We start from the raw sequence: 121,896 nt of genomic DNA, 5'->3' as shown, positions 1-121,896 counted from the left end.
CTGTCTTGTTAAGCATGGTACCTATCAGTTCATCTGTCTTGTTAAGCATGGTACCAATCAGTTCATCTGTCTTGCTAAGCATGGTACCAATCGGTTCATCTGTCTTGTTAAGCATGGTATCAATCGGATCATCTGTCTTGTTAAGCATGGTACCAATCGGTTCATCTGTTTTGTTAAGCATGGTACCAATCGGTTCATCTGTCTTGTTAAGCATGGTACCAATCAGTTCATCTGTCTTGTTAAGCATGGTTCCTATCAGTTCATCTGTCTTGTTAAGCATGGTACCTATCAGTTCATCTGTCTTGTTAAGCATGGTACCTATCGGTTTATCTGTCTTGTTAAGCTTGGTTCCTGTCAGTTCATCTGTCTTGTTATACATGGCACCTACTGATTCATCTGTCTTGTTAAGCATAGTTCCTATTAGTTCATCTGTCTTATTAAGTATGGTTCCTATCAGTTCATCTGTCTTGTTAAACATGGTTCCTATCAGTTCATCTGTCTTGTTAAGCATGGTACCAATCAGTTCATCTGTCTTGCTAAGCATGGTACCTATAAGTTTATATGTCCTGTTAAGCATGGTACCAATCAGTTCATCTGTCTTGTTAAGCATGGTACCAATCAGTTCATCTGTCTTGTTACGTATGGTACCTATCAGTTCATCTGTCTTGTTAATTATGGTACCTATCAGTTCATCTGTCTTGTTAAGCATGGTACCAATCAGTTCATCTGTCTTGTTAAGCATGGTACCTATAAGTTTACATGTCTTGTTAAGCATGGTTCCTATCAGTTCATCTGTCTTGTTAAGCATGGTTCCTATCAGTTCATCTGTCTTGTTAAGCATGGTACCAATCAGTTCATCTGTCTTGCAAAGCATGGTACCTATAAGTTTATATGTCCTGTTAAGCATGGTACCAATCAGTTCATCTGTCTTGTTAAGCATGGTTCCTATCATTTTATATGTCCTGTTAAGCATGGTACCAATCAGTTCATCTGTCTTTTTAAGCATGGTTTCTATCAGTTCATCTGTCTTGCTAAGCATGGTTCCTATCAGTTCATCTGTCTTGTTAAGCATGGTACCAATCAGTTCATCTGTATTGTTAAGCATGGTACCAATCGGTTCATCTGTCTTGTTAAGCATGGTACCAATCGGTTCATCTGTCTTGTTAAGCATGGTACCAATCGGTTCATCTGTCTTGTTAAGCATGGTACCAATCAGTTCATCTGTCTTGTTAAGCATGGTTCCTATCAGTTCATCTGTCTTGTTAAGCATGGTACCAATCAGTTCATCTGTCTTGCTAAGCATGGTACCTATAAGTTTATATGTCCTGTTAAGCATGGTTCCAATCAGTTCATCCGTCTTGTTAAGTATGGTACCTATAGATTCACCTGTCTTGCTAAGCATGGTACATTTATCCATATCTCAATTTAAATTTTAACTATGGTACAGAACCCCAACCCGTCCTGGGTACGCCCATGCGTTCACTATTCATACCACTATAATTCGCCCTCACAAACACATTCCTAGCACCAGTACGGAGTGCCGGCACCTTTTTTAATTTTGGGGTTAAAATTATGACTTTTCTTGTATTTTAATGTTTATTATTAATTTTCTAGTAGTTAAAGTTAGGCACTCGATCATTGCGTACTGGCACCAATTTTATTTTTACAAAAAAGCACTGTATATCGGGTTAGGGTCCGACTTGATCCGAGATTGGGCGTATCAGAAATAGAATGTACAAACTTTTTACAAGGCAGACAGAATGAGTTGATATAAGCTTTGTAAAAATAGAGTCATTTAAATTCAGTTCAGTACATTTAACATTAATAACGAAACAATATCGCATCCATTCTTTTCATTACAGCTATAACCTCTTTACAGCGGATGGTAACAATAATAAACAAGATACCTTAGGTAAGTGCTCTCTTTTCGGGTTAATGTCTTTTGACAGTACTTCAAAGTGATAGGCCTACCTCAGCTCATGATCATACTTCCTTCCAGAATCTTGTTTGACAATTGATTTGTTACAACAGCTTAATATGTTGTTTTTTTAAATTTAATGTTGTTTTTTTTACGAACCAGATACGATGTGAGTGTATGTATTATACGCTTAACACTTTTTTTTTTAAATGTAAACTGTTTCACATGTTTTGGATGTTTCTTCAGAGTTGAAGATAATTTACTTCCTAGTCCAAACCTCCCGCAGGAGGACGGGGGATGGCAGCTGGCAGGGTAGGAACCCTGTACCATCGAGACAACGGAACGACAGTCCGGCGAGCATACCGCACGAGCAGGCAGCCATGTAGTGGGAAACTAGGTCGTAACGCTGAGGTCGTATTTTAAAAGTATTTCCTTTTTCTTACTAAAAGTTCTCAATGTCTTCGTCTCTTTGTTTTGACTGATGACTTCATTAGACCGTGATTCAAGATTAGCAGTGAAATAACAAATCGAACAAGTTAAAATTTAAGTTGTTTTTAAATGAAGTCTTCACTAATGAAGCCGTTTGATGGTCTATGATTTCTCATTTAATCAATTTCCTGTAATCCTTATCATTGGAACGAGTCTTTCTTCTAAGTCTAAGCTTTACACATTCAAGTTCTTCTATTCACAATTCAGCTCAAGATTTCTACTTTGAGCTTGTGTGCAAGATGTTCATGAACGTCTATTGTATGATGTTCATTTACGTGTCCTCTTTAGTGTTCACTTTTTAAAGCTGGTCAGACATCTTGAGTTATCACTTTTCTTGCCTCCAGGGCCTGCCTTAGATAAATCGAGGCCCTAGGGGAACTGCATTTGGTGGCACTAAATGAAATGTTAACTACTGGCCCGAATTGCACTCCACAGCAGCACTTTCAGAACATATAATAATATGCGAACTGATTACTCCATATGTCCCCCAGAGAGCCCTGCGCTCAACGGACTCAACGCTTTTAGTGGTGCCACATTTCTCCCTCAAAAGCTACGGTCTGAGGGTTTTTTCAGTGCACGGACCAAAGGTTTGGAACTCACTCCCTAGTGATCTCAAACAGACAACATGCTACACCACTTTTAAGAAGAACATTAAGACTTATCTGTTTAAAACTTTTTTAGATTAGTTTGTCATTGTAGCTGTCGTGTTTGTGTTTGTAATGTTATTACAGCGCATGGAGCCTACATTTTGTTTGTTAACAGCGCTTTATAAATAAAATTGTTATTATGTAAAGGCAAAGTATTAGCCCTCGACAACAAATCAGACTGATACGCTCCCTTGTCATGGCCGCATTTGTATTGTGAGTCTTGGACGTTGACGAGTAGGATCCTAACAATGGAATAGAGATGCTACAAAAGGATCCTAGGTATCATATTCAAAGACTGCATCACAAACCAAGAGATAAGAGACAGGGTTACCGCAACGATTGGACCCCATGATGACCTGCTAACTAGCGTTAAAAACTTTATATTCATATTAAAAAATCATCAAGGCTCGCAAAGCCCTTCCTTTAGGGAACAGTACCAATAAAAAAAATGAAGAAGAGGCAGACAGAGAAAGCGATGGGAGGACAACATAAAAGAATTGACGGGCCTGTCATTGAAAGAGGTTCTAAAGCAAAAGACATAGAGAAATGGAGAAAGACTGTCGACGAATCTTGCATGGTGCCCCAACGGTCCAACAGACTAAGGAATAGGTAAAGGTAAAAAGTAAATGAAAAAAAGCAATATTTCACTTGGATACGAAACCCAGTTGCAGCCTTCATATTTTGTTACATCTAGTGTCGACAAATCCTTTTTTTTTTGTAGAGTGTTCTTGAGTTATAGATAGATTTAGGAAATTTAATGAGTAGCAATATAGGAACCATACGTGTAGTTTGACAAAGACAGAAACTACAAGATTAGAGATACTCTAAGAATAGTGACAAGAGAGACACTCAAGTTAGTAGAGCGGAAGACATTGGTCCTGGTCAATAAATCTGTTCAACTTATTAACACTTTTGTTTTTAATCCATTGAGAGCGCCTGAGAAGCCGAGCATGAGGATTGAGTGATCTAAGTAGGAGCATAACTGTCTATTTCAGTTTCCTTTTCGTATTCGGCTCCTGTGGGTTAGGCCTTCTTCTGTCAGCTTTATTCTCCCATGCCAGTTAGGGCAAAATGGAATCTGATTTAATTTAATATGTTATAATTATTCAGTAATATTATACTAATATTATTATTTCAAATAGGTAGAAAAAAAAACACTCATGATATCACAATTTACTTATCCATTTAGTTATGACTTGCTTACAAATCTGAAAGAACATATCCAAACCATATCCAGGACAAATCCTTAACCTATGTTCTAATAACGGAATCCTAATTTCTCTCAGGGATTGCTTTTGGTGAAACAATGTGCCGAACAAACGGGAAGAGCTCTTCTGTGATAGAAGATCGCCAAGAAGATCGCTATTCTATCTCTACTTCTCAAACGGTAGCACATGAACTGGCACATGGGTAATCCTTTGCTATTTAGTTTGTTGGAAGGCATTAATGCTGCTATAAGGAAACTCGCAACAATTTGTCCAGATTCAGCGACATGTCTAAAGTGAATCAAGCTGTTGTGTCACAACAGACGGTGGCCTACTTAAACATCGAGACGTATATAAGATTAGGGTATATCTTATTCCCCATTTCACTTTCTTGTAGCCATCGACGATGTCATAAAAATACATTAAACGGGCTGCATTCGGATTTCAATCGAGTTGGATTTTGCCGACGACATAGCATTACTTTGAAATACAATTTAATGTATACTCGAGATGACGGATAAAGACGCCCTCAAAGTTATGCATATTGGGTGCAGGTTACCCAATACACCCATAAGCATTGGTTATACAGATCTTGAACAAATAGAAAAGTTAACCAAGCCTATTTAGAAGGTGTTATCTCAAGCGATGAAGATCATATCATGGTGTTGCATGTCGGATTTAAAAATTAAGGCCTATCTGAATAAACACAATTAATTAGCCTGGAGATTAAAATCCAGCTTCTCAATACAATCATTGTCCCAGCGGCCCCCACGCTTCGAGACGTGGAAGGCTGAAACGAGGCTGAGTAGATGGCTGAGAAAGATACTAGGAAAAACATACTGAGATAATGTACCCAATAGAGAAATATTTTCCCCTACAGGCCGTCTAAGGAAAGTGGCGACTGAATGTCGATTGACATTTGTGAGACATATCACATTAGACAAGACGAAACACGTTTACCAAAGTCAGACTTAAAGATGAAAGCCGAAAAGAGGAACGCAAAAACATGTCTAGCATGGCCTCACACTTTTTTAGAAGTCCTGAATTCCGTGGAGCCAGCTGGGAAAGGGCTGTGGATAGAGCTTGCAGCCCTATACGTCGAATGAGGCGTTTCAGTCTATGTGTTTGTGAACAGTTTAAAATAAACAATGCTAGGTTTGCCACTCAACTGGTTAGATTAGATGATTAGAGTGCCTTAATCTCACTCGTAGTGTTCCGGGACGAAGCCCCGGACGCCGAGCGTTTTTCTACATTTCTGAGCTTCAGAAACTCTTTTCCTGGTGTCTACAAGAAATTATTTTTCTCAAATTCAAGGTATTAATGTTTTAGTTTTAAAAGTTGCATTTTACTCACGTGGGTGTCACCAGGTGCGGACCGCACACCCCTAGTGACGCCACTGCGCTTAACCACTCACCCACCGCGTCTACTTAATTAGACTTATAAACAAATGGGCTAATAGCAAAACTAAAGGAGATGTGTTACATAGATTAGCTGATACGCCTAGCGATAGTGTTAAAAGTTTTGTTTCGTTGGGTACGTCAGCTGTGGGGAGAGGGGTGTTATGCTCTTCCGCATTGTATAGTACTTGAAAATGTAACTAAGTCCAACTGGAGGTAACACTGAACTCAATACTGGAACAGATAACACCAACGAAAGGCCAACAATCGATACATTGAGTCGTCGCTGGTGTTAAAACAGCAAACACTTTTAATACTTAAGGTGGATCTAAGGTTAGAGAATAGTAAGAAATGACCAAAATATCACTTTTTCATTCTCATCATATTTATATTGTACAACCATTTCTCTATCAAATTCAGTTTATTTGAGGCAAGTATTCCTTCTAGAAGTATTTTAAAATATTTTTTTTTATTAGGTGGGGTAGTGTTTGTTTACCTTAGCAACGACCATAAGCAGGTAAATATTTTTGTTTTTGTTTCTTTGTAAATAATACTTTTTAATTATTTTCTAATGAAGTTGAAATGCGATATGCTTATAGATATAAAGGAAGTAGCTAAGGGAATGTACTCTATTACTTCACTGTCCCAGTCAACAAAAGCATGTTTATTTTCTGTTGGATTTTGTGTAATTTCTAGCAACATTTTTTCGTTTTGGATTGCTGCTGGTGAAAGACTCTTTTGTATATTTTGATATTTAGATCTATATTCATATTGCATTTTTATTTGTGTAACAATAATGGCCAATAAGCATAATAAAAGGCAAAGTTGTGGTAGAAAAAGAAAATTTCGTGGGAATAAATTTTAAAATAATTATAAATACACCAAGTCTGCAAAGTCTACAAGTAGATATAGTACAAGTGATGATCATGGACAAGTTGGTAAACAACAAGAGACACATCAAGCTGCTTCACCTAATGTAGATATTTCATCTGAATCAAGTTTATCAGATAATCCACTGGATTGTAATATCTTTTTAAACCTAGCATGTTTTAATAATTTCTTGGCAAGTTACTTGATATGTCCTAAATGAAGTAAATGCTTCAACTATTCTCTAAATTTGTTTTTGAATGAAAGCGCAAGAATTGGATTTTGTCAGGAACTAATTGTGAAATGCACTTCAGCTGACTGCTCATTTGGAGAAAGCTTTAGATCTTCTAAAGAAAATAGAGATGGTCAAAAAAGAGGATTTATGGAAATAAATCTCAGAATGGTATCATTTGTAAGATCCATAGGTCAAGGTCACAGTGCGCTCTTGAATTTTTGTCAACACACAAACAGTCCACCTCCTATTTCTGAAACATCTTATCAATCTGTAATGCATACCATAGGCCTTGCATCTAAGAAAGTTGCAGAAGAAAGTATGGAAAAGGCTGCAAGGGAAGTGAAAGAAAAGGTTGGAATCAGCAACGAAGAAGGCATCACAGACTGCGGTGTGAGCGTTGATGGGACATGGCAGCGCCGAGGGCACTCGAGCCATCATGGCGTTGTTACAGCCATATCAATAGAAACAGGTAAATGTTTAGACGCAGAAATTCTTACAAATAGCTGTAGACTGTAGACTTTGCACAAAATGGTCTAGTAAGAAAGGAACAGCTGATTATGATAAGTGGATTACCAAACACAAATGTAAAGTAAATCATGTTGGTAGTTCAGGGGAACCGTCCGATGTCCTCTATTACTAGCTGTCTATATAATTCTTCTTATTCTTACTGTAAAGAAGAAAGCGTCTTGATTCTAAAGCGTCGCTTAGAGAGTTCTTGTTTTTTAACTATCTTTCACATCACTTGTCACTAAGTACAACTTTCCCCTTATTCCCGAAACAAATAACTAAATCCTAATCATGTCATAACAGGGGGAACTGCTGTGGGGAGAGGGGGAAACTACTGTGTCGGTGACATTGTTTCGACTATAGCAAATGGCCAGGCATTCATTATCATTTTTATGAGATTATTCCTCATTCCATATGCTAGGACAAATTTGTACAAAATCTCCTTCCCTAGCGCTATTAGAGCATGGAATGGGTTGCCTGAGCTAGCCAGGAAAACTAGTGACTTGGCGGAGTTTAGGTCATTGGTTAATATCCATGACTAAATGCATGACGCGTAGGACGTAATCATCTTCTTTTTTTGAAGTAACGTCTGTATCATATAAGATAAGATTCATAGTCGCAATTCACTGTCCTTTACATTGTTTAATTTATCATGAAATTCTTCAATAAAGAATTTTGCTATTACTTTAGTTCGCCTACCCAAGCAGTATTAGATTCAATTGAAAGCCTCCTGTAGGTTATGGCGGGCAGGAGACTTTGATTTTGTAATATATGGAGCGGGGAGTATACCACAAAGCAGCCATGTGAGGCAGGAAAAGACAAAACTTTCTTAAACAACCATACTAGGAAATTTAACTAGTTCATTTATTACAATTTGCAGCCTCTCAGCCCGTCACGACGGAGAAAACAATCCCTGCAACGCTTCAGAGAGATACATTATGGGTTCTCCTGATGCGGAAAAAAAGCCTGGGACAGAGTATAATCCATGGCTGTTCTCTCCCTGCAGTGTCAGTTACTTTACCAGCTTTTTGAAGGAAAAGTTGAGCTCCAGGTTGGTTTCTACATTGTTGTGAAAACATTTATTTGTTGTTGTTTCAACTCAAGATCTGCATGTGGCTGTTGAAATTTGGTGGTGCCTCGAAAAGAACATGTAAATCGACCACCGGCGGAAAATGGTTATGTCTGCGCTGGTTGTGGCAAAGTATGTAGGTCGCAGATGGGGCTGTTTAGCCACGGAAAATACTGCATTCTTATAAATATTCAGAGTCGAAGACATGCCTTATTATTTACAAAGCTTGTATCAACTCCCTGTGTCTGTCTGGTGAAACGTGTGTACATGTTAATTCTCACGTACTCAATCTTGGAAAAAAAAAACTGAAATTTTGCACAATTTCTTTTATCTGCCAGTACAAGGATCAAATAAAAAAAAAACCAATTAGTTAGTTAATTATTGTTAATGAATTGTTGGGTGTCTTTGTTTTGGTATCTCGAGCAAGGGAAAGAAATTTCACTTGACTGATATGCTGAATTATTATTATTTGTAGAAAGAAAATTTTGTAAATAACTGTAAAATCCATTTTCATAGGCATCTCTCAGGCAGAGGGGTTACCGTATTGGCTTGAGGAGGCTGAGGAGACCTCGAGTTCAAACTCAGGCTGCTCATTTTTTTTTACAAATACATTTAAAAAGTGATCACCCAGATACTCCCTTTTTTCCTTCCCCAATCCCTTTTCCAACTGGTGCTGACACGTGATAGGATCATAGCGTATTAAAAACCTAAAAGCTAAACAAAAACAGTTGTTGAAAATATTTCTAATCGCGCATATTTATTATTGTTTGTCTAGAATCAAGATAGGCCCCTTATGTTATAAATTTAATTTTCATGACTAATCCAAACTAATTGATATAACTAGATTTAATACTTTTTTAAATATTATTTTTATTTTGCTTGTTATTAGGTTATATTTGAGTTTGAGTCTGTCTTTTCAATTTTATAAGCTGAAAAACGGACATTTTTAAATAGTATTCGGCATTTGTAAGCATGCTTTCTTTATGGCACTTAGTTTAGTTTCTAGGCGCACTTCAGTAGACGGACTTTAAAACGCCACATTTTAGTGACGCCCTTGTTAGTGAGTTTGACATTATTGATGTGGACTTTTAGTTTAGTGACTGGCTCGACTGTGTCCCCTTCTGTAATAAAAGTTAGTCATTGTGCTATCTCAAGTTTGGATTCTGTATCGACTCTCTGTGACTGTGTTAGCTATGTATTGATCGCGCACTGGTAATTCACTACACAGTACACCCAAGCATCTATGATTCTTACCAAGGTAATAGAGAATATAGAAATATAGAACTCCAATTCACACACACATCAAATCCAATCATGAATAGTAAAGATGACGACTACTATTATTATTATTATTATTATTATGTTAGAAAAGAATGACTATTCATTCTCTGGCGCTGCCAGGGTCGAGTTTAGTTAAAGGGAAAGAAAATTCATCGTAGTCACATTATCAGTTTCCACTGACGAATTTTCTGGTGATGTAGCAGGTCTGCAGCAGTACCGTCCTCTGACAGGCAACGAGGATTTTCCTAGGAATGTTAAGGGCCTTTTTATTATTATTATTACAGTGCACAGTCTAGCTTAAACCATTTCATTCCTCCCTTTCTCTCGACCAACACACGAGTCTTGCCTATGTAACTCTAACTTCAAAGGAGTAAAGATTTGAAGCTAAAATGTAAACTCTATGTATTATATATTGTAAATGTTTATTCCAAGTCGAGGTTACACTTGTCTTGTCTACGCTGTCGAAGCATCAGCAGACATTCCAGATGTATCTGATAAACTATTGGGTCAGGTGATCAAACCTGATCAACAGTGTCAACAGTTTTTTGGAAATGATTCCTTCTTTTGCAGGGTAAGTAACACAACTCCCTAACAGCCCAATTAAATTAACTTCTTTCCTGCTAAGCAGAGTTATCACTCATATCACGCAATATTTGCTTAGTCACTTCATCATGCATTGACTTCTTAGTCACTTTTATTTCCTGCTAAGTCACTTCTTAATCATTGATTATCATCATATTAATTACCGATCCCCTAATTTGATGAGACTCTCCTTGCCCTGCTCTCGGAGGTAAATGAGTATTTCAGAGAATAGAACAAAGAGATACTGTAGATATAATTTCTATTTCTTAAAATTAAATGTAAAAAAATAAATGATAATCGATTTTCGCAGGGAAAAGAAGGAAAACGATATTGTTTCTGTAGCAAAAGAGAACATTGAAATAATGTAAATTTGTGAATACCTTGGTACTATCTTAGTCAACAAATTAATTTTTAGTGTAAATACTGATTATTTCGGCCAAAAGGGCAGCAAAGATTACGATTATTTAGAAAAAAAAAGTTCCCTTTCACACCTTGTGGTCTATAGGGTAGATTATGTAAAGATCTTCTGTTTCTGTGGCCTATGGTTAACGAGAGTGTCATGTGGCCAGCATAACCACCAACCGCCTTTAGTTTTCCCCAACAAATGTCAGGTACCCATTAGAACTCCCAGTCTTCACCAGGAATCGAAACACGGACCCCGGTTTGGAAGCCAAGCGCTTTACCGCTCAGCCACCTCACCGCACTTAGAAAAATGTCCTCATTTAAAAATCCTTGGCGATGTTTTATCACGCTCACATTTTAAGTTGTTATATCACTGCCTGGTATGGCAATCGGAACTTTAAAAAAGAAAAGAAATTCTTTTATTAAAAAGAAAACCTAATCTAAAGGGGAAGAACTCCACCCTTAAAACTATATCAATAATGTACAAGCTATTTATTTTATAAGATATCAAACAAAATGATTAATTACCAATTATTAACTCACTTATTTTTTTATTTTTATTGATTCGTGGTTTGTTAGGTACAGTAAATATTTGTTTAAAGTATCAACTTGATAGGTTCTAGGGTATGTAATACTCCACAGGGTTCCCCACCTCAACGCTGAGTAGTAAATTCCTGTCTGGGTTACACTTTGGCTCGTCTGCCTGGACACGCCTTACTGTCTATCAATTAATTTATGAAGTAATTACCAAGAGAACGAATAATGGTAATCTGATAACGTATACTAGTCAACAACGAGAATGCGTAAAACAAAGCAAAAGGTTTAATGAAACAATGATATGATATGACACAATAAATGATGGTTATACATCGTGATCAATATTAAATCAGTGTGCCTAAGATATGAGTATATATATATATAGGCCTATATACAACAGCGTTAACCGGTAATCACACCTTGGTCACAGAGTGAACAGTCCACTCCGGGCTCTCGACGCCCACAACCCAATGCCATGGATAATGGCCCAGCAGGGTCCAGACAATGCTGTACAGTCGATAATTAAAGTACATTTTTTTTTTACGGAAATGTTTTTTTCTTGAGGATTTGAATAAGAGATCGACCCTTTACAAAACAATTAGATGAATTAGATATTCATTATAAGACATCAGTTAGGCCACGTTCACGTCTGACTACACATTCACTTTCACCTATCCTTTGGTCTGCTGGACCCTTGGTCACCACACAAGATCTGTCAACCTTCTTTCTTCATTCTTCTCTTTCATTTTCAATTTCATTCTGATGTTCTTTCTAAAAATATTGAATCCTGCCCTTTTTACCTGCCTTGGTGGACCACTTCGGGTGCCGATTTTGAGTTTGTGTTTCTACACAAACTGTCTTTGTAACCTTTTTTTTTTAATTTTATTAAATCAGGCTTCCGAATCTAGACGCTCTATCACTGAAATCTGCCAAGCAATGTTATGTGCAGATGTTTTAAGAGGGTTATGTATCCCGCATATAGCACTCACTGGAACATCTTGTGGCGATGGAAAGGTAAGCTTTCATCGATCCTCAATATATATCAGAAACGTTTATCAACCACTGGTTGCATTAGGGTTATTGATCGGTGAAGAAACGCTAAGACAATGCGGTTATTGTACTAGAACTAGCAAGACAAATCTAAGCCAAAGGAGAAAGAAAAAAATTGTTTACTGAATTAAATTTTAAAAAAATTGTGAGAGGGCAGTAAGGCCTCGTGGTCCAAATGTCGTTCGTTTTACTTGGACCTGCAGGGTCACATCTATGCATGTTTCTTGTAGTTTCTATGCAGTCGTTCACCCTTGCAGCAGTATATCTTTGTTTTGGAGCTTCCTTCCGTCACTCTCTCGCTCTCTTCCTTACTTCTTTCTCTTTTTATTCCTTCCTACTTTTCTCTCACTCTTTTCTCTCTTCCTTCTCTCTCCTTTTCATTCATTTTCTCTCTCTCTCTAACTCTGTTTGTCTTTTCCTTCCTTCCTTCTCTCTCTCTTTTCATCCTTCCTTTTCTCTCTCTCTCTCTTCTTTCTCTATTCTTTCTTTTCTCTCTGTTCCTACCTTCCTTCTCTCTCTCTTTTCATCCTTCCTTTTCTCTCTCTTTCTCTCATCTTTCTCTATTCTTACTTTTCTCTCTGTTCCTACCTTCCTTCTCTCTCTCTTTTCATCCTTCCTTTTCTCTCTCTTTCTCTCTCTCTCATCTATCTCTATTCTTTCTTTTCTCTCTGTTCCTACCTTCCTTCTCTCTCTTTTCCTTCCTCCCCTCTTTCTTTATTTTTTTCATCCTTTCTTTCTTCTCTCTTGTTAGATAGCTAGTTTAGTTTGTTGGCTTGCGCACTTTATTAGACCGACAGTGAACGTACATTGTATAGTGATGACATAGACTTTGGGGTTAGAGGTTGATAGAAATCAGTTACTGCTAGACTCTTGAGGGGTAAACATCGTTGTTAGTGACGGACTAGACTGTGGCCCATTCTGTATTAAAGATGATTTATATTGTTCATCTGGATTTAACTTGGTTCTTGAGGCTTTGATCCTGTTGTAGCTGTTCATGTCTTGTAATGTGATGTTCATGTCTGAGTTCGCAGTTAAAATACACTCAACAAGGTACGCACGCACTTAGTATAATCAAGTATCTTTAGAAATACTTCGAGTACATCTGATTTACACATGCATCCGCACTCTATATTTTTCTTCTTTCTCTCTATTTCCTCCTTCTGTCTCTCATTTTTTTCTTTCTTCTCTATTTTCCTCCCTCCTCTCTCTCTTTTTCCCCCTTCTCACTTTATTTTCCTTCCTTCTTTCACTCTCTTTTCCTTTTTTTGTTCCCTCTTTTTTTTTGTCCTTCACTCTCTCTTTTTCTTCCATCTTTCTCTCTAACTATTTCTCATGTTTCTGGGTTTAGTCTAGCCCTAAACTCGCTTATTGTGACTCCACCCACTACAACTACTATTTCATTGGTAGTACTACTTGTGGCAGAAATAGCCAACATCGTCCCTTTCCCCTATCCAGAGAAATAAATGAAGCAAAACTAATATTACAGAATCCTTAGTTAATGAGGCTTTAATGTTCAACCCCTACCCAGAGCGTAGCTAGGAATTTCCCATCATTTGGTAGCCCAGGAGGGGGGCTTGACCTCTTTGGGGGCCCTTGCATTTTGCGTAATATTTAATATTCAATGGAAAAAAAAAACACTCAATAGGGGCCCCCTCTCAAGTGGGGGCTGGGGGATTCTCAAATTCACCCCCTCCTCCCCCACCCTAGCCTCAGCCCCCTGTGGCTGCCTGGTAGTGCGGTTTGCGCACTGGACTGGCGTTCAGATGTATCGATTGTCCAGGGTTTAAACCCTGCCCGGCCCGCTCCCATCCCCCGTCGTCCTGCGGGAGGTTTGGACTAGGAAGTAATTATCTTCAACTCTGAATGAACATCCGAAACATGCAAAACATTTTACAACATTTTACGTTTTACCACCAACAAAATTCAACGGGTTACATTCATAAAGTAAATATATGAAAACTCAAGCAATAAAATAAGCTTGACTAAAACATAAAAAAATGTAATTCCCTCCACTAAATAAATTGATCTGTTTTGTTATCAGTCGCCCCATAAAACAGTGCAGAGATATGCTTTTTCTATCTTTGGTTCAATCTAGGTCAGTTCAAAGTTCATAGTGATGTTATAGAATTTTTTTGTTACCAGGAAGAACTAACAAAATCTTTTTTTTTTTTTCTGCATTTACTTAGAAACTAATTCATACGTAGAGATTAATTCACGTGTAGGCCTTAACTATTCCTAATAATTATTTAAATAGTTCGAGGAACACCAAGTCAGGCCTCGCGGAACACAAAGGTTCCGCGGAACACTATTAAGAAAACACTGGTCTAAATGTTGATGAATTTTTTTTTTAATTACAAATAATAGAAGTACATCATTTTTTTTACAAAGATTTGATCAATTCACTCTGTCTGTCTGTATGGCAAAAAGTTTGTACCTGTTATTTCTCCCACACCCAATCTCGTATTTAGCTGAAATTTTGCTTCATTTTTTTTTTACCTGATAACACAAGAATAAAATTTTCAAAATAGCTAATTGGTTAATTAACTATGATAATGAATTATTTTTTTAAATAAGGGAAAGAAATCGTACTTAAAAGATGTGGTGGCATAAGTTGAATTAGTCCGCTGGAGGAATCTTTAGCTCTTAGGGAACATTTTTTTAAATTCATTTAAAAGGAGATCATGTAAACATTCGCCGAGATACCCCCTCCCCCTTCTCCCCTCCCCCTTTCTCAACTGGTCCAGACAAGTGATAGGATCATAGCGCATTGATTAAGCTAAATGAAAACCATTGGTGTAAATATTTCTATCACACAGATTTATATATCTAGGTCAGTCTGCTGTACAATTACATAAAGATAGACTAATACTATAGATAAAAAACGAGCTATTTTTAGAGACATTACACAATTTAAGTTCAGAAATATCATAAGGTGTGACGGTAAAAAAGATCCCAATTTCGATAGGCGGGAGTTGTAATCCGCATGCAAGATAATCGCCTTTCCGTACGGCCTTTGTACGGGGAGTTGTGTGTAGGAAAGCGCTCCCAATGGGGGTCAATGCAAGCAGCAAACACTATAAAGACACTCTCAAGAGCTCCAGTGTAATATTGACATTTACCGCTGGGAAGCACTAGCTCTCAATCGTTCCTCATGGCGTGAAGCTGTGAGTGTTGGAGTTTTGAGATTTGAAGCAAGAAGAGTGACCAGCGTGAAAAAGCGCCGAACTAACAACTAACAAAAAGCTGAGAGAAAAAAGCAAGCCTATCTGCAACTGGCCCAACCCACCCCAGGCCATGTATGCGGTCGGCTTTTTAAAGTGAGGATTGGACTTTACAGTCATCTACGAGTCCATAGGATATGAGAAATGTGCTCATCTTCGATCACGAAGGAGGATATATATAAATTATTTCTCTAGTGCTATTAGAGCATGGAATGGGCTGCCTGAGCTAGCTAGGAAAACTAGTGACTTGCAGAGTTTAGGTCATTGGTTAATATGCATGGCTAAAGGACGCGAAGGACGTAATCATCTTCTTTTTTTTTTTGAAGTAACGTCTATTTTATATACAATTAGATATATATTTACATATAAGGAAAAAAAGTAAAGTTTACCTTTCAGACCATACGGTCTATATCTCAGATGTTGTTAAGGTAACCTGTTTCTGTGGCCTATGGTTTAGGAAGGTGTCATGTGGCCAGTACAACGACCAACTGCCTTTAATTTTATTCAACTAATGTCAGGTACTCATTAGAGCTGGGTGGACTCAGAGATGCTCTTAAGCTCCCGAAATTAAAAATCCCAGTCTATAATTACATGACTGATTTTAACTAATTGATTCAATTACATTTAATATAACTTTTGTTGTTTTTTTAAAAGTATTTTTATGTTCTTCTTGGTAAGATCTTGAAACAAAATAAGTAATTTATCACACAGTTTATACAATTTTAATCATTGAATTTTTAAATACCTGTCTTTGTTTCAGGTCTGCATAAATGGACAATGTGTCAGCGACCCTTACGCTCCTCAACTTGATGGTGTGTAAATATTCTTTTTCTTATTCACCTAATCAGAACTGAATATTGATTTTTTAAAATAAACTAATTTATATTGGTACTATGGGGGTACCATGCAACACCTCCGTACGATAATAGGCTAAATATTTTTGAAATTATATTCGCTTCAGTTGTGTCCATTGTAAAACACATTTTTTAAAACTGCCATCATTATAAAGCTGTACATTATAAAGCTAACTTAATTTCCCCAGCACTACTTTTCTCTTTAGAAGTAGTAAATCTTAATACTGTGCTATTGCTGCTACTCTACGGTTAATGCAGCTCTGTTAATTAACTATTTATAATGAATTATTTTTTAAAATAAGGGAAAGAAATCATACTTAAAAGATGTGGTGGCATTAAGTTGAATTAGTCCGCTTGAGGAATCTTTTGAGAAGCTCTGTTACATTTTACTCTCTCTAGAAAACTGTACATTTGGAGACAGACCGAGCTATTCTTGCAGTTTGTTTATCAATGACTTTATGGGCAACTGTTACTCTACTCTTGGCTATTGAGCATGTTGTGACACGTGTAACAATGTGTCTAGGCCCGTGAAAGGTAAACCTCAATACACACTTTCAATGATCTATTACGTCATACATAATGCCATACATGTCAATCCATGTCTAGTAACGCTTATAGTATCTTAGAGGAATGTAATCCTTCAGAATTAAGATATATGGTTAAATATGTGCGGTTTGGTCTCCTTAGATAAATGTAGATGTTATTTCTCCAACACCTATTCTTGTATCAAGTGGAAACTTGAATAATTATTCTTGTAGCTAAGAAAACATGAACCAATTAAAAATAAACCCATTAGTCAATTCATTATTGGCAATTAATTATTGTGTTTGATATTGAATAAAGGAAACTACTTCTACATTATTCAGAACTAAAGCTGTAAATGCGAGTTTTTTTCCTTCCTATTGCTAACTGAAGTAGGTGAAGATCCGGACACCTCCCTGTTCGAGTTAGAGCTCGATGTAGTAGAGCTGTTGATTACTTTTATAGAACAAATGTTGGCTGACTTTTAGAATGTGTTCAAGTGTGAGCTTACAGAACAAGACCTGTGCCAGGGTAGAACAGATGTACACCTCAGTGGAAGAGATGGCGAGCCCCGAGCTGAAAACTTTAAACGAGGTGGTAGAAACCCAGAGCCACGAAAAACGCAGCTACAATGGCCATGCTAGTGAAGATGGTGCCTTCTGTAACATCAATAGCAAGCCGTATGAAAGTAACTCCTATGACAAAAAATGTGGTGATTGCTACGATTTCCTCAACGAGTACAGAATCACTTCACGTTACCTCGCAATGTGACCAGTACGAGGCGAAGTCAGAACCAGCAAGGTGTGTGAAGTCTGGAGTAAGACAAGGTTTTTGGACATTCAGTTATTGCCAATTGTGATGTATTTGAAATTAAAATGTTACTGTTATTTTGGAGCCCTGAGTTGTGAGGTTCTTTAAGTTCGTCGTGTCGTGTGGTGCAGAGAGCCTGGATATGGGAGATTCGTTACAATACTTATGATATGGCACTCAAAATGTTGGCCAATAGTAAGTAATGCCTGGCTGATTTTGACACTCAGTCCGCCTCTGTACCAAACGGTGATAATTATCTATACAAATCCATAATTATTAAATGGAGTTGACAATTTTCATAGTGCAATGCCAAAAAAAAAAAACATACATATTTTATAGTTCGTCCATCGTGGTTTTGCACTGGGGTTTTGTGCTTCCTTATGTGGTTGGTCAGATCTATGTGAGCCCGGAATGTTTGGCTGCACGCTGGGCAGGTTATTCCAGCTGGAGCTAGTGTAATTGGCCTTGTTTTTCTTCTCTGGCGTTTTTCTTCTGCCAGCGCTGTCCTATTTTCCTCAGCAATTTGTGTGCCATATATGCTCTATTAAAACACACAGCGAATCGATAGTTCATAACTTTACACACCAGAAAGACTTTTTTAAAAGAATTCTCCATATAGGCCTAATTTAAATTTGAGATTGTACCACTTTAGGCTGTGAATACGGAGATAGAATCATCGATTGTACAAAAGATCACTGCTTGAATTCTCAAGTGGATTGCTGCGGCACGTGTAACTATGGCACCCCCTTTTCCCCAACGTACAGCACCAGAAGAAGCACACCTAAAAGATCCACGACAGTAAATCCCCTTGTGCTATTCACTTCAATTAAAGGTAGGGAAATTTGTTGACATTTAATGGGATGTATGAACTACTAGTTTTTAACAATAAGTACTATCAGGCCTTCATATGCAATTTTTGCGAAAAGTTTACATCAGATTGTTTCTATTTAATAATTTGATTGCCAGGGGAACAAAGGATTTTTTTGTGTCTGTTTGTCTTTGCTATCGGTGTTTTGTATCTCTTTAGTGATGGTAAAATCACAAAATCCTGACCCAAAGGATGACCTTTTATTTCTAGAATCTTTTTAGCTTGTAGCTGCCCGAATGGGTTTTTTTTTTTTTTGCCAATGATTTTACCAGCAGCATTTAGGATTCTATGCAATTCTTGATAGAAATGAGAAAGCTGGGTGAGCTTTGATGTTCTCGATTAGTGACATCGTGATATATATACGTTTTCGTAATAGCTACTCGGATTTGCAGGCGCTCTCAATTACTCATAAGACTTTGAAGCACTTTAAAATATGTATTCACAAGGGGCAAATGTCGAAAAGTAGCCTTACATAGGCGTCCTTATCGTTACAAATTGAATCGTCTCTTCTTCTAGCTACACTTTTTAGTTTCGGGATTTGTAGTTAAAGATTTCTAAATTCTACTTGATATCCTAATAACTTCTTTTTTTTTGTATCTCACTCGATGTGAGGACGTAGCTGGAGCGGTGGTTCTCACACTGTATTGTTGTGGTTACAGTACAAGAACATGAAGACATTTCCGGGCGGGGTACGGGAACAACAGGCGCCACGTATATGGGACGATCCAATCGTAGTTATGATCGCTGCCATTGTGGAACCTTCAGATAAGACTTTGGTCCATGCCTGGTCGTTGAATAAATTCGTTCCCAATGAATTGTCTGGATAATGGCGCTTACGGCGTCGATTATCTACTGGACATTTTACAAGGTGATATTGTAGGTTTGCAGCTGTATTGCCCTCTAACAGGTAGCGAGAATATTCTTAGGGATGTTTAGGGCCTCGAAGGTGGCTGCATGGTCAGTTGTCATTATCCCCTCGTTTAATATAAAAAAAGCTTATCTTCGAGTCCGAAGATCAGTTTCAAATGTGTATCCTGCGGCCTTTGTGAGTGACCTCCAGCTGTCTTGTTCTGAGGCCGCATGCAACCAGGTACTCTGTTCTATGTCAGCTAGGGCAAGTTAGCTCCTAAGCTGGTCTTTGAAGCGTTTTCATGGGGCGCCTCTGTTACGTCGACCACCTTTTAGCTCACCAAAAAAGACTGCTTTTTGCATACGTTCGTCCCCTACAGGGGATACGTGCCCTGCCCAGCGTAACTGTCGGACCATAAAAAGTCCCTCTAATATAACTAGGTATAATGTTTTTTTATATTATTTCTATAGTCGCTTAGTCTCTAAACTTAGGCTCTCATATTTTATTTTCTATCGATTCACTTGTCTGTCTGGTAAAAAGTTTGAACACGTTTTTTTTTCTCACACTCATTATCGGATCTACAACAAGGAATGTGGCAAAGATTTGGCAATGTTGAAAATTTAATTATTTTTTTTTTTGTGTGGGGATCTGATTTCTGCAGTTTACCAGTATTTTGACATGCTTATCTTTAAATACTTTTATGTCTACAGGTTTTTCTTTTGTTACATTTCCCAGGCCTCATTTAGCATAATTCTTCTTCTTTGTTGCCAAGCATTGTATGTTTGCGAATCTAAAACAATAAAACTGTACTTTGCAAAAGCCGCTCTTTTTTTTTTTGAGCATTCAAGTATAGTCTTGTAATGTATTTTTTTTTTTAAATACTGTACAGATTGTAAACCAGGAGATCAAGACTTGAGACCAGAACTGTGCACTAACTTTAGCGTCTGCCTAATACAGCCAACACAGTGCTGTCACTACTGCTCGTCATATTACACGTCTGCAACTACAAGTACCACGACAACGAGACCATTGATACCATCCACTTCACCCAAAACTAGTAGGCAATGTATTGGTAGTAAATGTGACTTTAAAAAAATACTTAAAAAAAACAACAAAGCTTATATTAATTTATATCAATTAGTTTGGATCAGTCATGTAATTAAATTTGTAATAGAGCTAGACTAACATTAATACATCTGCGATTAAATATATTTTATACCAAATGTTTTTGTTTAGCGCTATCTCATCCTTTTAGCATTCTCAATACCCTATGATCCTATCACTTTTATCAACCGGTTGGAAAGAAGGAGAAAGAACGGGGTATCTGGGTGATCGCTTTTAAAGTGTATTTAAAAAAAAAAAAGGTAACGACCGAACTTTGGGGCTAAGGCCTTCTCAGGCTTCTCAAGCCAACGCGGTAACCGTACTAAGCCTCAGACGGCAGCCTAATATAAAGGGGCTTATACCACGACTTCAATCAAGTACTATTTATTTTCATTGTTTCAGATACCAAACAAAGTAATTAATTACCAATAGTTAATTAACAAATTTGGTTAATTAGTTTTTCGTTTTCTTTTGCACGGACGTATGTAAAACAAATTAGGCCATTTACTGCTTCGTACTGCTTCCTGCGAATGCGCGTTGAATGAAAGTGTTAGAGAGAAGAATCCAAGATGGAATAATGTAATATTGTAGAGCTTAGAGCTAGACCAGTAGACATTGAGCTATAGACTTCTGTAAGATTGAGATTTGATCTGGATGATGTAGAGCTTAGAGCTAGACCAGTAGACATTGAGCTATAGACTTCTGTTAGTTTGAGATTTGATCTGGATGATGTAGAGCTTAGAGCTAGACCAGTAGACATTCTGTTAGTTTGAGATTCTATCTGGATGATTCAGAGCTAGACCATCAGACATTGAGCTATAGACTTCTGTTAGTTTGAGATTTGATCTGGATGATTCAGAGCTAGACCAGTAGACATTGAGCTATAGACTTCTGTTAGTATGAGATTTGATCTGGATGATGTAGAGCTTAGAGCTAGACCAGTAGACATTCTGTTAGTTTGAGATTCTATCTGGATGATTCAGAGCTAGACCATCAGACATTGAGCTATAGACTTCTGTTAGTTTGAGATTTGATCTGGATGATCTAGAGCTTAGAGCTAGACCAGTAGACATTGAACTATAGGACTCTGTTAGTTTGAGATTTGATCTGGATGATGTAGAGCTTAGAGTTAGACCAGTAGACATTGAGCTATAGACTTCTGTTAGTTTGAGATTTGATCTGGATGATGTAGAGCTTAGAGCTAGACCAGTAGACATTGAGCTATAGACTTCTCTTAGATTGAGATTTGATCTGGATGATGTAGAGCTTAGAGCTAGACCAGTAGACATTGAGCTATAGACTTCTGTTAGTTTGAGATTTGATCTGGATGATGTAGAGCTTAGAGCTAGACCAGTAGACATTGAGCTATAGACTTCTGTTAGTTTGAGATTTGATCTGGATGATGTAGAGCTTAGAGCTAGACCAGTAGACATTCTGTTAGTTTGAGATTCTATCTGGATGATTCAGAGCTAGACCATCAGACATTGAGCTATAGACTTCTGTTAGTTTGAGATTTGATCTGGATGATCTAGAGCTTAGAGCTAGACCAGTAGACATTGAACTACAGGACTCTGTTAGTTTGAGATTTGATCTGGATGATCTAGAGCTTAGAGCTAGACCAGTAGACATTGAGCTATAGACTTCTGTTAGATTGAGATTTGGTCCAAGTTTTGCTATTTTTTCTCTAAACATTTTTTGAGTCCTGTGCGAGGCTACCTTTAATCTAAGGCCAGACCTGGACGAACTTTCAACTGTGGCGAGGGGCGATTCCTCGGTTCATATGATCATCCAGAAGGAATGGCAATGTTCTTTCGCTTTCGAGAAGGCCTTCTACCACCCTATAAAAAGAGAGAAGGTCATGACGGTTCAGATTCACGAGTTACATTTAGTCCAGTACAGTCAAGTCCAGTGTGAAGTCGCCCAGTTGAATCCAGTACAGTGAAGTCGCCCAGTTGAATCCATTACAGTCAAGTCCAGTGTGAAGTCGCCCAGTTGAATCCATTACAGTCAAGTCCAGTGTGAAGTTGCCCAGTTGAATCCATTACAGTCAAGTCCAGTGTGAAGTCGCCCAGTTGAATCCATTACAGTCAAGTCCAGTGTGAAGTCGCCCAGTTGAATCCATTACAATCAAGTCCAGTGTGAAGTCGCCCAGTTGAATCCAGTACGAGTCAAGGACGAGGCTGAGAGGCCAGTAGAGTTTGATACAACAGTACAGAGTTTGATACAACAGTCCAGAGTTTATACAACAGTCCAGAGTTTGATACAACAGTCCAGAGTTTGATACAACAGTCCAGAGTTTGATACAACAGTCCAGAGTTTGATACAACAGTCCAGAGTTTATACATCAGTACAGAGTTTATACATCAGTACAGAGTTTGATACAACAGTCCAGAGTTTGATACAACAGTCCAGAGTTTATACATCAGTACAGAGTTTATACATCAGTACAGAGTTTGATACAACAGTCAAGAGTTTATACATCAGTACAGAGTTTATACATCAGTACAGAGTTTATACATCAGTACAGAGTTTATACATCAGTACAGAGTTTATACATCAGTACAGAGTTTATACATCAGTACAGAGTTTATACATCAGTACAGAGTTTGATACAACAGTACAGAGTTTATACATCAGTACAGAGTTTATACATCAGTACAGAGTTTATACATCAGTACAGAGTTTATACATCAGTACAGAGTTTATACATCAGTACAGAGTTTGATACAACAGTACAGAGTTTATACATCAGTACAGAGTTTATACATCAGTACAGAGTTTGATACAACAGTACAGAGTTTATACATCAGTACAGAGTTTATACATCAGTACAGAGTTTATACATCAGTACAGAGTTTATACATCAGTACAGAGTTTGATACAACAGTACAGAGTTTATACATCAGTACAGAGTTTATACATCAGTACAGAGTTTGATACAACAGTACAGAGTTTATACATCAGTACAGAGTTTGATACAACAGTACAGAGTTTATACATCAGTACAGAGTTTATACATCAGTACAGAGTTTGATACAACAGTACAGAGTTTATACATCAGTACAGAGTTTGATACAACAGTACAGAGTTTGATACATCAATACAGTACGGTTAAGCATTTCTACAGACACTGTTACGTGTTACCAATTGTACAGTATTGACTAATTGACTCCTTTTTTGAAGTGACACCCACGTTTCATAAAGATATTAGACATTAATTAAGTTTTATGGCGCCCGAATTGTCAAGTTGAGTAGGTTGTGAAGTGTTTGCATAAAGCCTGGATAGAAAGAGTGACGTTACAATATTGTAGTCTTTCGATCGTGACTGTGTTATTGTGTAATTGTGTGTGTATATGTATACATAGCTCCTCCATCATGGTTGAATACGAACACGTTTCTGGTTTTCTATGAACTCGACTATGACTATAAGTCCAATCCTCGCTTTAAAAAGGCAGTATATTTTTCTGCTTCAAAGAATGTAAAATTGTGAATTAATGTGTATTATTGCTTATCAAATAGTATTTCAGTCTATACCAACTCTATACCACTGTGTATATTACAGAGAGAGTATCATCGTGATGCGTGCATTAAATTTTTAAAATTGTGTTAAAAGAATGTGACGTGTATAATTATAATCAAAAAATGCAAATTATTGTTTCAATTGTGTAGACTACAAAAGTTGTTTTCGCTTAAAGATATTTGTGATGTTATAATACACGAAATTGCTGTTTTAATCGTACCTGCCCCCACTAATCCCTTAGCCTAATCTTTTTCATTAGTTGCTAAACATTTAGATAAAAATAATGTATGCTGCAAGTCACAAATCGAAGAGCACTGAAGACATTCTTGATGATATAGTATGTATTTTTTAAATTGTCTACAGAATGTGAACCAGGAGATCTAGACTTGAGGCCAGAACTGTGCACTAACACTAGTGTCTGCCAGACAAAGTCATCACTATGCTGTCACTATTGCTCGTTACATTACAATTCTGCAACTACAAGTACCACACAATTAACGTCCCCCAACGGTTGGAAAATGTGTAACAAAATGTGTGCGAATACATTTAACATTTTTCAAATGCTTATTCAGTTTTGAAGATGAACTACATCCTGGCCCAAACCTCCCGCAGGACGAAGGGGGAAGGCAGCGGGCAGGGTTTGCACTCATGAACATCGAGACCACCGAACGACAGCCCAGAACGCATAACAAACGATTAAGCAGCCATTTATGTTTTATTACATGTGTTTTATCTGACGTTTGAGCTTTTGGTAGTGTAAGTTATTTGCAATTTGTATCTAGGTTCTAAGCTTTAAACTATTCCTTTGTATAATAAACGTGTTTTAGAAAAGATACATAGCCATTAAACGATCTTCTATATACGTAAAAATATTTTGAGTCAAGAGAAGTTAATTAAAAGATTGTACCTGTACTTTCATTCAATATAGACTCATATGTATCACTGGAAATAAAATAGTGTGTATCTTTATGTATCAAAGATTGTGTATCATTGTGCATTTTTATGAAAAAAACGGCTTGCATAATTATTATAACAATAAAAACGGTTAACTTTCAGAAATCATAAAGTAGCCTAAGCAAAAGAGATTTTCCAAGCTGTAAAATCAGATTTTCACAAGATTTTCTATAAGTGTCACAGGTTGAGGAAAGGACAGACTGACAGACCACACAAAGCTATGGCGGCTTTCCTGCCTTTCGGTGGCCAGTAATATTGTCGAGAGAATAATAATAATCTTTATTATCCATTAGGAAATGTGTCTTACATTTTGTGCATTACACCAATTAAAACATTAGAACTATAAAAAAAAACAAAATATACAGTAGGCCTAGATATTTCGATCTGCTTACTTTGCCTTAGCTCTTGTAAGTGGAAACAATTATCATGATGTCAGTTATGGTAGAAACTTTGTTTACAGTAAGAAATTTTAATGAGGTTTCTAATAATAATACTAAAGCTTGTCTTCGAGTCTGAAGATTAATGAGGAGTGCAGTATTTCACGTGGCTATGTAGCCCCGACTGTGACCTACATATTTTGCCACAATCAGCCATTCAGGGCAGACATAACCATTGAGTGAGGTTTCTACAAAACACGAAATGCCTCGTTTCCTGTTTTATTGAAGTAATTCTTTTCTTTATAATAACAAAAAATATTCAACCATGTATTGGAAATGTTTATTTGTCGGTATTCTGTTCAGTCCATAGGTTTGTTGTTTCCTTATTTAAACTAATCCACTTTATCGGTTGCTTAAATTTTGTTTTGTGAGCTAGAGGTATTTGTATTTTTTTGACACATCGCACAATTTAGGCCATGTCCTGCCCATAATCCATCAAAGGAACTAGAGGTCAACATATCTAATTTTGATTAAGTTGTGCAATAAGCAGTACTGTTTACAGTAGTCGAGACATGATGAAAGTAATGTAGGCCTATAATTATCTGTTTACTTTTAAAATGTTTGTTTGTTTGTAAAATGTTTTACATGTTTCGGATGTTCCTTCAGAGTTGAAGATAGTTTACATCCTAGTCCAAACCTCCCGCAGGACGACGGGAGATGGGAGCGGGCAGGGTTTGAACCCTCGACGGTCGATAAATCCGAACGACAGTCCAGCGCACAAACCGCACGACCAGGCAGCCATCCTTTTAACAGAGTGTGTACTAGGAGAACCAGATTTAAGTCCACAGCTGTGTACTAGCCGTAGTATCTGCCAGACACAGCCATTGATGTGCTGTAAATATTGTTCTTCCCGAGACAATTCTGCAAGCCATCTCTCTTTATACACTATTTGGATATATTGTTTTTGTATTGCATTCTTTCTTTATATTAAAACAAATGTCTATTAGGTAGATAAAGTACAAATGTCTACTAAGTAGATAAAGTACAAATGTCTATTAGGTAGCTAAAGTACAAATGACTCTTAGGTAGATAAAGTACTTACCCTTGTTCGGAATTTTTTTTTTAGTTTTTGTCTATTTCTTATCTTTATACCATTTTAAGCATTTACACAAGGAAATCAATTATAATGAAGCAATCTATCAATCATAATGAAGCAATCGTTGGTGTACTGTGCATGAAATAATAGACCTCTAAAACATGTAACCAGGGCCGGCCTTAGATAATGAGCCTCCTTGTCCTTATCATTATGAGGAACATTTTGTACATCCTCTTATAATTCTGGATCTAGAGATAAATTATGTTGCTTGTTTTTATTTCTTTTATTAAACAGTTTCAAGTTCTTTATATAATGTGTTGCCTTTTCCATTTATAGTTATTCTATAGTTTGCTGCACTAGTTTGTTTTGTGTCTTTTAAAGTAAATGAGCTTTCCAATTTTATTTTTAAAATCATTGACCAGAAGTATCTAATACCATATCACCTGATTCTGATTTGCTCTATAAAGAAAACTTAACTAGACCCCACACCAGATGGCTTTGTCTGCACCAGATGTGGAAAAATATACAGGTCATGACTGGGTTCGCATATTTCTTTAATCTTGGAAATTGAAGGCAATGCCATTCATTGTATATCATTTGTTTGTCTTCAGTGAAATTATTACAGGATTGTTTCCACAGTATTTTAAAATTTGCTATGTTGTCTTCTTCATCAGTTATTTTATTTAATGTACCGTACACCTTAATAATGTTGATTCATCTATATTATATTATTTCTGTAAGCAAGTACTCTATAATTACTATTATTACAAAACAGTGTATGATGCTGGCGAAAACTTGTTACTGCAGATTACTAAACAGCTGTATGCTGGTATTTGAGTTTGGTGTAAACAAATACAGACAAAACTCCACAAATAAATGACAGAAGAGGGAACTGTTTCAAAATTTTAATCTCAACAAATAGTTCATAATAAATAGTTCATCCTAATTTTAGGTAAATAACAAGCCTTACATGCAGGTAATAACCTTAGTACTTTATTTCCTCACATCGATAGTTTGATTATGCAACTCGCAAGTAACATTCCAGAAAAGCTGTGACTCAAACAGTATCCCTACAAAATAACTGTCCAGATATCATGGCTACATTAATTTTTAAAAAGTAAATGTTCGAAGTTAACATGCAAAAAAAAAAAAGTTGAATACGAAGAAAACAGGCACCTTCCAAAGCTTATAAAATAATTTTATATAGTGCAATGCAATGTTGGTAAACAAATTAACAATCAGGCCTTCAAGGGCCATAATTCTGAAATTCATCAGCAGAAGTAGAAAGACAATAGTATAAAGCCTGTGAGGCCACTGATCTTGTATCGACACTTGCTGTTCCTTTGGATCTAGATCAGTTGCTTGGAGAGAGGGAAACTGCTGAGGAGATATAGTTTCGACCATTGCCATTGCACAGGGATTCATTTCCATATAGTAGTTTCACAACTGAAGGATCACAATTAAATCAAGCTGGAACTTTTCTCATCTGGTTGTGCGCAGGGTTAACAACAGTCATATAAAAAAAAATATTGTTGGGAAAGCTAAAACAAATATGAATAATATAAAGTTAATTTTTTAAAAATGTTTAGGCTATAATTAAACGCCCTAAACGTTGAAGGAAAAAGCATTGATCACACAATAAGCCTTCTATGATGGACTAGAAGAATTCATGACAAGGCAACACTGCAGGACATCAAAATAGTTCTAGGAGATTTCAATGCCAACATTGGAAAAGAATTCGCCTTCAGACCAATAATCCGCAAAGAAAACTTATATGAAGAGGCAAATAATAATGACCTAACATTACTGGGCTTGGCCTCAGGAAAAGGAATGTCTATCTGTAGCACTAAATGCCAGCATAAGAAAATGTACAAAGCAACATGGATCTCACCTGATGGAAAAACCAAAATCAAATAGATCATATATGGATAATCATAAGTAAAAGATGTAGATTTGATGTCTTTCATGTAAGAAGTTTCAGAGAAACAGATGCAGACCATCTAGTAGCCAAAGCTAAATTTAGACAAAGAGTAAAAGTAAAATATACAATAACCAAAGTAGCACAGCAATATGATACTCAAAAACTCATGATAGACCCACTTGATGCAGAAACTTAAGAATTCCTAACACATCTAACAGCATTGGAAAAGGACAATTACAATCTAGACTATAATTCTAAGGGCACTTACTGATTCTCTCACCATTCACTAGTTACGGTACCCCGATTGTGGTGAACTAAAAAAAAATACAAATTTAACTTGTTATTACTTAACTTGTCTCTAGAACAGCGGTTCTCAACCTTTTAAGCTTGGTGACCCCTTTTTAGAATCCCCCACTCGGCCGCGACCCCCCCCCAACACACACACAGCAAAAGAAGAATAGACAAAAACAGTCCATATTTTCGATGGTCTTAGGCGACACCCAAGGGGGTCGCGACCCACAGGTTGAGAACCCCTGCTCTAGAACAACTAAGCCAGTTCACAAATGGAAACTACAGCCATTAAAACTTCCCAAAATGATGTTTCATTCCCAATTTTATCTTCAAGTTGCTATAACAAAAAGACCATTTTATTCTTTTTTCTGTTTTAATCACCATTAAAAAAAAAAAACTTTTGAAAGTAAATTTCAATGGCAATATGTGGCACCAAACTTGTTTTTGTAGACATTATATGAAAACAATCTTTTTTTTTCTATCAAAGCTAGGACACAAATTTTTTTCATGTGTGTAAAATGTTTTAAAAAGAAAATGCAGATATAGATATTTTATTTTGTGTGTTGGGGTGGTGGTTAAAAAAAAAAATGGCCAGAAGGATGTGTTTGTGTATGGAAAGTCAATATAAGTGAGCCGCTCTAATTTAAAGTAATATCTTAGAAGAGTATTGAAATTGGATGGGGGATATTGGGTCAAAATGTTACGTGAGAACAGTTCACAGGCCAGAAGTGTGTATGGGAAGGAATTTAAAGCTGGCCACTCCAATTAAATGAAGCATATACTAGAATTCACAGACCAAAAGATAAATTGTTGAAGCACAACAACAGACATAGCCTGTGGGTAATCCTAATTATAACAAATGAGCAATAAAAAAACAACAACATGCTATTAAAAGTAAAGCAGATGACATGGTTGGATTTAAGCAAAAGAAAAGGAGAGCCTGACATATAGAATGCAGGCATATTGAACAGACAAATAATGCTAAAGAAAGAAACCAGAAAGCAGTACAAGGAAGCAAGGCGAAGAGTTACAAAATCTGTCAGAAAGAATAAAAATGAGGCAATCAAAAAAAAACAAAGAGCACTCATTGAGAACCTTGATGCGAGAGGAATGGGCATGAAAATAAGGGATGACAAGAATGGATTACAAGCGGATCACACATGTATGAGAACTATAATGGTGTCCTCGTCACAAAAAAAACAGAAGGGTCATTGACAAATGGGCTGAATACTTTGAGGAGTTCCTAAATAAAACAAGATGGAGACAAAGGAAAATATGAACAGCCACCAACACAATAAACCTACCAACACTATAAACTCACCAACTCTAATTTAAACATCAGAAATAAAAAATTAGAAGCACCAGGAGAGGACCAAAATTACAACAGAGCTAAAAAAAATGGAGGAAAACACCTGAATTCACAATTAGACTAACCAATATCAAGAATTTTGGAAGAAGTAATACTAACAGATTGAAAGCAGCACTCATAACATAAATACTTACTAAAAAAAATGTCAAGAAAACAATGTACTAGTACATCAACTTAAATCGCTTATGATGGTATCAAAAGGAAATATCTCTAAGAAATACTGAACAACTTAACAAGACTTATGCATATGAAATTAAACGACTCAATTTTACAGTGATAACATATAGATCTAAAACACACACAAAAATTATTTTAAAATTAAAAAAACACAACAATCATTCAAAAAGACCTGATTCAGACATTTTTTAAAAATTGTCCCAAACTTGTTTTTTTTTTCCATATAATTGCCCAAAACTTGTTTTTTTTTCATTCTGAAGGAAGTTACATTTTTGTAGAATAAAATTTCAGTATGTTTAAGGCTGCTCAAATGTTTTCATTTATTCCTTTCATTGACAGTCTGTGGATAGGTTAAAAACAAAATTTAGTGATATCAAAGACTCTAATAAAAGCAAGTCATTTTAATTAAAAAAACAAACAAAAAAAACATAAAATATACTTTAAAAAAAAACAAAGCTTATATTTAAGTGTGATTGTATCAGTTAGTTTGGATCAGTCATGTAATTATATGAAATGCCAAGACATAGTAAATCTGTGCAATTAGAAATATTTTTAACCAATTGTTTTTGTTTAGCTTTCTCAATGCGCTATGATCCTATCACTTGTTTGGACCAGTTGTGAAAGGGGGAGAGACGAAGGGACTATCTAGGTGAATGATGACATGATTGTTATTGAAATGCATACAAATCATTGTCACTGATGTCTCAGGAGTTCTGAGGGCGACTAATTCAACTTATACCACAACATCTGTCAAGTATGATTTCTTTTTTTTTGCTCAAGATACCCAACAAAATAATTAATTACAGTAGCAATAGTTAATTAACTAATTGGTTAATTTTTTAAATTGATTCTTGCATTGTCATGTAAAAGAAATAATTTAGCAAAATTTCAGCTTGACCAGAGATTAGGTGTACGAGAAAAAATGTGTACAAACTTTTTACCATACAGACAGATGGAGTGAGTGTAAAAAAAAATAACATATAAGTGACATCAAGTTTAATTTTCTATAGAGAGCATTAATTGGATGGGTACTTGGTCATGTGGTACACACTCTGAACAGATGTCATGATGGTCCCATGCACAAACCTGGCCCATCCCCATGTCATCCTGTAAGATTGGACTAGGATGTGGAAATAATGTTTTGATGTAGAATGCAATTTTTCTGTTTGTTTGCACTAAATTTTTTTTGTCAATGTATATTTTTTTCCCACCTCATCTTAAGGAATAAATGTTTTGAGATGACAGGGCATTTTGTAAAGAACTCTTTCTTCACTATAAAATCGTAGAATTGAATAGCTCTTTTTTATATACACACACACACACACAATAATATGTAGTGGAACATGTAGCCGTCTAGTAACCATCATAAAAAGGGCATCAAAAATTACACTCACAACATTGCCCCATTTAAAGGAACTTTTTGAACAAAAGTGTCTAAGGAAAATCGAAAAAATCTTGGAAGACAACAGCCACCGGCTCCATCAGAACTACGTCATGAAGTGGGCGACTGCTGTCAATCAAAACAAGAACAGAGCGGTACAAAAACTTGTGCGTACCTCACTCGGTCAGACTATGTCAACGCCACTCTTAGATCAGGACACATGAATAGGACCAAGATGCCTGTGTGTAGTCGCTGAATGAACTTTCTATGTTGTGTCTGTTGTATTTATGTGTATGTTTCTGTTGTGTTGTCTTTATATGAGAAAAAGAGTCCTTGAAATCACAACAAATTTCCATTAGGATCAATAAAGCAGTCTTAGTATTTCTTAAGATTGTGGCATATAAAAATAGTAGCATGTTTATATAAAACTTGAAAGACTTTACAAATATTGTTAAATCACTCACAGTTTGGCAAGCCATATTAATATAAACTGGATCAGTTTCAGTTGGGCATTTGGAATCATTAAGCTGTGGAATGTTCAAACAAGAAAATCAAAGAATGGAGATTAATTCACTGAACAAACTTTAGAGAACTCAATCCTATAAAATCATAAAAAAATGATAACTTCACTTTGTGCACAAACACAGTATTATGTAGGATTTTTTTTTATATTAGCCTGAGGCAAATACAATTATAAAAAACAGCATGTTGATAAACTTGAAATAAGACTTTACAAATATTGTTAAATCACTTACAGTTTGGTCAGCAACACAGGTAGAGGTTCTACTAATAGTTGCAGTTTGACTCTCTGAAGTCTTGGGCTGGAACTGAGGTCAAATAAAAAATTTGAGATCACAAACACTCTAATAAAAAAAGACAGTCATTTTAACAATAAAATAACATGAAAACTGGACAGCCATTAAGAACACTATCTATCCTATAAGATTATTAAAAAAAAATAAACAACTACTTTACACAAACACACATATTACCCTATAGGAACTTTCTTTTTTTTATAATAGTTTGTAGCATATAGAAATAATAAAAATAGCATGTTGATAAATTTAAAATTAGGATTTTTATTAACATGACTCACAATTCGGACAGCATTGTTTGTAGGTATTTTATAGATGCTTTCAATAAGGCACTCTGAAGATTTGGGCTGGATCTGGTGTTGTCAAACAAAAAAAAAATAGAGAGCTCAAACATTCTAATAAAAAAAACACAGTCATTTTAATAATAAAAAAAAAACTTGAAATATAGAAATAATAAAATAGCATGTTGATGATAAGCTTAAAATAACACTAGAAATATTGTTAAATCACTCACAGTTTGGCAAGCCATATTAATATAAACTGGATCAGTTTCAGTTTGGTCAGCAATACGGGTGGAGGTTCTATTAATAGTTATAGTTAGGCCCTCTGAAGTCTTGGGCTGGAACAGGAATGGTCAAATAAAAAATTTGAAATCACAAACACTCTAATAAAAAAAGACATCATTTTAACAATAAAAATACATGAAAACTGGAGCTCAAACATTCTAATAAAAAAAAACAGTCATTTTAATAATAAAAAAAACAACTTTAAAACTCATTTAAGAACTCTATCCTATAAAATCATAGAAAATTATAAATCTACTTTATGCACATATTTACAGTATCAATTTTATTATACAAGTTTGTAATATATATATATAGAAATAACAAGATTACAAAGAGAGTTTGTGTGATCCCCCATTGAAGTTACCAATGGACCAGGAATATTTAAGCCATAGTCTTGTTTTGATCGTTAAAATTAATAAAATTTTTTTCCACAAACAGGACAACACTTCATCTTTGATAAAACTCTTCTGGAATAAGTAGAGTAGAGATCCAACTGATCACCTAAAAACTGTATGGAAATCTCCCAGACAGTGTCTGTGGCACCTGGTGCGGTAGCTCAGGGTGTCATCCCTTCCCATCAACTTTCTTCAAATATGTTCCAATAAACACTATTGCTGGTTAGTTCTTTTTGTGGAACAAATACAGTGAGATGATTACCTACTATTATTGATTTTTACTCAAATGTAAAATGAGTCTCAATTCTTTTTATAAAATCCCAGTTTATGACATTTATTTAACTCATACTCAAAAGCAGCTATTTCTTATCATTTATGGAATCTAAAATTAAAAAGAAGGGGGGGGGGGCAAAAATTGGCTATTCTAAGCTAACTTTGTACAGATCTAGATCTAGTATTTCACAGCCTATAATTCTGTGGGGTTGATAAAATACCTTTAAATATCCCTATGCACATTAAAAAATAACTATGAAGCTGCTTACAGATCTAGATCTATTCTAGATCTGAATTAGATTTTTTTTACATGCAAGTGAGAAGGGCAAAGGTTTTCATAGAAGAAATATTGGTTGAGCTTAATATTATCTCTCTTTTAACATGATAAAGGAAATCAAACTGATGTTCCCTAACTTGCAGAATGTATCTTCTGTGGTAGCTACTGGAATAGTCACTAGCGACTATCTAGGTTCCATACTTATGAAGGCCTAAGTTCAAATAATGAAATCAGGAGCATTTTAGGCAGACTCAATTACTTTTTTTATATTAGAAACAAGTTCAATGACTAATTAAAATTATCTGAAAAACAAATATTTAAAATGTTTGTTATTAGTGATTGCTAACTCTGCAAAAAAGGTATGGAAGAAGAAAATCTGAATGATATAAAATATTTCCAGTGGCTGGATACCTTGTAAAGAAATTGCCTATAAACAAAACTACTTTTACAAAACTAGATGTCACTGATCCAGATAAGCAAACCATTACATCCAGTTTAAGTCTACATTCACTTGTAACAAAAATTCTCATTCTTTTGAATACATTTTCTGTTGCCGCTATTATAGAATGTGAAGTACGGTACATAAGAGGCATTACGATCAGTAAATCATTGCCAGGTGACAAGAACGTTATCATTCTAACATTTTCTAGAAAAGTCTAAGACAAAGATTAAAAGTGTAAATAGTTTGACAAATGTACAACATTGTCTTATTTAACTTTATGCTGTGTTTAGGATTGCTGCCCTTTGTGTATGTTATGTGCTTGAATGATTTAATTTTGAGTCTTTCCTGAGTATATTTCTTGATATTTAGGAAAATACACATTTGCCCCTCAAAATACACATTTCCAGGTCTGGGAATACACAATTCCCTTTTGGCATGTAAGCATCTCTGCATATAAAAGCATTAAAAACAGAGTGTTGATAAACTTGAAATTAGACGTTATTAACATTGTGAAATAACTCACAGTTTGGTCAGCAATACTGGTGGGGATGCTTTCAGTTAGGCTCTCCGAAGTTTCAGGCTGGATCTGGTGTGGTCAAACAAAAACAAACAAATAGAGCTCAAACACTCTAATAAAAAAAAAGTCCCCTTTATATTAAAAAAACAACTTGAAAAAACTGAACAGTCATTAAAGAACTTTATCCTATAAAATCCTAGAAAATAATAAATCTACTTTATGCACATACACAGTATTAACATTTTTATATCCCGGGTTCAAATTCTGTTGAAGACGTAATTTTAATTTCGGGATCTTTGGGCACCTCTAAGTCCACCCAGCTCTAATGGCTACCTGACATTAGGTGGGGAAAAGTAAAGGCGGTTGGTCGTTGTGCTGGCCACTTGACACCCTCATTGACCGTAGGCCACAGAAAAAGATGACCTTAACATCATCTACCCTATAGACCACAAGGTCTGAAAGGGAAACTTTGTAGTCTAGTGATAAGTGCTCTGGACTGCTGTCATGATGGTCGCTACATCAAACCCACCTAACGGCGGTCATTCCCTTGCCATCCTGTAGAAGGTTTGGACTAGGATTTAATAATCTTCATTTCTGATGTAGTACCCAAACTACAAAAACACTAAAAAAAAATAAAAAATTTAGTTCAATCTTCCTCCATTGTCTGGTGTGAATTTAAACTGCCTATACAAGTTTTGCTTTATGTCTTGGATGTGAAAGTTTGTTAGTTAAAAAAAGTAAAAGGTTTGCAATAGCATTTTTTAAAATATCTTTTTTTTTTTTCAGTTCTTTTTAGGGATCTAATGTCTGGAGATTAATTAAATGGTCGCCCTGTAAAGAACTTTTTCTATCCTATTGAGGATTTTCATACAAGGCAGAACAACTAAATAGCTAAGTGTACAAAAAGAAGGAAGTTTTGATCAGTTTTTGTTTTTTAAAATGTATAAGTACTTTTTAATGCAGCAGAATGAAATTTTCTTAATTTTTCTGCTTGTAGCAAAAAATAATGTCAATATGGAAGGACATGTAGACTTCACTCTATGACTTAAAAGTATTTACGGTCTGATATCCTGTATATATTACTGAGTCATAAACATGGTTTTCTTCTGTACTGTACTGTTCGCCTATGGAATGAAAAAAAAAATGTAATAAAATTTTAACAAGTTAAAAAGCCATGCATCTCAAATAGCCTCTGACAACCAGACCTTGGGCCTGGTCTAACTATTTATCACTAACAGGAGAAGGGGAAAAGGCGAGTACTGACACTTAAGCAAGTAAGATTTGGGTAGGGAGGGGCTCATTAGCCTGGCTGGCTACACGCATGGAGAGGGTGGCATCATTCCATCCAGGATTAAGGCATAAGCTTCATCTCACTTCCATAAGATGATCCATAGTCATTTCTCGATTTAAAGAGGCCACATATATGGTTGACAGAATCAATGTATGCAATGACTAGTTGAAAATTCTTTTAATAAGAACTCTTTTTTCATCTCTAAACTTTTCACATAATGAATCTTCCCCCCCCCCCCCCTCATTGCAATTCTTATATGTTTGTGGAATACAGAAATTAAATAGTAAATAAAGTTGATACAAAATTTTAAATGGTATTTAAATACTTACAAATAAATGGTATTTAAATACTTACAATCTCTATTTCTTCAGCAGCATTGGAGGTGCAGACCACAGCATTGCTTTGAATACTGAAAGAATAAGAACATTTTAAAATTGTAAAAAAAAAAAAACAATAAGAAAAATGTTTAGTGTTAGTGTTGTGCTGGCCACATGACACCCTATTTGTTAAGTGTTGGCCAAAGAAACAGATGACCTTAACATCATCTGCACTTTAGATTGCTAGGACTGAAAGGGGAACTTTACCTTACTCTTTTTTTTTACATTGCCATTCAGGGTTTTCATTATACTTGTTTTCTTTAAGGGGAGATAATATGGGACATTTCAAGAAAGATGTTTGACATCCGATAAGGATGCAAACTGTGAGCAAGTAGAATTCCATTTATTGAGTATGAGTACTTATTGAGTACTTATCTTCTCTATAAAGTAACATCTGTCTCTGGACACAAAAAAAAAGATCCTTATTAAATTATTTCATCTAATAAGAGAAGAGACAATTCTCCACACTTTATGTCTTATATTTTGATGTTATTGTTCTCACATCATTATCTATATGTAACTATACCGGCAACTCTTGCTAAATCTAGTAAATCTAAAATAACCAAGTAAGTTAAAGCTAAAATAGCTACACATCTTAAGACTACAGAAATAAACTTTCTAAGTATTCAAAATAAATCACCAGCTTTAGGAATTTTATTATAAAACAAATGGCAGGAACAGAAACTTTGACAAAATCAGACAATTTGAGTTAGAAAATTCTAATTGGTACTATGAAATTTTTTGTACAAAATTTGACATAATCGTAGATGAGTTCTGTTAAGCCATATAAAATATAAAAAGCACAGTAATAGCAGAAGAAATTACTTCATAATATTGAGTACACAGATCATCACACTCTAGCTTAAGAGTACATGCAAGAACTATGTAACCAATTATCAGAACTGAAATTAAACATAAAACGTTTTTTTTTTTAATTATGGGTGGATGCAGTCACTATGACATCAATGGGAAAATATTGACCATAGACCAACATAAAGCCTTAGGATATGAATGAACTATTTTATAGAGACATTACGCCATTTAAGTTCGTACCAAATTTAAAAAAACAAAAAAAACAGCTAGACTAAACAACATCAGAGAAAATTAAGCACTGGTTAAGTGTTTGTGTGTATTTCATGTTTGATATTGTTAGGTTTTTTTTAAAATCTATTTTGTTATTGTAATAATACTGAGGTAGGCTATTGTGGTCAAATTGAATTTCCTTTCTCTCAGACTAATACAATTATTCTATAGTATCTTACAGACATGAACTAGTGGTAGATTATGACATTATAGAAATTAACATTAATTAGTACATGGATACACATACAATGATGTACTTATCTTCTCTATAAAGTAACATCTGTAATTTATAAGATAATCTCTCTGGACTATCTGACCATGATGTCAATAATACAGGGTGCGTCAAAAAAATGTATACACACTTTGAACTGTCATAGACAATTTATTTCCCCTTCTACAATCCTAAATTTCTTGACATGGAAAGCTTAATGTCCAATTGGAAAAATAAATGTGATTAATGTGAGTAATGTTCAAACTGGTAGCCTTCAGCATTGCTGAGTATGAGTCAACACTGATTTCGTACATCGTACCAAGAGATTTCTGCGCACACCGCCTGAATCTCATTCCTCAGTGTGTCCAGGTGACATGGTTTACGTTTGTACGCCTCATCTTTAACTGTGCCTGATAAGAAGAAATTCAGAGGAGTGAGGCCTGGAGAGCATGCAGGAAACTCGATTGGTCCCCTGCATCCTATCCACTAGCCTGGCACATTGTGATCCAGGTATGCACGTACTTCCCTATGATAGTGCGGAGGGACGCCATCTTGTTGGTAATAAAACTCATCACCGTATAATGCACGAATGGAAGGGAATATGGAGTCAGCAAGCCAACGTCTCCAGTGTCTTTGAACCGCAGCTACATTCTCAAACTTCCAGTGCCACATCATTATCTGCTTCCGCTCTTCAAAACTCAAACGCACGTCCGCCATGTTGCAGTTACTTCCTTGTCACTGCTGCAACTTGTTGAAGAAACATAACATTACTTTCTCACAGAAATTTAACCTTGTAGAATGGGAAATCAATTGTCTATGACAGTTCAAAGTGTGTATATAAAGCAGTTATGACTTTAAGAAATTTAAGTCATGTGAAACTCAACTAATAGGTCTTATTGATGGATTCAGGATTTCCTGCTAGGCAGAGAACTAACTGTACTAATGGCAATGTCTTCGATCCCCAAGATTAAGGATGAGTGCTGTGTAATAATATGAAGGCTCCAAATCTACATCAATTACATTTAACTCAAGATTAGTATGAAAAACAGTCTTAGGCACACAACTGTTTCAAATGTTCTTAAATGATCTCCTTAATTATAGAACAATATAAACAACACAATATGACAACATGTTGAATTTTTACATTATGAAACTAGATACCTGAATCAACCAAGAAAAAACAAAGTCTTATCTAGTTTAGATGAACCAAGAAAACTGAAGCCATAGCTGAGTTTAAATTAACCTTACATACACATAGGATATAACTATCTTCTTTTTTGAAAGAATGTCTGTAATATATATGATATCAAATGAAGCTCAGAAGATTATAATAATATGTGAGATGATTATTTTTTTTACCATGAAAAATTTATTAGATTTTGCAATATTTAATTTTTGTAAACCAATTATTCTTTGAATTTACAGATGACAAAAAAAATGTTAAAAAGAAGATAATCCTGCTAAATACATCTGTCTATCTACCCACCCATTTTTATATTTGCTAATTGCATTTGACAAACAACATGAAAATAGTGCAAATAAATGTGAACACCATAAAGGCCATCTGTTTCTGTGGCCTATGGTTATCGAAGGTGTCATGTGGCCAGCACAATGACCAACCATCTCTACTTTTCCCCAACTAATGTCAGGCACCCATTATAGCTGGGTGGACTCAGAGGCGCTCGAAGATCCAGAAATTAAAAATCCCAGTCTTCACCAGGATTTGAACCCTGGTTCAGAAGCCAAGAGCTTTACCGCTCAGCCACCATACCTCCAAATATGTCATTGTACATTGTTCAAATTATCCATGCATAAGTTAGGTTTGCAAAAAAGAAACATTAAAAAAATTAATAAATTCTTACCTAAATTGAACAGCTGTTGAGCAGCCTGAGAAATTTAAAAAAATGAAACAATATTGAAAGAATCTTTTTTGTTGTTATAAAATTGGTTTTCAACCAAAATAAAAGTGAAAATATATTGTGAATTTGTTTACTTAAAGGGGGTTCCAAAGGACTGTCAATGCCGGGGGAGAAAGTGGAGATAAGCACCCACTTTCCAAGAAATGCTCCCATGGCTTGCGTCTCTAAATTTGTTGAATTTGTGAATTTGTTTACTTAAAGTTTATTTATAACAATTAATTTTTTTAACGAACAGTAACTAATAAAAATCAAACAAATCTTACATTACTAAAACAGAGACAAAAGGGCTGCCACAAAGTTTTAAAAGTTATGTAAAAATATAGGTAATGCATATATATATATATATATATATATAAGTGCATCTCCTGGGGAGATAGTGTCTCCAATCAGGAGTTTTGAATTTGGCCTAAATATATAGCGTTTTATCTTCTTATCTTATATAATACAGACGTTACTTCAAAAAAGAAGATGATTACGTCCTACGCGTCATGCATTTAGTCATGCATATTAACCAATGACTTAAATTCTGCCAAGTCACTGGTTTTCCTGGCTAGCTCAGGCAACCCATTCCATGCTCTAATAGCACTAGGGAAGAAGGAGTATTTGTACAAATTTGTCCTAGCATATGGGACGAGGAATGTGCCTTTATCTTTGTGTCTTTCAGAGTATTTTATTAAATTTTGTTTTTGTATTTGAAGATTATGGTTCAGTGTTTTATGTATGATTGCTACTTTACTTTTGAGCCTTCTGTCCTGAAGGCTTTCTAAATTTAGTGATTTTACTAAAGGTGTTACTCTAGTCAAATGTGAATATTCGTTTGTTATGAATCTCACTGCTCTATTTTGTGTCTGTTCCAGTTTCTTAATGTTTTCTTGAGTTGAGGGGTCCCAAACGGAGGATGCATATTCTATTATTGGCCTAACCAAGGTTAAGTAACATTTTAGTTTTATGTTCTTATTTGATTTATAGAAATTTCTTTTAATAAATCCTAATGCTTTGTTTGATTTTTTTGTAGTTTCATCAATATGTGGATTCCATGATAGTTTTTCATTTATTATAACACCTAGGTATTTTGCGTTTTTAGTCTGTGATACTGGTTTGCCATGAATAAGATAAGTGGAATTAATTTGTTTTAGTTTTTTTGTTACTCTTAACAACTGACATTTTTCTGGGTGGAAAGACATGCTCCAATTTGATTCCCATTTCTGTAATTCATCTAATTCTCTTTGTAAAATATCTGTGTCTTGTGTTGTTTTTATTGTTCTATATATTATGCAATCGTCTGCAAATAATCTGACTTTTGTTCCTGAACTAATGCAATTTGGTAAATCATTTATGTAAATTAAAAATAGTAGTGGACCCAAGACTGTACCTTGAGGTACACCTGAGTTTACTGTTATCGGTGTTGATTTAGAGCCATTTATTATTACAGTTTGTTCTCTCCCTATCAGAAAGTCTTTAATCCACTGATGCAGTGGACCATTAATGCCGAAATATTTTAATTTTTTAAGCAAACTATGGTGGTGAACTTTGTCAAAAGCCTTAGAAAAATCTAGTAAGATAGCATCTATTTGTTCACTATTATCTAAACCTTTTGAAAAATCATCAATTAGTCCTATTAGTTGTGTTTCACATGATCTATATTTCCTAAAGCCATGTTGGTATGGTGTGAGGACATTATGTTTGTCTAAGTGGTTTATGATGTTGCTACATATTATGTGTTCTAGGATTTTACATGTGATGCTGGTAAGTGATACTGGTCTGTAGTTCCCTGGGTCAGATTTTTCTCCTTTTTTAAATAGGGGGGTGACATTAGCTTCTTTCCAGTCCTTTGGTACTCTGCCCTGGTTAAGTGAAGCCTGAAAGAGTATTTTGAACACTGGGGCTAGCTCATTACTTAGTTCTTTGAGTAATCTAGCTGGAATACCATCAGGTCCAGAAGCTTTATTTGGTTTGGTGTTGGCTAATAGTTTTTGAATTCCATTTTCTTGTACTACTATATCTTCTATGTTGTCTACTTGGTTCAAATTCAGTAATATGTCTTTGTCTCCTGGGGCTGAGAATGCTGATGCAAAGTATTTGTTTAGAATGTTTGCTTTAGTTTCATTATCATTATGTATTATGTTATGTTCATCTTTTAATGGCGCTACGCCTGTTGTTTCCATTTTCTTAGACTTAATGTATGACCATAGGTTTTTGTTGTTATCTTTAGATATTACATTGTTTATGTATTCACTCTGCAGCTGTCTGCTTACTTTTTGGGTTAAGTGTTTAATTTTTATATACTTTTTGTAAACTCTTTCTGCATTAGTTTCTTTAAATTTTCTATAGAGGTTTTCCTTCTGTTTACAAAGCTTCTTTAGTCTATTATTAAACCAGCATTTATTTATTTTGTTTGATGTATATTTAGTTGGTATATGATTTTCTATTATGCTTTTAAGATGGTTTTTAATGAAATTCCAGAGGTCATCGACTGGTTGGTTAATGTCTTTTTCTAATAAGAATGTTTGTTGAAAGTTTAGTGCAGCTTGGTGTAGTTGTGTTAGGTTACATTTATTCCAGAGTAAGATTTTTCTTTTGGGTTTTGTATTGGCTACTGCTTTTATCTGACTGTGTATTTTTATGATCTCATGGTCTGATAGACCAGGGATAATTTCATAATCAACTACTAATCCAGGTCTGTTGGTTAAGAAGAGATCTAATGTGTTGTTTAATCTAGTTGGTTTTTTAATGATTTAATCTAAACTTAGGTTGTGTAAAGTTTCTATGAAAAGCTCATTTATGTCCTTAAGGTTTTGGTGTTTATCTATGGTTAGTGTTTTCCAATTTATATCAGGTAGGTTGAAATCACCCATAATCCAAAAAACTGCATTTTTATTTGTCTCTTGTTTTTGCTTTATAGACACTTGAAACAGAACATTATGCTAGTTTAGACAATGTCACATTTCACCTAGATGCATGTATAATATTTAAAGAAAAGGAACAGACTAAAAGCAGCTGTCACATCTTTTTTTTAAGCACATTTAAGGCCATGGTGAAATAAGTTTTTCTATAGTATTTCTAGTTTCTGAGACATAAGCATGACAATAAGCACAAAAGGCAGCTTTTCAATATTGGTGCTGTTAAAAAAGTACATGAATGGCTGACTTAGGAAAAAGATGGTATTGATATACAAAAATTTGTGAATGATTTAGCGAACTTAAACAATGCTAGGAGGATTCTATCAGCTTTGAAGATATAGGATGATGAATATGTTGTATTTAAGCAAAAAAAACTTTCAAATTTCCTTTTGCTTTTATTTTAGTAGAACAAAAAGGAATTATATTTTATTAATATCAAACTTCCACGAGTGATATCTTAAACAGCTAAAACCCTTTCCTTCAAACATCCTGGTGAAGAATCAGTGGATGGACGTTGGGCTTATATTTGACAAGTGACTTCCTTGAATAATAAAAACACACACAAATTTAACCCAAAATCAGACATGATTTTCCATTTCGCACATAAAAAAAAGTTTACGGTGAGTAAAACATTTAGCATCATTGTGAGAAATAGGAACTAAAAATACAGAGGACTGCTCTGCGACGTTCTAGTTTTTCCAGCCAGCTTTTTGCCCTGAGCTCTTTTGCGGTCTGTACCAAGGAAGAATAGCATAATTTGTTGTTTTTTTCAGCTGGTTATGCTGGGTTAATGTGGTAACAGAATTTGTGAATTAATTAGGGGCATTTAAAGACTAAGAGGGCCTGGTTTAGAGTTTTATAAAGATGGAAGTAGTGTCTACAAAGGAGTGGGTTTATTTATGCCCAAATAGTAATCATCTTCTTTTTTGAAGTACCGTCTGTATTCTATTATTCAAGTACCAAACATGGGAAACATAAAAAGGATGAGAAAGTTGATTTAAAAATCAAAACAAATGTAGCTTATAATCCTTTAAATACAAAAAATAATTTCACCTGAACCGACATTGAATACTCTTTTCCAAAATGTAAATTAAAATGCCAGTACAAACCAATGCAACAGCAATCAAGAAAGTTGAGCAAATTGAAATGACCATTAGGATTTTTTTATCCATTGAGCCTAAGAGAAAAAAACAACAAAAAAACAATATTATAATTATGAAAAACATTTAGAAAAAAGTAAAGTAAAAAAATAATAATTCCAAAATCACAATATTTGTCTTTAAAATCTCAACAAATCTATAATACTCTTCTAAAAACCAATTGTCAGAGAAGTACTACACTGTTGCTATTAATGACTGTGGTGTGTCAGTGGTGTGTACTTATATTATTCTGGCACCAAGTCTTTTTGTGTGCTGACTCCTAAAACACAATTTTGCTGCTGTATTGCTTTTAGTTATAGACCCTTGTTCTCACTATGATGAATGTTGGTTTGATGGCTCTATAATGCTACCTTACACACTTTTGCTGCTGTATTGCTTTTTGTTATAGACCCTTATTCTCACTATGATGAATGTTGGTTTAATGGCTCTGTAATGCTATCTTACAGTTCTGTTGGTTTAGTGGCTCTATAATGCTATCTGTGATACATATTGGAAATCACACACTTATGGTGGCGCAGGAATTCACATAATTGGGAACAACAATAGCCAGCAACCTAGATTTAGACACAGAGCTGACAAAAAGAATAGGAAAGGCTTCTGCAGCAATGGCAAAACTCTCCAAGCATGTGTGGGAAAATACCAAATTGACCACGGTAACAAAAATCCTTGTATACAATGCCTGCATTCTGAGCACACTTCTCTATGGCAGTGAGAGCTGGGCAACTTACATGCCTCAAGAACACAGATTAAATAGCTTCCACCAACGCAGCCTGCGACGCATAATGTGCATCTTCTGGAGGGATCATGTCACCAACCAGGAAGTTTTGACACAGGCCAACATGCATAGCATCTATGCTCTCCTTAAACAGAGAAGACTATGCTGGCTCGGTCATGTCACTCGTATGTCAGATGGAAGAATTCCTAAAGACATGTTACACGCTGAGCTTGCAGAGGGAGCCAGACCCAAGGGCCGCCCAATATTAACCTACAGCAGACCTGCCTACCAAAAAAAGTCCAAATGCGTAACGCTGATGGTCAAAATGCGTATTTTGGCACCACAATGCGTAACACTTACGCGAACCACTATTTTGTCATATATATATATATATATATATATATATATATATATATATATATATATATATATATATATATATATATATATATATATATATATATATATATATATATATATATTATATAATATTAGATCTAGATGTCATGATTAGATCTACAATCTAAATCAATACGACAATAGAGATGATATCTAGACTAGATTTGGATCTATGTCTATATAATGAATATAATCTACTCTAGATCTGGGCTCAAGAGTGTTACCGATGCCGTGAATCCGCTACAAACGTAGGTCTACTCCAAACTTTCGTAAGCCTACCTTCATCCTTGATCTATTCTATACTAAGAATTTAATCTAGACTAGATCTAGACTAGATGGTAGTAGATGTTATCGATCTAGATCTAGTCAATCTAAATCATACTGCAACTAAATTGGATCTAGATTGTAGAGTAATGTAGAGACTCATGACATAACGTAATCATCAATCGTAATGTCTAGCTAGATCTATTCCTGTATAACAAGTTATCTAGATTCTAGATCTAGAATCCAGATCTAGATCTAGACTAGATATCTACAATGTCACCCAATGTGTTTTGAATCGATAGCACTTCGATATTTTTTTCTATACAAATGAATACGGGAATCAGGGATTCTACTAATGAACTTACAAAAAAAAAAGTCACGTTGGTGTATCAGCTAACTGACGGTACCAACTCCCTCACTCTCGCGTTCTTCATTTCTAGACTAAATCTAATTGCTTTTAAGAACCAATCAACGTATAGATCTGGACACAATGTGTTCCCCCACCTTTTCTGTACTCCCCCCCCCCCCCCCGGCCAACAAAACAAAACGGCTTAGCGTGACCTCCGTGACCGCTCGTAAGCTAGTCAAGAGAGGGGGGGAAAAAAGGATACGAAAAGCGTAACGCGACGGGTTCAATGCGTATTTGCGTACTGACGGTCATTTGTGGGAGATTTTGCGTAACGAATACGCATTTTGCGTAACGGTAGGCAGGTCTGCTACAGAGATGTCTGCAAGCAAGACATGAGAGCCACGGGCATCGACCAAAGTGTGTAGGAGGAGATAACCCAAGACCGGACAGCATGGAGACAGACTGAACGTGCTGGTACAAACTTTGCCGAATGCAAAAGAAACGAAGCTGCATCAGTCAAGAGAAAGAAAAAGAAAGCTGCCCTGTCAGCTAGCCCTAGGACAGATGTATATAGATGCATGAACTGTGGCAAACTCTGCCGCTCTAGAATTGGCTTGATCAGTCACTCCAGATTCCGCACCATCTCAAGACATAACTAAAGCCAGTGACTCATCTGGGCACATCCATTGTCTTCTGAGACAGAAAGAGCTATATATATAATGCTATCTAGCAGTACTGTTGGATTTGTGGCTCTATAATGCTATCTTGCAGTACTGTTGGTTTTGTGGCTCTATAGTGCTATCTTGCAGTACTGTTGGCTTACCCTTGTTTAATGTGAGTATGCAAACTGTTACTACAATCTTGCAGCAGTTTTGATGCCATAGTTTTGTACAATAGTATTGCAAGGATATTGCCTTTTGCCTCTCTAAAGGGACTGAACTTTAGGCTTGTATTGGAACTAGAGGTGGCTCATGTTTGTTATTTTTATTATTATGTTACTATCTAAAAAAGGAATGTGAGTCCGTATCATCCTTACTACTTCTGTGAAGAATGCTGTGAAAGGTACACCCATTGTTTTAAGAGCATTTTATATAGTGATTCATTGTTAATACACTTTGACATATAGTGTGATACATTTGCATCACACATGAAAGTCGCCACATGAAATATTACAATGAATTTGCTATCACCTTGTCCATGATTCATTATGAAGCATGAATGTGTACTAGAATTTCCGGGGTCTAAGAAAATAAGGTAAGGCTTAAAAATAAAAAGATCACTGTGAAAATTAGAACATTAGATTAAACATTGCACATTTTATTTTATTTGGGTCAGTGGTCTCGTTAAGTCTGGTTGTGTTTGAGGCTATGAACAAAGAAAGTGAATAATTGTGTTTTATTTTAAATCAAATATTATTTAATTAATTTTTTTTATAAGTTTGCATCAATACAAAGTTGAAACATTATGGCTTTTATTTTTCTAGCTTACTACATAGACTTTGTAGATAAAAAGTAAAACATACCATCAGCATTAGTTGAATAGGTTGGGTCAGTGGTCTGGTTAAGTCTGGTTGTGTTTGAGGCTATGAACAAAGAAATTGAAATTGAATAATTGTGTGTTATTTTAAATGAAATATTAATTAATTAATTTTTTTTATAAGTTTGCATCAATACAAAGTTGAAACATTATGGCTTTTATTTTTCTAGCTTACTACATAGACTTTGTAGATAAAAAGTAAAACATACCATCAGCATTAGTTGAATAGGTTGGGTCAGTGGTCTGGTTAAGTCTGGTTGTGTTTGAGGCTATGAACAAAGAAATTGAAATTGAATAATTGTGTGTTATTTTAAATGAAATATTAATTAATTATTTTTTTTATAAGTTTGCATCATTATGGCTTACATTTTTCTAGCTTACTACAAAGACTTTGTAGATAAAAAGTAAAACATACCATCAGCATTAGTTGAATAAATTGGATTTGTAGTCTTGATAAGTCTAGTAGTTTTTAAGGCTATAAATAAAGAAATTGCATGTTTCTTAATCATTTTTTTTAACTATAAAAAAAGTATTCCAAAATAACACTATTGGTGCAAATATCTTTTCAATAGTTTGCTACTGTTTTTATAATTTAGAGAAAAAGAATATAAGGTTCCAGTTTGTTAAAGGTTCTAATGTTTCAAATGCTTTTTTGCTATTGCCAGTTTTCAAGCAACTATCGCTTATACCTCGCTGGTCAAAGATTAATTTTTCTTTTGTTGACTTCATTTTCATGCATATTTCTTTGTTGGTTGAACTGCATTCTTCTGCCAGAAAGGGATTCACTTTTTTGTGTTTTTAGTTCTCTACTTCCATTACATAAATCAAGGATGTTTGTGTAACTCATGGCTTAAGTTTCCTTTGCTTTGTCCCTAGGATCTCAGAGGCTGACTTGTGCAATATTGTTCTGATAGTATCCATGAGTTAATATCCTCATGTACGGTTTAAGGTTGAGAGTTCAAATTTACTAATGCTAGGTCTGGGTGGACTCAGAGGCGCCCCGAAGATCCAGAAATTAAAAACCAAAGTCTTCACCAGCATTTAAGCTACAGGACCTGCGGTTCAGAAGCCAAGCACTCTATCACTCAGCCACCACACTTCCATGGTCAAGCCAAGTCACCAATTCAAAAATCATAAAAAAAGATGTTGGATTTCTTTTCTTTCTTTGTGTGTTGATGCTGAAGACCAAGGTAATCCATGTTTCTGTTTCAAGGGCCAACCTGTGAATGTTTGTATGTGGCTTGGACAGGAGAAGATTCAGAGGTAGAGCAGAGAGGCAAGTTGGGGTTTTAGTGTGAGTTTTGTTTTGGACGTTTTCAATGTTTGAAAATAATGTGATCTATTTTCAATGAGACTTGATACTTTACATGTATATGTGTTGATCTGTACTATTTCAAGAGCATCACACACAAGTATTCAATTTTTTATTTCAGCTAAAAGTGAATTAAAGTATTTCCCTTGTTGTACTAATATATTAACAAATGTTTTTACTTTTCAATAAAAAAACAAGGGTGAAATTGGTATAACTGTATATCTATTTTTAAGTGTAACTGTATTCTGAAGTCTATTTACTTTACCATAAATAAAAACGTATTTGTGTGATTAATATCTCAGCCAACCCATACCCTCATGTGTTGTTGTTTTAAACTTTTTATAAAAAGCCAGTCAAGGAATGTATTTTATAAAAAGCTAACTTATGTCTGTTTTAGAGAATACTTCCAGTTGGCCCCCTTCAGTTGTAGAGTGACTATGGTTCATCTCAAACCCTTTTTCATGTTGCTGTGGAGCCCTATTTTGGAGAGACATTCCCATCCACAAATATTGTAGGTTAAGGTGACTTTCAGTTAGGTGGTAGAGGAGCTGGCCATTTTTCACATGGCATGCTTTTCTTCCAGAGCTGAGGCCCATAGTTTTTTGCTGTCCCTAGTGAAGGCTAAGGCTATTTCAATGGTCAGTATCAATGTTTGCTGATTTTAGGTCCCATTTTGTTACATCCATGTAAAGGAGGTTGGAGCAACCAGTTTTTAAACTCAAGTGGCCCACAGAGAATAATTTTCAGGATGCGATTGTCTTCCATTCGGCGAACATGTCCAAGCCAGCGCAGGTGTTGTTGTCTGAGGACTGTAAAGATACTGGGAATACCTGTTCGCGCAAGAAGGATCTCTTTCTTTCCATGTGATTTTCAAGATTCTTCGGAGAGAGCGCAAATGGAATAAGTTTAGTTTTTTCTCTTGCTTTGCGTAGGTGGTCCATGACTCACTGCTGTACAATAGCTTACTCAGAACGCATGCCTTGTAGACCTCCATTTTAGTCGCTGTAGTGAGCTTCTAGTTTTCCCAAACTCTTGACTTGAGTCTAGCGAATGTTGAGGCAGTCTTCTGTAACCATTTCTCCTCTTCTAGAGACAGGTCATCCTAAATTGTGGATCCAAGATAGCAGAATTCATTTACAGCATCCAGTTTGTTATCGTCTATGAGGATGGAGGGTGATGTTGTAGCAGGTGGTCCCATAAAGTTTTTTTTCTTCATGCTAATTGTTAAGTCATACTCTTGACAGAGAATACTATATATATATGTAATATATATAATCACACAACCAAAATCTCAAGTAAATGTACAAAACTAAACTATATGAGTAATAAGATATTCACATAAAGACTGTTCACAAAAATACCTTGGTCCTCCACATTTAGTTAGTTTTCTTCATTCACCGGAGAATTCACAAAGTAACATCACAAGAAAGGTAAGAGCTTTGAGAATGTGTCCAGGTCCAGACTTGTGTTAACTGTAATCACTTCCTTGGTCTTAACTGAAGGTCTTTCTTGATTCTGCAATGAAAACTTTTTTTTTATAGATGTCTAATTAATACATTAATATGTGCATAAAATCATATTAATGTTTTCCTGGCTGAAGAATGAGCACTTATTGAATTCATCCTAGCAAATAGAATCAGAATTGTGCTTATCTCTTTGTCTTTCTTAGTGTTATATAAGTTTGCTTTTTTTTTTTTTTTTTTTTTTTTTTTTTTTTTTTTTTTTTATTTGAAGATTTTGGTTCAGTTTTATAATGTATAATTGCTACTTTAGCCTTCTATCCTGAAGGGTCTCTAAATTTAATGATTCTACTAATGGTGTTATTCTGACTAAATGTGAATATTGATTTGTTATGAATCTCACTGCACTATTTTGTGTCTCTTCTTGTTTCTAAATGTTTTTTTCTTAAGTTGAGGGGTCCCAAACAGAGGATGCATATTCTTCTTGTTTCTAAATGTTTTTTTCTTAAGTTGAGGGGTCCCAAACAGAGGATGCATATATTCTTTTAACCTTACCCAAGGATAAATAACATTTGAGTTTGTCTTTATTGGATTTGTAAAGAAAATATATATATTTTAATAAAAACCTTTTGCTTTGTTTGATTTTTAAAAATTTCCTCTATATGAGGTTCCATGATAATTTTTTCATTTACTATAACACCTAGGTATTTGGAGTTTTTAGTCCATGTAACTGATTTACCTAGATGAAGATATGTGGTATTTATTTGTTTTAAATTTTTTATTACTCTTAATAACTGACATTTTTCTGGGTGGAAAGACATGCTCCAATTAGATTTCCATCTCTATAATTCATCTGCAAATAATCTGACAAATGCAACTAATGCAAATTGGTAATTCATATATGTAAATTATACTAAGACTGTTCCTTGATGTACACATGAGTTGACTGTTAATGTTGGTTTAGAGCCATTTTAATATTACAGTTTGTTCTCTACCTTTCAGGAAATCCTGAATCCATTGATGTAATGAACCAGTGATGTTTTATTTTAAAAGCTAGTTTCACTGATTTTGAGTTCCAACCCAAAGGGGATAGGATGAATAGAGGTGTTAAGAGTAAATCAGATAAGTGGAGGTGGAAATAAAACCTCTTAACATAATAAAACACAAGAATTAAAGAGGAGCTGAATCTAAAAAGTAGATTGAGTTGATAGCAAGAGGAAAGTAGTGATTCTAATTGGCCACTAGTCTGTGGCAGTAACCAATAAAAAAAAATAGTTCACAGTGAAATAGCAAAGAAAACCTATCTTATATGTCTATGAAGACACTTAAGATTAAATCTGCAAGAAAATTCTCAATGTTACAAAAAATGTCTAGACTTTTTTTTTCTATACTATGTTGCTCTAAAGATGTTCAGGATGGGACTACATTAATTTCTGGTATTACATCTCCCGAGTATGCTATTCTGCCTCAATGTGGTACCTGACTGGAAACGATCATTTGAGGAAGTGATCAGGCTAAATGAATAGCAAAACAAACCTCCTGTGGGAGTGTTCAAGGGAATGCAAGAGCTTTCCCATTGCACTGAGTGGAGTAGAAAGAGAGCTCACACGTCCCTGTCAATAATCCATGCGCCGCTCCTCAAGGGACCGTTACACTAATGGCGAGTCCTGCACGATTAGCTTGTCACAACAAAGGAAAGTGGCGGCGGTTTCTGGTGTACTCGGCCTTCGGCCAGATAAATTAAAAATAGCAATGATTTACATAGGCATTGACTTGGATCTCTTCCAGACAGAATGGTTGTTCAAGCAGGCTTACAAGCCTAGAGTTTGAAGAGCCTTCAGCTAAGCTCTTTTGACAATCAAACAGTATTACATGTACCTATAAAGATGTTATTCATTGACCAAAACCTAGGCTAAAATGTCAACCAAAGTGTACTCACCATAACATTTTTCATACTTTCGCTCACTTTGGCTGCAACTAGATTTGGATTCAGTGATTTCAATACCAGATTCTCTGTCAGGTCCAGTGAACAGTGGAGAGATAGCTTACTTTTGGCATTTTCGCTAAGGGAAATCTGAAAAACTAAAAAATGTTATATACAGTTAGGATACATATTTAGTAGAATATACAGTTAGGATACATATTTAGAAGAATAAAGAAATAATTTTGTGAATAGAAATCTCAAAACCAAAAGTGTAGCTAGAATGAAACTGTTATAACATGTTATAACAAACATAGGTTAGCCAGGAATAGTGTAGTGACACTTGAGACACCTAATCTTGGAGACTTAATGACATATTCCCCTGGTAAATAAATGTTTTAAAGTACTTTGAAGTCTTATCTAGAATGCATAGTTGAGAACTTGCATGTGTGTTAAGCAGTCTTCATTTAAAGCACAATAAAACATGGTAAGAAAAGTGAAATAGTGATTCTATTCATCTGGGATTTCTTTGTATGTAGATAAGTCTGAAAAAAAATGTATTTTTAAAATTTTAAAATATCCAGGGTCTAAAATTCTTGGTGACTAATATAAAAAAAAAAAATTTACCATAGTTTATATACTACAATGTATCTTAGTCATCAATAGCACTAAGAGTACTAAGTTTGCGCAGGAGCTCATTTCCAGCTCTGGCTGGATAACTGGCCATGTTTTACTCCAGCAAAGCATCATTGAAGGATAGTTGCCTAATTTAGGTATAGGATGGATTCCTTTACTGTCTAAAGCTACAGAATGTGGTAATATTATCAACACACACAACCTTGCATCACACCATTCTCTACAGAGAAATAAGCTGACAGGTCCCTATTAAAACTGATTTAACCTTTCGATCCACATGCAGTAGCTTCAGAATAGCAAAGAATCTTGAAGGGCATCCGAGCTGAGATAGAAATCACCACCAGCCATCGTGACTCACTATATCTCACTGCTGAGATCGATAAAGTTGGCATACAAATCAGCTACCTGCATTTTTCCTGCATTTGATGCTAAGACAAATATCATGTCAGATGTGTCTCTCCCAGCTCGAAATCCACACTGACTTGCAAAGAGTCTATACATGCTTTTCTAAAAAGCATATATCATATATTTGAAAAGATATTTATAGTGCCAAATACCTCCAAAAGTATCATTATTTAATTAGTTTAAAAAAAAAGAATCTTTACAAAATTCATTTTTATACATCTAAAGGCAGACAAATGCTAAATTATCTAGATTATGTATTGATTTATTATGATAAAAATTATTATAAGTATTGTACTAAAAGGAAAAAAAAAAGTCCTATCTTAAAGGAAAAAAGTACATTTAATTATTTTTTTTTAGCAAAATAGTTTATGTTAGTTTTAGAAACCAGTTACACAGAGACTCAGTACTTGTTACAAAATACTGATAAATCACACTTCATTGAAATACACGAGACAGCACAATTTTTATTTTAACATACACACATTTAAGGAACACTCCTTGTAACCATGTATTTTGCAAAGTTTCGGCTGTCAGAAAGTGTTGAATAGTGTTAGATACTTATAAATGTTCTCAGATCCAAATAAAAAATTATGTTGGCTTGCAAACTGTATGTATTACAATGGTGCTGAATCTTGTTTGCTCTAGGGGCCAAATGTGTGCAATATGTCTGTCACAGGTCACACAAAATTGTGGTGTTCAATGAATTAAGTCTTTTCTGCTTCATTCTGCATAGCGAGAATTTCAAGTGACCAGTTAAGACCTGTCACTCGCTGGATATGGCCTATGGATCATAGTTTGAATATCACTGATACATTTGATTCCACACTGAATGATTCAAAACATTACCATCAAGTCCCTAAAATATTCAGAAGACAATTATACAGGCCTGGTTGTTATTTAGCATTAAAAAAGTCTGGTTCTGTTTGTTTTTCTTAGATATAAAGTTTAAGACCACAACTGGAGGACAGGGAGGATGATGGCGGTCATTGTTCAAACTTGGCACCATCCTCACAACAGTCTACATTAGTTTCTATTTCTTTTGAAAAAATGTATTATCCTTTTGCAGGAGCATATTGCTGATTTATCTTGGCTAAGGATTGACCTGAAGATATAAATTAAACTTTGAAAAAATAAAATAAATTACAACAAATTATACTTTAGATTTGAAATTACTTCACTTAATAAATAATTATTAAATGTAGAAATTCATTTAATCCAAACTCTTTACTATTTTTCTTACCTAAGTTAAAGCAGAGGTTTTTATCTTATATAATACAGACGTTACTTCAAAAAAGAAGATGATTACGTCCTACGCGTCATGCATTTAGTCATGCATATTAACCAATGACTTAAATTCTGCCAAGTCACTGGTTTTCCTGGCTAGCTCAGGCAACCCATTCCATGCTCTAATAGCACTAGGGAAGAAGGAGTATTTGTACAAATTTGTCCTAGCATATGGGACGAGGAATGTGCCTTTATCTTTGTGTCTTTCAGAGTGTTTTATTAAATTTTGTTTTTGTATTTGAAGATTATGCTTCAGTGTTTTATGTATGATTGCTACTTTACTTTTGAGCCTTCTGTCCAGAAGGCTTTCTAAATTTAGTGATTTTACTAAAGGTGTTATTTTCAAAGTTAGTCTCCTGTACACTATTTGACAGCTTATTGTTATCTAGGTAAGTTTGAATAGCTCAAAGAGTTACATTTTAGTTTTTATTATAGAGCCATAAAACCCTGGCTTCAGATCTGAAAATTATAAATATAAATATTGATTAGATCAACAAATTATTTATTTTTTAATTTTCTAATTTCTAACACACAAAAACAGTCATAAATCAGATCTAGATAATGCTGTAATGAAGGAAATCAACATTTAAAGCTAAAATGTAAAAACAGTGTACCGGTAACAAATCAGATCAATCAGTCTATGTGCAGACTAATATTGTAATGAAAGAAACCAGCAGTTAAAGCTCAATCAAAATATAATCAAAAATATTTATACATTATTATTATTATTATTATAGCTTTTATATAGCGCTACTTTCATGCTTATAGCATGCTCAGAGCGCTTTTGGTCCAATCTCATTTGTGGACCAGTGGGGGGGGGGGGGGGGGTATCTAGGAGTTGGTTTTCTGTGCTGCCTTTAGGCGCTCAGTAAACACAACTCTGCCCGAGTCGGGTGTCGAACCTCGAGCCCCCTTCTAGGTAGCCAAGCCAAGCCAAGTTCAAGCGCACTTGGCCTCTCGACCACGCTTCCCACATTGGCCTCTCTCAGTCGTAGAACGACTATGGTTTATCTCAGAGCACACTTCCTCATGTGGCTGTGGAGCCCTTTTTCGGAGAGACACTCCCGTTCACAGATAGCGCAGGTTAAGGTGGCTTTTGCTTCGATGGTAGAGGAGCTGGCCATTTTTCAGATTGTGCGTTTTTCTTCCTTATACAAGTAAGTAAGTAATAACATGTTTTCTAAATATCCGAAATCTCAGAGTTAGAAAAGTTAAGTTCCCCTTTTAGACCTTGCTATCTATAAGGCAGATGATGATTTGTGGGAAGCGTGGTCGAGAGGCTAAGTGCGCTTGAACTTGGCTTGTCTTGACTACCTAGAAGGGGGCTCGAGGTTCGACACCCGACTCGGGCAGAGTTGTGTTTACTGAGCGCCTAAAGGCAGCACGGTCAACCAACTTCTAGATACCCCCTCCCCCCCACTGGTCCACATATGAGATTGGACCAAAGCGCTCTGAGCATGCTATAAGCATGAAAGTAGCGCTATATAAAAGCAATAATAATAATGTTAAGGTCATCTGTTTCTTTGGCCAATGGTTTACAAGCAGTGTGTCATGTGGCCAGCACAACGACCAACCGCCTTAACTTTCTCAAATAAAAGTAAGGTACCCATTAGAGTTGGGTGGATTCAAGAACGCCCTAAAAATCCTGAAATTCAAAATCCCAGTCTTCAAATCCAGGACCCCAGGTTCAGAAGCCAAGTGCTTAACCACTCCACCACCGTGCCCCCTAATAAAATCTCAGACATGCCTAACTAGAATATGGAATACTCAAGTTCAGAAATAATTTAATTATAAATTAAAACTGTAGATGAAAACCTGCCATTTAAGTATGACCTATCCTCTTATTAAGTTTTTATAGATGCTTGAATATAGAAAAGATCTAGATCAAAGATCCGTGGGCTGTAAACTTTTTGTTTACCTACCTACCTTCTTTTCTTTTATTTTTTCTATAAAATAGTAATTGTAGTGCCACTTTCTTTCCTGGACACATATAGGTCCAGAAAGGTTGTCATTGCCAGAAGTGGTAATGGATATTATATTTAATAAGCACGCCAATACTTATAAAATGTCGAAAACTAGTCCAAGAAGTGTGGCTTAGATGTTGAGCCAAGGGAAACCTCTTTTCAATAAAAGGTCAAGGACGAAGGCAGGTAACTGGGTCTGAACCAGTAAGATTCAGGGAGGAGGGGCTCATTAACAATGGCTAGCTACCACCTAGGAGAAGAAAAACTCTTCTGCAGCCTTGTAGCTATTCCAAAACATGAAAAAGCTGCCTGGCCATGTGGTACGTGTGCTGGATTGCCATTGGTCCAGGATTCATACCTGTTCACTGCCATCCCCGTCATCTTGCAGAGATTTCGCCTAGGAAGTAGATTATCTTCATTTATTTCAACTCTGAAGGAACATCTGAAACATGTAAAACAAAGGCTTTAGGAATCAACCATGAAAAAAAATATCAGTGGATGATGACATCATCCCGACCATTGCTAATGCCCAGGTAGAAGCTTCACACCATGACAAATGAAGGGGGAAGTATAATTTAAATACATATAATTCTAGACCTATGATTAGTGAAGAAACAGTATATGGCAGATCCAAACTAGTCTTGATCTAAGAATCTATAATTAAGTTCATCCATTGAAGTTCGATGATGTCTTTTGTCATCCAGGGGGCTGAGGGCTTTGCACTGGGGTTTTGAGCCTCCACATGTGGCTGGTGAGACCTTGGATGGCTGCCTGGTCGTGTGGTTTGCGCGCTGGACTGTTGTTCCGATTTATCGATGGTCCAGGGTTCAAACCCTGCCCGCTCCCATCCCCAGTCATCCTGTGGGAGGTTTGGAATCTTCAACTCTGAAGGAACACCCAAAACATGTAAAACATTTTACAAAGTTTGGCTGCACAATGGGCAGGTTATTCCAGCTGGAGCTAGTGTCATTGGCCTTTTTTTCTCTGATGCTATTCTTCTCCCAGCAATGTTCTAGTGCCCCCTGCAATATGTGCGCCAGTTTTATGTGCTTCTGTCTCCCTGGTGTCTGAGTCAAAGCTGAATGCTTTCAGAGAAGCTTTGAGGGTGTCACTGAAGTGTTTTCTTTGTCCACCTTGTGAGGGCTTCCCTTAATTGGCCATACAGGAGTCGTTTAGGGATGCTGCAGTCGTCTACTGCGCAGATGTGGCCTTCTCATCACAGCTGTGACTGCATCTGGATTGTGTGCATGCTTTGCAGGCCCGCTCTTTGAAGGACTTCAGTATCTGGTATCTTTTCTTGCCATTTAACATTCAGTATTTTTCTGAGATGGGTCATGTGAAAGTATATATATACACACTGTCCAGGTTTTTTAGGCATAGAGAACTGTCGAGAGGAGGACAGCTCAATAAATCCCTAGCTTTGTGTATGTGGAGATACCCATCTATTCTAAACATTTTAGACATTCTGAAATAGGATGCACTAGCATTGGCGATACATAGTTACTAATGATCTTTTGCAGATAATTTTCAGAGCAGGCATTTAGGGCACAGTTGTCAGCAAATAGCAAGTCCCTGATTACTGCTGATTTTTTTTTTACTTTGCTTTGAGCTGCTTCGGGTTGTATAGGCCACCATCAAATATATAGATCTACATCTTATCTAGACTCTGTATTACATATAAAATCTATAGATAGAGACACATTTCATATAAATTCCATATATATATGCTAGAACTAATTCATACAAGAGGTGCCTTTTCTTACCTAGTGACTATAATAGTGCCATTGATTAGAGAATGGAATGGGTTGCCTGAATCAGCCTGGAAAACCAAAGAGTTAGCAGAGTTTAAATTTAAGTCAATAATAATATAGCATGTATGACTGTCAGACCTGTCACTATGACTAGTATGACTAGATTCTCTAGACTGTACAAATGAAATGTGTAGGTTTTGAAGGTTTTTGAAGATGCCACTGAAGAAATGATCATGTCATTTATGATTTATGATGTCAATGACGATGAGTCATTGAGTGAATCATGATTGCATGAATGACAGTTCCAATGATTTTGAATTATTATATATTATATACTATTCAACTAGACATAGATTCTAGATCTAGATCTATTTCTACAGAGTCATTAGAGACTAGACCTCTACATTAAATTTAAATGTAATAAAAAAGTAATACCTTACATCAGTGGACATCACTAATATTTAATATGTAGATCTAGATAATATTAATAATTAGATCTATATTGACTATATAAAGTATAATAGTATATAGACATATAGTAGATCTATTACTAGACTATTATAAATTATATTTTATATATTTAATATTACCTTTAGTCTTTAGGCTTGGCTTATGCCGGCTTACAAGTCTTAAGTAACAAGTTAGTTATGCCTATGACGCCTATGAGCAGCCTATCTCGGCTATGCTTATTAAATTCATTTATTTTTTATATCTAGATCTATATTCTTATATAATAAATCATATTATATAAATTATATAATATATAGGGTAATTTCCTCCGCTTTTAGCAGCGGAGTCTAGACTAAAATCACTATATATTTGAAAAAAAAAATTAACTTACCTGCTATGGCTATGTCACTATGTGTTGGGGTTGATATTCTATAGCCAGACAATCGCACAAGGTGCATTCAATGTTTCGATAAACAATCACCGAGCAAACGGAAGCTGTCCAGGTTAGCAGTAACTGAGTAAGCACCAAGAACACTTACTAAACACGAGTTTCGATGCTAATTTGTTAATTAGCTAAATCTAAACGGGATAAATATGCAGTGGCAGTGGTTATCAAACTGTTATAGTAACTTCGTAGACCAAAAAAAAAATGTTTTCCCTTAATAGTCAGAAGTTTTCCGTCAGAAAGTCATTCTCATGTATGAACATGTGAGAGGAGGGGCTGTAAATGTAGGCACAAGCTATTGTCATAAATACGACCATTCTCTTGGGTAGAATTTCGTATAACTATAGAAATCAAAATTTTCCGGCTTCAAACTTGTATTAAAAGGCTAATATTAATTTAATAGATGATATATATATATATATATATATAATCACGTTAGGCTTTATTGGTGAAGAGAATAATCGAGTAACGTTATTTTATATTAATCCCATTTAGCCTCTTTTATTTGACATGCATATTTTGTTAAAAAGTTTAAATTGAATTAAAGGTGAGGGTATAGGCCTAAAGTGCGCGGGTCTTGCATTTTCGTAAATCCGTCATAAATATAAATATATGGTCTACAAGGATGGCTGCCTTGTGCGTTATGCGCGCTGGACTGTCGTTAGGACTTGTCGATGGTCCCGGGTTGATACCCTGCCCTCTGCCAACCCCGTCGTCCTGCGGGAGGTTTGGATTAGGTAGTAAATCAAAATTTTCTTTAACTCTGAAGCAACATCAGGAACATTTTTTTTTAAATTACAAACAATCTCATCTGCTTACCCACTGCCTGGTCGGGATGGCTGCCTGGTCGTGCGGTTTGTGCGCTGGACTGTCGTTCGGATTTATCGACGGTCGAGGGTTCAAACCCTGCCCGCTCCCATCCCCCGTCGTCCAGCGGGAGGTTTGGACTAGGAAGTAAACTATCTTCAACTCTGAAGGAACATCCGAAACATGTAAAACATAAACATAAACACTATATAATTTTATAGAAATGATGTCACCTACGTACATTAACACATTTTAACAGCGTACTTCAATTTATGGACGAAGTTTACAATTTTACAATGCTACAACTTAGGAGCTATATAATGTAACCTACATTGAAGTCCAACTTATGGGAGTAGCATACGAATATTCGATGTTAGGATATAATTTAAGGAAGTAGCCTACATATATAGGCTACAATGTTAGGCCCTCACCTCAAGGAGGTAGCCGAAAAAAATAGGGCTACATTATTAGGCCTACAATTTACGGAGGTAGCCAACAAAAATAGGGCTACAATGTTAAGCCCACAACTTACGGAGGTAGCCCACAAAGATAGGGCTACAATGTTACCGCCTTAACAGCCTTTCACTTCAAATTTTCTCACCCAATATGCCCATATATTACTTAATGCGGCGACCCCCAACCGTAAAAATCATAAGCCTAAGTAGCTGTGCTTTTGATAATGTTCTAAAACAGTTCACTTGATGTAAATATTTGATATGCGTTGCCATGTTTTAGGTTTCAACATGAAACAATTGTCATTATAGTCTTGAAATAAATAGTTCTGATTATGATTAAATTATAAATAAATAAAATTGCATCTTTGTGACATGCATTTATTTACTATTCTATTTCTTATTTGGGAGACGAGGGGATCTTTGGGCGCCTCTAAGTCCACCCAACTCTAATGTGTGGGGCCCACCTGGTATTAGTTGGGGAAAGTAAATGCGGTTGGTCGTTGTGCTAGCCACATGACACCCTCGTTAACCGTGGGCCACAGAAACAGATAACTCTCATTATACACAGACCGCAACGGAAACTTTTACTTTTTAACTTATTTCGTATTCACCATTTTTGTGGTGCAGACTTATGTGACTATTTTTTTTAAGCATGACGTAGCATTTGCAGTATTAGAATCTATATTTTCAATGGTCTTAGACGACCCCTGGCGAATCGTTATTCGACCCCCAAGGGGGTCGTGACCCACAGGTTGAGTGTCACAGTCATGGTTGATATTGCCTGCTATATTTTCACCTCGGGTCAAGAAGGTGAAAGACACGTAAAACCTCTGATATAGAAAGAAGAAGTAAGAATGACTAAATTAACTTTTAGTCAGTAGTAACCTTGAGTCAGATGAGTAGGGCAGTCACTTGAAGACAGTAGTAATCACCTTTAGTCAGTTGAGTCGTTTATGGGACTTGAGACAGTACACGTATTTTGATAGTTATTTTCTGTACTTAGAGCTGGATACATATTATTGAAGTTTATTGTTACCCGCTGTGATGCGGACGTGATTTAATAGTAAAGTATATATATATATATATATATATATATACACCTGCTCTTGAGGACTTAGTATATTGGATATATTTGGTACCGCTGTTACGCGAACGTAACTATATTTCTATGCATTTTTGTAACTACTATGAAGTGCAGAATATTGTCATTGAATAAACGTTATGTCTTGTCTGCTTCAATTCGGATTCTAGTCAATCCATGGAACTATACTATTTGTGTTTGTTACGTGTCAAGTGTGACTCCAGGCAGCACGAAGCCAGCATTCTACAGCATTCGCGACACATTGGTTGTGATACAAGCTTCTACATCTTAGTGACCAGCCTTATGTGTAATACTAATACCACGTCAAAAGGCCAGTTACATTGAGAACCTCGGCTCTAGATGGAAAACAAAAAAGTATGTTGGCGCTGCCCTTTGTCACTTTTTAGTGGGCTTTGGGGGGGGGGGGGGTTGGGGGAACACTGCTTCTGAGTTGTAAAGAGCTTTTTCCTGGCGAAGGTAGAGCAAGTTAAAATAAGCCCAAAGTAGGAGGAGACACTGACCGATAATGTGAAGAACAATCGAGGCTGCATATTAATTTTTATGTGGGGGTGGGGGATCATCGTTTTGACTGTTGCAACGCAATAAATACTAAGACTAAGACTGCTTCATTGCATTGATCCATATGGAAATTTGGACTCTTTTTCTCATATAAAGACAACACAACAGAAACATACACATACATAAATAGAACGGACACAACATAAAGAGTTCATTCAGCGACTACACACAGGCATTTTGGTCCTTTTCATGTTTCCTGATCAACGACTGGCGTTGATATAGTCTGACCGAGTAAGGATGAGTTTTTGTACCGCTCTGTTCTTGTCATGATTGACAGTAGTAGCCCACTTCGCGACCACTTCTGATGGAGCGGGTGGCTTCCAAGATTTTTCCGATTTTTCTTAGACATTTCTGTTCATGAAGTTCCTTCAAATATAGCCATGTAGGCGGTGTAAAATTGGGCATGACGGCTATGTTGAAATGTTTTCTTGAAAAGAATGTTTTGAATTGATTTTGTTGCTGGTCCAATTTAGAAGATGAAGGGACGTCTCTTAATTTTCTGTTTTTAAATTTCAGATTTTTATTTACACTCTTTGTTCTTTTTTTTTTAAATTCACAATTATGTCCCCTCCCCACCCAATCTTTATATTTATTATTTATATTTATTTTAAATTTATTAATTATTAATTTTCAGATAAACTATCAATAGATATCGCTAATAATATAATATCGAATCTATATTTCTAAAACATATCAAAACATTGACCATTCTTTAAAACGTAAAATAAGATGATTTTTGACAGATAGCCTACTTAAGGAATTGCAGTCCATATAATGTAAAATATGGATAGCTGCCTGGTCTTATGGTATGCGCCTCGGACTGTCGTTACAATGGTTCGTGTTTGAACTCTTCCGCCGTACAGTAAATTTGACTTTGGTGTAATTATTTCTGGAAAAAAAAAATAATCCGAAACTCGAAAGACAAAAAAGAAATTCTCCTATTGTTGTGTTTTGGACTTTGATTATATACCAGTAGGCTACAATACAAAAAAAAAAGTAATCGGATGGACTCTCTAAAATGAACACACAATGAACATTAAAAGCAGACCTAATTGATTTGTTAAAATGTTACTTACACGTTGATAGCAAAATCACTGAACCCAGAAAGGTCTTCATTTTCCAAATCATTTGCTGCTCTTATAGTCCTAAATGTGAAAATGCGAAATAGGCTTGTAGACTTTCTTTCACGATATAAAGCTTAATATTTTCCAATACAGTAGAATGCCTTTACGAAAGTTTTATTGCAATTTTCTGCTCAAAACTGATATTAAATTAGAAACTAGACAGTTTGTAGTTGCGTCCTTTGAAAAGAGAAACGAATGTCCCAAAAGAAAACAAAATAGAATTGTCAATGTTACACATTAAAATTCAAGTAAGCTGCTTCCGAGATTCTTTTGTTTGGTAATCCTATGCAAATCAGATTAAAGAACCTATTTTTTTAATTCGCCACAGCACCCGTGCGACAAAAGTCAAAGGTCAGTATGATGAAGATGATCACTATGAGCTTGATGGTGAAATAAGACTCCGACAGAACTTTTCAATAAATCCCTATACTAATGACAAAATGAAAGCAAATCAGTGTTACAAAACAAAGTCACGAAACTGTCACTAAAGAATATATAAAGCAACACAATGGATTATCTGCGATCACATCGAATGCAAGTTCCGTGAGTGCCCTACTTTTTGTCACTGCTTATTTTGTCACCTGTCGGGCGCACGCTGAACAGTGCGAGTAGACCTAATTAAATCACAAACTGGTCGTCATTTAATGCAGTGAATCCCTGCCTCTCCCCCCTCCCTTTCTCTCTCTCTCTCTCTCTTTATATAGATAGATAGATAGATAGATAGATAGATAGATAGATAGATAGATAGATAGATAGATAGATAGATAGATAGATAGATAGATAGATAGATAGATAGATAGATAGATAGATAGATAGAGATAGATATAGGAAGATAGATATAGGAAGATAGATAGATAGATAGATATATAGATAGATAGATAGATAGATAGCATGAGGCCTCGAAATGATAAGGCCCAATGTTTGTCTTCCTAGAAGTGAACAAAATCTGCTGTTCAACCAGTAACTGGCGTTCAACTAGTAACTCTGACGTTTAACCAGTAACTGGCGTTCAACTAGTAACTCTGACGTTTAACCAGTAACTGACGTTCAACTAGTAACTCTGACGTTTAACCAGTAACTGGCGTTCAACTAGTAACTCTGACGTTTAACCAGTAACTGGCGTTCAACTAGTAACTCTGACGTTTAACCAGTAACTGGCGTTCAACTAGTAACTCTGACGTTTAACCAGTAACTGGCGTTCAACTAGTAACTCTGACGTTCAACCAGTAACTGGCGTTCAACTAGTAACTCTGACGTTCAACCAGTAACTGGCGTTCAACTAGTAACTCTGACGTTTAACCAGTAACTGGCGTTCAACTAGTAACTCTGACGTTTAACCAGTAACTGGCGTTCAACTAGTAACTCTGCTGTTCAACCAGTAACTGGCGTTCAACTAGTAACTCTGACGTTTAACCAGTAACTGGCGTTCAACTAGTAACTCTGCTGTTCAACCAGTAACTGGCGTTCAACTAGTAACTCTGACGTTTAACCAGTAACTGGCGTTCAACTAGTAACTCTGCTGTTCAACCAGTAACTGGCGTTCAACTAGTAACTCTGACGTTTAACCAGTAACACTCCACTCATCAAACAACAACATTTACCTACAAGATTTGTGTTCTGTCCAATTTGTTTACTTTTTTAATTCAATTTAAAATTGTCCTATCTAACGAATTCTAAAGTAATTATTACTTATATGGCTATCTTTCTCTTGTTAAAGGCTGACTCAGTCCTTATGCTCTCAGCGAGAGCATCAAAGATTATGTGATGATATATATACAAGAAAAATTAGCAGCATTGCTGTAACACTTCACTGTCTCTAGTGTTGCAATGTTTTGTAGTTTTCTCTAATAGAAAGCCCTTTGTGTACATTATCCTCGTCATCCCCTGGCAATCAAATCATTAAATAAGAACAATCTGGTATAAACTTTGTCACATGTAAATTATGAGTGAGTCTGGGTGTGAATGTACACTTGGTTTCTTATAGTTATAATGTTTTTTTTGTTTGGTGTAATGCACAAATTGTAAGACAAATTTCCATACGGACAATAAAGATTATTATTATGTTAGAAATGAACGAGTAGTCATTCTCTGGCGCTGCCAGGGTCGAGTTTCGCTAAAGAGAAACAAAATTCATCGTAGTCCCTTTAACAGTTTCCACTGAGGAATTTTCTGGTGATGTGGCAGGTCTGCAGCAGTACCGCCTTCTGACAGGCAACGAAGATGTTCCTAGGAATGTTAAGGGCCTTGAAGGTGTCTGTGAGGTCAGTTGTTATTATCCCCTCGGTTGATTATTATTATTATTATTATTATTATTATTGATATGCCAATAGATCGTAGACAGGTAAGGACTGTGGTTCTGCACAAAGTAAACTAATTGACATCGATTTTGAATACGCTTCTTCCTACAAGATATATTTCAGTCTTTTCCATTTTTACGAATTTTCGTTTACGCTACAGCCCTGTCTCATTATAGTCCTGCAGGAGTGTTAAGCATGCTCTTTATCATTTCGTATTAGTTCAACGGAGACAACTGTGTTTCATCCTATTGTCTCTCTATTCGTGAGTTGTCCACCTTATTAAGTCATAAATCGTTTTCTTCCGGCTGGATGTCTCCTGTCCCCTGTGGCGTAGCTAGAGTGGGATGAGAAAGAGGGGGGAGAATTTGAAAATCCCCCCGGGCCTCACTTGAGGGGGCCCCAAAATTAGTGGTTTTTTTTACATTAAAAAAAAAATATTACGCAAAATGCAGGGGCCCCCAAAAAGGTCAAGCCCCCCGGAACCCCAAACAATGGAAAATTCCTAGCTACGCCTCTGACTGTCCCGATTTAATGCATTGATATTTGTTATTATGTCATTCACACTAAATTTTTGTTGATTTTCAACGCGTCCACCTTGTTAAATGTTGCCTTATATATAGATAGATTGTTTCGTTTGCCTAAAGCTCTCGGATTATCTTTTTAAGGTGCTTTCACCAGTTTGGCCGGTGCATCTCCGGGTTTTCGTCAGTGAGTCTTCCAAAGGCTTTTCACTTCAAGAACTGAACAATTATAGGCCTACACTTTTTAAACTAAAATATACATATTAATTATTGTTTAAAGGGAAAGTGAGATTAAATTTATAAGAATTCTGTTTCTTTCTTCTAAAATATAACATGCTTTTAGATATAGCCTAATCATTCATAAGTGGATCTTAAAGCTTTTGAAAAATTGTAGGGGCTTCCACAAAATCTTGCCCTGGGGCCTCAACGTACTTAAATCCGGCCCTGGCTCCACCCGGTGCAGACAAAGACTTAATTCGAACTGGGGTCTATGTAGGCCTAAGTTATTTTTTCGTCCTCCGTGCATGCCTTTGGAAGGGGCTTTTCTTTGGGACTCTTATTTCTCTCCAGCGGCCTGTTCCCTGCTTTCATCTAAGCTAGTGAAGGCGAACATCATCATGGCACCCGATAGGCCTTTACAGCGCTTCAGCTCCCCTAAGCATGCAGTCACCCCTAGGGTTACGTCTAAAAGAGGACGGAAAGAAGGCCGAATAAAAAAATATATATATATAAATTGAAATTGTATTGATGAAACATGACTATCATTGGCTGTAAAAATAAAATTCTATAGCTCTTAACTCTTTCTCTTCGTAATTATTTTTCTCGTTCCGATAGTAGGCCTATTATTCTTTCCCCTCATTTGTAATTCACTATCCTGCTATGATTAAACTTCAATATTTTTTTGTATGTTATTAGAAAATGTTATATTTGTTATATTTGTTATTATATTTGAATTATAGGAGCGGGCATGCTCTTTGTACACAACACAAATTAAAGTTTATAAATCAAATATCAATTTAGTGTTAATGGGAGTCAAATCAACGTTGGCAGCATCCATTAGGAGAGAAAGAGTTAAAAAGTATCATAGTTATCGGTCGATGCGACTTTTTATTTTGCACTTGTCTAGCTTTGGCCTGAGATAATCGTTGCACACTTTCTTTAGATTGTGTCAGAGTTAAGACGCCTCAGTCGGGTACTGTTAATCCACAGCAAGACAGTGCGACGCAGGGAGTCCAGAGTCAAGTCAGTACGGACGTGACTTCCCTGACCCCTACATCGAAAGGTGTCGGTCCGGGACAGTCGAACCAGAGTCCAGTTCAAGTTGAGTACAACGGTAAAGGGTTAATTGTACAGTATTTGGATGTAATATATTACATTCGTTAGAGCATAAAGCTATAGTATTAAAGTAGCTTCTCATTTAGCCTCTATATCTCTTCTATACAAATTACGCAATCCATAAAGGCTGTCACGTGATACGTTTTTTTTTCCCATTGTTTTATCAATATTATCACGTGGCTAAATGTTGTTTGTTTACGATTGGTGAATGAGGTCCAATGGAGTTGTCAAGTTCTTGAATTGTTTATGTCGGGTTAAGCACGTGTGTTAAGCAAACGTGATGTCAAGTGATGGTTCAAACAAACACCATAGAGACTTTTCTAGCTTTAGTCTTCCCACGAGTTACTAAAAAAAAAATATAGGCCTAGTGCTAGATCGGGGACAATATAAGCCAACAGTCTTTGATTGAAAGAATAATATGCAGTGCAGTGGCGTAGCAAGCGTGGGTCTTGGTTGAAGAACACGCTTGTGGGCCTCCACACAGAAATAAAAGTGTGTGACAAAGAAATCGAGTAGTCTGTATGTATGGGTACATTGAACAAAAGACATTCTAGTACTAGTAATGCAACAATTTTGTAAGTAATTATTTTAAAGCCATGTTTACTTTAGCTATGACTTCGTGCAAATAATAATGTCTTTAAAACTAAAAAAAATTGTAGACCTTCTTAACGTATCAATCGACTAAAAATGTTTTCAATTAACAAGAAAAAGTTTTCGGCTATTTCGTCCGCCCCCCCCCCCCCCATTCTACGAGTTTAATAACAATGTCCATGTCTTCTATTCCAAAGATTAAGGATGAGTCCAGTATTTCACATGACTGCGGAAATTCAGTTGCGACCTACATGTTTCTCCGCATCTCGTGCAGACAAAGCCGTTATCCGCCGGCGGTCTATTTAAATTTTCTTTCCGTCTTCTGCGCCTGTCTTCCATAAGGGCTCAAATATGAGTCCCGTAACCTTTGTGGGAGCTCTCCGTCTCTCACAGAGACCATCTGCTGCCAGCTACTTTCCTCTATGCCCTTGAGGGTGAAATGGCGCCTGAGTTGATCTTTATAGTGCATAAGGCACCTCTTTTACGCAGTCTTCCATTACAATCACCAAGAAGATTCGGTACTCGGGGTGATTCGAGACACACTGCAAGGCATCCAGCCTGCACTGTCTATTTATAGTGGAATATGGAGTGCACAGACCAAAACCCTTCTTTATGTCAAGTGTCGACCACAGTGGCTCAGTAGTCTGAGATAGCTGTAGACATCAAATGGCTGTAGGCTTTATTTTGGAGTTTCTATCTCCTAGACTGGCTGCCGACCTAGAGCCCAGTCCGCCCCTCGACCGCAAATCTAATCTATTCTCTTCATCGCCTTTGGCATGCGGTCGTCTGCGTTGCAATGTTTTTCACAATTAAGGAAGAATAATTTTTTTTTACAAATCTCCCAACCAGACCTATTATTTATTTATATTATATTAGACACGACTCCATCAGTGTTAATGACTGGTTGACAGGTCAGATGTGCCACAGTGTGGACTATATGAAAGCCTGACCTATATTGTTGATCTAATGAGTCATTGGACTTTGTTGATTAGTTCAAAGCATCTCAGTTGTTAATGTCTGAATGATGACTGTACAGCACGAAGAACAACATTTTGTTCTTATTTAGGCTACATCCTAGCATAAACATCCAACGGGACTGTGGGGGTGGAGGTGGGTAGGGTTCGAACCTTGACCATCGAGGCGACAGTTTAAATAGAATACCACATGAACAAGCAGACAACCAATACGAACAATCTCTGGCATTTCTTCCGTCCCTTTGACTATCGACGTAGGGTTGGACATTTCACTTCACCAAATCCCTCCACCTCCCCGGCTGTTCTTAGCAGGATGTCAAGGCCGTTCACATAGTCCTGCCAACTTTTCTTTGGACGACCCGTTCTTTGTGCTCCCTTCAGTGTACCTTGAAGGATGACTTTTGACAGCCAACTACAATTGGATGGCTGCCTGGTCGTGCTGTTTGCGTGCTGGACTGTCGTTCGGATTTATCGACGGTCGAGGGTTCAAACTCTGCCCGCTCCCATCCCCCGTCGTCCTGCGGGAGGTTTGGACTAGGAAGTAAACTATCTTCAACTCTGAAGGAACATTCGAAACATGTAAAACATTTTACAAACAACAAACAATTGAACCGAACTTGCTCAGCTTTCGTCTATTCACAGTATTGAGAAGTTCATCCTTTTTGCCAGCCATACTAGTTAAAAAACAAACTCATTTACTCTCAAAAGTTTGAATTCTTCTTTCGGCCGTAGGTATAAGTTAATGCCGGATCGTTATACAGTTACTATTAGGAATTTGCCATTCAATGTTAACTGGCAAAGGCTTAAGGATAGGTTTAGGGAGTTTGGTTTGTTTGGGTTTGTGGATGTTTTAGAGGCAAACGGGAAGTCCATGGGTGTTGGACATGTAAGGTTTAAGAACTTAGCAGACGTTGCTAAGGCGGTTAGATATTTGGACAGGTCGAAATTTGGTAGTAGAAGTATTGTGGTAGTCCCTCATCGTGTGAGCTCGAGAGGTTGACGTGATGATTAAGTTAGTAATTTGGTCTCATCGGTAAATTTTGCGGTCGTGGTTTGATAGGTTAGCACACACATGAAAGTATTGCGTTACTATTGGGTTGAGTCATTGGTAGTAGAGTAAAATGTACAGGATGAAGCTCATGTAATAGAGCATATACTATCGTAATAGTACAATCTTATCCTATTTGAATTTAGCAATTGGATCTGGGTTACGAATCTAGTTGCATTTTCTGTCGTATAGGATGAAGATCATTAATGACATGCTTAATTGTACCGCGGGTGGTATAATAGTAGCATTATCTTGTTCAACTGTTTTTCTTTAAGATATCTAAGTTAAAGGAAGGTTTAAGGCTTAAAGTGGTCTGGAGGGTTGTAAAAATTAATACCTGTAATTATTAATCATACTTATTAATCGCGTTGGCGGGTTTGTACAGTAGGTACGCCTGGGTACGCGGAGTTGTTTCCTTTTACCAATTTACTATGTCGGGAGTTGGTCTGTGAGGGTGCACTGGAATCATGAGTGCGCGGAGGCTTTGAGCAGGGTGCGGGCGTATCTGTGTAGGTACCCCATTCTTCGTTTGCCTGATCCTTCATTGCCATTTTTTCTTCAGACCGATGCTTCGGACAAAGGAATCTCCGGTATACTGAGTCAGTGCGTGAATGGTGTTCTGCATCCCGTCAAGTATGTGAGTCGCAAGTTGTTGCCTCGGGAGCAGAGGTATTCCATCATCGAGAGAGAAGGCTTGGCTATTGTATTTGCCATTAGAAAACTTGACAGATACCTTAGGGGAACGACGTTTCACCTTCAGACGAACCACAAGGCCTTGGCTTACCTCCGGAGCACGAACTTTACGAACCAACGTGTTACGAGGTGGGCGCTGATGCTCCAGGACTACACCTTCGACGTGTGTCATATCAAAGGAGAGGACAATATACTTGCAGACCTGTGTTCAAGACTGGTGTGATTCGCACAAAAAGACTATTTTATTATAGCTATTGCTTGATATATATGAATATGTATGTAATATGTACTGCTTGTTTTTATTATGCATTGTAATGTTATAATAGTTTTATGATGAATGTTGTTATTTGCGACATCATCTATTTGAATAATTATGTAATTTTGACTTTAGGAAGGTTGTATTCTCCGGCTTCAATGTTGGGCAATGTTTCCTAATTTCTTTTGCTGTCTATATACTTCAGTTTTCAATTTCTTTTTGGAAGACTGGACTTGTCTTCGCAAGATCCAGTTAGGGGGAGAGGGGGGATGTCGTGCGCGCGTGAAGTTTTCTTTACATTTAATAATGGTGCTTTAGCGTATAGTAGTAGTTTCTTTTAAGTGCGTTTTATTGCCTAGAATATTGTGTGTGTGTGTGTGTGTTTACGTCATCCTTAGTTCCCGCAAGAGAGAGAGCTTCTTTTGTGAGCTAGGTAGCTGGTTGTTTGTTTTCCCCTTGTAAGGGGTGTTAGGATTTGGGCTATGGGAAAGTGTGTCGTCTTTACGCCCTGGGAGTTTTGCAGTAACTCTTGTTGTTGAGGTGTAGGGAGTTGAGGTTACGTTAGGCGCCGATATGGAGTGTGAGCGTGAAGGTGTGTTATGGAAACTTATTGGCGTGATATTAGACTAATTATTAATTCAATGATGACTTCAATGATAGTGATGTAAATGTAAATATGTTGATAACTTATAATTAATTATTATTAAATATTGTTCATGTTGATAACTGTTGTTATTCTGTTGTTATTCACTAACTGTTCAGTTGAATAACTGTTATTCGATGTTCGTATTTTACATGCCATTACTTTTAGGTTCTTGTGTTATTCTGTTCAGGCTGGGGGATACGGGATCATCATATCATACCCTACTTAACCCTTAAAGTGCTGAGCTGTTTTAAAATGAGTGCATAAACAATGGAGGCTAACTACCACACGCGCCTTAAGGGTTAAGCGATTAAACCCACCTGACAGATACCAATAAGTATTTTAGCGGTTGTGTAGATTTGCTTGTATAAAAATGAGGTGTATTAACACAAGTGGAATCAAACGTTAAATGATAAAGGCAAACATATACTGGCCTTTAATTAGTATTGTACATTCATGTCGTACACATATTTTGTTTCATTAAATGTTGCGTAACATTTTTCCTCTGCAGTCTCCCTTTTATTATTGTAATTCTAAAAAAAGAAATTTAATGGTCCAAAGACTATTATCTTATAGTACCAATGCACTAAGCCAAGAACTTGGAAAATGTAATAGGTCTTCAGGTAGCCAAAGTGTCAGTAGTCTACTGAAAAGACATGCTTCAATTAAGAATCAAATATACAACTTTGTGTAATATTTCAATATTTTCTTTTTGAGTTCCAACAATAGTCTAACAGTAGGCTTTCTAAATAAATTTGTTTTAGAAGTATCACATGTACCCCCAGTAATCAACATTATAATGTCCTAGCACATATTACAAAGCATTTACAAGCCACAGGGGAGGGAAGTGGGCAGTGATGACAATGCAAAGCATTTACAAGCCACAGGGGAGGGAAGTGGGCAGTGATGACAGTGCAAAGTATTTACAAGACACAGGGGAGGGAAGTGGGCAGTGATGACAGTGCAAAGTATCTGCAAGACACAGGGGAGGGAAGTGGGCAGTGATGACAGTGCAAAGCATCTGCAAGACACAGGGGAGGGAAGTGGGCAGTGATGACAGTGCAAAGCATTTACAAGACACAGGGGAGAAAAATGGGCAGTTATGACAGTGCAAAGCATTTACAAGTCACAGGGGAGGGAAGTGGGCAGTGATGACAGTGCAAAGTATTTACAAGACACAGGGGAGGGAAGTGGGCAGTGATGACAGTGCAAAGCATCTGCAAGCCACAGGGGAGGGAAGTGGGCAGTGATGACAGTGCAAAGCATTTACAAGACACAGGGATGGAAGTGGGCAGTGATGACAGTGCAAAGCATCTGCAAGCCACAGGGGAGGGAAGTGGGCAGTGATGACAGTGCAAAGCATCTGCAAGTCACAGGGGAGGGAAGTGGGCAGTGATGACAGTGCAAAGCATCTGCAAGCCACAGGGGAGGGAAGTGGGCAGTGATGACAGTGCAAAGCATTTACAAGACACAGGGATGGAAGTGGGCAGTGATGACAGTGCAAAGCATCTGCAAGCCACAGGGGAGGGAAGTGGGCAGTGATGACAGTACAAAGTATCTGCAAGCCACAGGGGAGGGAAGTGGGCAGTGATGACAGTGCAAAGTATCTGCAAGCCACAGGGGAGGGAAGTGGGCAGTGATGACAGTGCAAAGCATCTGCAAGACACAGGGGAGGGAAGTGGGCAGTGATGACAGTGCAAAGCATTTACAAGACAGAGGGGAGGGAAATGGGCAGTTATAACAGTGCAAAGCATTTACAAGTCACAGGGGAGGGAAGTGGGCAGTGATGACAGTGCAAAGTATTTACAAGACACAGGGGAGGGAAGTGGACAGTGATGACAGTGCAAAGCATCTGCAAGTCACAGGGGAGGGAAGTGGGCAGTGATGACAGTGCAAAGCATCTGCAAGACACAGGGGAGGGAAGTGGGCAGTGATGACAGTGCAAAGCATTTACAAGACACAGGGATGGAAGTGGGCAGTGATGACAGTGCAAAGCATCTGCAAGCCACAGGGGAGGGAAGTGGGCAGTGATGACAGTGCAAAGCATCTGCAAGCCACAGGGAGGGAAGTGGGCAGTGATGACAGTGCAAAGCATTTACAAGACACAGGGGAGGGAAGTGGACAGTGATGACAGTGCAAAGCATTTACAAGACACAGGGGAGGGAAGTGGACAGTGATGACAGTGCAAAGCAATATAAGACACAGGGATGGAAGTGGGCAGTGATGACAGTGCAAAGCCTATAGCAGTCAGGCAACTCTATATTAGGAAATTTTAGATTTCTTGAAGTAAAAATAAAAAAATCTTTTCCATACATGTCAACACAAGAGGCTTAAATTTCATTGAAAGTGTTGAACTAACAAACCAACATCTCTTCTTCTATTATCCTTGCCTGTTCTGTGAAACAGAAGTCTGTTCTGTGAAGTAGAATGTTCTGTGAAGTAGAATGTTCTGTGAAGTAGAATGTTCTGTGAAATAGAAGTCTGTTCTGTGAAGTAGAAGTCTGTTCTGTGAAGTAGAATGTTCTGTGAAGTAGAATGTTCTGTGAAGTAGAATGTTCTGTGAAGTAGAATGTTCTGTGAAATAGAATGTTCTGTTCTGTGAAGTAGAAGTCTGTTCTGTGAAGTAGAATGTTCTGTGAAGTAGAAGTCTGTTCAGTTCTGTGAAGTAGAAGTCTGTTCTGTGAAGTAGAAGTCTGTTCTGTGAAGTAGAATGTTCTGTGAAGTAGAATGTTCTGTGAAGTAGAATGTTCTGTGAAGTAGAATGTTCTGTGAAGTAGAAGTCTGTTCTGTGAAATAGAAGTCTGTTCTGTGAAGTAGAAGTCTGTTCTGTGAAGTAGAAGTCTGTTCTGTGAAGTAGAATGTTCTGTGAAGTAGAATGTTCTGTGAAGTAGAAGTCTGTTCTGTGAAGTAGAAGTCTGTTCTGTGAAGTAGAATGTTCTATGAAGTAGAAGTCTGTTCTGTGAAGTAGAAGTCTGTTCTGTGAAGTAGAATGTTCTGTGAAGTAGAATGTTCTGTGAAGTAGAATGTTCTGTGAAGTAGAAGTCTGTTCTGTGAAGTAGAATGTTCTGTGAAGTAGAATGTTCTGTGAAGTAGAATGTTCTGTGAAGTAGAAGTCTGTTCTGTGAAGTAGAATGTTCTGTGAAGTAGAATGTTCTGTGAAGTAGAATGTTCTGTGAAGTAGAATGTTCTGTGAAGTAGAATGTTCTGTGAAGTAGAAGTCTGTTCTGTGAAGTAGAATGTTCTGTGAAGTAGAATGTTCTGTGAAGTAGAATGTTCTGTGAAGTAGAATGTTCTGTGAAGTAGAATGTTCTGTGAAATAGAAGTCTGTTCTGTGAAGTAGAAGTCTGTTCTGTGAAGTAGAAGTCTGTTCTGTGAAGTAGAATGTTCTGTGAAGTAGAATGTTCTGTGAAATAGAAGTCTGTTCTGTGAAGTAGAAGTCTGTTCTGTGAAATAGAAGTCTGTTCTGTGAAGTAGAATGTTCTGTGAAGTAGAATGTTCTGTGAAGTAGAATGTTCTGTGAAGTAGAATGTTCTGTGAAATAGAAGTCTGTTCTGTGAAGTAGAAGTCTGTTCTGTGAAGTAGAAGTCTGTTCTGTGAAATAGAAGTCTGTTCTGTGAAGTAGAAGTCTGTTCTGTGAAGCTGAAGTCTGTTTTTGAATTAGAAGTCTGTTTAGTTCAGTAAATTTAGAATTTCACTTATGAAAATTATATGCTGTATCGGTTTTCGTTCTTATGTTTACATGTGATTGTAACTCGTCCGTAAGAATGTGTTCACAAAATGTGTGCTGTGTATTTATTCAGTGTATTAAAGCCATACTAAGCGGACATGGTTTTCGACTCATTATGTTCATAACACTGAGGATTGAGAGCTGCCTTACAAAACAGAAAATGAATCTTTATCTAGAGAATAAATTGTACATTCATAGAAATATTATTGAAAACACACACACACACAAATGAAATGGTATCAATATTAAATTCTGTATTATTTTTTGTTATTTTTTTATTATTAGAAACACATACACACACAAATGAAATGGTATCAGGTATCAATATCAAATTCTGTATTATTTTTTGTAATCAATATCAAATTCTGTATTAAATATTTCATAAATATCAAATTCTGTATTAAATTTTTAAAAATATTTAACATTTACAATTTAATTTCAATGTGGAGGCGTGGTCAAGAGGCTAAGTATGCTTGAACTTGGCTTGGCTCGGCTACCTATCAAGGTGACTCTAGGTTCAACACACGACTCAAGCAGAGTTCTGTTTAATGAGTACCCGAAGGCAGCACGGAAAACCCTCTCCCAAACCCCCCCCCTCCCTACTGGTCCACACATAAGATTGGAACACAGCACTCTGAGCATGCTGTAAGCATGAAAGTAGCACTACATACAAGCTATAATTATTATTATTATTATTGTTAATCCTTTTAGCCTATCAAGCCAAGGTCAACACTAACTGATTACAAACTTAAATTTGACAATTCAGAGATTAATAAGTCAGTGGTTAAATACAAATAAATTTAATAAAAAAAACCTACAACTTTGTGCATACATCATTCTCTGACCTAAAAATAATTGTCACAAAATCTAGCCTTTAACGGAGGCATGTGGCTGAGTGGTAAAGCACTTGACTTCCAAACAGGAGGACCCTGGGTTCAAATCCTGGTGAAGACGGGTATTTTAATTTTGGGATCTTTATGGTGCCTTTGAGTCCACCCAGCTCTAATGGGTACCTGATATGAGTTAGGAAAAGTAAAGGCGGTTGGTTATTGTGCTGACAACATGGCACCCTTGTTAACCACAATTAGTGATGTCATCTCAGTTATAAGCATTCTTGGCTAACAAGTGAAATACATTTTTACACTAATAATGTTGCCAACCAATGTTCTAATATTCCTTACATGTTTCAAAAGGAATAAAAATTAAAATCCTCAAGTTTCTTTCTTTAGATCAGTAAAAAAAATCATACATATAAGCATAACACATTATATAAACTTCCATTTATTAATTTATAAAAACCACAAAACAAAAACAATTTACTAAATGACTCAATACTAAACCTAACAGTATACCATACATTCAAAACCTTGAATAAATACTTGTGTTGTTATGTGGCTTTCAGAAAGAAAAAATATAAAAGAATTACAAAATTAATTCAAAATCTTGTGTTTAAATTTGTTTTCTCAAAAGGGTCAAAGTTATCTTTAATCCTTTAAAGCAGCTTCTTTTTATGAATTGAGTATTCTTGATCAATGTAGTTAACATAATTAAGTATACACACATAAATCTGATTAAAAGTTTTACCAAAAAAATGTCACAGACTGTAAAGCTTGGTGAGGAGTTGAGCTAAAGTCACTCTTTATATATTGTCAAAACAGAGCTGAAAGTATAAATATTTGTTGATCAGATAATGTATAAATGCTAAGTCATAAACTGAATAAGTAAATTCTCAGCTATAAACTGAATGTATAAATGCTTAGCTATAAAATAAATGTATAAAGGCTAAGCTATAAACTGAATAAATAAATTATAAGCTATAAACAGAGCTGAAAGAATACATATTTGGTGATCAGATAATGTATAAATGTTAAGCTATAGACTGAATGTATAAAGGCTAAGCTATAAACTGAATAAATAAATTATAAGCTATAAACAGAGCTGAAAGAATAAATATTTGGTGATCAGATAATGTATAAATGTTAAGCTATAGACTGAATGTATAAAGGCTGAGCAATAAACTGAATAAATAAATTATAAGCTATAAACAGAGCTGAAAGAATAAATATTTGGTGATAAGATAATGTATAAATGTTAAGCTATAGACTGAATGTATAAAGGCTAAGCTATAAACTGAATAAATAAATTATAAGCTATAAACAGAGCTGAAAGAATAAATATTTGGTGATCAGATAATGTATAAATGTTAAGCTATAGACTGAATGTATAAAGGCTGAGCAATAAACTGAATAAATAAATTATAAGCTATAAACAGAGCTGAAAGAATAAATATTTGGTGATAAGATAATGTATAAATGTTAAGCTATAGACTGAATGTATAAAGGCTAAGCTATAAACTGAATAAATAAATTATAAGCTATAAACAGAGCTGAAAGAATAAATATTTGGTGATCAGATAATGTATAAATGTTAAGCTATAGACTGAATGTATAAAGGCTGAGCAATAAACTGAATAAATAAATTATAAGCTATAAACAGAGCTGAAAGAATAAATATTTGGTGATAAGATAATGTATAAATGATAAGCTATAGACTGAATGTATAAAGGCTAAGCTATAAACTGAGTAAATAAATTCTAAGCCATAAACTGAATAAGTAAATTCTAAGCTATATACTGAATGTATAAATGCTTAGCTATAAAATAAATGTATAAAAGCTAAGCTTTAAACCAAATAAATAATACTAAGCTATAAACTGAATGTATAAATGCTAAGCTATAAACTGCTTGACTATCTAAGTGAGGAGAGCTTAAATTGAAATCACAATGTAAACTAGGTATTTTTAATGGATTACATTTGCTTGCTGAGAGCCTAAAGGAAGGACTCACAGATATCCTCCCCCCCCCCCCTCTTATGTTTACAAAAGATATTGAACCAGAATGCACTGTGCTTGCTATAGGAGCATGGAAGTTGTGCTCGCTAAGAGCCTAAAGGAAGGACTCACAGATATCCTCCATATCCCCTCATATGTCAACAAAAGATATTGACCCAGAATGCACTGTGCTTGCTAAAGGAGCATGGAAGTTGTGCTTACTAAGAGCCTAAAGTAAAGACTCACAGATACCCTCCCTCCCCCCCACTTATGTTTACAAAAGATATTGAACTAGAATGCACTGTGCTTGCTATAGGCTCGCTAAGAACCTAAAGGAAGGACTCACAGATATCCTCCATATCCTCTCATATGTAAACAAAAGATATTGACCCAGAATGCACTGTGCTTGCTATAGGAGCATGGAAGTTGTGCTTGCTGAGAGCTCCAAAGGAAGAACTCACAGATTTCCCCCCCCCCTCCCCCCTTTCACATGTCAACAAAAGATATTGACCCAGAATGCACTGTGCTTGCTATAGGAGCATGGAAGTTGTGCTTGCTGAGAGCTTAAAGGAAGGACTCACAGATATCCTCTCCTCCCCCCCCCCCCCCTTCCACATGTCAACAAAAGGTATTGACCCAGAATGCACTGTGCTTGCTATAGGAGCATGGAAGTTGTGTTAATCAAATGCAATAATAATGCCGGCAATAATAAACACCATGACTACTGTCCAGAGATGAAGGCTTCAATTCAGCTTTTATCACCAAATTTTGAAAAGCATGAACTAAAAATGTTAGTCATTCAGTGTTCGCAGACATAAGCACTGTAATGAACATCTTCACAATCACTTGTTCCATAAGTTTGATGGATCACTGGGTCAACAAAGATGCTGCCCATCAAAGCTTTTCTGCTTTACTCTTAGTGATAAATCTGAAATGTTGACAAATTACCTTTCTATGTTTCTCTGATGGCTCAAAACCAAGGACTTTACCAACAAAATAAAACTCTTCATCTAATGAGGTTTGTATGGTCTCTGCTTTTCGATAGCCATGTTGCTTCCCTAAAAATGCAAAATATTAAAAATTTCTTTAGAAAATGTTATATACTCTTGTTTTCACTATATTTGTCTAACATATGCAATTAAAAGTAGCCTATAGCATAACTGACATGATCAGAACGACAATTGAAAGTCAAATCTAGGAAAGTTTATATCATACAAAGCAAGATAGAAAAAGGTTGGTCATGGTCCACTAGCAGGTTACTAGAGACAGTTATCTATTTTAGAAATAATTTTTTTAGAGTGATTATATGTGTAACAAAAAAAATTAAAAAAATTATGTTTCATATCACATTAACAAACAGTTTGTGACACTGTTATGCATCAATGAAGTTGCAAGCATAAAAAAAGGTACTACTTCTATAGTATACTAGCATTACCCTTGGTTCTTCCACCTGATTTGTTCTCAGGCTATACATTGTTTATTTTGGCTAAAAACTCTTTTTTTTTTCTGCACTTCCAATAAAATTTCCTGCATTTTATTTTCAGCTCAAAAAGCCTAGTATCAATTACATTGAATTCATAAAGACACATACTTTTGGTGTTTGAATTCTAAGAACACTTTTCTCCCCATCCTCAAACAAACAAAAATGGTACATACAATCTTTTTCTTCTTCCTTCTCATTTTTTTTATTGGAGCATTCAGATGACTGGACCAGTATATGAGATTATTTTTGCAGTGATTTCCAAATCAGGGAACTCTCCATATAGTTTTCTTTCTATTGGGGTGTTTTGGGGCCAGTGTCATGTACAGCCTCTTGGTAAAGAGAGCAATTTTGGAGGAGATGGTCAACATTCTCTGGTGACACTCCACATGGGCAGATTTCAGTTTCTGATTTTGAGCTTCCGATACATATGTTGTGGAATTCTGTTGTGTCTGGTCCTGCGCGAAAAAAAATGATTTTAGATGTTTTACTTCCATGAAACAGTTCTAAAGGCACATCACTAGTCATGTTTTAGTTTATCTTTACATATGATTTTTTTTAAATTTGGTCAGTTGTAGCACCTTTATCTGAAGATGCATCTTATACACATTAAAAAATATTTTACACTTATATTTATAGCCTATCAAGTTAAAATAGCCTGATTACCACAAACAGGGAGTTGCGGTGGCTGAGTGGTAAGGCGCTTAGCTTCTGAACCGGGGGCCCAGGGTATGAATCCTGGTGAAGACCCAGCTCTAATGGGTACCTGACATTAGTTGGGGAAAAAGTAAAGGCAGTTGGTCATTTTGTTGGCCACATGACACCCTCGTTAGCCATAGGCCACAGAATCAGATGACCTTTACATCATCTGCCCTATAGACAAAAGATTGGAAAGGGGAACTTTTTTTTTTTTTTTACCACAAACAGAATTACACAAAAATCCCCCCCCTCCCCCAGAAAAGAAAAAAACTCTTTTACTGCTTTCATAAATAAAAAGGATGGTAAATGTTATGTCTATAAAACATTACCTTGAAACAAACATTGCAAGAAGTCCTTTTGCTTTAACTGCCTAAATCTTCAAGTGTCTTTCAATGAACAAATCCTGTTGATCCTCTGCCAACATAAACAAGTTTACATAGATATTAAATATTAGCATTTCAAAGTCATGGGCCAAAAGCTCAGTCATTTTTCATTTCGCTTCTATATCAATATTTTGATTTTTTGTCGGCTAAATGATTTGTGTACCTCATAGGAAAACAATGGGGTCCTGGGTTTGAACCTCAATGAAGATTGGGATTTTGAATTTTTAGGGTGCCCCTCAGTCACCCAACTCTAATGGGTAACTGATTTTAGGTGGGGAAAATTAAGGCGGTTAGTCATTGTGCTGGACACATGACAACCTGCTCATTAACCACTAGCCATAGAAACATAACCTTGACATCCTTTGCTCCATAGATCGCAAGGTCTGAAAGGTAAACTTTACTTTTTTTTTATTAATATCCACTGTGCATACTGCATCCCATTACTTCTTACTTATGTACAATAGATTTCTCTTTTCCCTTCCTTGTGTTTCTTGAATCAAGTTCCTTTTTATAGGGCATTTTAATACCGCCACAAAGCTAATGGATTATATTATTTGTCATAATGTCCAAAAGTAGAAACTACTTATTTTATAATGAGAATGTGGGTATGTGTGTTGTCTATCCAGTTTCCAAAACTACACATTTTTCAAGTAAAAATCAACAAATTAAGCATATTGAAAAGATAATAAAAACCAACAGGGATTATGTGAAGGTCTTTACAAATGTCATTAAGATTTGCGGTTAAACAGTAGAGTTCTTTTTATTTGTTTAAATAGATCATTGAGTGTGATACTTCAAATCTTTGGACAGGTGATCATGGATAAAATCTGAACACTTTCATTTAAATTTATGGTTCCCATGGTGGAAAGGTGTTCTACAGCTTCTGCAAAGATCAAGCTCTGTTTTATCCACCATGGTCAAACACATCCACCTTAGACAAACAGTATCCATTTCTATATACAAAAAAATACATACATATAATTTTCTTTACATATTAAAAGAAAAAGAGAAAGATTACCTGAGGTGACCAGACACCATCAGCAAAGCGATATTTTTTTGAGATATCAGTTACTGCTTCGGAAACTGCTGATGGATCAGTCACTGTACAAAACTTGGTCAGTAAAATTTGAAAAGTAGACAACTCCATGGTAAACAATAAAATCGCCACCTGAAAACACAAATAAACAATAAGAGGATGTAGACACACACAAAAAGGATTACAATGTCTGATTTTAACTCAATGTGAGCCACATGAGTAGGCCTAGTTATAGCCTTTAACACAGCGAACATTTGAACTAGTGGCCAACAGTGCACAACATTTTAAGGATAAATGTAGAATATATACAGCTATTTTATTTGAATAAATGTGAATACTAAAGTCAATATAAACAAATATGAGACTGTGTGACAAAAGTTTAACTTAAATATTACATCCTGTATATATATATATCGAAGACGAACTCCATTCTTTTCAGATCAGGCAGCTTTCCATACAATTTTTATTCTAAAGGACTGCTGGGGGCCAGTATTTTGTTTGGGTCTCACGATAAAACAAGGCAATATGTTCTTTGGAGGAACTCTACAAGGCATGTTTCACTGGTTTCAACATCCAGAATAAGTGTTGCCTCATTATGTTGTGCCCTATTCAAAGGTGAAAAATAATTCATTGACTGTGTCCTGATAGAATGTAACATGCATCCTTGATCCTGATGTTTGAGCAACAACTGTTATATTTTTGGTTTATACTACTCTCTTTTTCTTTTTCTCTTCCGGATATAGTGGAATTTAAGAAAAGAAAAAGTAAAGTACCCCTTTCAGACCTTGTGGTCTATAGGGCACATGATGTAAAGCTCATCTGTTTCTGTGGCCTACTGTTAACGAGGGTGTCATGTGGCCAGCAGAATGACCAACTGTCATTACTTTTCCCCAATTAATGTCAGGTACCCATTAGAGCTAGGTGGACTCAGAGGCGCCCAAAGATCGTGAAATTAAAAACCCCAGTCTTACCAGGATTCGAACCCTGCACCCCAGTTCAGTAGCCAAGTGTTTTACCGCTTAGCCACTGCACCTTTCATGGAATTTAAGACTGCTTACTTATTCTCCCATTTTGGCAGTGTCAGCTTGTTCATCTCCTCTATACGAAAGTGTGCCTGGGATCCATTGGAGAACAGTTTTTTTGCTATTATTGTTGAGATTTATAAGAGCTGTCTTGACTTGTTTGATAGAGGAGGCATCAGTTTTTTTGAAAGATAGGAAAGAAATGTGTTTGGTATTCCTTAGAAAGACAATCTGGCTGTTCACAGGTGGATGGTTGATTAGTGTGGTAGCTGCTGGTTCTAGTACTCCCCTTTCTGCTCAGTGGCTGTCTGAGAGATCGCCAGTGGCTATTAACTTTTCTAATCTTTCTCAATTGAGCCATTCATTGCATAAGACATCTCCTCCGTTACCGGTGGATTCTTGACATGAGCCATCTGTATAATTGACCCACTGGTTATTGGTATATTAGATTTCTTCCTTGAGATCTTTCTGATTGTGATAAGATTTTTTTTTGGTTATAGCAGAAAGAGAGCTTAGGTCCCAGGGAAGAGAGTCATTGCACTGTTTAACTAATTCATAAATTATATTTTATAAGCAGTGTTTCTTTGTTTGAGATTCTCGTATGAAATGAGGTATTTTCAGTTAGTTTTGAGTGCCAGACTTGTGGGTTTAAGTTTTGAGTGGGTAGCTCTCTTAGGTTTCCATTTTAGTAAACTGAGTAAGGATTATTATTTCTCTTATTTTGTCCAGAGAAACCAGGGAAAAAATGATCTCTTCCATTGCTTTGAAGGTTGTTGTTTTTATTGTTTGGAGTTAGGTTTTTGTTTTACTTTTTTACTTTGTCTATTTTCTGTAGAATTGACTGCTGAATCCTATGTTGTAGAGTCCTGTGTTCTAGAGTGATGTAGCTGGTAAATTTCTTTTTCAAAATGTAATTAGCTGATTGAAGCTCACAGCCTGCTAGATGATTGGTGTTAGCCTTCCCTGGTTGTCCAAGAAGTCTACATCTGAGTTGCCAGTTACACTGATGTGATTTGGTATCCACTGCATCTAGTGTGTTGTAGCTGGTACATTTCTATTTCAAAATGTTGTGATTTGGTATCTACTGCATCTAGCATGTTGTAGCTGGTACATTTCTATTTCAAAATTTTGTGATTTTGTATCCACTGCATCTAGCGAGTTGTAGCTGGTACATTTCTATTTCAAAATGTTGTGACTTGCTCCAAATTAATATTTCCATTTTATATCTTGTACAATTTCACTTTTTTTAGTAGACTTTATAGACTGTCATTTTATTCATACTGCCATGTAAGATCTTTAAATTTGTTGAACCATGGATTGGGCATTAGAGCTGGGTGGACTCAGAGGTGCCCAAAGATCCAGAAATTAGAAATCCCAGTCTTCACTAGGATTCATAGCAGGGACCCCCAGTATGGAAGTCAAGAGCTTTACCACTCAGCCACCACGCCTCCATCAAATTGATTAGGCTAAAAGTAGTCCTACAAGTTCTTTGAGTGAAAAGAAAACAGTGTTTAATGAATAAAAAAGGGAAGAAGAAACTTTTTTTTTCCCACTAAAGTAAATCAAAGTAAAGTTCCCCTTTCAGACCTTACAATCTAGGGGGCTGAGGATGTAAAGGTCATCTGTTTCTGTGGCCCATGGTTAATGAGGTTGCCAGCACAACAACCAGCCGCCTTTACCTTCCCCATCACATCAGGTACCTTTAGGCTGGTAGACATAGTCATGTGATCAGGGCACGGCAGACATATTGTTGGTAAAAATCTGGTTTCTATGCACAGTCAACACAAGCTTTTAGGCACTTACCATGGATAAGTCGAGCAAAGAAAGATATAGTCAGAAACAAATACTAATTCTTACACTTTGAAAGCAAGCCAGCATAATAAAGAAAATGATTTGCTGCCCTCCTTGTGTTATCCAGATCTCTTCACTTATAATCTTGTTCTACTGAAAGTGCTTACACAATCACAAAGGATGAGTTCAAGGTATTCCGAATCAATTTTATTGTTAGACCTAGATTAGATCTAGATCTACTAATAACTAATCTAGACTAGATTCTAGATCTATATTCTAACTATTTAAGTTAGCATATCTAGACATCTACACTATATTCATAATATTGTTTGACATAAATGTAGAATCAGATTGAATAGTCAATATTTATTATTGTCTAGGGCAGTGTTTCTCAAACTGTGTGCCGCCGAAGATTTGCAGGTGTGCCGAGGAGTTTTCAGAATGCCACACGTGCAGCGTTACACAGGTTTGCCTACTATTAAATTTTTATTTTACCTTGTGACGACATCCCAGCTTGCAACGACCAGTAATAGTAGCGGATCGCTACATTATGACGGAAAGGGGTGTTAGCTCTTCAGGTTATGGAGTTGTCCACTATACATATATTATTATAATGACTCAAATGTAGGCCGCCTTAGCAGACACTCAGCAGTTCTTGAATTGGTAACGATAATAATAAGCGATGTGTTTCATGTAAATTTTGTAGGTGTATGCTAATAATAACAAATTATTACTAAGCCTTAATCATTGTTATCCATGGAGAAATACGTTGGTAAGAATGAAACTGCGAAAGCGTTCAATGAAAAGCATGGAACCAAACAAAGGTACAAAGAAGATTACATCGGATATGGTTTCATATCTTCAGGACTTGAAGATTCTCCATTGTCATTCTGTCTGATCTGCAATTCAGCTCTGTTGAATGAGGTGCTTGTTCGAAGCAAATTGCAGAGACACTTGGAAACAAAACATCCAGCTGTAAAAGCGCAACTGAAGGAATACTTCGAAAACATCAGGGCTCAACAAAATAAACAAGCTAAGAAACTTACGAACTACCTAAAGCTTCCAGAAAAGGGATTAATTGCAATTTATAAGGTTGTTCAGTTATTAGCAAATGCAAGAAAGAACACACAGAGGCTGAATCAGTCATTGCACGCAATAGTTGTTGAAACTATCCTTGGACCCGATGCTGCCGAAAAAGTTAAAAAAGTTCCTTTGTCAAATAGTACTATCTTGCGCAGAATTGAAGACTTATTGTCAGATTTACAAGATCAAATCTTCGAACACTTCGAAATGACTGACGATGAACTGTCTCTGTTGTGGTCCCTTCAAGTGGATGAATCCACTGACATTAGTGCAAAGCCCAGTTGTTAGCTTTTATTCAGTTCATAAAGGATGAAAAATGTGTCAACAAATTCTTATTTTGCAAAGACTTACCAACTACGACCAAAGGTGAAGATATTTTTAAGTGGTGAACTAAAACATTTTGCTATTCAAAGTACAGTGGAGACAAACAGTGTCAGCATTTGCACAGATGGCTGTCCTTCCATGCAGGGAAATAGAAAGGGATTCTTCACTCTTGTGCGTCAAGAAAATCCAAATGTATTAGTTGTTCACTGCATGATCCACAGAGAAGCTCTTGCCTTCAAATATTTGATGTCTGTTCTGGATCAAGTGATTGAAGTTGTAAACTTCCTCAAATCTCAACCGCTTGCATTCTGACTTTCCTCAGAGCTTTGTGAAGCAATGGATTCAGACTACTAATGTCTCCTGTATCACACCAACGTTCGTTGGCTCTCCAGGGGAAAAGTGTTAAAGGGTGTCGTCCAACTCAAGGCTGAGCTGATTTCATTCTTGGAGGCTGAAAAAAAAAAAGACTTTGGATTTTCTATTCATGACGAGATTTGGTGGGTTAAGGTGACATTTCTCTCTGATTTATTTGACAAATTAAATTCATTGAATTGAAGTCTTCAAGGACCATCGGAAACCATCATCATTGCAGAAAAAAAACTAAAATCATTTGGTTAAAATTGATTGTCTTTGTGGCAAAGTAAAATCACGAAAGGACTGCTTTCCTACTTACAATGAATGTGCTTCAAATAAAGAAATCACCCCCGAAATTCTGGACACTTTGAAACACCTGCAGTCAGCATTGCAGCATTACTTCTCAACAGTTTGAAGTAATGAATATAAATGGGTCAGCTCTCCATTTGGAAACAATGAAGCTACAAATTTTACAACTAAAGAAGAAGAGCAGCTCAATGATTTAAAAAACGATGCAATTCTTAAGTCAAGTTTTCAGAGAAAGCCTGGATGTGTTTTGGATTTCAATCAACAAGTTATATCCTGTAATCAATTTAAAAGCAATCAAAATAATTCTTCCATTTACATCTTTATGGCTTTGTGAGTTTGGATTTTCAGCACTGACTGAAATCAAATCTAAGAAAAGAGAGAGACTTCTTACAATAGACGATGAAATGCGAGTTTGTTTGTCGACTTTGGAGCCTCGATTAGATTGCATTTGCTCTCAAAAACAGGCACAACATTCACATTAAACATAATACTGAAAAACAGGCAAAATCTTTTTTTCTTTTTATTATAAAACATCTGTTGCTCTTCGTGGTGTGCCGCGAAATTTTTGTAGTTTGTTTACTGTGCCGGCAGACAAAAAAGTTTGAGAAACACTGGTCAAGAGCTAGATCAACATTGTTGTAACATATAATGTAGGCCTACATAGATTGTGATAGAGATCTACTCTCTACTCAAGCCTTCAAGGTCTAGTATTCTAGATGTAGATCTATGGCTACATAGATCATAGATATATTATATACAAAATCTGGATGATGTCTCAGATTAGAGTGTGACTAGATCTAGAGTCTAGCCTACATAATGCTTAGGCTTAGTAGATCATTCTAGATCTCATCTAGACTCTATAGAATAGATCTAGAAAATCTAGATAACATCTAAAATCTACATTTCTCTGTTGCTGCATATTTTAGCATATGAAACTTAATTTTTATCTAATAGATATAGCTAGATCTAGTCTTCACTTCTAGGTCACTTGATAAGATAAATAAATTTAGCTTTTATGTAGCACTACTTTCATGCTTATAGTTATAGCATGCTCAGAGCGCTATGGTCCAATCTCATTGGTGGACCGGAGGGGAGGGGTATCTGGGAGGTTTTCAGTGCTGCCTTTAGGCGCTCATTAAATACATCTCTGCACAAGATATATTTGGACTATAGTTACAGATAATAGTTACTTATTATTAGATACTAGTATTATATAGATCAGATCTAGCATCTAAACCAAAAAAAAATTTACTATCCAGTTTAGATCTAAGTCTAGGGCTGAAGACTTTTTAAAGTTTATTTTAGGACTAGGCTCATCAAGACTAGTAACTTGTTGATAAATCTAATGGTCCTAGATCTGTGTTTCTTTTACAACTTTCAAATGCTCTTTAAGATTTGAAGCTAATTACACCTTAGCCCAAACCTTTTGGCTGTTGCGGCTGAAGCACTTCACTAGTCTCAATTGAATTTTTGGTGTAAACTAGGGTTTTGAATTTCTATATTTTTAGGATGCTTCGAAGTCCAACCAATTCTTTATATTACAAGAGTTCTACATCTATTATTAAAATGTTATTGCTATTTTTACTTTTGAAAATGTCTACAGGCTTACAAGAGTTTAGCAGCTTACAACCAGTTCCTAGATGGTTGGGTTCAAGATGTTAAGGCTTTTAAACAACTAGCAAAGGTAAGTAATAAATATTGTTACATTATAGTTAATATCTTGATATTCAAAGGTATTTACATGTATATGAGACCAATGTCTTGATATGTACAGGTATTTTAAATAATTTTTTTTTCTTTTTAATAGGTCTTCACTCTCAGTGGTTAGCATGTACTGCAGCCCTGGATAGTAATAAGTCAAGATGGTATTATTCTATCAGCCCACTGTTCTTGTATAGTTGGACTTGGTGAGTCCTGCACTCATGTGGCAGACATGGATCCTTGAGTCAAATAACCTACTCACTGAAGCCCAGGCTGGCTTTAGAAAAGGCAGATCAACAGAAGATCAAATTGCCTTCTTCACACAAGAAATAGAAGACGGCTTTCGAGAAAAGAAACCAACAACAATTGTGTGGGTTGACTTAGAAAAAGCATTTGACAAAGTCTGAGAACAAGGTCTCTTGCTCAAGCTAATCCAGCATCACATATCCCAAAGAATGTACAACTGGATAAAGGAATACCTAAATAATAGAAAAGCCTTAGTTTGCATGCAAGGACAAAGAAGCCACACAGTGGGTATAAAAAATGGCGTCCCCCAAGGAGGAGTCCTATCCCCAACACTTTTCCTAATATTCATAAACGATCTAAATCAAAACCTACCTAGAAAAGTTAAAAGCAGCATGTATGCAGATGACCTTGCCATAATTAGCACAGAAGAATATGTAGGAACATCGAAATTTCGATTACAAGATGCTCTTGATAAACTCAATAATTGGTCCAAAGACTGGGGCATGTCCATCAAAACAAAAAAGACCACATATACCATATTCTCACTGTCAACAAAACAACAAACAATAAAATTAACATTAGATTTGGAAGCTTTAGAAAAAAATGACAGCCCTACTTATCTTGGAGTCACCTATGACCCAAGACTAACCTGGAAAAACCAAATAGATAAAACACAGAGTAAAGGCATCCAGAGACTATCCCTCTTGAAAAAATTAGCTGGCACAGATTGGGGAGCTAATCACAACATCCTGAAAAAGACCTATACCAGTTATGTAAGACCTGTATGGTGCCACAGCATGGGGCTCAGCAGCCCAAACCAACCTAAGAAAAATAGACAAGGTTCAAAATATTGGTCAAAGGATAATGACAGGAGCAATCAAAACAACACCCATAAGAGCTATGGAGGAAACCGCTGCCCTGATCTCTCTGGATGAAAGAAGAGAAATAAAAATCCTTTCCCAATTCACTAAATTGGAAACCTTGGAGAGGCACCCACTCAGAACAAAAATCCACAAAACTGGTACAAAAAAACGTCTCAAAAGGACCAATTTCATACAGGAATCTCTAAACCTAAAAAAGAAACACCAACTTGAAAAAATTACTCTGGAATCCTCAATACACTATAATGAATCTCTACCCTGGGACGAAAGCCCTCTTCCTACTATAAGGGACCATATTGAAAACATAAAAAGAAAATCTGATTACAGACCAACAGAGCTCAAGGAAATAGTGAACTGTTTTCTACATACCAATTACCCTAGCAATCAGTGGATCAGAGTTTACACGGATGGCTCATCCCATAAAGCCACCACAAATGGAGGAGCTGGAATATTTATCGAATGGCCAGATGGAGGAAAACTAGAAAAATCCATTGCAACTGGAGAGTTCTCTGACAGTCACAGAGCAGAAAGGGAAGCACTAGCACTAGCTGCTACCATGTTAGCAAATCATCCAAGTTCCCCTCATAGTCAGATTGTCTTTCTAACAGACGTGAAAACAACCCTCCAAAGCTTGCAAAACTCTGATTCGCCTCATATTAAAAACCTCAGAACAGCACTTACAAAGCTCAACAACAACAGCAAAAAAACTGTTATTCAATGGATACCAGCTCACATACAACTAGCAGGAAATGAGAAGGCTGACACACTCGCCAAGAGTGGGAGAACAAACTCACAAGTAAACTCTGCACTCTATCCAGAAGAAATGAAGAAATTAATTGTAGATAAAATAAATGAGAAATGGACGAGCTCCCATCCAAATCACAAGAAAGATGACGCTTACTATAAGCTATCCCGACAAGACCAACGTCTAATCTTTCGACTCAGGACCGGACACAACAGAATGCGACAACACATGTTCCGGAAGCTCAAAATTGGAACCAGTGAAATCTGCCCATGTGGAGTATCACCAGAAAATGCCGACCACGTCCTCCAAAACTGCTCTCTCTACCAAGAGGCCCGTATAAGACATTGGCCCCAAATCACCCCAATAGAAAGAAAACTATATGGAGAGCTCCCTGATTTGGAAACCACTGCGCAGTTCATCTCATGTACTGGTCTAGTCATATGAACACTCCAACATAACAATGAGAACGATGAAGAAGAAGAAGAAATGTGGCAGACACTTTATTTATGCTGGAAGCCAACACCAGGCTAAAAGAGAGTAAGACAGTTACAGGCTTGTTATCTTACTGGATAAATCCATCAGAGCTTAAAAAAGTTTTGCCAACTAAGGTTTCTGAGATTGATATCACCTCATTAAAAAACAAAAAGTTAAATTTGATTCTCTTGTGAACAACATCACTTCTAAAAATAAAAATTTAAAGGCTATTAAATCCAAAGAAACTATAAAGCTTAGTATAAATATTTTTAATTCATTTATTGAAAGTAATGAGTTCCAATCAGATATTTTACTGTGTTGTGCTAATAGGAAGAATAGGTTTGTGCCTGTGCTTTAACGCTGCTAGGTCTCTCAATGAAAATTTCAAAACAGTCATTTATTACTGTCATCTTCCTGTCATAAGTACAAATAAATTTTTTGGGCCTGAGACTCTCCTTATTGGGCCAGAAAATCAAATCGGGTATGTCGACATACATAACATCCAAAACAGTACATGAATATCTTAGATCAGGGGTGGGCAACCTTTTTGTATCGAGGGCCGCATTATTTTAAAAATTAGGAATGGCGGGCCGCATATTTATATACAACTTATAGAGACACTCTAAGCTAACTGTGTAGAATGTCTTTTAATTCATATTTACACTGTATTATATTCACGTTTCTTTTTTTTTCCCACACTTCACGTTAAGGAATTACAACAAGAGTTAGCAATTATTTAAACCAATTTTACGATTTTTTTTTTCAAATTGCTGTTGTCATTTACATTAAAATATCCTGACAAATATACAGTTGTACTTAATGTGCAGTATTTTACTTTTTACACTCGTGCATGATGTTCCGGAACTGTGGAACTAGCTTACTAGTTTCTATCCTTGTGACTGCTGTCAAATTACAGTCAGTCAAAATCGACCAATAGTAATGCTTGTTTAGTTTCCACAAAGGAAAAGGCTTGTTCACTGAATGAGACAATATATGTTCTGGAAGTTAAATGTCGGGACTAGAGAAACTTGCCCATCACCAGAGAATGCTGACCATGTCCTTCAATGTTGCATTCTAAATCAAGAGACCCGAACAAGACTTTGGCCCAAAAACCCTCCTAAAGAACAAAAACTAAAAAAACAAACAATTTTTATTTGTTACTACTAGGTCTAAATCTATTGACTAGATCTAGTGAAATCTAGTCTAGATTATTCTAGATCTACTTGATTATCTATCCGTTTCTAATTCTAGGGCTCTACTCTAGTCACACTAGATCTTGTATATAGTTCTAGATCTAAAATAATTTAAGAGTCTACTACTACTAGTCTAGATCTATATCTAATAAGTCCTCTATGTCTAAGAACACAGATTATAATAATTATATTAGAGATCTAAATATTTATGTCTAAATCTATAGTCTATAATAGACTTATTAAGAACTAAATTTACATAATGATACATAGTCATAGTGTAACATAGAAATCTAGAATCTAGAGATCTATCACCTTCTAAGTCTATTTCTAGATAGATCTAGAGTCTACTTCTAGATTCTAGATCTAGTTATCTAGTGCTAGCCCTACTTCTAGATCTAGAAACTAATTTAGACTATGTAATAAGAAAAGTAGATCTAATAGCCTTATTTAGGCCTTAGACTTACTGTGTCTAAGTCTAGTTAATTAATTAATTTAGATCTAGGTCTAGATCTTTAATAACGTTTTTTTTTTAATCCTTTTGAAAGTTTCTTAGATTATAATCTAGACTAGATTAGAATATTAGATCTAGATCTATTGAAATATATTCATTCTAATCTAAATCTAGTCTAGATTCTAGATTAGAAGTCTAGTGACCTAGACCTATCTAGTAGCCTAGTCTAGACTAAGACTAGACTAGATTGTCTAGAGTCTAGATTACTCTAGACTCTAGATTAGTCTAGATGTAGATACTGTAGTCTGTAGTGTAGTAGAGCCATTGTCGTGAAAAGAAAGGGATTTGAATGGAATATTTGGCTAATTAGCACTTACTAGATTCTAAGAATAGATCTAATTCTAATATCTAGACCTAGACTACTAGATCAGTAGATCTAGAGATCTAGATCTATGTCTAGAACTAGATGTAGATCTAATCTAGTCTTCAACCATTTCTTCGTAAATTTAGGACACACGGGTCCGGAAGTAGATGAAATGTAAACAATAAACACAGACCTATATATATTTTATTTTGCACTCAGTATTTTCAATTCGCACTATTAATAAATAATGATAAAATGGCAATTTTTTTTTAGTGTCGGAATTCAGACTTGGCGGAACAAAAAATCGTGAATGCGGAACGGCGGAACATGTGAGCTTTTTTGATGATTTTCGGGCCGTTTCCGCATAATGCGGGACTATAGGCATGTCTGCTGTAGGTGTCAGCAGGCCGCATAAAACATTCCGCTGGGCCACATCCGGCCCCCGGGTCGTAATTTGCCCACCCCTGTCTTAGATGCAGTTGTGGGATGAATTTTAAACATATCAGCTAATACATAGGCTGGTTTACCTAGAATATTTGAAATAATGTGTGTTAAAAAAAATAATTTGTGTACATTCATAATTATAGTAGTTAAATTAAATTATATATAAATATGTGTAAATGTGAGACAGTGTATTTTTTTTTTGTACCTGTATTATATCCAAGCTATCGAATGAGAAATATTTTTATAATTTAATATATAGATATATTTATTCAAATCATAATATGCATTCATTTATTTGTGGAAATAAAAGAAATGAATTGAAGTATTGTTTGTATATTAATTATTATTATCTTATCTATTAGTATGAAAATTGTATATCTATTCATTCAAAAGAGGACCTTAGTGAAACCTGCAGTACCAGGTTCGAATCTGGTTAAAGACTGGTATTTTGAATTTTGGGATACCTCTGAGTCCAACCAGGTTTAATTGGTATTTGACATTAGTTGGTGAAAAGTAAGGTGGTTGTTCATTGTGCTGGCCAAGACATCCTCGTTAACCGTGGTCCACAGAAACAGGTGACCTTTACATCATCTGCCTTATAGATCGTAAGGTCTTTAAAGCCAACTTGTTTATTAAAAAAAAAACATTTTATTTCAAGATCAATTCTTGTAACTATGTAACTGTTTGAATAACAATGGACGCCAAGAATTAGTTTGTTTTTTTTATAAAGTAGGCCTATCTTAGTTAGTAATTCAAATCAAGATGTCTGCCTGGTCATGCATTTTGTGTGATGGACTGTTCAGACTTACCGATGGTTCCGGGTTTAAACCCTGCCCATTCCCATCCCCTGTGGAAATCGGTTCTAAAAAGTTAAATCTAAATCTAATCTAGATTGAAAGATTTTAGTCAAGATTATTTTCATAATTTGCCTGTTCTGTATTATGCATACAACAAAAGAAACAATGAAGTTAATTTTAAATAATAAATCAAAATATTTAGAAAAAAAACTTGCCTTAAATTTTCTTCTTTGCTGCTTGTTTTTTTAATATGTAGTTTTCAAGTCCTTCCTGTTACTCAAAAGAGCTGGTTTTATTAATCTGTATGTGGCTCTGTTCCAAAAGCAATATAATGAAGCCCGCTATGCATCTTCATCTGAAAAATATAAAATGTGATGAATGTTTTTGTGCCAGTTTTTAGTTTAGAATTTATAACTCTGCAATAGTTTAACTTATTAAAAAAATGAAAACATCTGCGGACTCCTCAGCTATTGGGCGATAAAATTAAATTTGACTTTTTTTCCATATCAGCTATTAAATTTATAATTCAAGTCTACTTGCGGTAGGGGTCGAACCTAATCAGCGAACGCAATTCTCGCGGGAGTCATAATGAGCGAAGGCCATTAAAAATAGCATGTTAAAATATAGGAAATTATGCTTCAGTTAGTTCTATCATCTAACTTCTTCCATGAAGCATTATAACTATTGTCCTCCTTGTCGCATAAAGCCTAAATTTGTTTTCACTTTCTCGTGCTCCACATCTCCTTTCTCTGCTTGGAACTGATGTCTATATAGCCTACGAAACTTGCGATCAATTTTTTTTCTTAAAAGAAATAAAGAAACTACAAAATTCTATCACGCCACCTTCCTACAGGCTACTCCACATCGTACTACTCTCCATTTCATAAACTCTCGTTACTGCAACTATTTTTTTTAAGAACTTATGTTCAGTGCACTTAATCACCATCAACTCGATCCCCCCCACACACACACGCTGATTGACCCAAAGGCAGATCCCGAATGCGATGGATTGATGATGTATGGAGACAGATCTACAACAGCTTGGGTTTCGGGCATGGAGACGAAAGGCTCAGGAGTGATCTTGTAATTTTATAAATGTATATTATATGGTAACTCTTATATTTATTACTAAATATATAGTTCGCGTTGAATTCTGCACTTCTTTTAAACATTTATACACATATTAATCTCATTAATTAGTAACAAGAGGTTAACCAGACAGTTAAAAAAAAAGGAGGAGGGCAAAACAGAGGTCCCCCCCCCCCCCCCCCCGTATAAGCGCTGTTAAGATCAACTGAAGCGTCATTTCACCCTCACTGGCATAGAGGAAAGTAGCTGCCTGCATATGACCTCTGAGAGACTGTTGGAGAGCTGCGAGTCAATCATTTTAGACGGAAAGAAAATGCAGGAAAATATGCTGGTCGCAACTGGGCGTAGTCATGTGAAACACGTAGTGATGCACTCATCCTTAATCTTCGAAATCGAAGACGTTGGGTTAAGGTTAAAAATAGGCCTATTATTTTAATATTTCAGTTTACAAACAATAACAATAGATAAGACAAAAAGAAAAACAGATTAAATCAGTAACTAAATTATTATTAATGGCTTTTTAAGCTTATAATAGGGGTTTCGCTGAATAGGTTTTCAGTTAGAAAGGTCATTTTGAGCGAACACCCCATAATATTTTTTTTTCAACGGAATGAATAGCCTTAGCTATTCTAGCTAACTATTTCCTCGTCAATTTAGAAGCATAATATGCAAATCCCCTTAAGTTCGGACTATTCTCGTTTATCCGGAAATGTTTTGAGAATGAAATTTCCATACATGTCAACTTTGACCTTTAGCTACGCTTTATTTTATGAGGGAAAACAAAAGTGAATATGTGGGAAATGTAGAAAAATGTCTTTGTAACACCATTTTATTAGTTCTGCAGTTACTTTTGAAATAAATAAGAATGGATAAAAAATACCGGGAGGTGTTCGCTTTGTATGCCATTTCGCTGATGGGCCTTTCCTATAGATCTAGATCAGATCTTGTACTACAACTTGTAGTAGTTATACTTATAGATCTAGTAGTGAAATCAGATCCACTGAAAGCGAACTGTTGATAATCTAGATAAATCTATAGATCTAGAATTAGATCACATGTGTATTGCAAGCTTTGATAGGCTTTACTTTTCTAATTATTTCTAAGTTTTGATTGAGAGGCATCAGTTATGGCAAGGACTAAGGATAATTTGTTTAGTTGATCATCGACGTCAATTCAATTGCCACATTAAATTTAATAGCCCGGAATAAGCCCCTCTCAGCCTAGCCTGCCGGCTAACTTGCCGCTAAGTCTTGGTCTTATAAGTTCTAGATCTAGATCTAGAATTACAAATCTACAAGGTCTATTTATTTTTCAGTTTTTTGCCTACATATAGTCTAGATTTAGAAGTTGAATAATAATTCAACACGTAGTGTACAGAAAACTTTATCAGCAGTCGTCAATCGAACGTAAAACCAATATCAATATGGTTGTTTATATTGGTAAGGGCGAAACCAAATACCGGAAATATCCAAATGTCGGAAATAATACAATGCTAGATCTATAAATAAATATTAGGAGATTATAAGACTTGTCTTCGAAAATCAAGATATCTCTTAAACTGTCGCTTCTATTTACGTGAAATTTCGTACACATGTTTCTTTTACCTTCTAGATGCTTACTAAGAACGGGTTTCGATAGAATCAAAACGTTGGGACCACAATTTGCGAAAAACCACAGGCTTGCTATCAAAGCTTTGTATTTTATTATTGGTATTTCCCAAATCAACTTAATAAGGAAATTATAAGGCTTGTCTCCGAAAATCAAGATATCTCTTAAACTGTCGCTTCTATTCAAGTGAAATCTAGTACTCAGGTTCCTTTTTAACTCCTAGATGCTTATTAAGAACGGGTTTCGATAGAATAAAAACGTTGGGACCACAATTTGCGAAAAACCACAGGCTTGCTATCAAAGCTTTGTATTTTATTATTGGTATTTCCCAAATCAACTTAATAAGGAAATTATAAGGCTTGTCTCTGAAAATCAAGATATCTCTTAAACTGTCGCTTCTATTCAAGTGAAATCTAGTACACAGGTTCCTTTTACCTCCTAGATGCTTACTAAGAACGGGTTTCGATAGAATCAAAACGTTGGGACCACAATTTGCGAAAAACCACAGGCTTGCTATCAAAGCTTTGTATTTTATTATTGGTATTTCCAAAACAACTTAATAAGGAAATTATAAGGCTTGTCTCCGAAAATCAGGATATCTCTTAAACTGTCGCTTCTATTCAAGTGAAATCTAGTACACAGGTTCCTTTTACCTCCTAGATGCTTACTAAGAACGGGTTTCGATAGAATAAAAACGTTGGGACCACAATTTGCGAAAAACCACAGGCTTGCTATCAAAGCTTTGTATTTTATTATTGGTATTTCCCAAATCAACTTAATAAGGAAATTATAAGGCTTGTCTCTGAAAATCAAGATATCTCTTAAACTTTCGCTTCTATTCAAGTGATATTTAGTACACAGGTTCCTTTTACCTCCTAGATGCTTATTAAGAACGGGTTTCGATAGAATCAAAACGTTGGGACCACAATTTGCGAAAAACCACAGGCTTGCTATCAAAGCTTTGTATTTTATTATTGGTATTTCCCAAATCAACTATAAATAAATATTAGGAGATTATAAGACTTGTCTTCGAAAATCAAGATATCTCTTAAACTGTCGCTTCTATTCAAGTGAGATTTAGTACACAGGTTCCTTTTACCTCCTAGATGCTTACTAAGAACGGGTTTCGATAGAATCAAAACGTTGGGACCACAATTTGCGAAAAACCACAGGCTTGCTATCAAAGCTTTGTATTTTATTATTGGTATTTCCAAAACAACTTAATAAGGAAATTATAAAGCTTGTCTCCGAAAATCAGGATATCTCTTAAACTGTCGCTTCTATTCAAGTGAAATCTAGTACACAGGTTCCTTTTACCTCCTTACTACGCTTACTAAGAACGGGTTTCGATAGAATAAAAACGTTGGGACCACAATTTGCGAAAAACCACAGGCTTGCTATCAAAGCTTTGTATTTTATTATTGGTATTTCCCAAATCAACTTAATAAGGAAATTATAAGGCTTGTCTCTGAAAATCAAGATATCTCTTAAACTTTCGCTTCTATTCAAGTGAGATTTAGTACACAGGTTCCTTTTACCTCCTAGATGCTTACTAAGAACGGGTTTCGATAGAATCAAAACGTTGGGACCACAATTTGCGAAAAACCACAGGCTTGCTATCAAAGCTTTGTATTTTATTATTGGTATTTCCCAAATCAACTATAAATAAATATTAGGAGATTATAAGACTTGTCTTCGAAAATCAAGATATCTCTTAAACTGTCGCTTCTATTCAAGTGAGATTTAGTACACAGGTTCCTTTTACCTCCTAGATGCTTACTAAGAACGGGTTTCGATAGAATAAAAACGTTGGGACAACAATTTGCGAAAAACCACAGGCTTGCTATCAAAGCTTTGTATTTTATTATTGGTATTTCCAAAACAACTTAATAAGGAAATTATAAGGCTTGTCTCCGAAAATCAGGATATCTCTTAAACTGTCGCTTCTATTCAAGTGAAATCTAGTACACAGGTTCCATTTACCTCCTAGATGCTTACTAAGAACGGGTTTCGATAGAATAAAAACGTTGGGACCACAATTTGCGAAAAACCACAGGCTTGCTATCAAAGCTTTGTATTTTATTATTGGTATTTCCCAAATCAACTTAATAAGGAAATTATAAGGCTTGTCTCTGAAAATCAAGATATCTCTTAAACTTTCGCTTCTATTCAAGTGAGATTTAGTACACAGGTTCCTTTTACCTCCTAGAAGCTTACTAAGAACGGGTTTCGATAGAATCAAAACGTTGGGACCACAATTTGCGAAAAACCACAGGCTTGCTATCAAAGCTTTGTATTTTATTATTGGTATTTCCAAAACAACTTAATAAGGAAATTATAAGGCTTGTCTCCGAAAATCAGGATATCTCTTAAACTGTCGCTTCTATTCAAGTGAAATCTAGTACACAGGTTCCTTTTACCTCCTAGATGCTTACTAAGAACGGGTTTCGATAGAATAAAAACGTTGGGACCACAATTTGCGAAAAACCACAGGCTTGCTATCAAAGCTTTGTATTTTATTATTGGTATTTCCCAAATCAACTTAATAAGGAAATTATAAGGCTTGTCTCTGAAAATCAAGATATCTCTTAAACTTTCGCTTCTATTCAAGTGATATTTAGTACACAGGTTCCTTTTACCTCCTAGATGCTTATTAAGAACGGGTTTCGATAGAATCAAAACGTTGGGACCACAATTTGCGAAAAACCACAGGCTTGCTATCAAAGCTTTGTATTTTATTATTGGTATTTCCCAAATCAACTATAAATAAATATTAGGAGATTATAAGACTTGTCTTCGAAAATCAAGATATCTCTTAAACTGTCGCTTCTATTCAAGTGAGATTTAGTACACAGGTTCCTTTTACCTCCTAGATGCTTACTAAGAACGGGTTTCGATAGAATCAAAACGTTGGGACCACAATTTGCGAAAAACCACAGGCTTGCTATCAAAGCTTTGTATTTTATTATTGGTATTTCCAAAACAACTTAATAAGGAAATTATAAAGCTTGTCTCCGAAAATCAGGATATCTCTTAAACTGTCGCTTCTATTCAAGTGAAATCTAGTACACAGGTTCCTTTTACCTCCTTACTACGCTTACTAAGAACGGGTTTCGATAGAATAAAAACGTTGGGACCACAATTTGCGAAAAACCACAGGCTTGCTATCAAAGCTTTGTATTTTATTATTGGTATTTCCAGAACAACTTAATAAGGAAATTATAAGGCTTGTCTCCGAAAATCAGGATATCTCTTAAACTGTCGCTTCTATTCAAGTGAAATCTACTACACAGGTTCCTTTTACCTCCTAGATGCTTATTAAGAACGGGTTTCGATAGAATAAAAACGTTGGGACCACAATTTGCGAAAAACCACAGGCTTGCTATCAAAGCTTTGTATTTTATTATTGGTATTTCCCAAATCAACTTAATAAGGAAATTATAAGGCTTGTCTCTGAAAATCAAGATATCTCTTAAACTGTCGCTTCTATTCAAGTGAAATTTAGTACACAGGTTCCTTTTACCTCCTAGATGCTTACTAAGAACGGGTTTCGATAGAATCAAAACGTTGGGACCTCTATTTGCGAAAAACCACAGGCTTGCTATCAAAGCTTTGTATTTTATTATTGGTATTTCCCAAATCAACTATAAATAAATATTAGGAGATTATAAGACTTGTCTTCGAAAATCAAGATATCTCTTAAACTGTCGCTTCTATTCAAGTGAGATTTAGTACACAGGTTCCTTTTACCTCCTAGATGCTTACTAAGAACGGGTTTCGATAGAATAAAAACGTTGGGACCACAATTTGCGAAAAACCACAGGCTTGCTATCAAAGCTTTGTATTTTATTATTGGTATTTCCAAAACAACTTAATAAGGAAATTATAAGGCTTGTCTCCTAAAATCAAGATATCTCTTAAACTGTCGCTTCTATTCAAGTGAGATTTAGTACACAGGTTCCTTTTACCTCCTAGATGCTTAATAAGAACGGGTTTCGATAGAATCAAAACGTTGGGACCACAATTTGCGAAAAACCACAGGCTTGCTATCAAAGCTTTGTATTTTATTATTGGTATTTCCAGAACAACTTAATAAGGAAATTATAAGGCTTGTCTCCGAAAATCAGGATATCTCTTAAACTGTCGCTTCTATTCAAGTGAAATCTACTACACAGGTTCCTTTTACCTCCTAGATGCTTATTAAGAACGGGTTTCGATAGAATAAAAACGTTGGGACCACAATTTGCGAAAAACCACAGGCTTGCTATCAAAGCTTTGTATTTTATTATTGGTATTTCCCAAATCAACTTAATAAGGAAATTATAAGGCTTGTCTCTGAAAATCAAGATATCTCTTAAACTGTCGCTTCTATTCAAGTGAAATTTAGTACACAGGTTCCTTTTACCTCCTAGATGCTTACTAAGAACGGGTTTCGATAGAATCAAAACGTTGGGACCTCTATTTGCGAAAAACCACAGGCTTGCTATCAAAGCTTTGTATTTTATTATTGGTATTTCCCAAATCAACTATAAATAAATATTAGGAGATTATAAGACTTGTCTTCGAAAATCAAGATATCTCTTAAACTGTCGCTTCTATTCAAGTGAGATTTAGTACACAGGTTCCTTTTACCTCCTAGATGCTTACTAAGAACGGGTTTCGATAGAATAAAAACGTTGGGACCACAATTTGCGAAAAACCACAGGCTTGCTATCAAAGCTTTGTATTTTATTATTGGTATTTCCAAAACAACTTAATAAGGAAATTATAAGGCTTGTCTCCTAAAATCAAGATATCTCTTAAACTGTCGCTTCTATTCAAGTGAGATTTAGTACACAGGTTCCTTTTACCTCCTAGATGCTTAATAAGAACGGGTTTCGATAGAATCAAAACGTTGGGACCACAATTTGCGAAAAACCACAGGCTTGCTATCAAAGCTTTGTATTTTATTATTGGTATTTCCAGAACAACTTAATAAGGAAATTATAAGGCTTGTCTCCGAAAATCAGGATATCTCTTAAACTGTCGCTTCTATTCAAGTGAAATCTACTACACAGGTTCCTTTTACCTCCTAGATGCTTATTAAGAACGGGTTTCGATAGAATAAAAACGTTGGGACCACAATTTGCGAAAAACCACAGGCTTGCTATCAAAGCTTTGTATTTTATTATTGGTATTTCCCAAATCAACTTAATAAGGAAATTATAAGGCAGGTTCCTTTTACCTCCTAGATGCTTACTAAGAACGGGTTTCGAAAGAATCAAAACGTTGGGACCACAATTTGCGAAAAACCGTAGGCTTGCTATGAAAGCTATGTATTTTATTTTTGATATTTCCCAATCAACTTAATAAGGAAATTATAAGGCTTGTCTTCGAAAACCAAGAAATCTCTTACATTGTCGCACCTATTAAAAAGAAATTTCTTGCACATGTTCTTTTTACCTCCTAGATGCTTAGTAAGAACAGTTGTTGACAGATTCGAAATCTTGGAACAACCTATAGTGATAATCTGCAGGCTTGCTTTAAAGCTTTTGTATTTTATTTTTGGTATTTCCCGAATGATCTTAATTAAGGACTTAATAAGGCTTGTCTTCGAATCAAAAAATTTTTTAAATTAATTGTTGTTTGTAATCCATTTTTTTTTTGTGATTGCTTTTTCGGAATCGACTTTTTTGTAATGACTGTTTTGAATCGGACCTATGTTTTTTTTTTTTTGTTGTTACTTAGAATCAACTTCTACTCTTTTGGTGGTGGCTGATTGAATAGACTTGTGCATTTTTCATAGCCGCTGCTTGGACTCTATATGAACATTATTCGTAGTTTCTGTTTTGAATCGACCTGTTTGTTATTTGTAGTGGCTATTTGAAATCGGCTTGTGCTTTTTTTTTGGGGGGATGGATCTTTAAAATCGGACTTCTGAGTAGGTTAAGGGGGATGCACAGTGAGAAAACATCGATCTAGGTCAAAAATATCGATATTTTAAAATTAATTGATTTTAATAGTTTAAAATGTCTAGAAAACGAATTCCCTATCAGAATACTACAAAAACTGCGCTTTATACATCAATTTTGTATTTTAAAAGTAGATGTATAAGCAAAATTTTGATGTTTTGGTTAAAAATCAACATTTTGTAAGCTAAAGTTGATAAGCTAATGTACGCTATTATCCCTAACAGATGGTATTGATACAAAGGTCTACTTTTCTAGTTCCGATTATGAGCATGGTTTCTCATTCTATAAATATAAACTTTCAAAATACGTCACTACCTCTTTTTTTTCCTATATCCTCATATACACACTCACTAAGCCATATTTACGCATGCGCACTAAAGCTACATTGGTAACTATGACAACAAAATTTGCACGCATGCGCACATGACGTGAACCGGTCCTTCTTCTGTAAACAAAGCTTCCTTCACATCAACACTCGATTCATTATTCAAACTCAGAAATGCCAACAAAAGGTTAGATCTATATGTTTGGAAAGAAAAAACGTTACTGTAAGCCCAGAGGAAGACATGCTTCAAAGACAAATGCATAATTACAAAGGTAAGTCTAGATCTAGAGTTTTTTATTTACTAGACCAGCGTGTGCTTACACATAAAATCATAAAAATAAAATAATATATTAATAATAATAATGAGATAATGAAACCTTTGCTTCATCAATCTTTGAATTGAATTCGACAAACGCAACGTGTTTATCATATCAATGAATCACATCTAGATCTATATATAGATCTAGACATTAAATAAATATCATGAAAGTGATTGCAAACATAGAGATCTATCCTTTTTTAGATCTAGATCTACATCTAGATCTAGTGACAATTCTAGTCATCTAGTATAGATTAGGGACATAGAGATCACATTAGAACTAGATCTAGTTTACTAGAATGACTTGATATTCTAGATTGACTAGATCTAGACATCTAGATCTAGATTCTAAATCTAGATTATCATGTAGTTGTAGGACTTCAACTTGGTCTTTTTTTTTTTAAGATCTAATACATATATCAAGGTTCGTATGCGGTCTGGAAAAAGTCTGGAATTTCAAAATTCAGATTTCAGTCTTAAAAAAGTCTGGAAAATTGCTACTTTTCGAGGCAATTTTGTTAAATGTCTGGAAAAAGTCTGGAATTTGAAAAAAAAATTAATCCGATGTCATTCAGCCCTCAGGCGCCGTAACCGGTAAAATGCTAGGCTGCTAGATCTAGTTGGGCATAGAGGCTTCCATTAATAGGCCTACTAGATCTTTCTGTTGTGAAAGCACGCGCAATCCACTGCATGTCGGTGAAATGCCAGCCAATTTCTAGACGGTGTACTGTAGACTTAAATCAGATTTAGTAATAGATCTAGTCCTAGACTAGAAACTAGTTTATTATGACTGCTGTTATCTTATATAATACAGACGTTACTTCAAAAAAGATGATGATTAGAAGATGTTATTCTATATTATCTAGATGGTCGATCAAATTTCAGTTAGGCTACCAAAGGTCGGGAAGTTTTTGGCCTAGATTTATTTATGCATGGGCGAAACCCCCCCCCCCCTTTTAAATAAAGAAAACAAATATATCTCGTCAATGACCTCAATATAGAATATATATATAGAGAGAGTCTAGATCTAGATCTTGAGTCTAAACCAAAAATATTTGGCAACAAGAATGACTTACTAGATCTAGGTCTACTACTAGATTTAAAAGTCTCTATCTATTCGCGACTTCGATAGTTTACTAGATCTAAGTCTACTACTAGATTTAGTCTCGATCTATGACTATGCCCGACTTTTATTACTAGATCTATATCTGTTCTAGGTCTACTAGATCTACTAAATTCTACTAGACTAGATTACTAGATTTAGTCTTGATCTATGCACCACTTCTTAATAGATCAAGGTTTTCTACTAGCCTAATGTTAGCCTCGATCTATGTGTAATTACCCCCCCCCCCCCCCCCATTAAATAAAGAAAACAAATTATATTATAATATATCTAGTCAACATAGAATATGCCTATAAGATCGGTAAAACTTCCCATCGAAGGCCCCTAGTTTTTTAGGTTAATTATTTGGCAGCTGTCTATGCGCACTTGAGTCTAAACTAAAAGACTAGGCCTTTAGAATGACTTCCATTACTAGGTCTAGAATTAGATTTAGTCTTCATCTATGCGCGAATTAGATTACTAGATCTAGGTCTACTACTATATTTAGTACCTAATTTAGTCTCGATCTATGCGCGATTTCCCCCCCCCCCCCCCCCTTCCCCAGTTAAATAAAGAAAACAAGTTATATTATATCTAGTCAACATAGAATATAGATCTAGATCTTAGTCTAAACTAAAAGATAAAAGACTAGAGCACAAAAATGACTTAGATTACTAGGTCTGCAACTAGATTTAGTCTCGATCTATGCACGATTACCCCCCCCCCTTTTTTTTTCCCCCAAATCTATTCAATGTAGAATATAGATCTTGAGTCTAAACTCAAAAACTAAAAAGACTTAGAATACTAGATCCACTACTAGATTTAGTCTTGATCTAAGTCTAGATTTAGATCTAGCATACTTAGCATATAGATCTATAATTATAATCTAGTATGGTTATGATATAGATTTAGATCTAGATATCAATATTATCAATTTTTACCCCGTTAAAAAAAACAAGTCAGTATTCACATAGGCCTATTGTGAATTAGACATAAGTAAGCCACTACTACACATTAAATTACAAGTTCAATACAGTTAATCTATCTCTAGATCTTTATTTAAAATTATCTCCTCCAATAGAATTATAGGCCTACTAGAGTTAGGCCCTCTAACCTAGGCTAGTCTAAATAAGTCTTTACTTTTTAACTAGTGTCTAATGTTTAAGCCACTAAATATCTATATAAAAATTATAAAACTATTGGACTAGTTATGAGATTAAGAATAAGATTTTACAACTAAGTTAGGCCTATTAAACTATATAGGGCCTATTAAATTTCCCAAGTCTAAGTGCTACAAGATTAGTGACTTTTTTTCCCCCTTGTATCGTATGTTCCTTAATAATTGAAAATTATTATTACACCCTAGTCCAAACCTCCCACAGTACGACAGGGGTTAGTTATTGGCCGGGTTTGAACCCAAGATCACGAATACAGCAGTCCAGAGCACATATGGCATGCTCAGGTAGCCATCCTTTTTACTGTTAGTAAGTCTGGAAAACATAAGATAAATGTCTGGAAAATGTCTGGAATTCATTTTCACAAAAGTTGTATGAACCATGTTATATAGATCTACATGTAACATGTCTCTTTACATTTTTTACTTTTGATGATTAATACAATATATGATTCCTAAAATGCATTATAAAATTTAAAATAATCATGTTGTACATAAATAGATGTGACGTGTACTTTCATACTATTGAATTTTTTTTTAAAGAACCTCTAATTTTTTTTTATTTGTTTGCAGCTCTGTTTTGGATACAGCTGGATCTGAAGCAGCAACAACGCAGCCTGCAAGTGCAGCTGAACGAAAAATAATTCTAACTGCAATTACTAACGCTGATAACACCAATAAGAGGCTGCCTGAAGATTTCATATACGTCATGATGAATTCAATGGAATTGACCACAATGGTCTCCTTGTTGTGCTGTCCACATTGCTTCGACAAAAAATTAACCATGTGCATCACACAATCAAAAGGCATGGCTCATTTGATTAAAATCAAATGCCTAAATTGTGAAACATATTTGTGGCCTGACTGGACCTCAAAAAAAGTAATAATGTTCATCTGGATATTAATGTCCGCGCTGTCGCTGCATTAAAAGAATCTGGAATCTCGTTTTCTAAATTTGATAGGTTTTGTGGACTTATGAGTATGCCCTGCATGCACAGAAATACCTATAACAATCTAGCTAACATAGTCAACACTGCTATAATTGAAGCTGGTGAAGAATGTATGATTAGGGCATCTGCTGTTGTGCATGGAAGAAACATTTCACAACCTCTGACTACAGATGATAGAATAAGTTCAACAGGCTGTCCTGTTATTACAGTTTCTTTCGATGGGACTTGGCATAAAAGGGGCCACTCATCTCATTCAGGAATTGGCACAGTTATTGATTTTGATACTGGACTCGTCATCGACACCGAATTCCTATCAAATTATTGCTGTGTTTGTGATTCAAACTCTGCAGAACTAAATTTTGATGCCTATAAGCATATGTGTCAAAAAAACTTCAGTGGCTCAGCAAATGCAATGGAGGCCACAGCAGCATCCAAAATTTTTTCTCACTCTGTGGCATCAGAAAACTTGTTTATGGCACGATGCTGTGTGATGGCGATAGTAAATCACATTCATCTGCCATTACCAACTCAGGATATGATGTAGAAGTCTTAAAAGAGGACTGCATTAACCACATCTCAAAAAGAATGTTTAATGCTTTGAACAATTTAAAAATGTCTAACAAAAAAGAACTAAATTATAGGCTTACAAAGCCAAAAATTGAAAAAATTACAAATAACTATTCCAAAGTTCTGCGCCAAAATGCTCCTGACATTCAAAAAAATGAAGCTGGCTGTTATGGGCTCATTTTTTCATATGATGAGCTCAGACCTAGATCATAACCACAGGTTGTGTCCTGATGGCACTACATCTTGGTGTCACACTTTAAGAGATCAGAGGCACTAAAACAGCCATACATAAAACATAATCAGACCATCACATCAGAAATAGGAAAACTGTTATTTCCTATAATGAAAAGACTAACAGACACAGATCTGTTAAAAACATGTTCAAGAATGGGAACAAAAACGCCAATGAATCTTTTCATTCCCTCATTTGGCAAAGATGCCCCAAAACCAGAATTCGCAACATTAAAAACTGTAAGGACTGCGACATACCTTGCTGTTTTAGTCTTCAATAATGGACCTGTTGGCATCAAATCAGTTTTTGACATATTAGGCGTTCCCTGGACACTAAAGAACTTTTCTTCTAGTGAGAAAAAGCAAAATGTCAAACTACAGCTTGTTGTTAGAAAAAGAAGATCAATCGCATTAGTGTCCAGGAGAAAAAAAACGAAGAATTGAGCATGAGCACCGGGCAGAGGTTCTAGAAGGTCCAACCTATTGTCACAGTCTTAGTTGACATTGCATGATCTAAAGTTCACGTCATGTTAAGAGTTTGAAAGACACGTGGAATTCCTGATGTAGAAAACAGGAAGTAGAGTGAATAGAGTTGACTTTGAGCTTCAGTCAGTCTATAATATTTGTCTTGTCACGTATCTAGAGTACTTCAGGAAGCAAGAACCCAGTATTACACGACATTCGTATTCTGCAACCTTACGCCATTCAACGTTCATTGACATTTTTGGTAGCCAGTATGTTGTGTTCTAGACACGCACGGACTGAAAACTCAACACCACTCAAGCGAAACCAGTCACAAGTATTCAAGTAGATCATCATTGAACTAACCTGAGCCTGCACTTTTTCACCGGTTGACCTGACCAGTATTTACTAGAGTCCACTTTATCATTGACCAATTCGAACTTAACATCAATAGCTTGTATATTTTAAACCTGGTCAATGCCTATTTCTCCACTATTGTCGACATCTTGAGATTTAGCACGACGTGACATCATCATCAGCAGAAACCGAAGACAGTTGATACATTTGTGTGGGTGAAAAACTGAAGGCGTCGCTCGAAGACAGCTGATACATTTGTGTGGGTGAAAAACTCAAGACGTCGCTCGAAGACAGCTGATACATTTGTGTGGGTGAAAAACTCAAGACGTCGCTCGAAGACAGCTGATACATTTGTGTGGATGAAAAATTCAAGGCGTCGCCTGAAGACAGGTGATACATCGTTTCCACGTGAGCGCTCGTCACCAACTTTTGACACGCTCTTGCATTGTCGAGGTTTCACCTTACATTGCTATACAGAAGGTCCTCCATTTAGACCTCTGTTCACTTATGGTCATTCTAATTTTTCAGAGACTTTACATATTTGGATTATCTAAGCTGAAGTTTTCCACTTAAGTACCGTTGGATTATTTATACGAATGTTCAAGTACTTTTGGATTATTGATCTTTGACGTTGAATTTGGACTAACTTGTACCTATTGGCGCTCTCCTAGTCATCGTTGTACGCCGAAGAAATAACACGTGCCTGCATTACTACACTTACCTCTTGGATTTTGGATTATTTGTATTACCTGTTGGACTTGTGTTAATTGTAAAGGTCAAGAGGAAATATTTTTTGACATTACCATAGCATTTGAGCCATCTTATGGCATATGACTGGATTATTTTACAACTACTTTGATGCTCACATTGATGTGTATTCTCAATCATATTACTTAGTTACCTTACCCATGGATTATTATTGAACTACTCAAGCTGTATTTGTATTTGACAAGCTACAAGAGAGGATTAATCTACATCAGTCTACAAAAGAAAGTCTGTAAGTTATAATTAAGGATTGAATATATTCATATGATTAATAAAGTACATTGATTTTGCTGTGGTATAGCAGTAATTGAAGTTGATTATATATAGAGTTAGTGATTGATAACTCTTGGAACCATATTAAATTGATTTTCATTTTTTATATTTGTTACCTTAAAGGGCAGTCGGCGTGGGTCTGTCTTATGTTTTGAGACTGAAGCGGCACAATTTATTTGTTCCGTTCCATTTCACTTCATCTGATAGGGATCTTTAGGGATTTTCCTTTTGTTCTCCTAGTCCTAATAAGGTCCGAGTAGACCAGCCTTGTTCGGTAGGGACTTCTAGATCATTTAGAAATTTTTTGTTTAGTCGTATTTAGTTTTGTTTGTACAATCGTAGTGTAATTTCTCTTCGTATTCATATTGTTTGTTTGTGTAAGTTTTGTATTTACATATCTGTGATTCTCCTGTCAAAGTCTTCTATTTATTAATTTCTTTTAAAGCTGACTGTATTGTTATCTATATTGTTTTTGTGTTCGTCACCTATCCTTTAATTTATCTCTTTATTCTCTCATTAATTTATTTTTTCATTTCACTTTTTTCACTGCATAGAACATGTTACAAAGATATATTTGAAGTAATAATATTGTGTATATATATGCTACTACAGAAAGTTTATTTGAATTAGAGCTTCGTTTTTTCAGCTCTTGTACTTTCGTATTGATACATTTCTAATACGATGATCATATTTTGTGTTGATACATTTTGACACAACACTTATCACTATTGATTACTCATCCATGAAATTTATTGATGCCATATTCTACATATAACTTTGATTGTATTCATACACATGACACTTCAAAAGGTCATATGTGTCCAATTTTTTTCATATGTGTAAAATTTTCAAATGCACTCAGTCATATTGGAACCTGAGTATGTGACACTATTTATTGAAATGTATTTTTCATTTTTTCAAATGTACATAACCTTTGTAAATTGTATAAATATGATTGTGACATTGATCTTCAATGATGAATTTATTTTTTCCCACCTATCATTTTTGAAGACTATTTGAGCTTAATTCGAGGCTTGAAATGATATACTTGATGAGAATGCAAACAATGATTTTTTAAGAATATTGTATTGATATGAGAAGTATTGGAGCATTATTGATGGCTCATGAAGTAATATATATAAAGTGTGATGTAATCACTGATTTTTTTGAGGAGAAGATTGTATTTAATATGAGAAATTATTGGAGCATTATTGATGGCTCTTGAAGCAATACATTTGATGTGTGATGTAGACACTGATTTTTTTAGAAGATTGTATTTAATATGAGAAAATTATTGGAGCATTATTGATGGCTCGTGAAGTAATATATTTGATGTGTGAAGACAGATTTTTTGAAGAGATTGTATTTCATATGAGAAAACCATTGGAGCACTATTAATGGCTCTAAGTAATATATTTGATGTTACATAATGTGAAAAGCTGATTCATTTTTTGAGAGAAGATTGTAACTTATACATATGTTAAAGCAACTTGAGCTCACAGTAAGACATATGAGCCTAATGAATTAGTTATCATGATAACGACCTTCATGCTTTAATATGCTTATCACTTTGATGATTTAAACATGTTCTTCATAAATCATTATTGAAGAATATATTTTCTTGACTTTCATGATTTAGTTGCATTGTCAAAACATTGTCATTATTTTCGTACACAAACCATTGAGACAACATACATATTTATTATAGAGATATTTCTCTTGCATTGATTTATTTTAAAGAACATTGTCAATATTTTTCATCTGACCATGTAACCTGATGGGATAAACTAAGTATATTTGTATACAAGCATTTTTCATGGCTGCACATTCTTTTGTAAAATTAATATTGAAAGCATTCTTTTGATAAATTGAGAATTTACTTTGAAATTTTGTGTAAAGAAAAAACACTTGCTTTTTAAGTAATGTTGACAACTATGAGTACTGTCCACTCAGATAAATATTTTTTTCAAATATTGTAAGAGCAAATGAGTCCATATATTAGTCTCATCAGAATTTTTGATAGCATGATAGATTATAGCACACATTGTACATTTGTATAGATTATTTTTTCTCTCAAGAGATGTGACTATACATATAATATGATTATTACTTAAATTTTAAAAGATTTTTTCAAAATCTTTTTTTGAGGGAAAGGGCGTAATGTCACAGTCTTAGTTGACATTGCATGATCTAAAGTTCACGTCATGTTAAGCGTTTGAAAGACACGTGGAATTCCTGATGTAGAAAACAGGAAGTAGAGTGAATAGAGTTGACTTTGAGTTCAGTCAAGTCAAGTTAGTAAGGTCTTGCTCCCGGTCCAGGAAGGTTGGAAGTTGCTTCCTGGACTGGTATATATATATGTATATAGCATGAAAGTCGATGGACTAATGACTGTTGATTAATAATATTTGAGAGTTGATTTCATTATGTGCTTATTGAATATTAAGGTATTATTCGTATTTCAATGGATATCTATAGTTGAAGCTCCAGTGTCACTAGTAGTAATTGTTCTTATTGTTACCCTCTAAGATGCGGACGTGATTGATACATTTGATACCGCTGCTATGCGGATAGGATTGTTTATTATTTCTTGACTTGTAGCACTAACAAGGAGTGCAGTGTATTATTATTGTAGAAAATAAACTTCATGTTTGTCTGCTGAAACGAGCTTCAGTCAGTCTATAATATTTGTCTTGTCACGTGTCTAGAGTACTTCAGGAAGCAAGAACCCAGTATTACACGACATTCGTATTCTGCAACCTTACTCCATTCAATGTTCATTGACACCTTTCAATCAGGCCATTTTAAATGAATAGTTTTTTTTTTTTTTTTTATTATCTATTATGTTATATTATGTAAATATTCCCTTTTTTTTCATTTTTATGGTTGCAATAAATATTTTATATCATTTTAAAAACTTTAAAAGCGTTTTTCTCAAAATGTATTTTTAGGTGCATGTTGTCCACAAGAATCTCAAAATCTTTAGTTCTGTATTATAAGTTAGACTAATAATTTTTCACATGTAGTTTATTGATAGTATATCATAGGTAATAGGCTGCAAAAATTTTCAATATGTATAATAATTTTCATAAAAAAAGAAAAATAATGATGTGACCTCAGGTGAAAAATGTGCTCGAAAAAAAATAAAAATTTAAAAAATTCATTTTGAGGTTATGATGCGACAAAATGTATTTAACCCATATACATTTTTTTTTAGTATACACTTCTTTGACTACATCTTGAATTAGGTGATTTAATGGCTGAAGGTTACAACACATGACTTCTGAACCTGGTAAAGACAAGGGTTTTGAAATTCAGAATATTTATGATACCTCTAAGTCCACCAAACTCTAATGGGTACTAAAAATTAGAGTATGGTATCAGCCAGGATAACCAACTACTTAGTAGGCTAAAGTTTATATTATTGATTAACATGCATGACTAGATTCAGTGGCGTCACTAGGGTCGGTGTCATCCAGTGCGGTAGGCTCAGGGGTCCCCCCCCCCCCAAGGAAAACGAAATCTCTCCCTAAAAACAAACAACTATTGTGGTTTTTTTTTTGTTTCTTAAAATTGAACAATAAAACTGTAAGCTAAATTATTGATTTGTTACACCCGAATTTAGGCAGTGTTATCACGGATTGGAAAGCAGGAGCCATCTTTCAAAAAGCACGGCGAATTTGAACAAACAAATCAATTAGCTTGGAGATGAAATCCACCTACTCAAAACAATCATTGTCCCAACGCCACCTTGAAAAAAGACTGAGCAGTGACGGCTGAGAAGGATCATTTGAATAACATACCGAGATAATGCTACCAGTAGAGAAATATTTTCCAGCACAGGCATTCGCCGTCTACGGAAAGAGGCGACTGAACGTCGATTGACATTTGTGAGATATATCATTAGACAAGACGAAACATGTTTACTTAAGTCATCCTTAACACGAAAGCCGAAAAGAGGAGCGCAAAAACATGCCGTCAACCTTTAATCATGGTGTCACACCGATTCAAGAGGAAAGTGTAACCGACTTAGGTTAGTTCTTTGACGGGCTATTTAAATGCCCCAATTGTATATTGTCAAGAGAGTGGTGTGTAAAAAGTGAAATTGTGTGTGTGTGTTTGTTTATTTTATTAGTTGAGTTGTAGATTGTTTTTAGCACGGGGTTTTTCAAAGGGGGGGGGGGGGACAATAAGGTTTCCTGTGGTCCGTCTAGTCAGAAAGCTGACCTTGTCTGAGTAGGGTGTTGGTGATTGTTTTTCGGTTATTATGCCTAGAGTAAGGAGATGTTATATTATTATTCTTGCTATGTGTGCGTACTGAATATTTGGAGTAATGCTATGATGTGTCATGATACCCTTATGTAATATATTATATTATATATTATATTGTTTGCAGTAAATAAATACCAATTTTCTACTCCTTCGTCGAGTGTACTTTATAATACTTGTACGCTTGTAGAGAACTACAGTTTGGGCATAAATTAGCTCTCAAAGAACTAACTAAGTCCGTTACAGAAAGTAGCTGTGGAGAAAGCTTGCAGCCCTATGTGTCGAATTGCGCGCGAGCGCTTATGTCAATGTGTTTCTCAACATTTTGCATTAATAAAATGTTACTTTCGCCACTCAACTGATCAGATAATTTGTTAAGGGGGAGCGCCTTAATCTCACTCAGAGTTGTCTGGGGGGATCCCCGGGTTCCAAACGTTTTTCTACATTTCTGAGCTTCATAATCTCTTTCCCGTGGCGTGTACAACGTAATATTTTTCTCATAATAGGAAAATTACTAGTCAAATCAAACTGAATTCAGAAAGTTTAGTACATGCTGATTCTAAAATGTGAGAAACATTCGAGGTAGAAATTTGTATTTTTAAAAGTTGTTTTTTTTTTTGGGAAAGTGCATTTTCCCGACTTGGGTGTCACCCCCTGATGGGTGCCACCCGGTGCGGCTTTGCACCCCACGCCTCTCCCCATAGTGACGCCACTGACTAGATTTAAACATGAAATGCGTAGGACGTATTTATCCTCTCTTTTGAAGTTATGTCTGTATATATATTTAAGCTTTAAATGCATATGAAAATATTAGAGTTAGTAAGGAAGATAATGTGAAGTAGATTGTAAACTAAAAGAAAATGTTTTTGTAAAATAAAATATTGTATTGTCTTCATCACCTCATATCTGAACACAATATCATAATAAAGAATAAACAAGATGTGCTTTAATAGGTTTGTTAATTGACCTCAAAACAAATTTAAATAATAAACAGGTGTAGATTCGACTGATGAGATATTGATGGACTAATTTAATTGGCTGTCAAGTAAAAAGTTGATTAATTACAGTTATGATTGGCTTATTCTACGACTTTAAATTATTAGGCTACCAACGCAGTTTGCGCAGCACTCAAAGAAAATTATTTTCAAGCTCTTCTTAGTTATTTTTGATACTCTCTCTTGGAAGAGCTTAGGGCAGCATGATACACAAGGTAAAAGTAGACCTAATGTGTTGCTAAACTAATTATCACATTTATTTTCATTAGTTTGGATAAGTCATGTCATTAAATTTGTAAAAAAAACTAGACTTACAATAATAAATCTGTGCGATTAGAGATACTGTAAGTACTTGTTTTTTGTTTAGCGCAATTTCATGCTTTTAAATTTTGTAATAGCTATGATCCTATCACTTTTCTGCACCGGTTGGGGGAGAAATAAGGGTTTATCTGGCTGAAAGTTACCATGATAGTTTTTTTAAATGTATTTTATTTTTAAAAAAATACGACTTGAATTTGAACTTGAGGGCTCAAGCAATTACACTAGCTACTGTGCCAGCGAAGTGCTTATGAACATAGAAGGTTTCATAACTATCTATTGTTTCAAATTTTTAAGCGATTGCCTAATTCTCTGCACAAATTATAAAGGGGACTAATTCAGCATATGCTGCTGAGTCCTGCACGGTTAGCTTAGTACAACATAGGAAAATGGCGGGGGTTCCTGGTGTACTCGGCCTTCGGCCATGCATTCTTGTCCATGCGCCCGGAGTGCCAGATATATCGGAAAAGCAATGTTTTATATAGACATTGACTTGGACCTCTCTACTAGACAGAAAGGTTTGTTCAGGCAGGCTTACACGCCTAGAGTTCGAAGAGCCTTCGGCTCAAAACTCCTTTGACAATCAAACGGTAGATCCCGAGCTTGCTTATATCAGGAGATTTGTATGAGTTTTCAAAAGATTTTTATTAATTTCCGGATATTTCTAGAACTTTTTTGTATGTTTAGCAATTTCCAGGAGCTCCTGGTAAATCAGGAGGCCGCGGAAAATTTGTTATAAGTTATAAAATGGTTTAATTTAATAATGTACACACCTAGAATTGGTGCGGGTCCCAATGCGGTCGCATAGGTTGCAGTGGCCTAAGGCCGGCCCTGCAAAATAGCGGCGTATGCTACGCCGCCGGTCGACTAGTTTTATATATTAGTAAAAGTTAACAGTTCGCCAACAGCTATGGAGCACAACGACCTACCGCTTAAAAATCCCGAAATTAAAAAATCCCAGTCTTCACCAAGACTCGAACCCAGGACCCCAGGTTTTGAAGTCAAGCACTTAACCACTCAACCATAGCACCACCGGATATGTTACTTACGTGTAATTATTTCATTGATTGCTTACTAGTCCACCTGACAGACACATCATACACACCCAAGTCTTACATAAAGTAACTAATCTTTTACAGACCAGTGTAACAAACCGTGTTAGTTATTATAATGGTAGGGCTAAATTCATAGTTGCACGAGATTGTAAGATCCTGGTCAACAGGTCCAGGTGAATGTGTGTAAGGACAGATGAGAGAGCGAGTTGGTGACTGGGGCACAAATGAGAGAGAGAGTGCATAGGCCTATACTTTCAGAGGTTAGTTTAGACCAGTGGTTCCCAAACTTTTTTGTCTCGTAGACCCCTTGCAATGTTTTCTGGTTTTCCGTAGACCCCCTGCTTAAGTTATATTAAATTTTTGAAAATTCATCAATTTCAAATTACACATTTTTGTTTAAAATAATTTCTAACCAGTGACACGAGGAGTGACTACGTTATTAAAAACTACATTTTAAGTTGAATTAATTTTTTAAAAATACTTTTATTCACAGAATTCAAATTTAAGCCCATTATATAACTGTTAATACTTTACTATCACAATATTCATTTTTTGAATGGTTTGCAAGCTCCCCATCCATTATGTTTCATATAGGGATTTCTTGTTTTATGAAGTAGTTCTTCAAAACATTAAATATTAATGTGCCTTAAGTATCATAGTAAAAGTTTTCACAAAGAGCAGTTTTTCGTGGATTTCTTGAGCCATAATAATTTGAATAAAAAAATACATCATTCCCAGAGATGGTTGACTCAGCCAGCTGTTGTTTGCAGAAATATGTAGTTTGCAAAGACTTACATAAAAAGAAAGAAATATTTGACTATATTCCAACAGAGCTCAAGAATTTAGTGAGCTCTTCTATAAATACATTGCCCTAACAACCAATGGGTCAGAGTTTGCATGCATGGTTCTCAGAAAGCCACCACAAACGGAGGAGCTGGAATACTCATTTAATGGCCCAATGGAGAAAAAATAATTTAAAAATTAAGTTCATTGTAACTAATGATCTCTATGACAACCACAGAGAAGAAATAGGAGCACTGGAGCTAACAGCTACCATTCTAGCGAATTAGCCAAGTTCGCCATACAGTTATTTTTTTTCTTGACCAATATAAAAATAGTCCTTCAAAACTTGACAAACTATGATGCTTCCTAAATGAAACATCTCATGATGCCTGGACTGACGTTCGGTGGTCAACTTGCCTGCTCGCATCTCCCGTCGGGAGATTTGGGCTAGGATGTAATTATCCACATAATCTGAAGGAACATCGAAAAGATTTTGTACAAAACATATTGTGTGACCTTGTAAAGCTCAACAACAGCAAGAACACTGTTCCCCAATGTTTATATAGAACGAAATAGAAGGTTGACACACTTGCCAAATGGGATAAAACAAATACACACTTGAACATCGCACTCTATCAGGAAGAAATGAAGAAACTAATAGTGAATTGTAAAAACGAGAAATGGACAAGCTCTCATTCGATAATGCAAGACAGATGACATCTATTATAAACTATCCCGATAGGACAACCTTTAATTTTTCACATCAGAACCGTACATATCATAATGAGAAAACATATGTTCCGGAAGCTCAAAATTGGAACCATTGAAATTTGACCTTTTGGAGTGTCACCAGAGAATGCCGACCATGTCTTCACAATTGCATTCTTCATCAAGAGGCCCAAGACAAAACACCGGCCACAAAACCCAAACATGAAATTCTTTTATAATTGATTTAATAGAGAAAACTTTTTCAAAGTATTAGGCCTATTATAAAAATTAAAGTGAGTTTACTACTTAACAGTACTTTGTAGTTGGGCTTCTAAGATTGTAATTGATTAACTTTTAAGGCCCTTTTTTCATTGCTCTTTTTATGGTCACTAATAGAAGTTTCTGTAAACTGGTATGCTCCTCCTGACATCCTCCAAAACTTAGTCAGTCATCATTGACACTTAAACATAACAATTCTCAATCTAATCATTGACACTAAGGCATTACCATTCTCAATCTAATCATTGACACTAAGACATTACCATTCTCAATCTAATCATTGACACTAAGTCATTACCATTCTCAATCTAATCATTGACACTAAGTCATTACCATTCTCAATCTAATCATTGACACTAAGTCATTACCATTCTCAATCTAATCATTGACACTAAGTCATTACCATTCTCAATCTAATCATTGACACTAAGTCATTACCATCCTCAATCTAATCATTGACACTAAGTCATTACTATTCTCAATCTAATCAATGAGGTTAAGATGTTTCCATTCTCAATCTAATCATTGACACTAAGACATTACCATTCTCAATCTAATCATTGACACTAAGACATTACCATTCTCAATCTAATCATTGACACTAAGACATTACCATTCTCAATCTAACCATTTGTACCGTCTTGAATGGTGTGAATGTTGATTGAATGGTATAAGGGCCTCTTCTGGCCTTGATGTAGTGTTCTTGTATTCTTAATTAAACACATCACATATTATGGATAAAATAATTACAAACTCCTCTCTGTCAGACAAATATTTATTACATCAAATAATAGTTCAGAAAGTAGGCAATCTCAGCCATAAAATATCATCACGAATTATTTCACATCAAATACAAACTACATCCATAGAAAAAGCTCCAATTAGGTACTCATATTATTTAATCCAATTTCAGAAAACAGAGACACCTCCGTCTCTTGATACATCATGGCGCTAACTTAACAAAAAAAAACGTGGTCATGTGATCAAAAATGGTACCTCTTTGCTTGACAATGTGTAAGACCCATTTTCACGTGAATTGAAATCATCTCGTGCATCTCACTCTAATCATAGTGTTAAACCATTGACACTAAGACATTACCATCCTCAATCTAATGATTGTCTCACTGTTATCATTGGCACTAAGACATTACTATTCTCAATGTAATCATTGACACTAAGACATTACCATTATCAATCTAATCATTGACACTAAGACATTACCATTCTCACTGTTATCATTGACACTAAGACATTACCATTCTCAATCTTATCAGTGACACTAGACATTACCATTCTCAATCTAATAAATGACACTAATACATTACCATTCTCACTGCTATCATTGGCACTACGACATTACCATTCTCAATCTAATCATTAACACTAAGACATTACCAAAATTACCATGAGTGCAGTGTTTTCATAAACCCTATTACAACCTACTTTCCTCTATGGCAAAAAGGTGCCTGAGTTAATCTTTATAGTGCTTACAGGAGCACCCCGTTACGCCATCCTTGAAGATGCCATTTGGCATGCAGTCGCCCCCCATGTGGGATAATTTTCCAACCCATCACAGCTGTTGAATGATAAGTATTTCTTCTATACTACCCAAACCAGCCTCCAGCAGAACATTTTTTTAAGGTAGTTCTGCCAGTGTATGAAAGTTTGGTGAGAACTACTGCTTGGATATATATATATATATTTAATTGTGAAACTTGAAAAAACTTCTTTTTTGAAACAAAACTAAATATAACTTTTATTACAACATAACACTAACCCTAATACTAACCTAGATGAAATGAAATAAATCTAGTAGCAATAATATAAAATGGTATTTTAAACAAAATCTAACTCACTACAAAAAACCTGTCTGTACAGTTTCAGATCCCTGGGTAATTTGCATTACACTAGACCATTTTTGTAATTTCAACATCCTCACTGCATATCCACCAACCAATCGCTAATTTCTCAAGGTTACCTTAGAAACACCCACACACACACTCCATAACACTGCTATACACATTTTTATGAACATACAAAACATAAACATTGTATAATTATGTCTTTATATAACTTTTGTTTCATAATTATTTTATCTAAGACTAAGTAATTGTAATCATCATCCTAAATATAATTTTGAGATCTTGTTTTCTAGTCTTAACATTACGAAAGATAACAATCTAAAACAGGGGTGGGAAAATTACGGAGAGCGGGCCACATGCGGCCCGCTGGAGTGTTTTATGCGGCCCGCCAACACCTACAGACATCAGGTGTACCCACAGTATATACATATAAAAATCCAAATATATTTAAAATAATATCTATATTAGCTATAGTATCTCTCTAAGTTGTATATACATATGCGGCCCGCCATTCGCAATATTTTTTTTAATGCGGCCCTCGATACAAAAAGGTTGCCCGCCCCTGATCTAAAAGGTTAATAGTTATTGAGCTAACAAACTAATATTAGAAAATGGTAAAATAAAAAAATCACTGAATACAATATATATACAGGGTGCGTAAAAAAAAATGTATACACACTTTGAACTGTCATAGACAATTTATTTCCCGTTCTACAATGCTAAATTTCAGCACATGGAAAGCTTTAATGTCTAATTAAAGTCAAAGTCATCAAGATAAGGCAGAGGAAATGGTTGGGAGGGAGGGGGTCAGAATAAGATCCTTTTTTGTCCAGTAGATATAATGGTCAGTTTGTAGACTTCATCAAGCCCTAACTTGAGAACTGCTTGGTCAGACACAAACTGTGAAAGATGGAATGTGATAATATGAATATATATATATGAATACAATATTAAAGTGGTGACTTATTTATTACTAAAGCATCTCCAGATTTTCTTTTGCTAAGTCTTTCTTTTAACCAACTGGTGTGGCACAGCAGTAGGCTCTTTTTTTTTTCATTGCAAGTCTATGGTTATTTTTTTTAAATCTTTTTGTCTACCAACACTCTTTAAACTATTTCCCAGGTGGATTCCCTTCTTTAAATTTCTGTCTGTTAACATTTAAGCAAAGGTACAAGATATGAATACATTGCTTATGTCCTGAGAATGTTCTGCATTAGACACTTTAGGCCTACTCTGCTACTCTATCACCTAAATAAATTAAGTTATGCTTCTTTTCCTTGGTCTTTGTTTCACTGCCAAGTTTGATACTTAATACAAAAAGAGTCAAAGGAATTCATCAGATTAATTTAATATTTAAAAATAGAATTGACTCACCATTAGCTGTCCCGATGAATGAACCATAATGTCACGTTGACCATTAACCCTATCTTACTGTACCAGACATTCATGCTTGTTAGTTTAGCCTAAAGATAACAATGGTAGTGATATTTACTACATACTATAACATTCTACTAAATTTATATAACTGGTAATAAAATATTGTTAAAACAAAAGAAAGTCCATAGAAAAGAGATACAAATAAAACATAAAACAGTCTAATTTAAAACTAAATAAAATGATTAATTAACACATTCTTTTTAAGACTGGATGGCTGCCTGGTTGTGCAGTATGCACACTGGATTATCTTTCACAATGGTGCCAGGTTCATACTCTCCCAGCTGACATCAAACTTTTGAATTCATTTGTCAGTAATTATATTTTCTTTTTTTTTTAAATACAAGCCTCATGCAATAGCAGTCTTTATTGTTATAAATTATTTTAAGCAGAAGAATCTAATGAAATATACTTACAAAACTTCCTTTAAGATTTCAAGTTAAAAGTTAACATCATCCCAGGGTATACCAGGACCTATACAGATAGAGTGGTCATGAGTCTGAAATACAAATAAAGTGATTGTGTCTGAAAAACTTTTTTCTTTTATTAATCAGAGTTAATATGTCCAGACCTGCCTACCGTTACGCAAAATGCGTATTCGTTACGCAAAATCTCCCAAAAATGACCGCCAGTACGCAAATACACATTTAACCCGTCGCGTTACGCATTTGGTATGCTTTTTTTTCCTCCTCTTTAGACTAGCTTACAAGCGGTCACGAAGGTCACGCTAAGCCCACCTGTGGGGAGAGGGGCGAAACAGAAAAGGTGGGGTGAACACAATGTGCCCAGATCTATACGTTGATTGGTACTTAATAGCAATTAGATGTCTAGAAATGAAGAACGCGAGAGTGAGGGAGTGGCGGGCTGGTACCAGGTTGGTACCGTCAGTTAGCTGATACACCAACGTGACTTTTTTTTGTGTATAAGTTCATGAGTAGAAATTAATTATTTTGGTGCATTCCTGATTCTCGTATTCATTTGTATAGAAAAAAAATCGAAGAGCTATCGATTCAAAACACATTGAGTGACATTGTAGATATATAGTCTAGATCTAGATTTGGATTCTAGATCTAGAATCTAGATAACTTGTTATACAGGAATAGATCTAGCTCGAGTCTAGCTAGTCATTACGTTATGATTCTCTACATTACCCTACAAACTAGTTATAGTTAATAGTATGATTTAGAATTTAGATTGACTAGATCGATAACATCTACTACCATCTAGTCTAGATCTAGACTATATTCTTAGTCTTAGTATAGAATATATGAAGTATGAAGGTAGGCCTACGAAAGTTTGGATCTAGCGGATCCACGGCATTGGTAACACTTTTGAGCTCAGATCTAGAGTAGATTATATTTATTCATTATATACTAGACATAGATCCATATCTAGTCTAGATATCATCTCTATTGATCTAGATTTAGTCAATTTAGATTGTAGATCTAATCATGACATCTAATATTATATATATATATATATGACAAATAAGAGGATCACGTTACGCATTTTGACCGTAAGTGTTACGCATTTGGACTTTTTTTGGTAGGCAGGTCTGTATGTCATCTAGGTATGTCAAATAGATAGGTTTTCCAACCTGTATGTATGTCTGACAGACATGTCATAAAGAGTCTTACAGTCTAGTAATGTAACATGCTGACAAAT

The 121,896-nt window shown here is 35.7% G+C and overlaps 1 protein-coding gene and 4 long non-coding RNA genes across 19 annotated transcripts in view; 1 reads left to right on the top strand and 4 right to left on the bottom strand.

Moving 5' to 3' along the window:
• Positions 1-1,787: 1,787 nt before the first annotated feature.
• LOC129922774 (A disintegrin and metalloproteinase with thrombospondin motifs like) lies at positions 1,788-26,675 on the top strand. 9 transcript variants are annotated; one of them, XM_056009929.1, is made up of 11 exons: positions 1,788-1,912; positions 4,341-4,464; positions 7,045-7,227; positions 8,146-8,316; positions 10,048-10,186; positions 12,031-12,150; positions 16,168-16,219; positions 18,246-18,425; positions 20,201-20,368; positions 24,299-24,445; positions 26,080-26,675. In XM_056009929.1, exons 3-11 carry the CDS (start codon positions 7,166-7,168, stop codon positions 26,271-26,273), a joined length of 1,233 nt encoding a protein of 410 aa, XP_055865904.1. In that variant the 5' UTR covers positions 1,788-1,912; positions 4,341-4,464; positions 7,045-7,165; the 3' UTR covers positions 26,274-26,675. The 9 variants fall into 9 exon arrangements, with proteins under 9 accessions (XP_055865904.1, XP_055865905.1, XP_055865909.1 ...); XM_056009930.1 differs by lacking the exons at positions 1,788-1,912; positions 4,341-4,464 and adding an exon at positions 6,243-6,381; XM_056009934.1 differs by lacking the exons at positions 1,788-1,912; positions 4,341-4,464; positions 18,246-18,425; positions 20,201-20,368; positions 24,299-24,445 and adding exons at positions 6,243-6,381; positions 16,661-16,795 and having other exon boundaries at positions 6,791-7,227; positions 26,080-26,196.
• Positions 26,676-27,254: 579 nt separating this feature from the next.
• Positions 27,255-39,930, bottom strand: LOC129922776 (uncharacterized). The gene is made up of 8 exons (XR_008774638.1): positions 39,611-39,930; positions 36,432-36,486; positions 35,846-35,910; positions 34,793-34,855; positions 32,831-32,980; positions 32,598-32,711; positions 32,257-32,328; positions 27,255-30,460 (listed from the first exon to the last, which is right to left on the bottom strand). It is a non-coding gene; the product is annotated as an uncharacterized LOC129922776 (long non-coding RNA).
• A 3,241-nt stretch (positions 39,931-43,171) lies between these two features.
• On the bottom strand, positions 43,172-58,743 carry LOC106063763 (uncharacterized). Of its 7 annotated transcripts, none has more exons than XR_008774632.1 (8): positions 58,565-58,743; positions 56,331-56,414; positions 51,702-51,844; positions 49,664-49,817; positions 47,406-47,465; positions 47,200-47,259; positions 46,977-47,036; positions 43,172-43,744 (listed from the first exon to the last, which is right to left on the bottom strand). It is a non-coding gene; the product is annotated as an uncharacterized LOC106063763 (long non-coding RNA). The 7 variants fall into 7 exon arrangements; XR_008774631.1 differs by lacking the exon at positions 43,172-43,744 and adding an exon at positions 46,781-46,819; XR_008774633.1 differs by lacking the exons at positions 43,172-43,744; positions 58,565-58,743 and adding exons at positions 46,781-46,819; positions 57,736-57,796.
• Positions 58,744-75,277: 16,534 nt separating this feature from the next.
• On the bottom strand, positions 75,278-92,247 carry LOC129922775 (uncharacterized). Its single transcript, XR_008774630.1, has 5 exons — positions 92,128-92,247; positions 81,159-81,308; positions 80,087-80,171; positions 78,527-79,516; positions 75,278-76,409 (listed from the first exon to the last, which is right to left on the bottom strand). It is a non-coding gene; the product is annotated as an uncharacterized LOC129922775 (long non-coding RNA).
• A 25,449-nt stretch (positions 92,248-117,696) lies between these two features.
• The window catches only part of LOC129922916 (uncharacterized), a 5,077-nt gene continuing 877 nt past the window's right edge, over positions 117,697-121,896 (bottom strand). Inside the window, exons 3-5 of the long non-coding RNA XR_008774860.1 lie at positions 120,648-120,730; positions 120,172-120,260; positions 117,697-119,697 (exon numbers count right to left, since the gene is read on the bottom strand). This is a non-coding gene — a long non-coding RNA (uncharacterized LOC129922916). The remainder of the gene's footprint in view (positions 119,698-120,171; positions 120,261-120,647; positions 120,731-121,896) is intronic.

Source organism: Biomphalaria glabrata, chromosome 14 (genome assembly GCF_947242115.1).
Source record: "Biomphalaria glabrata chromosome 14, xgBioGlab47.1, whole genome shotgun sequence".
Classification (NCBI taxonomy): domain Eukaryota; kingdom Metazoa; phylum Mollusca; class Gastropoda; family Planorbidae; genus Biomphalaria; species Biomphalaria glabrata.
The sequence above is the reverse complement of the archived record's forward strand: the minus strand, read 5'-3'. Positions and strand labels throughout refer to the sequence as shown.

What these genes read in the sequence shown, in the direction of transcription:
- LOC129922774 (XM_056009929.1), top strand. Translation starts at nt 7,166, where the DNA reads ATGGCAGCGCCGAGGGCACTCGAGCCATCATGGCGTTGTTACAGCCAT. An exon ending in AGCCATATCAATAGAAACAG is followed by an intron (nt 7,228 to 8,145) that starts GTAAATGTTTAG and finishes TACAATTTGCAG; the next exon opens with CCTCTCAGCCCGTCACGACG. An exon ending in TTACGCTCCTCAACTTGATG is followed by an intron (nt 16,220 to 18,245) that starts GTGTGTAAATAT and finishes GTACCACTTTAG; the next exon opens with GCTGTGAATACGGAGATAGA.